Below are 111,845 nucleotides of genomic sequence, written 5' to 3' on the forward strand. Positions count from 1 at the left end.
AAATTCCCACTCCCTCCCCTCCTTTCACTCCCTCTACAGACCCTCCTACCCCACCCCCTCCAATCCTAAGGGAAGGCAATGCACACTGTCCTCTGGAAAGTCCTACTACATCTAGGTTGAGCAAGGTATACATCCAAAGAGAATAGGATCCCAAGAAGCCAGTATATGCAGTAGAGACAAATCTCAGTGTCACTATCAGTGGCCCCTCAGTCTGCCCCAACTGTCAACCACCTTCAGAGGGACTTGTTTGTTCCCATGCTCATTCCCTCCCAGTCCAGGTGGAATTGGTGAGCTACCGTTAGCTCAGGCAAACTGTCTCAGTGGATGAGCCCCTCATGGTCTTCAATTCCTTGCTCATACTCTCTCTCCTTCCACTATTCAACTGGATTTTGGGAGCTCAGTCCAGTATTCCAATGTGAGTCATTGCCTGTTTCCATCTGTTGGACGAAGGTTCTATGGTGATATTTAAGATAATCATCAGTCTGACTACAGGGTAAGGCCAGTTCAGACACCCTCTCCTCTATTGCTTAGGGTCTTAGCTGGGGGTCATCCTTATGGATTCCTGGGCATTTTTCTAGAGCCAGGTCTCTTGCTGTTTTTCATTTATTTTTAATGTATATATTGTTTTGCCTGTATATTTGGGTGCTGCCTTGTCCCCATGGAAGCAAGAGGACATTGGAGGTCCTGGGACTAAAGATGACTGTAGGTGCTGAGCAGCGTGTTTAACTTGTACTCTCTCCACCTTAGGTTTTCAGATAAGGTCTCAAAATGAATAACTGCTTAGATTCTGGAACCCTACACCTGAGTTTTAGGGATCCAAACTCAGGTCTTCATGGTGGCTTAGCAAGTACTTTATGCACTGAGCCAAGCCATGCATCTCCCTAGGTTGTGATATTTTGAAGCATATATTTTGTCACCTTTTAGTAGATTTAGTTGTATGTTGTTGGAGGGGAGGCTGCTTGTTTATTCCCGGCTGCTCAGCGCCGAAACTATATTAATTGAATCACTGCCACTGTTGGGCCCACTAGCTCTAGCTTCTTATTGACATTAAGTTAACCCATTTCTATTAATCTATATATCACCACATGACAGTGGCTTAAGGGCTAAAGTTCCCAGTGCCTGTCTCCAGCAGCTCCATGACTTCTGACTCCACCCTTCTTTCTCCCAGCATACAGCCTAGTTTTCCTCGCCTAGTTCTGTTCTTCCCTGCCATAGGCTCAAAGCAGTTCTTTATTCATTAACCAATAAAAGCAACACATAGAAGAACCTCCCACACCAGTATATGGCTGGTGCCCCATGGAGCCCAGAGATCAGATGCTTCTGAAGTTGAAGCCATAGGCAATTGTGAGCCACCTGATAAGGGTGGTGGGCAGTCCTCCAGAAGAGATAGATATATGCTCTTAACCTAATCTCTGACATCCCTCTTGCTATATGTGGAACTCACTCTGCAGCCTAGGCTGGACTCAAATTCACTGACCTTCCAACCCCACTCTGAATGCTAGGATTACAGGTGTAAGCCATCACATCCAGCACATACTTTTTTTTTTTTAAAAATGAAGTTCTATATATTGCTAGGATTGAGATAAAAGAACATTGGCTGGGTGTGAATCTCAGCATGCAGAGTTGGGTTAGACAGGGCTACATAGTTAAGACCCTGTCTCAAAACAAATATATGTTCTTTTTTCTTTTTTGGTTTTTCGAGACAGGGTTTCTCTGTGGTTTTGGAGCCTGTCCTGGAACTAGCTCTTGTAGACCAGGCTGGCCTTGAACTCACAGAGATCCGCCTGCCTCTGCCTCCCGAGTGCTGGGATTAAAGGCGTGCGCCACCACCGCCCGGCTTGTTCTTTTTTCTTAACCACAAATATAATTAGCAATTCAGTTCTTAAAGTTTGGCAATCTCTTATTGCTTCAGCAGAGCTAAATGAACAGATAATACCAGTGTGAGTTGCTGTTTTTTATTTTTTTATGTTTTGGTGCTCACATTTGACAAACATGGAAATTTATATATATACATTTACATATATACACATTTAAATTTAAAGCCCCAGCTTCATTAAACCCCATGCTTAGGCTGTTAAAAATAGGTAAAATGGCAAGAATATATATATCTATATATAAAAGAAATCAGGGAAAATGTGAAATAACCCCAATTGGTAACTTTTGTTGCTTTTATGAACTAAGACATTTTGAAACAAAATCTATTTCCTTGTTAAACTATTACAGCTTCAGATATTTACAAGAAAAACAATTATGCACTCTGTGGCCTGACAAACTAGTGAAGTTCCTTTTTATTACAGCAGTCAATATTCAGTGATTCACATTCAGCTGTTAAAAGCATCAGGTTCCCAGAAGCATTATGTTTTGAAGCAAAGTCCTTCAGATGTATGTCTTCAACTACACAAACCCATCATAACAATCTTCATGCTGTAACTGAAATTTTCCTCCTTTTGTGCTGCTGGGGATTAAACCTAAGGCCTCATGCATTCTAGGCAAGGACACTATCACCAGCCTATAACCGTTTCTAAGACCAGCGAACATTCACTGATGGCTAAAGTAGTTCGCTAGTGCACTCGAGGTCGTTTGCTGACGTTCTCTGCAGGAGTTCTCCTCTTCTGGGATAGTCCTGGCCCAAATTCTTTATTTTGGAGTAAAGCAGCTTCTGAAAGATGATAATTATCAGCACAAGGAGGTGATTCCTAGGATGGGAAGAAAAAATTTCCACATTTCAAATTTGTAGGCAATGAAGCAACAGATTTTATTCCTCTGCTTTTTTATTACAAAAAAAAAAAAAACAACCAAAACGCCAAAACAAAACAAACAAACAAAAGGCATTCCCAGTTTCAAGGTTTGCCAGTCCCCGGCAGAATAAAGCTCGGGTGATATGTGGTTATCTTAATGGTTTCAAGTTAAAATATGGATTGATGGGGGTGTGTCCTATACCCCCAGATAGGTGTTTCCATCTCCGTTTACAGAAAAACGTGTAAAGGACTTAATGAGAATCACAGTCACATAAATAGCTGGTAATAAGGACAGCATTAAAGCCTTTTTAACTTGACTCCAAACCCCTGCATCTTAAACCAGAAAATTCCAAACCCTCCCACCACAATCTTTTAAAAAACAAAACAGGGGCTGGAGAGATGGCTCAGAGGTTAAGAGCACTGCCTACTCTTCCAAAGGTCCTGAGTTCAATCCCCGGCAACCACATGGTAGCTTACTACCATCTGTTATGAGATCTGGTGCCCTCTTCTGGTCTGCAGGCAGACATGCAGGCAGATTACTGAGAATACTGTATGCATAATAAATAAAAACCAAAAAGTCTCTGTAGGCCAAACTGTCTTGGAATGCATTTTGTGTCCCAGAATGTTTCAGATTTGCAGTGATCCTCCTGTCTGGATGTTGAGATGGAAGGCCTGAACCATCATACTAATCCCATTTTTTTGAGAAGGTCACTTACTGACCTGGAACTGAGTCTGTGTCCACCTTCCCAGTACTAAGATTACAAGCACGAGCCACCATGCTTGCCTTTTTGGATTCTGGGAACTGAACTCAAATTCTTGAGACGGCTACAAATCAAATGACTGTAAAACCAAATGGTGGGGCAGAGTAGCACCAAATCTCTTCTAGAAAAGGCCCAATAATGAATACCATGTAATCCTAGTACTAGGAAGCAGAAGCAGGATGCCCTGCAAATTTATGGCCAGCCTGATCACATAACTTAAATGTATACTTAGTCTATAACCCAGGACTTGCACTACTACCCATTGGAAAAGTACACCCTACAGGGACCCGTACATATTCAGTGGTTTCATCAACAACCAGAAGGAAAGTTAATCCAGGTGCTCTATTCAGACAGAATGTTAATGTAATAAAGAAGGATGAGTTACCAACATACACCATCACTTGGACCATGGACACTATGCCACGTGAAGCCTGCCACCAAAAAGTAAATGTTCTCTAGTTGCAGGTAGATGAAGCTCTCAAACAGGCTAAGATTAATATATTCTGGGGACAAATAAAACAAGCTTAGCTCTGTGGGGGCTGGGATAGTTTATTGAAAAGGGTCTAAGGATGCTCTCTGATATGGTCTTGATACAGACTGCAAGGTCATCTATGGGGAAACTGACTCATAAAATGGAACTATGATCTACAAATTTCACTGTACAATAGCTCTTCTAAGAGAACAGTAAATACTGGATCAAAGTTAATGATATACATGCTAAGTAAGGAAATGCATGCTCTGATTCATGTGAATGCATAAAAAATGGGAAAAAAGGAACTGATAAAGCAGATTATTAAAATGTTTTTTTTTTTTTTAAAGTTTTTTGAGACAGGGTTTCTCTGTAGCTTTGGAGCCTGTCCTGGAACTAGCTCTTGTAGACCAGGCTGGCCTAGAACTCAGAGATCCAACTGCCTCTGCCTCCCGATTGCTGGGATTAAAGGCGTGCACCACCACCGCCTGGCTAGATTATTAAAATGTTAACTGTACAAATAAATGTTAACTTTATTTAACTTTAGACCTAGGAAGCAAGTATACGGCTTAAAATTCACTGATTTGGGGCTGGAGAAATGGCTTAGCAGTTAGGAGCACATAGTATTCTTGCAGACCCCTGAGTTTGGTTCTCAGCACCCACAATGGGCAGCTCACAGCTGCCTATAAACTCCAGCTCTGGGAGATTAAACTCTCTTCTGAACTGTGTGGACATCTGCACAAATAATACATGTGTACACAAATATACACACACGTTAAAAAAAAATCTTAAAAATATTTATTTTTTATCATTAAAAGCAAATTGTACTAGCAGATTCTTTTCATTCACAAAACTAAACAGATGGCATATGAACAGATGATGTCTGAAGAGGGCAGGGTGGGTCTCAGTTACTGCTGGGAACCAAGTTTGAGTCCCACAACAGCCATTTCTCTTACCCCTGAGCTATCTCTCTAGTCCCTCTACTTGCTTTATTTACAGTTGTTTAAAAATGTGAGTGTTTCATTTGCATGGATATCTGTGCTAGACCAGAAGGGAGGGAGCATTAGGTCTCCTGGAACTGGAGTTACAGATGGTTAGGAGCTGCCATGTGGGTGTTGGGAACCAAACCTGGATCTTCTGTAACAGCATCCAGTGCTCTAACCACTGAACCTTCGTTCTAGCTCTGCTTTTCTGCTTTCTTTATAATAAGCCAAATATTTTAAAAAACTTGTAAAACTTTTTAAAGCTACTCAGATTTCTATAAACCTGTCATATTTAAATTTTATGCTAATAATGTTTAGACATGTCAAATACAGAAATTAAACTAAAACTGAAAGGGTCGACAAGAGAACATACTATTAATTAGTAGCAAGATTTGATGTGTGGCTATTTATCTACAGAAATAAGCCTATTTCTGGAAATAAGCAAGTGTGGGGCCAACAAAATGACTTGGCCAAGTACAGGCACTTGCCACCAGCCTGATGACCTGAGTTTAATCCTCTGAACACACATGGTAGGAGAGAAGCAATTCCTGCAAGTTATCTTCATACTGGCACACATGTGCCACCCCCCCCCCCCCACAAATAATAACAATAATGATAAGAAATGGAAGTGAGAAGAGAATGAGACAAACCAGCATGAGATAATCGGCAATGTACTCTGTTTTCAAGCAGGCCATGTTCTGGGCAGTAGCCTCTTCTATGAAAACTCTGCTCTCATCAGGTTTCAGTTTATTCAAGTCACAAAAAAGATGTGTAGCCTCATTAAATAAAGGTACGGGATGACCAGGTAACACCTAATGAAAAACGAAAAGTATCTCAATCCCCTCCTGCTGCACAGTGGTTCAGCTGTGTAGTATGCACTCAAGAACAGCCTCCAACTGCCTTCCCCCCAAAAAGCAGAGTGAATGGAGACATCACAGGAACCTTGCTGGACATGTTCTGTGCAAACCTGCCCCCAGAACAGCAAGAAACTACTCCAGGACAAACCTCTGCTCCTCCTGCCTGAAGAAGACGCTTAAACCCAGCTTCTCGGGGCCGATCAACACATAAAATAACCTTCCAGCCACTAAATGCTCCCTATTTAAAAAAAAAAAGTACATGCAATTTTAATATACTAAACATTGAAAATGTAGAGGTAATTCATACATTTATTTTTACTTGTTTAATGTCCATAAGTAACTTTTTGTCAGGTTTTTTTTTTTTTAAAAAAAAACAAAAAACGTATATGGGTATTTTATCTACACACACCCACACCATATCACTTGCATGCAGAGCCTGCAGAGGCCAGAAGAGGCTGTCGGATCCTCTGGATTTACAGATGATTGTGAGCCACCTTGCAAATGCTGGGAAGCAAACCTGAGTCCTCCGGAAAACAGCAAGTGCTCTTTCTCCAGTCATCTCTCTAGCCCATTAGCTTTTTTTTTTTCCCCATACAGCTCAGGCTAATTTTCAGTCCCAATGTAGTTGAGGCTGGCTCTGAATTGATTCTTCTGTCCCCCCAAGTGCTAGGATTGCAGGAGTATCCTACAATGGACTGAAATGTAATTAAAACAAAAACCACCTCAATTTGTTCGCAATTAGTCAACAAACGAAGCAAACCAAAAATTCTCAAAAGAAATCAAAACGAAAGGCTAGAGAGATGATTTAGTGGTTAAGGGAGCATACTGTTCTTGCAGAGGACCAGGGTTTAATTCCCAGCACCCACACAGGCAGCTCACAACGGCCTGTAACTAAGTCCACGGTGTCTGATATTCTTCTGATCTCCTCATACACATAAATAAAGAAAATATATGTGGACAATAAATACTTGAAAAATTGTTTGAGTTTTAGCCATCAGGAAAATAAAAAGCAAACTAAGGTGAGATTACATTTCACCCTAGCCAAAATAGCTACCATCAGAAAATAACAAGAAATGCAAGCAAAGACGGTGTGTGTGGGGGGAGGAATCCCATATATTGCTTAATGCTGGCATATAATATATAGTATATATAGTGGAGTATTACTTAGCCATAAAAAAGAATGAAATCATGTCACCCACTGGGAAATGGACAGAACTGGAGATCATCGTTTGAGTAAGCCAGACCAAGAAGGACAAATAATATGTTTTCTCTGTATGTGGAACCAAAATTTTAAAAATTGAAGGTTAAGGAAATAATATTCTTACTCAAAGGATACAGATTTTGGGTCTCAGACTCCTTTGGGAGAAATCTGTGGACTCAGTTTAGGACTATTCCAGATGCTACACCCTGAAGAGACAAATTACATTTAGAAGACCCATATCTCACTGTGCAACATAATAAATACTCTTGTTTTTTGAGACAAGATCTCTGTACAGAGCTCAGGAATTCACAGACATCCTCCTGCCTCTGTCTCCCAAGTGCTGGAATTAAAAGCATGTGGCACCTGCACAGCTACAACACAAATTTTAGCTCAACATAGAATGCACAACAAAATATCAATTAAAGAATAAAAGATAATTAGAATTACTTGGTCAGGCATATTCTTCAAAACAAAAGTCCTAACACTGAATCCTATCTGTAGTATCTATACAGTCATCACGTAAGTGTATATGTCCGTACCTCAACAATGCCTAATTCTTGTCTTTGTTGGATTCTTTTCCTCCACCTCATTGCTGCAAGTGCCAGTTTTTGCTGGTGTTCAGTGACATCAGTGAGAGCATCAAGTATGGAGCTACTGCCCCATTCATAGTCTTCTTCCTAGAAAATCAGGCCAGTGAACTTCTGGTTCCTCTAATATAGAACACTGTGCTCTGTACAGGTTTCTGGCTCTAAAAAGCCTTTGGTCTATTAAGATCAAAGCTGGATGTTCAATTGTTACATATAGAGAACGCTAAACATTTTGTGAACAAATACAGATTCATTCAGTTTTATGTTAATAATCAAGTACAGCTGGCTTTTAATTAAAACCAGAAATTCATTTCCCAGAATCAAACCCCTTGGCCAGAGAGCTGTATTTTGGCAACTTGTTAATATTCAGGATATTTGGCTTCATGGGAACACAGAGAAGGCATGAACTAAAACAATTCTCAAGGAACTCAGATTGGAAACTTCAGAATCTACAAGGTAGATACTTCTGTGCTGGCCTGTTTGTGACAATTTAAACTAATTCATATAATGAGCTAACAGTAAAAAAAAGGCTTACAATGAGATATCGTGATATGTCATGTTAATATAAGTTCAATAAAAAACATTGACAAATTAGATAACAAAAAGTTAGCAGGCCACTCATTTTTGAATGCCAAGAAAAATATTTAAGAAAAAGGAACGTGACTAAAGCAACCTGAGCCTGTAAACTCTGTTTTGTTGCTGAGATCCTTATACATGGTGGCTACATGTGGTTGTTTCAATTACCTGCATAACTGTATGATCAGGGATCTTGTACGACATTTCCAAAAGAATGACCCTTCCTAAGCATGTGAATACACACCTGCACAAAGCATCCCGCTGTCCTGCAAGCTTCCAAATAGGTGCGATGAAGTATCCACTTGCCAGATGCCATGGAGGCTAGGTACTTCTCATTGCGCAATGGGTACCCCACAACCATGTGTGTGCACCTGGGGTCTGAGCACTGCTTCTCAATCACCAGCCCACCTTGTTTAGAGAAAACAATTGATGAATACACAGGAAAACCCTCTACTAGGTTTCTTACCATCTTTCTAGAAGATCATTGTCATCTCAACTGTGCTTTAAAATTACTTATATAAAATAAACAACCTAATAAAAAACGCTGACATATAGATATGTAAAAGTAACATTCACTTCATATTATCACCCCCTCATTCCTGCCTTTAGCATACCATGACACAGTGATCTGAAATGCAGATTAAGGTTTTGTAATAATCAAAATTCCAGTGCTGACTCATGCACACTTGAAATTCAGGTCCTTGTAAGCATGCAGCAAGTACTCTACACTGTGTGTTCTACCTGCATGTATATCTCTGTAGCAGAAAAGCACAGTACCTATGGAGGCCAGAAGAGGGCACTGGATCCCCAAGACTGGCATTATGAGATGTTGCAAGCCACCATTGGGGTGCTGGAACTAGAACCCTGGTCTTTTAACAGTGCTCTTAGCCCCTCCCACCCCTATTTTTTCAAACAGGGTCTCACTGTGCAGCCCCATCTGACCTCAATGAGATCCTCTTGCTTTAGCCTCTCAGCTGCTGGGATCACCAATGCTTGGCCCTGTCATTTCTGAATGATTTCTTTTGCTATGTCTAGCTATGAGATCAATGTCTCTTAGAGTGACTATATTGACTCTATAGAGCTATCAAACAACTAAAAAAAAAGCTAGTGTAGATTCAGATGGCTACGTCAAAGGAATAAAAAACAAAACAAAAATCCCGCAAAACATTTCACTGATGTTTTATGCTGACTAAATGCTGAGTGATAGTTTTCATATACTAAATTAAATAAAAAATATTTTTAAAGGTAATTTCACCTATTTCTTTTGACTTCCCAACATGTGGTTACTAGACAGTGCGGTGTGACTCAGGAGGCCCACATCCTGTTCCTACTGCAGTCTAGCTACAATACATCAGGTCTTCCAGCTTGCCTCTCCCAGGTGCCAGGGAGAGTCTGACCCAGCTAAATCTTTATATTCTTAGGTCCCATGACCTAGTAATTTTAGATGTAGATTAGATCTGTACAAAATCAAAACCCTAATGCTGACTCAATGTGTGGGCTTAAATAAGTTACCATGTTCTTTTCTCAATGTCTCCCCATTACACATGATAGAAATGCTGCATTTGTATTCCAGTATATTATAATAATGGCATGTTTTAAAGGAACTACCAGAAGAAAAAGTTTTAAATGAATATAAAATACTGGTACCTAGTTTTTTAATCAGGTGGCAGTACTCAGTCCGCTCTTGGGCATTCAGAGATGACATCTGGAACACATACTGCTTTTTAAGTTTTGTAAGATTCTCCTCCATTTTTTCAATCTAGAACGCAGTAAGTTTATTTTAGAAAAAATTAATATGAAAACTATTTCCAGGTACAGCTATTTTATAGTAACATTTTAGTCATTCTTTTAAGGTACCAAATATATATATATATATATATATATATATATATATATATATATATATATATATATATATATATATATATACACATACACATACATACACACACACATATACATATATATATATATATATACTGTAATTCAATCAAAAAATTCAATTTTTAAGTAATGATGAGTCTAATACAGAGAACAAATTCCCACTCCAGTGTAAGAACCACACTGAAAGTCAACATTACCATAGAAAGGATCAACGAACCTTGTCAATAGGTTGTGGAGTCACGAGTGGCTTGTTTGGGGGGAAAGCAGTGCTGGGGGCTTGAGGCACAGGCATTAGATGCCTATCTGTTGTTGGAGTTTCTGGTTCTTCAGAGATTGGATGTTCTGGAGCTTCGGTCACACATAAGACTAAGGGTAAGGGAAAAAATACAGTGTGATAGTGTACAAATATAATTTAGAGCAAATTCTAGAGAATATTCTCATTTATTTTGGTCAAAATAAAATGACCCATGAATTCTGCAATGCAAAAGTATACAAAGGGTGAGGTGGGGATAGGATGGTGATATCTGCTGTGACAGCGGTAGCTTGGGAGACTGAGACACGAGGTTCTCAGGTTTGGAGACCTGCATGGGCACAACCTTGCCTCAAAAACAAGCAATACATGTAGAAGAGAGAAGTCAACTAATGAACTCTGAAAGGGCACGTGTGTCATCTGGGTTTCAGGAGCCCTTCCTTTCATCCAGCACAGGAAGATAACCAACCACCCAGTATGAAGAACGGGGAAAAGGGAACCCAGGAAAAGCTCACACAAGTCAAAGAACAAACACAGTATAAGCTTGGTGGGATTCAGAGAGTTAAATAAAAATGAGTTATAGGGAAAAAAAGCAACCACCACCTAACAGACAAGAAAAGAGGCTAGAAAGAAAGAATTGCTGTGTGAGTCATGTTTGTAAAATGGCTTACCCTAAGTTTCTACATGTGAGGATCAGAAAACATTTTTCAATTGATTGGTACAGTACTAAAGTCAATTTGCATGTGCAATACAGGGAATCCCAGTGTCTTTATGAGGTCAACATGCATATAGTTCAACCCAACAAGTTTTCCTTATTACCCTGCTCAGCAATTTCTGAACGGCATACAGGCTCTCGAGAAGGAGAATCATCCAGTTTTTTAAGGTCAACCTGAAGCTCAGAATACTGTGTGAGGTAGCTAGGCCACTGCAAGTTGCTGGCGAGCCTTGCTCTCTCCTCCCTTGCTGTTGGGTCATCCCAAATGATCTGCTCATTCTGGGAGGGCTCTGTGTTGATATCAGGCACTATCTGTCTAGACTGCCTAAGAAATAAAAAGAGACAATTTTAAATAAGTCACTACTGAATCAAAGTCATAACATCAGTGCGTAGTAGAGATACATAGTTTTATTGAATAAATCAATCTAAGACATCTTTCTTTTTTGATATAGGGTCTCTTTATGGAGAATATAACTTTAAACTTGAGGTAACCCTCCTGCTTCTACCTCCCAAGTGCTAAGATTTTAAGCAGGCATCCTAGTTTGCTTTCCACTGCTGTGATAAGACAACATGACCAAAAGCAACTTGGTAAGGAAAGGGTTTATTTCAGCTACAGTTGTAACCCATTGAGAAGAGAAGTCAGGATAGGAACTCAAACAAAAACCCGGGGGCAGGAATTGAGACAGAGACTAGAGAGGAGTGCGGCTTACTGGCTTGCTTTTCACATCTTGCTCAGTGTGCTTTCTTACACAACCCAAGAACACCTGCCCAGGGGAGGTACCACCCACAGTGGCTCGACTGTCTCACATCCATCATTACTCAAGATGTTCCACAGATTTACCCACATGCCAATGTGATGGAGGCATTTTCTCAAATGAGGTTCCCTCTTCCTAGATGACCCTAGCTTGTGTGAAGTTGATAAAAACTAAGCCAGCATAATACGCACCAACACAGCCAACTAATTTATTTTTAAATTTCCTACTGGAAATTTTTTAAATGATTTATTATTTTTACTTTTCTTTATTTTTGGTTTTTCGAGACAGGGTTTCTCTGTGTAGCCTTGTTGTCCTGGAACTCGGTCTGTAGACCAGGCTGTCTTCAAATTCAGAGATCCGCCTGCCTCTGGGATTAAAGGCCTGTGCCACCACTGTGTGGCTCTATTTTTATTTTATGTGCATTGGTATTTTGCTTGTATGTATATCTGTATGTCAGATCCCCTGGAGATGGAGTTACAGGCAATCTTGAGCTGCCATGTGGGTGATGGGAACTGAACTCAGGCCCTCTGGAAAAACAGCCAGTGTTAACCAACCATCTTTCCAGCCTATTGGAAATTTAAAGTGACCGTCTATTTATATTTCAAAAAAAAAAAAAATCAATTTTTTTAAATTCTAAAAACTGCTACATTTAAAAATGGGATCTTCCTTAATTCAAGTTAGGGAAACATGATAATGTTTAGAAAACTGTAGTTACTAGATTTAATAAAAGCACTTTAAATTTTCTTTTAAAGTTAGGTATGTATTCCAGGCTGGCCCCCATCTGCTCTGTAGTGAAATCCTAATCCTCCTCCCTCTGGCTTCCACGTGCTGGATTACAGGTATGCTCTACCATGCACACACATCACACACTCACACACATATACACTCACACACTAATACACTTTAAAAACCTGTTCTAAGTACTACGTACACCCTTAGTGTTTAGTGCTAACGCTAAGGAACAGAGTGGACTGACTGCCCACTGAGTATACTTCATATGGAAAAGTGGATCCTAGAAAATTTAAGCCTCAAAGTCAGAACTGTACAACTGTGTTACGGGAGGTCCTCCCACTCCTCCAGCCTATGGCCGCTGAGAGACCACGCCCCAAAGGGCTGGTATCTCAGCGGCTATTGGCTGGAGGAGTGGGAGGACCTCCCGTAACACAACTGCTTAAGCAAGAAGAGAGAGGAGCACCCAGCCAGCAGAGGATGAAACCATGATGACAATGGGATATTAACACACGCTGTTTGAGTTAAAGCCCCAACATTAACCCCTTCATAGGTCTTAAGAGTCTAAATTTCTGCTTTATTTTAAAAATTTACAACAACAAATGGTGTAGCCTAGCCCACCAATCCAAGTGACAGGTGCCTCACTCAGGAGCTTTCGTCCTCTGAACCCATGCCCGACAAGCACAAACCTGAGTGCCTCCAGGACTCGACTTCGTCCACTCCGAGCAGAGCGAGTACTGTCAGGAGTTGAAGAAGCACTATTACAACCGCTTCTTGACAGGCAAGTCCTCTGCGCAGGCGTCTTCACGATGCAGGTTGCTGACATGATCTCTTGTAATTGCTTCTGGAAGTTTTCTCTCATCTCCAAGGTCTGTGTCAGAGCTTGAAACAAATAAAAGAGTCAATATCAATAAAGAGCAATAAAGAGACATCTGTGTCTGTCCCCCTCTCCCGCACCCCTTTGCTAGTTTTTGAAGCGAGGCTCCAGTGTGTAGTCAGGCTGACCTCCTACTTGCGCTCCCCCTGTTGCAATTTCTAGAGTGGCAGGGTTATACGCATCACCAAACTCCGTTAACACTTCTCTTATGAATCATATCTTACACTATTTTGTCTAGATCTGGTTGAATAAACTTTGTTGACATATACTGAATGCTTACATAAGAATGTAAGGCTAGCAATGTCACAGAACAAGAACTGTTTCTAAAATGAGGACTCCTTCATTAGTCCCTTTCAAGAGCTCCTTGCTTGCTTCTGAGCCTTTCTCGTTGTGCAAACTACACTGAGATTCATATAGTCATACCTGATTGTCTTCAATAGCTCTACTTGTTTGCTTGCTTTGGGGAATGGGGTCTTGCCACATAGCTCAAGCTGGCCTTGGACTCCCCTCCTGCCTCAGCCTCAAGTCTTGGGATTACTGCTATAAAGCACTAGCCAAGCTTTCACTAATCTTTGAAAATGCAGACCAAAACATATTTATCTTTTATTTCTATTATAGACTAGACACTGAATTAGATACCTAATTAGATACCACTGGAATGAACAGAATGGAATAGGTAAGTCAGAAAGAAAGTTCTAGTAGGACAGGATGGATATAAGGAGAAGCTAGGAAGTAATATGCTAAAAGAGAATATTCACATCTAAATAATTAGTGTAGCACCATCTGCAATACCAAAAAATTCAAAATAACCTGTCAATGCTGATTAACAAAAGACAGCAAGATAAAGCAGGGTAGTATGTGCCACATACTACATTACCAATTAAAACTAAGATACACTGAAGCAGTTTATGTGTACAGATACATCTTGCTTTATCAGACTTTACAAACACTATTCTATGGCTTGCGTGCACACCCTAACATGTGTGGGTTGAAGCTTGGTGGGTGGTGTGGTGTAGTGGGTAGAATCCTTCAAAGATGAGGCCTAGTGTAAGGTGGCTGGATCATTAGGAACCCTGCCTGAGAATCAAGTAATGGTAGTTTTCAAGGAGCTCAGGCTAGTTCTGCTGTGAGGTGATATGACAAGACTAAACCTTGTCTAACTTGCTCCAGTCTTTCCATACAATGACACTCACCTACTTGCATTCTTTCCATTTCTGATAAATACTCCTGCCATGATGGGATATAGCCTTGTCTTCACCAAAGTCCACATAGATCAAGCTTAGACTTCATTCTCTAAAGCTTTTTCAGCTAAAAATGTCTCCTTTCCTTATATATTACCCAGTTACAGGCATTGTTTTATAACAACAGAAAACAAAACATTAAAACAATGCTTTTTATTAGCAAACTGAAGTTTGTGGCAACCACATATTAATCACTCTCCAACTCTTCCTAATGATTCTATCTGTGGTCACCTGTGACCAGTGACATCTGTACAAACAGCAAACTTAAATACTATGTGTGTGCTCTGTCGGATCACCCCCATCTCTCTCCTTCCTGGGACCTCCTCAATCCCCAGTAAATATTAAAATTAGTTTAATTAATACTCTACAATGACTTAAGTGGTCAAGTGAAAAAAATAGTCACACATCTCTATCTACCTCTAAGCTAAAGCTAGCTATGACTGAGTGAGAAAGGCATGCAGGAAGCCAACTTAGGTAACAGGGCATGACTCTTATACAGTCAAGCTATGAACGCAAAGAGAAAATTCTTGGATGAAATTCTAAGTGCTAATCCAGTGAGCACACAGCTTATCACCGACACGAAGCTGCAGGATGAAGCTGCAGGACGAAGCTGCAGGATGAAGCTGCAGGTGACTGCACCTAGACTGGAAGGAGATGACTACAGAGCTGCTTAGCTAGAAGTCATCACTCCAGCTTTCTTATTAGTGGCAAATATGGCTGGGGCTCTAAGTCAAAACAAATGTTCTCAAAAGTAAAAAAGTGAAGCCAGGTGTGGTGGCACAGGCCTTTAATTCTAGCACTTGGAAAGCAGAGACCTCTGAATTTGAGGTCAGTCTGGTCTATAGATCAAGTTCCAAGGCAGCCAAGGTTACAGAGAAAACCCTGGAGTTGGGTAGGGGTTGATGGGGCAGTGGCAGTAAAAAGGGTAAAAGTGTCTTACCTCCTTTACAGTCATTTCTTCCATTCCCATTCTCTAGTGCTGAGTCTTTGTTAACTGTGACCGTGCTGTCTTCTTCTCTAGACAAATGATCTGGCTATTCAAAGAGAAAAATTATAATTTCACAAAGTCACTGCATAATTTCCCAGAGGTCTACTTCCAGCTTAGGAGGAGCATGCTGTCCACACTACCTACCTCAACATCTTTAGATGCAGAAACTGTTGAGGGCAGCCGGCTATTACAGAGCCCGTCATCTTGCACTGTACTGATGTCCAGGCTCATTTTGGGATTGTAAGTGTGTGGATAAAGAGATTCAGGAAGATGCTTATACTCTTGAGCACACTGAAATACAAGCACAAGTTTTAGAAAGCAGGTTTACAGTGAGCAACTCTATCATGTAAATAACAAATTGGGGCCTGGGAGATGACTTAGCAGTAAATGTCCTTGCTCTATTAATCTGGTGACCTAATTTCAATCCCTGGAACCATATAAAAGTGGAAGGAGTGAAATGAACTCCACATATACTCATGCACACATAGTAATAAATTAAACAAATAAATATGTAACAAATCACCCTCACTTTTATAATGTAATGCCCACTTAAATATAATTCTGCCTCTTTATTTAGCAAAGTATGAATCACTCTGGCGAGAACCAAGAAAAAAAAACAAAACCACAGCTATGAAGTATATCAGCATGCTAAATCAACTCTCCTCAAATATACACTTTTCATCTTTTGTTTTCATATAATTTTAAAATTATATTTCTATTTATATTGTGGGAAAGGCAGGGGTAGTGCACATGAGGAGTGAGTGTGAAAGTTGGGATACCTTGTGGGAACTGGTTCTCTCTTTCCACTGTGTGGGTGCCAGGAACCAAATTTAGGTAGTCAGGCTTGGTGGTTAGAGCCTTTACCTTCTACCATTTATTTTACTTACTCTTCATACAATTTTCAAAAAGAGAAAGGAATCAGAATTAAAATAATCACTTAAAATTTGGTAAATATTTAAGCAATAAAGATCTTAAGTTCTGAGGCTAAAGAAATACAAAACTCAAAAGCATGACCTACATACAGCTCAGATCTTGGGGGTCCCCAAAGGCCTTCATGTTCTAAGTACAGTCCACAGCCCTGTGGGTTGTGTCCTGGAGGGGAGCAGTAGGGTCTGAACTTTTCTGTCATCTCTCTTTCATTTCCAAGCCACCAAGTGGGCAGTTACAGCCATGTCACACAGTTAAAAAAAAAATTAGCAAATGTATTTGCATTCACTGAAACTGGTTTGGGCTGTGAAGTATTTGTACATTTCCAATCAACCAGGAAGGGAGGGAAAAAGTTCTGCTTACCTCTAAAAGCCAATGCTCAGAAACAATATGTACCCCTCTTTCTTTTGCAGATTTATATTCTCGATTACTATCATGTGCCCGACCCTGATAAATGAAATGAGTCACCGACTCATCAAAACTCCACCTGAAACAACCACATATGGCAAAAGGAATAACTAAGGGAAATACCAATCCATTTTAAACAGAATATTCTGATACACAAAATTCAAAGAACTAGAGGATAGGCAAGAACAGTAAATCGGCAGGTTTTGCATCCTGACAAATGTTAATGACTCCATTCTTAGGTATACAATGTAGGAAGATGTTAGAAGAGTACTTTCAAAATATTATTATCTTCTTTATACTTTTAAAAATCCTTCTACTTTATGTGTTATCACTTTTCAGTTATAATAAGTGTTTTCAAATTAATAAAACTTAAGGCACTCAAATTCATTATCAGTCACTGGCCACCACTCCTTGTATTTGCTCTATCACAATCTGCCTCTGTGTCTCTGTGTTGAGAATTAAGTCCAGGTCTCTGTGTATGCTAGGCAAGACCTCTACCACAGCCTGAGAAAACACTGGAGACAGGATCTCATTATGTAGCCCTGGCTGCCCTAGAATCACGATGCACACCCTCACAGAGACTGACCTGTCTTGCCTCTGAAAGTGCTGGGATTAATGGGAGTGTGTACCACCATACCCTGCCAAGATACATTTTTAAAAAATTTACAATAAACTACAACATTTTAAAGGGCCATCTTACGCTAGGAGGGTTTGCTACTGTACTACCTGACTGATAGTACAGTAGTCAGCACTACTCACAGAGAACCACTAAGACATAAATAAATTCAGTCAGCCCTAGATGTACTGACTAAACTCTGAAAGGAAGAACTCCTTTACACTATGCTGACCATTCATGGATCACAAGCTTCCAGAATACTAACACAAATAAGCTTCACAAATATGTGTTACTTCTGTAAAACAAAAGAATGAATTGTTACGTGGGGAGTATTTTCAAAGGCAATGCTAAATTAAATTGGAGCGGTTTTATTAGATAGTGTACACAAGCGGGCAAAACAAACGCTTCCTTGTAAAGCAGCAGAAAGCTTCTGGTTCCCTCTGAGCTGCAGCATAAATGAGCACCAGCATAAACGTCGTACCTACCTGTACTCTGCTCCCAGGGAGGCTGCAACCCCATTTAGTTCACTCTGCTTCTTACTGAGCTTTTTACTCACGCATACCACAACTTTGTCAAGGGGTTTTGGGGCCTCTTCCTGTACATGAAGAATAAAGAACAGATCGGCCATGATTCTTTGACATGGATTAGTGACATCTTCCACTTAATAAGAAAATCAAATCTACCTCTTCCAAATGGGCACCCTTCGGCTCAGGGCTGGCAGGAAGAGTGTTGGTGTTTCGGGAACTATTTGACAAAGCAATTTTCAGGTTTCTGACAATGACTTCAGAGAGTGGTGAGCTCAGTTTCCTTTTCTGGGTGGCAGTTCTTGGGGTTTCCAAGGCTGCAAGGGCATCCTATATTTAAGGATAGGAAAAAGGAAGAAACAACAAAAAAGGAAGAAGGTGACATATGAGGGAAAGAGGGAAACAAGAAAAAGATTATGTATTTGACTTCTTTTCCTTCCAAATAATTAAAGGACTGAACTGTAATTTAAAATTTTATATTATAAAGAAAAAAAATTCCAACCAGGCGGTGGTGGTGAACATTTTTAATACCAGCACTCGGGAGGCAGAGGCAGGTGGATCTCTGAGTTCAAGGCCAGCCTGGTCTACAGAGTGAGTTCCAGGACAGGCTCCAAAGCTACATACACAGAGAAACTCTTGTCTTGAAAAACAAAAACAAAAACAAAAACAAAAAAAAAGGAAAGAAAGAAAAAACTCCATATTCTTCACCAAGCATTGAATAAGAAGCTGAAGAGATGGTTCAGCAGTCAAGAGCATTGACTGCCCTTCCAGAGGACACAGGGAATCAATCCCCAGCATCTATATGGTGTTTAACAACTGTCTACAACACCAGTTCCAGGGAATGGGACACCTGTTTTTTGTGGCTACCAGGTTTCACATGGTGCACAGATACATATGCAAGTAAAACAACCATGCACACAAAAATAAAGATTTTACAAACAGATAAATAAAATCATTAAGCTTACTTACCTTTTAAGTAGTGCATGCCACATTTACTCAAGAGTTAAAATTGCAACTCCAGAAAGGACTCCAAACCACAATGAACACAGAAGGAAACAAAAAAGCAAGAATGGTCAAGAAAGAAACTAATTTCAAGAATAGGTAAAAAGCCAGAATGAAGCCGGGCAGTGGTGGTGCAAATCCTTTAATCCCAGCATTTGGGAGGCAGAGGTAGGCGGATCTCTATGAGTTTGAGGCCAGTCTTGTCTACAGAGGTCCAGGACAGCCAGGGCTACACAATGAAACCCTATCTGGGGGGTAGGAGAGAGAAGGGTCAGAATGAGACAAGAACAAGACATGGGGAGAGCTCTATGCAGGGACTGGTTCCTTCCCCCAAACAGCCAGAAGAGATGGAAGTTAACCAGGACTGCACTGGAGGCTAAAGTATTTACAGACTGGTGTAGGAGCTTGAGCACCACTGAGGAAGGTTCTAACATGACAATGGGTGATGAGAGCTCTAAAACAGATGCCTCTCATCTGGGATTTCTGCAGATTAAATGGAGGAAGACACTCCTTTATCAAGCCTCACGCTACTATCAAGCACTGCCTGACTGAACACAAAAGACACACATGTTCAACAAAGTTCGTGAGAGCAGTCCTTCTACTGTAAAATGTGGTTAACAAAAAGTGACGCCCCTCAAAAAGGAAAGATCACGGGGGCTGGAGAGATGGTTCAGAGGTTAAGAGCACTGGCTGCTTTTCCAGAGGTCCTGAGTTCAATTCCCAGAAACCACATGGTGGCTCACAACCATCTGTAATGAGATCTGGTGCCGTCCTCTGGTGTATGGGCATACATGGAGGCAGAATGTTATGTACATAATAAGTAAATAAATCTTAAAAAAAAGGGGGGGGGAGATCACAAAAGATGTGAATGAAGTGTTCAGGAATGTGAGTTCAAAAGCTTTCTAGCACCCAGACCAAGCAAAAGATGCCTCTGGAGAAGAGTCCAGTCAATGGAGACGACTTACTATACCTGCCACATCAACTCTAGGCTTTGATCTCTGAAACTATCTTCAGAAACTCAGAAGTGCTAGAGAAGGAAATTAGTGGAAAAGCCTCAGGTACAGATGGAACTAAGTAAGCTAAAAGCTACATCTGCTAGTTTCACAATGGCAGCTGTTCAGCAAATGTTTATGCTTTGTGCTGGGATACAGCTCAGGTGGAGAGTGCACCTAGCATGCAGAGCCCTGGACACATTCTCCAGCATCACACTTCAAGCATAGTGACCAACACCTGTGATCACAGCACTCGGGAGACGGAGGCAGAAAGACTAGAAATTCAGTGCATCCTTGACCACATACTGACACTGAGGCTAGTCTGAGATACATGAGACCCTGACTCAAACAAACAAACAAATGAAAAGGAAAGTTACAGTTTACACAATGCTTTATCAACACAGTTATGATGTTCAATGAAGCTCATTGATGCTGGGCTAACGAGGTGTTAATCAGAACCTGAAAATGATGTTAAAGAAAAAGATCAGATTTTAAGGTATTAAAATAGCCTTGTTTTGTGAGCCATGCATGGTGCCTCATGCTCTGTATGATGTCTGTATACACTGCATATTACAATTTATTACTGTCAAAGCTGTATACAGTTGTATCTTATCATACTGAAATTGCTACTCTTATAATTCAAGTAAGCATTTGGGTTAATTAGTGTTTCTTTTTTAATAGAACATAACAAAAACAAACAAACAAACAAATACATAAAATACTTCCTGTTTCCAAGGCCCCCATAGTCTTGAGGGAACGCTACCGCCATTCAGGTGGCTTGCTCATTTTCTTTTGCATATGCATAGTAATTTATACATACAACAAAATTTATTTGAACTATGGCAATAAATAAATCATTTTGGTTAACAATTTTCAGTACAATGATACAACTAACTCTGTATGCCATTTGGAACATAAAAGAATAAAAGGAGCCTTAAGTGTTCAAGATACTAAAGTTAGCAACAGACTATAAAAACACAACACTACATGCTATTGCTGTTGCCCTGGGCTGCCTCTGAGAGGTTGAAGTTAAAGTCCCTATTGCTGAAGACACCACACAATTCACAGCACTCAGAAGATTTGCACTGGATCTGACATCAAAGCCTCCCTTTTGAGGTCTAGCTTTCATAGTACTGGAAGGTGTTATGCAAGTTGTCAAGGGAGGGAAACAATCAATAGTCCTACCCAGCTGTGATGCCTGAGAACCACAATAATCACCAGCACAGCAAGATATCCCTTGTACTTGTTCTTGTATCTTGGCAGCACCCAACTGTCTAGCTGGACTTAAGGCCCACCCAACAGGAGAGAAATGTCTCATACTAGAAATCTAGTCAACTACTTAGGGCTAGTGAGGCCACAGATCTGAGAGAAGAACCTGCTATATCAGCACAATTCCTAACCACCTTCTAAATATTTAACCTTATACCCACAGAAACCCTCATCAAAGAAATTTCTCTTGCAACAGATGGAGACTTGGTAATCCTGGTGTACCAAGTCCCAAGGCTCAGGGACCCTCATGGAAAAGAGGAAAGAAAGATTTTAAGAGTCAGAGGACAAAGAAAGAAGTCTGATGTGAGAGTGAGTCTCCTAGCAACAAGAGTGAAGCTACACCCATGATACTTCAGCAACTTGACTACCTAACGTTACAAGACCTAAAAACTGCAACACAAATAGATAAGCCCATGTTGAAGGGCTCTCATGGGGCCCCACTTAAGACAGCTATAGGCAACTGATGGCTAAGAGAGGGAGATTTAATTTTTCCCAGAGATGAATCTCCTAACTGATAATCCAACACCAAGTGGTCAGTCCTCATATTATTATATACACACAAGCAACACTAAGGGACTCAGCAGGTTCTTTTTAAATGTAAAATATCTCTCTGTGGGGGCCTTGGAAACAGGAAGTATTTTATGTATTTGTTTGTTTGCTGGATCTCCGAATTCAAAGCCAGTGTTGGTTATATTCTGAGCCCTTGTCTCAGAAGGGGGTAGGGGAATCTATACCACATACCAAAATGGAAGGAGGGGAGGACATCAAGCAAACACATAATATAAATATAAATATATATATATATATATGATGCAAGTATAAATTATTAGAAAATAATATATGACAGAACTTAGATAGAGATAAGAGAGCAGAGATTGAAATCCTAGAACCAGAGCAGCTAGGCCTCAAGCCAAAAAGCAGTAAACAGGAAAGGGTAGTTTGTAATATTAAAAGCCACATTCTACATTTTGACCAACTGAACTCATACATACAAATGTGCCAACTAACACAGCAACTACCTACTAAAAACAAAAACCATGTGAGATTTTGAAAGAAAAAGAATTACCAAACAAGAAACTTACAAACATCACTTAATATATAGGATAGGTAAATAAACACCTATTAGAAAAGGGTATAAAAGACTTAGGTCATCAAGAAGTTAGCTCTTTTATATTAGATATGAATCAAATACTACACCTTAGATAAAACACCACCTTATGATAAATGAATTAACAACAGTTATGTAGAACATGAGCAAATCTACACAACAGAGGCTAAACAAATCAAACTAAACAGATGCAAAACAAAAAAAAAAAAAAAAAAACAAAAAAAAAAAAACCCTAAAAGCTCCCAAAAGAAAGGTGGAAAAAATATCTTGGGAAGTTGAAAGGAGACTATTTGAAAATGTTTTATTAGTCTTGGATTTGTAAATAAATTTCCAAGGGTGACTGACCATACTGTTTAGATCAAACAGAAAAACCACTCATCTCCTCTAAGAGAGGGACTGAAGAGTTAAGGTTACACTAGGGACTTCCAGAAAAGGAAGCAACACGGCTGATATTTTAAAGCTTACAAAATCATTTCATCATATTATTTCATTTCAAAGTGATGCTCGGAGATGAAAAGATCTAACTAAAGCTGTGTTCATGCAGCAATCTGGGACTTGAACCCAGAGCCCCAACTTCACATTATATATAGCCACAGCTATTATCTCAGCTCTGAGCACCTTTTTCTCAACATCTTTGGAAGACTTTCTATTACAAACTTTGGTGGTGCTGCACAATGTGGGGCTCTACCTTTATAAACTGTAAAACCATACATAGCACTAACACCATTTCCTTCAAGCCTTACCGTTACATCAAAAGACGGCTTGAAGAGTTTGTCCTTGGACAGAAACTTTGACGGTGTGTCCAGATGTAAGGAGGGCTCCTTCTTAAGTGGATGTCCTACTGCTGAAGAGACCGAGTCCTGCTTACAGTGCTGTGACATGACAGCATGGAATGCTTTACTCTGAAAGTGGTTCATGTCCAAAGGTGTAACAGCCACTTTTCTGTGCATTTCCAGATGTGTGTCAGGATTTGCTGGAGAGTCTGGATTTGGACCCACTCCATTTGGCAGCTTAGTTTCTAATACTTGTTCTGCAGATTGAAAATGAAAAGAAACAAGCCACTAATGTCAGCTTTTTTTTCAAATGAGGCAAAGTGACATTTTAATATTTTGTTAGGTTCCACATCTTGTCTCAGTATACTTTAAACCATAAAGCTATACACTTCTACTTTCCAAGAAGCAAACCTAATGTACTTTTTTTTGAGATAGGTCTCATATACTCTTGCAGATGTACCTAACCTGTTGATACTGCAACAAAACACTGTCATCTTCAAAGAGAACCCCACAATCAGGGTTAAGAAAAAACGAAACCAGCCCCTGATGTGGGAGTCCCCTTTGTGTGCTGTGATTACCCCTTGGCCTGTTGATAGGGTAGAACTTAGGTAGGCGGGGAGGACTGGACTGAATGCTGGGAGAAAGAAAGGCAGAGTCAGGAGATGCCATGGATCCATACCTGAACGTAGGTAGGCCACGACCTTGTGGTACTACACAGATTAATAGAAGTGGGTTAAGTCAAGATGTAAGAGTTAGCCAATAAAAAGCTAGAGCTAATGGGCCAAACAGTGATTTAAATAATATGGTTTCTGTGTGATTATTTCAGTTCTGGGCGGCCGGGACGAACAAGCAGCTCACCCCAACAAGCCCCATGGTAGTGGTGTATGTCTTTTAATCTCAGCACTTGGGATTTTCTGTGAATTCAAGGCCAGCCTGGTCTACAAAGAAAGTTCCAGGATAGGCAAAGCTGTTACATAGAGAAATCTTGTCTCAAAAAAAAAAAAAAATTAAAGCAGACCAACCAACCAAACACACACCCAGTTAGTTTTTGTTTTGGGCTGCACTTGAAGTCATCTTTGTATGAATGCAGAGCACAGGATACAGCTTGGACACACCTGTTAAGTGACCCTCCTGCCTCAGCTTCACAAATACTGGGCTTTAGGTGTGCACTATAAGTCCCTGCTTCCAGATGATACATTAAAATATATGTTGAGGACTGAACAGATGGCTCAGTGAGTAAAGTGCTTACTTTTAAGAACGAAGACCTGAGTTCAGTTCCCCAGCACTCACATGAAAGCTGGATGCAGAGGTGTGTACCTTTAATACTGCTGCTGGAGGCAGGCAGATCCCTGGAGCTCACCTAATCAGTTAAGAGACTCTATCCCTAAAACCAAGGTGGAGCAGGACAGAGGAAAACACACAATGTTGACCTCTGATCACAGATATGCACATGCATACATCACATACACAATACAAATAAACACACACATATATACATGTGTATGCATGAATATATGTATTTGATGTGGGAGGTGATGTATGTTGTGAATATGTTTCACCGCCATTGGTTAAGGAATAAACCTTGGCCTGTGATAGGGTAGAGTAGAGCTAGGTGGGGGAAAACTAAACTGAATATTGGGAGAAAGAAGGTGGAGTCAGGGAGATGCCATGTAGTCCCCGCTTACTGGTAAGCCACAGCCATGTGGCAATACACAGATTAATAGAAATGGATTAAATTAAGATATAAAAAGTTAGCCAATAAGAAGCTAAAGATAATGGGCCAAGCAGTGATTTAATTAATACAATTTCTTGTGGTTATTTTGGGGCTGAGCAGCCTGAACAAACAAGCAGTCTCCTACTACATGTACTGAACTGGAACACACACTAACTGAAACAAATAATTATAAACCCATTCTCTCTCTCTCTCTCTCTCTCTCTCTCTCTCTCTCTCACACACACACACACACACACACACACACACTGTAGCAATCAACAAGTCTAGTCTGTCTAGGTTAGTAGGTGTTCCCCAGATGGTGACTGGCCTCTGCAGTCTGCCCAGCAACACTATCACTCAGAGGCTACTTGTGTTCTCCCACCTCTGCCTTCACTTTTGCTCAACATTAAACAAAACACTTTTGGCTACTTTATGCCCAGCCCATTGCTAGACAATGAAAATGAAGAACTCAGTAGACTTTACAGAGTTTATACTTTGGAGGAGAAAGGAAAGCAAATTAGTTTCTCCAGGCGAAGGGAATCCTGAAAGGGACAAAGAGTGAAAAATGAGACAAGATTGTAACTGCTGAGTCAAAGAAGGTGTCTGTCCCAGAGGAATGGACATTCTAACTGAAGACAAAAGGAAGCTAGCTGTGCTGGCTGGTTTTATGTCAACCAGACACACGCTAGAGTCCCTAGGAAGAGGGAACCTCAATTGAGACTATGCCTACTAGATTGGCTTGTGGGAAGCCTATGGTGTGTTTTCTTGATTGATGACTGATGTGGGAGGGCCCAGTACACTGTGGGTGGTGTCACCCCTGGGCAGGTGGTCCCTGGTTGGTATAAGAAAACAGATTGAGCAAGCCTGTAACAGACTGAGGAGAAAGCCAGTAAGAAGCACTCCATGGTCTCTTCATCAATTCCTGCCTTCAGGTTCCTGCCCCTATTTCCCTGGATAATGGACTACAGGTTGTAAAATGAAATGCAAGCTTTCCTCCCCAAGCTGCTTTTGGCCATGGTGTCTTATTACAGCAATAGACAGTAGTCAAGTACTAAGTCATCTTGTGGGAACATGCAGAAGCACGGATAAGCAGCAAGCACATTAGCTACACACCATGCTAGTGTAAGCCACAGCAGGAACCAACACTAAGTGGGATGGATGCTCACATCTTTCACCTTCAACACTGATACCCTGAGGGTGCACTTTACTAGCTTTCAGGCCATAGTGACTACACACTAAGCATCTGTACTAAAAAGCACACATCCATCTGGCTATCACCAAAAACACCCAACAAAGACTCACAGGATTCACCATAAACAGCAAAAATAAATGAACTTTTGAAAGCAAGTCCTGGAACATTCATATTTCAGAAACCATCAAGTTGTAAAATACATAAAAACAAAGAGAGTTCTGACCTTGTTTAGGTGCACTGTCAACCAGAAAATGGCTTTCATCTGCTCTCTTTCCCATTCTAGCAGTTTCTAAGAGCCATGGAATAGTGACTGCTGGCAAACTCCACTTCTTTGCAGCTTCATATTTAGAACCAGTCGGTTCTTTCACTATAAGATGTGTACTGGCGAGCATGCCTTTCTTTGCATTGGATTTACGAACAAAGAATTCTTGAACACTAAAATTTACATGGAAAGGAAAGCAAATGATCACATACAAATTAGCTTAGAAACTAAGAACAAAACTTCTTTTATCACAGAGTGATTAGTTAACTTCAAGAAAACATACTCCATAAGCTGTGGTGGCACATGCTTTTAATCCCAGGGGAGGCAGAGACAGGTGAATCTCTGAGTTTGATTGAGGCCAGCCTGGGCTACAGGAGAAAACTTGTCCTGAAACTGCCCCACAAAAAACAAACAAACAAACAAAAATTACAAAAAAAAATGGATTAAAAAGTGACAGATTTTTTAAAAAAGATTTTTTATTATGCATATGTGTATATGCACATATGTGTGCATGTGCCTGTGGAGTCCAGAAGAAGACATCAGATCACCTAGAACTAGAGTTACAGGGGTTTGGTAAGCAGCTCAACATGGGTGCTGGAGAGGGAACTTGGGTCCTCTCCAAGAGGACATACTCTTAACCACAAAGCCATCTCTCCAACCCCAGTAAAGTCTACCTTAAATTAAGTTAATCGTTTGTAATTGCTTACTCTAGGATAAAAAAAAAAAATGCTGCCATAATTGAACATAATTGACATATAATAAAATACCCTCTAAATTACTAATTACATCCACTTGTTCTTTTCTACCAAAATGGAACAATTTTAGGAGCACAGTGATGGTATAAATTCATTATCTTTTTACCACTATAACTTCCCAAAGCATTTTCATACATAATCTGAATAATTTTCTCACTTTTTATAAATCTCAGTATTGTGAAGGCAAGGGGAAAAAGGAAACTGAGCGACTTAGTCAAGAGTGAAGGGCACTAAGGGAATACGGGGCGGAAACTGAGCCCAACACTTGAAACTGAAACAGTTAGTCTTTCCTGATTCTAGGTCTGAAGGCCTATTTCCTGTCTTTCAATATCGTTTGACTCTCAGTATTTCTTCCTGGAATGTTCTGAGTATGTTGTCTGAAAGCATATGCTCTTAATTGAAAATATTTCCCATTAAATAAGAAGCTAGTAAATTGATATGTATTGATACACCTGATTTCTACTCTTTTTCAAATGCTACTATGTAATGACCAATTAGGGAGGTTGAGCTACTGAAAGATTTTGCAGGTAACTCTTAAATTCCTTTATTTCCCAAAGTGCTTCTTGAATTCCTTGCAAAGTACTCTATTTGTATTTCTGGTAGAAAACAAGAGAAGCAATGGATACATATTAAAAAGAAAGGAAGAGGAGGAAGGAGGGGGAAGAAGGAAAACGAAAGAAGAGGAGGAGGAGGGGCTGGAGAAATGGCTCAGAGGTTAAGAGCACTGACTGCTCTTCCAGAGGTCTTGAGTTCAATTCCCAGCAACCACATGGTGACTCACAACCATATGTAATGAGATCTGGTGCCCTCTTCTGGCCTGTAGGCATACATGGAGGCTGAACACTGTGTACGTAATAAACAAATCTTAAAAAAAAAAAAGAGGAGGAGGAGGAGGAGGAAGATAAAATATCCTTATAACACACTGAAAGGCACAATGATAAAGCACAATTCAGTAACAGCCCATATACTACCATAAACTACAGCCTTAAAAGTTTGCCAGAATCCATCTAGAGGTAGACATCCCTCTGCTGTCTGAAGCTGTTCAGACACAGCGTCTACCCATCAACCACACATACAAACAAAACCCTGGTCAAATGTAATTACAACACTTTACAGTAAGTTAAAAACAAACAAAACATCACGTTGGGGATGCCATAGTAGAGCCCTTGCTTAACATGAGCAAAGCACCGTGTGTGTGTATATGTGTGTGTGTGCGCGCGCGCATAGAGTTAATATACCGAAAATATTACATACCTTGCTCCAAGGTGATTTGCTAAAAATACCAAGGAATCTCTCTCTGCTCCAACACACTGACTGAAAGAAATCACACAGTCCTTTAAAGGAGTCATTCCTGACATTACCGACACTGGTGTGAAGAGGGGATTTGACTTGGGATCAACTAGTGTCTGGTAATCTATACAAGTAACCTTTGAAAAACAAAAGCAATAAAGCTACTATAAGTAAGAAATAAGTGGTTAAGACAGGCTCAGATTACAATCCTAGTAAATTGTGTTAAAGGAAAAGAAATTTCACATTCACTGACTTGAGCATGTTCATTCTCAGCATATTCCAAATGAGATTCAAAGAATATGCAGACATCAACTCCTTATATTTGCATATTAGATCAGTAAGATGGAAGTTACTCTGCATTTCACCCGTATCACTACTTTAGTTTAACATTCTCTCTTCATGCTGAGCCACTGGAAAGTGAGTGTTGTGCACTAGCTGAGGAAGGATGAGAATGTGAGGTGAGAAGGGCTACCTTGACTTCCTGATAATGAGTACTGCCCACAGAGCTCCATGACAGCAGCTTCTGTGTATCAGTGCTAGAACCAAGAAGTATAAAAGATATTTTATTTTTAATGTGTATATGTATGCGTGGGAGTGTTTGTGCATGTGAGTGCAATGCCCGTGGAGGTCAAAAGCAAGTGTCAGATCACCAGAGTTTGAGTTATAGGATGAGGACGAAGAAGCTGGAAAGTTTTAAATTCTTTTAAAATATGACTTATTGTGTGTGCGTGCACAAATACAGGTGGATGTGAAAGGCCATATATGTGAGAAGGGGGAGAGGAGGAGTATGTGCACAGAAGCCAGAGGGCATCTTTTGCAAGTTTTCTCTTTCCACCTTGGGTTCTGAGGCTCAACTCAGTCTGCCAGGCTTCTACTTTGCCCACTGGGCCATCATGCTAGATAAAATGAATTACTTCAAAAGTAAACATTAAGACCTTGGCAGCCAAAAATTGAAATATTGGATTCTGACTGTCAAATGTTTCTTACCAGCCACGTATTTGTAACAACTTCTCCCACAGTTGCTTCTACTTCACACCCCAGCAGCGGAACCACAGCATAGTCGGCAATAATTCTGCTAGGAAGGGACACGATCTTTCCAGCATGTTCTCTTATGATGTTTATAATATTATATTCATTTTCAACACTAAAACCCAAAATAAGGAAGCTCTTTTGGCTAAATAAGCCTTCCTCAGGAACTGCAGAGCCATCAAGCAAGCAATGGCTGACTGAAGAATGGTCTTCCTCGTGCACAGAAATGTGAGTGGAGTCATCACAGGGCTCAACTTGAGCAGAATCACTGCAAGGCCCAACTTCAGGCTCTGTAGCTTCAGATGGCTTAGCTTCAACTAGAAAAGAGAAAGGCAGGTTCTCTATTTGACAATTAATAGACAAAGAGTTTATATTCACAGGGCCTGGTAAAGCACAGCTTTGATTCTGACACTGGGGAAACAGAAGCAGGTGGATCTCCATGAGTTCAAGGCCAAAGTGATTTACACAGCAGTTTCTAAACCAACCAAAGCTACATAGCGATTTCCCAGCAAAGACACTAATGTAGCATCAATGTGGGATAATACTCTTGTATACTGTACAGATTTGTTACTCGTACTGGATTACTAAATCACTGATTGGCCAATAGCCAGGCAGGAGCAACAAGACTAAAAGAATTCTGTGAAGAAAGACAGAAACGGAATCACCAGTCAGACACAGAGGAATCAACACCTCATTGAGAAAGGGTACCAAGCCATGTGGTTAAACAGACAAGAATTATGGGTTATTTTTTTTCTCTCTTTTTTTTAATTTATTTATTTATTAAGGATTTCTGCCTCCTCCCCGCAACCGCTTCCCATTTCCCTCCCCCTCCCCCAATCAAGTCTCCCTCCCTCATCTGCTCGAAGAGCAATCAGGGTTCCCTGACCTGTGGGAAGCCCAAGGACTGCCCACCTCTATCCAGGTCTCGTAAGGTGAGCATCCAAACTGCCTAGGCTCCCACAAAGCCAGTACGTGCAGTAGGATCAAAAAACCCACTGCGATTGTTCTTGAGATCTCAGGATGTACTCACTCATATTTGGTTTCTAGCCATAAATAAAGGACATTGAGCTTATAATTCATGTTCCTAGAGAAGCTAAATAAGAAGGTGAATCCAAAGACAAACACATAGGTATCCTCATGAAAATTATGGGTTAATTTAAGTTGTAAGAGCTAGTAAATAATAAGTCTTAGCTTAGCTAGGTGGTGGCGGCACATGCTTTTAATCCTAGCACTTGGGGGACAGAGGTACACTGATCTCTGTGCGTTTGAGGTCAGCCTGGTCTACAAGAGCTAGTTCCAGGACAGGCTCCAAAGCTAAAGAGAAACTCTGTCTTGAAAACAACAACAACAACAAAAACCAGAAAGTCTGACTGTTTATAATTAATATAAGCCTCTGTGTGTTTCTTTGGGACTGAATGGCTGCAGAACCAGGTGGTACAGAGACTTCGGTCTACATAACATAGTCTGATAATTTTAATACTTATAAAACTTAGACTTAATTATACTTACTTTTACTTAAGTAAAAAAAGGATCTTTAGTCATCCCATCTTCAGGAGTACCATGAATGTTGCAAGTAACAACATCTTCAAATGAAAACACAACTGTCATGTCTGTTCTAAGTATGAAACTAGAGCAGAGCTGGGCAGTGGTGGCACACGCCTTTAATCCCAGCACTCGGGAGGCAGAGGCAGGTGGATCTCTGTGAGTTCGAGGGCCCATGGTCTACAAAGAGCTAGTTCCAGGACAGACTCCAAAGTTACAGAAAAACCCTGTCTCGAAAAAAAAAAAGACAGGGTTCTCTTTGGAGCCTGTCCTGTTATTCACTGTGTAGACAAAACAAAACAAAAAAGAAACTAGAGTAGAAACCCAATTTTTGCCTGAAAAGTATGTTCTAATAAACATGTCTTTTTGGCTTTGTTTTCTTCCTTCCTTCCTTCCTTCCTTCCTTCCTTCCTTCCTTCCTTCCTTCCTTCCTTCCTTCCTTTCTTTCTTTCTAGTTAGTTGGGTTTGTTTTTGAGACACGGACTCTCTATCTAGTACTAGCTATCCTGGAGCTTGCTATTTAGACCAGACTGGTGTTAAAATCCTCTGGCCTCTGCCTCCTGAATGCCAGAAGTACAGGTGACTGTCACTGAATAAAATTAGGAAAATATAAAAATCTTTGGTACCCACAATTAAACAATTATGATTCTCTAAGAACTGAAAACTTTATGATACAGGAACAACAGAGAACTACAAAGTATGTAGAACAAGGCCTGCCCTACAAGGAAGTCCAAGGCCAGACTAGGCCTTAAAACTAAAAATAAAAAGAGGGCAACAGCTCAATGATTGAGCCTATGTCTGGGTCACACCTCAGCATTGCAAGTAAGATCAAATAAATAAGCTAGATACAAAATTCAAAGGATCATATATATAGACACTCACACATGACACAAACTATAAAGAAACCAGGATGAATTTCACAGGAGGCTCTTGGCACAGTGGTAACGCTCTACTTTCTTTGTTGGTAACCTACCTTACCACAATGACAAAGCCATATGCTGAGGCAGCATGAAAGACTTCCCATACCCCAGTCAGAGGGAATTTGTTAGAAGTTTATGCTATTAGAATTAACACACAGATAACAGAGAAATGGCTCAGTGGTTAAGAGCATGTACAGTTCTTACAAAAGACCTGAGTTGATGGAGGAAGGTCATTGGTTAATTATAATAAAGAAACTGCTTGGCTCTCATAGGTTAAAACATAGGTGGGTGGAGTAAACAGAACAGAATGCTGGGAGGAAGAGGAAGTGAGCTCAGACTCGACAGCTCTGCTCTCTGGAGCAGATGCCATGCTACCCTCTCCCGGGCACACGCGATGAAGCTCCGACCCAGGATGGACACAGGCTAGAATCTTCCTGGTAAGTGCACCTAGCGGTGCTACACAGATGATTAGAAATGGGCTAAATTAATATGGGAGAATTAGCCTAGAAGAGGCTAGATAGAAATGGGCCAAGCAGAGTTTAAAAGAATACAGTTTGTGTGTTGTTATTTCGGGGTATAAGCTAGCCAGGCGGCCGGGGTGCTGGGGACGCAGCCCCGCAGCTCCTATTACTACAGAATGGCCCCCAGACGTGTGGACAACTGTATCCACTGAAAGCCTGAGAAAGCTTGGGAAAGAGTAAAGCATGTTTTCTTGGTAGCAGCGATTTCTCGGGTCTGCTCTGCTTGCTAGAAGCAAGCAAGTGCTTTCATCTAAGAGAGGCTTCCTGACTCAGCTTCAGCTGCAAAACCCTGCAGCTCTTAAGAGGTCCTGCCACGAAATATTTAAATGGTGTTGATAAAAGCCGACTGAATGCTTGTTTGTTTTCAGCAGTAGCAGGAAAAAACCTGTGTTGTTTTAAAATGCCGGCTTTCTGAGCTGTCCTGCCAGGGCAAACTCTGACTGTTTGAGTCAGGAGGGCCAGCTACAGAGAGAGGACTTGAGTGTTGTCTGTTGCAGCTTGTTTGATGGCAAAGACCTTGAAACACTGTAGACTTGTGGCACTGAATACGGCTCTGGCCGGTACCTCAGCCACAAGGTTGGAATGGCAGATAACTAAGGAATGGGCTACATTTAGCCAGCAAAGCCACGGCTTTAGTCCTACTGAGATTGCTTGGTAAATTAAAGACTCATGTGGTCAGAAAAACAGAGAGAGATACAATAAAGAGAGCATCAAAGACAAAGAAAATTTTTAAATGATTTACAGTGTGTTAAAAATATATGCAAGCTAAAAGTTAAAAGTTCTTAAAAGTAAAAAAAAAAAGGAAGAGAGTTGTTGCGTGTGGTAGTACACACCTTTAATCCCAACACTTGGAAGGCAGAGGGAGATTGACCTCTGTGACTTCAAGGTGTGGTAGCACACACCTTTAATCCCAGTGCCTAGAAGGCAGAGACAAACAGATCTCTGTGAGTTCAAGGTGTAGTAGCATATGCCTTTAATCCCAATGCCTGGGAGGCAGAGACAGGAGGATCTCTGAGAGTTCAAGGACAGCCTGGTCTACAGAGTTATTCCAGGTCAAAGATACACAGAACCTGTCTCAAAAAGCAAAAAATAAAAGTAAAAATAAACAAAATAGAGGTTAAAATAAAGTGCACAAAGATGGAAAATACACAGAGAATTTTGATACTATATTCTATTATGCTCTCTTTGAATTGTTTGAATGCTGAGGAAGGAGCAACAGCTGCTAAAAGATATTTGTTTATAAATGCTGCTGAACTAATCCAACATAGATATTTTGAAAATGCCTTGACTTTGAAATTTGGATCTAAGGACATGATGCTTTGGAAAGGAGTTTCTTATTTTGTTTTCACACAGGGTGAGAGTCTGTGGATTGCTTCTATCCTTATATGGTATGATAGACCACGTCCTCCTGAAAGGTTGCTGTGAACACCCTCAGAAAATTGCTTCTCTCAACTGCCAACTGAGATGAAACTAGCACACAGGTTATACCATGAAAGACCTAATTAACGACGCCCCCATTCAGCAGGAAGCAGTTTGGAGAGAAAAAACTGCGCCCATGTTCCCAAATATGGTTTATAAACGTTCTTTTACATTTAAAGGGGGATATGATATAGATATGAATAATTTGCATTAGTATAGATTTTGCTTTATTGATAGAGATTTAAGGTCAATTTTATTATATGTATATGTATTTCTGATATTGATTAAGGTATTGTGATTGTGTAGTTCATTTAAAAATGTAATGTATATAGGTAGTTAATAGATAATCATAATAGTCAAGTTTGTAGTCATGTTAGTTAAGATTTTCTAGATGTGCATAGATATATTTTAGATAGGCATTCTTCATATCTTGCAAAGATTATAGAATATGGCATTTTAAATGTTTTAATAACTTAGGGCTTTTCATGACAATGGGACATGTCTGCTCCTGGCAGCACCAATCTACTTCAAGAAGAAGATGGGCATCGAAGAGGATCCTTATGGAGTTTGATAGCCATTTGGGCAAGAAATTGCTCTTGCCTGGACTATTGCATAAACTGGACACAGAGAACCTGCAGAGAGAGGACTACTGAACTTGCCTAAAGGTGAGATGATCTTTCGGGGTTCCTGATTCATGAAAGAGTCTGCAAGACATTCTTCAGGACAAGCAGACAGTGACTGCCTTTGAAATTTCCTGCTTCATGGAAATGTCTGCTGGAAACTATGGGCCTGTAGGCCGAAGATGGATGCCCCAACGGTACAGAGGAACTTTGGGTGACTGTCCAGGCAGCGAGATGTCTCTGTCATTTCTAGAGTTTGAAAGTTGCTTATTTCTTGTTTGCTTAGGTAATATTGTATCTTTCTGGAGTCTTTGATGGAGTTAAAAAATAGTTAGTTATAGTTTTCCTTAGTTATGATAAAGATTGTAATTTTTTACTTGATAACTGTTTTGTTATATGTAATTTTGCTATGTTAAGTTAAAGCCTTCCTTTTTTTTTTGTTTAAACAGAAAAAGGGGAAATGATGGAGGAAGGTCATTGGTTAATTATAATAAAGAGACTGCTTGGCTCTCATAGGTTAAAACATAGGTAGGTGGAGTAAACAGAATAGAATGCTGGGAGGAAGAGGAAGTGAGCTCAGACTCAACAGCTCTGCTCTCTGGAGCAGATGCCAGGCTCCCCTCTCCCGGGCACATGCGATGAAGCTCCGACCCAGGATGGACGTAGGCTAGAATCTCCCTGGTAAGCCACCTCGTGGGCTACACAGATTATTAGAAATGGGCTAGTCCAGGTGCGAGAGTTAGCCGAGAAGAGGCTAGATATAATGGGCCAAGCAGTGTTTAAAAGAATACAATTTGTGTGTTGTTATTTCAGGGCATAAGCTAGCCAGGCGGCCAGGGTGCCGGGGACACAGCCCCACCGCTCCTATTACAACACTGAGTTCTAGTCGCAGTATTCATGTGAGACACAAATGTCTGTAAGTATAGACAGATCCACAAGGATCTCATCTCAGGCCTACGAAGGCAGTAGCGCGCACACTCAGACGCGCATGCTCGCACACAGAAGCCAAGTGGTGCTGGCACACACCTTTAACCCCAGCACTCAGGAGGCAGAGGGGTGGATCTCTGAGTTCAAGGCCACTTTGGTCTACAAAGTTCTAGGACACCCAAGACCACACAGAGAAACCCTGTCTCAAAAAAAAAAAAAGTTCATAGAAAACTTGGCAGATAACATGCATGTATACATTGCTTCTTAACTATAAACACTAATCAACTATTTCTTACCTATTGTGGAGTCATTATTTACATACTGAGCAAGCAGCTCCTCATCAGCTTCCTGGAGCTTCTCATTAGGAGCAAAATCTTTCTTAGAGAATGTGCTGTTCTTTTCTAAGATAATTGTCTGGTCCTCAGACTGATCTGAGACTGCAATTCCAGCCGGCTTGTAGTTACTGTGAATATAAGGCTCTTCAGGAAGCATATATCCTTTACTAAAACACTCCAGCAACCACTTTGCTCCTACTACGTGAGGCCTACAAAAAGAGGACACAGTTAAGCTCCAGTGTAAGTGAAGATCATTATTATCCCTCCTGCCATGCATTCCCAGAGCTTCAGACATGCAAACTGTCTGAAATCACTCTGGTACAAAGTGGTCTGAATTAAAGACTGACAGGACCTGTGAGATGATTTGCTCCAAAACTGCCTCAAGTCATCATCATAATCTCCCACAATTACATGAGTTACATCTTCATTAAGTTGATTAAACCGAACTCCACCGCCACTGTTAATAAGTCTTCTCAGTTTATCTAGCTTTCTGCCACTAAAACCACAAAGATAAATCTGTAAACAAAGAAAAGATTTGCTTTGGATTAACATGTTCAACAGAAACAATTTTAAAAGAAATCCATATCCACTATGTGTAAATAAGATACTTTACATACATTTTGGGATACATAAGGAATGAAATGCATTCTGAAATTAATGCATGTACACTCATACTGGCAGCTAGCAACCCCCTGGGATCTACTTGTCACCCCACCACACACACACACACATACACACACACACACACACACACACACACACACACAGTGCTGGACATCATCACTCACAGCTTTTACTGGGGTGCTGGGGATTCAAATTCCAGCCCCATCTCCCCACTTTCATAGCAAGCACCTGACCCATTTAGCCATCTCCTCAGCCTGAAACTGGCATTTTTAAATATCTGTTTATAGCCCCACAGCACTGTCACCTTTCAGGAGAAACCTGAAGGAGGGTTGAGGCCTCAAATGTATTAGAAGACCAGACTTCAACATCTTCTAAATTTTGGTGCACATCTTGCTAAAAGATTTTCACTTTGTGTGTATACGCATGTGTATATGCACACACATGTCATACAACATATGTGGAGGTCAGAGGACATTATGACCGATTCAGTTCTCTTCCACCGTATGGGTACCAGGACTGGAACTCAGGTCATCAGGCTTGGTGGGTGGCAGAGGTATTTCTAACACGCAGACAGCTTCTCAAGTTGTAAAGGGATGACTTCTTGTAAACATGAATAATTACAAAGATACACTGTAGTTCACTATAAGCCCAGAACATCCAGGCTTGCATTTATTCATATTTTCAACTAGTGTATCAACCACACAACCTAAGCAAACATAAGGCTCTGAGCCACATGTTCCTACAATTTCTTTTCTGGTTGATTTAAACAAAAAAAGCAAGTCAAAGAGCTAAGCACAATGCTTTGAAGAAACATGCACATAGGGATTTTAATTATGAAAGTATGTTTAAGCCAATTTAACATAGAATTTTTTTACTTCCATCTTTTAAAAACTTCAAAAATGATATTCTATTTCCTTATGTCCCAAACCATCACCATTACTAGAATAAATCCTACCAAAAATTAAGAATCAAATGCTTCCTACATGGAAAAAAAAATTCAGTGTCACTTCTATAATTAGTATGTTCTAAGATCTTAAAAAAACATTACAGAGTACACTTCTGTTCCACTAGAAAGGCAATAAATCTTATTAAGATAATTGGCCTTTAATAACAAAACACAATTTAATTTTGCCTGCTCTGAGAATGAATGCATGGCCTAATCACTCTACTAAGAGCAGCACTGTATGAAGTCTGTGGGTCTAGGAGATAGGATGTTTTTCACAGACCTTCTACGTACACACTAAAAGGAATCTTAAAATCCCTGGAGTAACGGAGCAAAAGAAATACCTTATAAATCTAATCTTCTTTTTATTACTGAGGACAACTCAAGGTCTTGTACACAATTAAGAATTAATTAAGGCAGCAGTAATGCATGTCTAGGACTCTGGGAAATCATTTTATTATATTTTAAATTTACATTCATTTCTTGTGTATATATATGTGTGTGGGCATACCACACATACATGTCAGGACAATTTGTGGGATTGAGTTCACTCCCTTCCACCACATGGGGTACTGAGGACTGAGCTCAGGTTCTCAGCTTAGCAGCAAGCATTTTATCCAGATGGCCCAGAAAAAGGATTTGAATCTCATAAGCGTCACCATCTAGAGAATAACCATTTTAGTTATTTATGGAAATTAAGTGATATTTTAAATAACGTAATGTACATGAAATAATTAGTGGTATTAATGTATCATAAGTAACAAATGGTAGCTAAGAATTAAATATATTTTTTAAAGATGTATTTATTTATTATGAATACAATGTAAAAATTCCTGCACACCAGATTTCATTGTAGATGGTTGTGAACCACCATGTGAATGGTGGGGAATTGAACTCAGGACCTGTGGAAGAGCAGCCACTGCTTTTAACCACTGATCCATCTCTTCTGCCCCACAAATGAAATATTTTAACAAAGCTGTTAAGATTTCAGAGCAGAGTTGAGGAGTAAAATGGAGTATAAGAGATGAAGCAGACACACACTCACAGTCACAGTGTGAGCATGGTGAATGTCAGCTTCCTAATTCAGTGAAGAGCTTGTTTACAGATAAGGACCAAGCTCAACTAAGAGGGGACTTCAAAGACAGGCTGAAAGATGTGCGCAGCCCACGCAGGCCTTAAACTCAAGGCTGACAATCATTAGCATTTACTGAGTTTGTTGCATAATAAAGACATACCCGACAGCCATCTAGCAAATCTTCAGGGGCTTGAAATACACTGATGTCCAGATTTTCTAGGTTTTCAAGAGTACATTCAAGTTTGTTAGAAGCTGAACTGAACATTGTTTCATTTATACAACTGCTGTTTATGTTGGATATATGGCTGACATCTGCAAGAGTACGACCTACATATACAAAAAGAAATTATAAATTCATGAGTTAAACAAGTCATTACATGCTTCCTTACAAATTATCTTTTCCTACAGTCACAGGAGTCTGAACAAATTACAAAGATTCAGTTTTTATTGAAATCTTGGTGACAAAGTATAAAAAGTGAAATTAAGTTTCTTTAATTATTAAAATGAAAATATACTTAATGTTTCTTTAAAAAAAATGCAGTTGCTAGCCTTAAGGTTCAAGAAGCTTACATTTAGAACAAAAAATTATTGACAATTTTGCTAAATAGCACTTCTAAAATAAAAAAAGAGATTAGTACTGACTTAATATGGTACCTTAGCTGACACATCAAAAAGACTATCACAAAGGGGGAAGACCTTTCATTTTTAAGTTTTCAAGAGTTGTATCTATTATTGTGTATATGGAGTGTGAGTGTAGGTGCATGGCTGTCACAGAATTCCTAGGGAGGTCAAAGAACAAGGCTGTGGAGTTGGTTCTCCTTCCACCTGTTCATGGGTTCTAGGGATTGAGTATGTTCAGTTGACACATCAAAACTCGGTGCTCTTAACTGCTTAACTTTACCTGCTATACCATGAAATTTTTATTTTTAATTTTATTTTTGAGACAAGGTCTTTCTATGATTTATACCAATGGTTCTCAACCTGGAACTCATGACAATTCTCCTGCTTAAACCTCCCATGTCCTAGGAATACATGAGTGCTACCATGCTAAACCAAAACAAACACACACTGAATTTTTATGTAATGATAATCTATAACTATCACAGTAAACCAATAAAGAAAATACAGGCTGGTCATGATGGGATTTGCCTTTAATCCCAGAATTTAGGAGGCAGAGCCAAGTAGATCTCTGAATTTAAGGCCAGTCTGGTCTATTGAGTGAATACCAGAACAGTCAGGACTACACAGAGAAAACCTGTCTTGAAAAACATAAAAAGCCGGGCGGTGGTGGCACACGCCTTTAATACCAGCATTTGGGAGGCAGATCTCTGTGAATTCAAGGCCACCCTGGATTACAGGGTGAGTTCCAAGACAAGCTCCAAAGCTACAGCAAAACCGTGTCTCAAAAAACCAACAAAAAAAGAAAGAAAAACGGAAGGAGGGAGGGAGGGAGAAGGAAGGAAGGAAGGGAGAAGAAAGAAAGAAAGAAAGAAAGAAAGAAAGAAAGAAAGAAAGAAAGAAGGAAAGAAAGCAAAGCATATGATAGTATATGAGTAAGCAAAATTATAAAACTAATGTCAGGGGCTGTCAAGATGGCTTAGGGGATGGGGATAAAGTACTTGCTCCATGAAAGCCTGATGACCTGAGGTCAATCCCCAACCCACAAAAAGGTAGAGAATGCCAACCTCACATTTTTTTTGTTTCTTGCCCCCAAGACAGGGTTTCTCTGTGTAACAGCCCTGGCTGTCCTGGAACTTGCTCTGTAGACCACACTGGTCTTAAACTCACAAAGATCAGTCTGCTTCTCTGCCTCCCAAGTGCTGAGATTAAAGGTGAGTACCACCACTGACTGGCCACAGATGTTCTTTAATCTCCACACGTGTGACATACCACATGCATAATAATACATAGAATCTTTTCTAAAAACTATTTCTTGCCAGGTGTGGTGGCACACGCCTTTAATCTCAACACTCTGTAGGCACAGGCTAGAGGCTCTCTGAGGTCGAGGTCAACTTGGTATAAAGAGGGAGTTCCAGCACAGTCAGGGTTACACAGAGAAACACTTTCTTGAAAAATCAAACAAACAAACAAAAGCTTTCTCTTAAAGCTATTCACTAGTGCTCTTGTTTGTTTGTTTGTTTGTTTTTTGAGATAGGGTGTCTCTGTGTAACAGTTCTAGCTGTCCTAGAACTCACTTTGTAGACTAGGCTGGCCTCAAACTCAAGAAATCTAACTGCCTCTGCCTCCTGAGTGCTGGAATTAAAGGTGTACGCTACCACTGCACAGCTTCACTAGTGTTCTTAATTCTCCTCTTATGTGAATTAGGATGTAGAAGAAAGCAATCCCTCATTCTAAAGGGAATACAAAAGAAGTTCTGGACAGCTTTCTATGCAACTTGGCTATTTTGTTACTTAGTTCTACAAGAAGGAAATAGAAAGTCCTACTACATTTCAATGGTCCCATTAGCAAATCAACTCCTTTACTTTTTAAAATGTTGGTGTTTAGGACTGAGATCCCAGGCTGTATTCAGAAGACAAAAGCTTTTCCACTAAGTTACATTCCCAGTCCAAAACATCAATTATTTTGTGGACAAATATTGTGTATTTAATCTTAAGGAGACTTACTTTCAGCTGCTGCATTGCTCTGACCAGTGGGAGTTGAAGTATCAGGCACGGTCTTTACTTCTGCTCTAGGTTCAGCCTTGTACATAGATTCATCCTGACAAAAGCCTTTCTCAATACTGTCATGAAACCACTGCAGGGTCACACAATGCACATTCCATCTCTTGGCACATTCATATTTTTGTCCTGTTATGTCCATTACGAGAAATACATATATGTTAGCTCATAGTCAATTATTTTTGAAAACATACCTGAAATAAAAGTAATGATTAAAGATTACCAGTAATTACTTTTACCTTAAAAAAATATTGATGGGCAGTGGCAGATGCCTTTAATCCCAGCACACGGAGGGAGGCAGGCAGAGTTTGAGGCCTGACGTGGGATGTCCCTCTGTATGCTATGAATATGTTTTATTACCACTGGTTAATAAAGAAGCTGCTTTGGCCTATGGCAGAGCAGAATAGAGCTAGGCGGGAAAACTAAACTGAAAGCAGGGAGAAAGAAGGTGGAATCAGGCAGATGCCCAAGAAGCAAGATATGAGGTAACAAACCACGAGCTTCATGGTAAAATATAAAATAATAGAAATGGGTTAATTCAAGATGCAAGAGAATAGCTAGGACTATGCCGGAGCCATTGGCCAAACAGTGTTGTAATTAATACCATTTTTGTGTGATTATTTGGGTCTGGGTGTCCGGGAAACAGAAGCACAGTTCTATTAACAGAGGCCAGCATGGTCTACAGAGCAAGTTCTGGGACAGTCACGGCTACACAAAGAAATCTTGTCTCGAAAACAGACCAACCATATGCTTGTTTTTTAATCTGTCTGGGTGTTTTGTCTGCATGTATGTCTATGCACTACTTGTATGAGCGATGCCCAAGAAGGTTAGAAGGTGTTAGATGCCCTGGGACTGAAATTACAGCCAACTATGAACCACCATGTGAATGTTGGCAGCCAGAAAACAGTCCTCTGAAAGAGTAGCCAGTGTTCTTAACCACTGAGCCATCTTTCCAGCCAACCCCCTTTGGAGACAGGGCCTTACTATGTACGCTTAGCTGGCCTGAAAAGCACTGAGTAGACCACATTGGCCTCAAACTCAGAGATCCCTCTGAGACTAAAGATGTACACCACCATACTTGACATTATAAGAACATATAATATAAATGCAGACATTATACATGTATACAATATAATAAATACTATTTTTGACAAGACTGTATAAGCACCAAAGTAAAGGACAGGGAGATTTGAATTTTTCCTTTCCAGTAAAGAACTTTAGCAAAATATTTTTAAGTAGTATCACAGAAATATTGAAGTCAATAAAGTAATGCCAAAAGATATTTCAGCAATGTTTTTGTTTTTCCTTTTTTTTGGTTTTTCAAGACAGGGTTTCTCTGTGTAATATCCCTAGCTGTCCTGGAACTAGCACTGCCTGCCACTGCCTCTCGAGTGCTAGGATATTTTTCATTTTTCTTTTTTTGCTTTTTATTTTTTTGTGGCTGTCTTGGAACTAGCTCTTGTAGACCAGGCTAGCCTTGAACTCAGAGATCCGCCTGCCTCTGCCTCCCAAGCGCTGGGATTAAAGGCATGTGCCACCACCACCCAGCATGTTTTTACTTTTTTGTTGTGTTTTTCTGTTTATATTTTTGTTTTGTTTTTATTTTTATTTTTTTATTTTTTGAGACCATGCAGCCCAAGCTAGCCTTAAACTTTTGATTTTTCTACCTATACCGCCTATGAAACCCAGCTCTATTTTGGTATTCCAGAGTCAATGGAGCAACGCCTGGTGGTATAAATCTATATCCCAGCTATTTGGGACTATAAAACAGGAAGATCATAAATCTAAGGCCAGCCTGGTAAACTTGATGAGATCCTGTCTCCAGCAGAAATTAACAGGACTGGGGATGTAGCTCATTGAAAGATTACTTGCTTAGCATAAAAAAGGCCCTAGGCTCAATGTCTCCTACCTCAAGAAACAGTCAACAAATAATTCAGATTAATAAAAGTCACAGCTACCATACAGTCATAATTTTTGTATCAATCTCCTGATGAAATGACAACTATCAAGTAACTAACATTATTCTCAAATATTATTTCTTATCAAGGTAGCTTAGTAAAAATATAAATACAATAGGAGCGAATAAAATCCATTCATTTTTATAGATTTTAGACCTGAGAATAAGGTTTTTGTTTTTTTGTTTTTGGTTGTTGTTGTTTGTTAATACAGGGTTTCTCTGTAACCTTTTAGAGCCTGTCCAGGAACTTGCTCTGAAGACAAGGCTGGCCTCAAACTCACAGAGATCTACCTACCTCTGCCTCCCAAATGCTGGGATTAAAGGTGTGTGCCACTACCACCCAGCAAAATAAAGTTCTTGAAATATCAAAAACAAAAATAATTTAAAGAATTCTCAACAGTAATGCACTTTATCCTTTTACTTACCTCATAATCTGCACATTATATTTTTAAGTTAGGAATTGCAATTCATAGTTGAGCTGGGAAATGCGGCACAGTGGTAAAGCACTTGCCTAACATGCACAAGGCCCTGGGTTCCATCCTTACCACAGCCCCACTCACACCCCGATCCTAAATCACTAAGTCAAACCAACTCATCCCACTAAGTTAAATAGATACTTAGCTAAGCCCCTTAAGAGGAGGTTTAAGTTAGTCATGAGAAAGAAATACCACTTAGCTATATATATATTAGCTTTCTTGTTATTTACGATTTGGTTAATTGTGGAGAGTTGTTTTTCAGTCAAGGTCTAATCGTCAGATGATAAAACATCACTAAAGGCTTTTGATATTTAATATTTATTCCATGGGTAAATACAAGGAGAGCTGCTTAACTTTTCTAGACTGTGACTCAAACTATCTTTTTGCAAGAATTTAGGGGGTTAAAAAACAGATAAACTAGGGCAATGACATGTCTGAAGCACAAGTACAGAGATTTAAAGTGCTAAAACAGGAATTCCACACTCACTGTTTCTAAAGCAGTTTTACCTTTTGGTTCTTGAACAATGAGATGTGTACATTCATTCATCTTCAGCTGCCCCATGTACTGGCCTCCATGCTTAGATGTCAGTTGCTGGACTGTCTTTCTGTGTATCCCATTTAAGCCAGTCACACAGATAATGCAACCAAGAAAAATAGGACACTTAAAGTCTTCCATGTTTATGTCAGTGTATCTGGTTATTTTACTGGAGAAAATAAACGGCAAAAAGGAAAAATTAAAATTAATGAATATTCAAATAGTTTTAAATATCACTGCTTTCCTTTTTTGTTCATTTTTTTATTTTTAGGATTTATAAACACTTTTGAGAAAAGAAAACTGACATTGAGGATTACACTAATTGCTCATCTAGCTTAGTTCCATGTCTCCAGTAAGAATCTGTATTTCAGTAATAGTCTAAAGACCATCTTAAAGAGTGCTAATAAATAGGGAGCATACAGCATGTTTAAATATTTGTATTCAGTATGCAATGAAATAAGAAAAAAACTAATTTATGAAAGTTATTAAGAGTCCATTTACATGCAACTTCTGTGTTTAAAGTAAGAATTTAAGTATTTCAGTTCCAGTATCAGGCTACTGTCACTAAATAATATGCACCAAGGAATTTGTATTACCTCCTTAAACATTACCTCTTTTTCGTAACAGTGGTAATAATACCTATATGTGCAATTAATTGTGAGACCTATATAATAAAAGTAATAAAACACACACACACACACACACACACACACACAAATAAATAAATGGGGAACACTTGGCAGAATTATAAGACTGAATCTCTATTTTAAAAACCTAGTGTTCATTGAATGCCTGCTATAAAATAGACTTAAATTCTTCCATTATTCTTTTTGGAGGGGAGGGAGAGGAATGCTTGAGACTAGGTTTCTCTGTGCATCCATGGCTGTCTTGGAACTTGCTCTGTAGACCAGGCTGGCTTCAGACTCACAGATATCCATCTGCCTCTGCCTCCCAAGTGCTGGGATTAAAGGCGTGCACAACCACTGTCTGACTCTTGGAAGAGCACCAACAAAACTATCACAGCTATTTTGTTGCCAAAGTAGATAGATTTGCTTATTTCAGCAGGCTAGTACTAACTAAGAAACATATTGAATATATACTGAATGGTGTTGAAACAAGTGCAGAAATGCCACATAATACTAATATAATTCAGACACCTGGACTTATGACCATAAGCCAAATTTTAGGGAAAACATAATTATATCGACAAACTCCATGTAGGAAACTCCTGTCCTGTTTTGATCCCCATATATATCTAATGTCCAGGCCAGGGCATAAAATAGGTTCAATTTACACTGAGTGATCACATCTCAGCTAATGGTTTACATATATGTATATTCAATCTTATCTCTACCCCGTCCACCCCATGGGAGGGAACAGGGCTGCCAAAGTGGCTAATTAAGTCTCCATCTTGACACGGGGACACAGTACTGCACAGTGAACACAAAAGCCAAACTGACTTTCTCAATTATTTTAGACACGTTTCTTACAGAAAACAATTTCATTGTCAAAGCATTCGCTCTCCAGCTAGTGCTGAAGCTACAGTTCACCTTTCCTGACAGTGGCATCCTGTGATAGTAAGCACTTACAACCTCTGCTCTTCTACTGTCACTAGAGAAATGAACAATGTCCCCATTTTGGTCTCTCAGTAATAAACCCAGAGATAATATTACAAAGCTTACCCATGAAAACCCAAGAGTGTGCCAAATTAACCAAATGTATCATTTTCTCCAATATACAAAGCATACAAATATGTCTTACTTCTCTTGTGACTTCTCCCAAAGCGTTTTTATCCAAGAAGGAAGCAAAATAGGTTTCTTCAGATTAGCAGCAACTAAGTATTTTTTGCTCCCAACTTCTCCTGCAATAAGGTGAGTGACCGATACATTAAGATCTCGGTATACTCGTCCACCCATCATTTGTACATATTTATGAACTTCTTCCTATAGACCGAAAAGAAAATATATTAATGAGGAAGAAAATAATTTGCCTGCATATGTGTCTATGCACTATATGCATGCCTGGTGCCCTTGGAGGTTAGAAGAGGGAATCAGATCTCCCAGAACTAAAGTTACAGATGGTTGTGGGCCACCATGTGGTTGCTGAGAATTCAACTCAGGACCTCTGGAAAAGCAGCCAGTGCTCTTAACCTCTGAACCATCTCTCCAGCGCCCCCATAAGTATCTTTTACTGTTGCTAGTCTAAATATGCAAATGTTTTTACCACTATAAAAATTTAACTAACCAAATTTCTTTTGGAAAGATGTGTATTAATTTTAAATTTAAAATTTGGAGGCTGGTGATGTAGCTCGGTAGTAAAATGCTTGCCTACCATGCACAAGGCTCTGGGCTCAATCCATAGCCTTCCCCCTAAAAGAAAAACCAAACAAACCCGAAAATAACTGTTTTCTTGAACAGTCACATACTACTTAATAACACTTCAAAAACCAACAATGTGGCCTTGTGGATTATATTGCTAATAACATCATAGCCTTTGTAAGTTCAGATATACTTAATGACAGCGAGAAACATTTTCAGATAGAATTATCATCATTAGTAAGTGACTGTATTTATTCTTTTAAAGTTCATAAATAAAACTATGTTGCTTCCGATTACATTTTTACATGCTATATTCACTTTTATATATTATACAAAAATATGCTTTGTGTAGCTTTTTCTCTCAGTTTTCAATGTAGCCCAGGGTTGAAGAAGGCCTCTTGCCTGAGGCTCAAAGTCCTGGAATTACAGATATGAGTCACTATGCTTAGCAATCCCTTCTTCTTTTCTTTTTGTTTTGTTTTGGAGGCAGGGTCTTACTATATGTAGCTAATCTGCCTTTCTCTGCCTTCCAAATGTTGAGATTAAAGTCATGAACCACTACACCCAGATCAGAATCCTTTTCTTTTTCGAGACAGCATTTCTCTGTAGTTTTGGAGCCTGTCCTGGAACTAGCTCTTGTAGACCAGGCTGGTCTCGAACTCACAGAGATCTGCCTGCCTCTGCCTCCCAAGTGCTGGGATTAAAGGTGTGCACCACCATCTCCCAGCTATCCTTTCTTAAAGATTTTCTGGAAATCTGTGCTAGAAAAATTGATTCTTGTTAACTATAGAAGAAAAAGTAAATTTTCTGTTAAATCTAAACAAAAACTTCACTTAACCAGTTTTTCCATAAAACATATTCCACTTTCTCCAGGCAAGGGCATACCAACTGGTCAAATGGTCAGTTCTAAAACTATACATGTATGTAACATTTAGGGTTGCATATGTATATATCCACGCACATAAGTCATAAAAACCATGTATGTGGTCTTTACGTTACCTCTCACCTGGGGAAAACCAGGTGCAGAGCCAGCACTGCTCCTTTCAGTACTTACCCTTTTGTCTTTATCCAGGCTTGTACAAGATATAGTTACACTGGACAAAAGCATATTGTAAACTGGATGCTCAGCTCTTGGGACACACTGCTGGTGGCGCATACAAAATGTGACTACTTGAGGACCAACAATTCTGCAGCCAAGCTATAATAAGTTAGGGAAAAGATCACCAAAAGCACAAAATTAAATTTGGAACATTTAGTAGTTATGCACAGAAGTTGACACTGCAGAAAGTCACCAATTTTTAGAAGAAAAAAGACTGCCACATAATTTCTCAGGCACACCGAGCATTAAACACATACACTCAACAGCAAAACTACAAAAGCCCTTCATTCAAATGTCGTCAAAATTTCTTCTTTTTCTTATATATGTGTGGGGGTGGGGGGTGGTTTGAGACTGGGTTTCTCTGTGTAACCCTGTCTGCCCTAGAACTTGCTCTGTTGACCAGGCTGTCCTCGAACTCACAGAGATCCACCTGTCTCTACCTCCTGTATGCCGGGATTAAAGGTGTGCACCACCAATGTCTAAAATTTCAGTCTCTAAAACAAACTTCATCTTTTTTTTCCTTAATTATATTTTAGGGATGGAAATGACTTACCAGTTAAGAGCAATAACTGCTCTTCTAGAGGACCTGGGTTCGATTCTCAGAACCAACATTGTGCGTTATAGCCCATCTGTAATTCTAGTTCCATGGGATTCAATGTCCTCTACTGACATCCAAAGGCATCAAGAATGCAAGTGATACACCAACAAGCATGCAGGTAAAAACCCTTACACATAAAATAATATTTTAAAGATTTAATTTTATTATCTTTAATTAATGTATATGTGTTTGTATGTAGGTATCGGATCACCCTGGAACTGGCATTACAAGCATTTGTGAACCACCTGACGAGGGTGCTTGGAATCCAATTCAGGTCCCTTGAAAAGCAATATGTGCTCTTAACCTCCAGCCCCAAGAAATATGATCTTAATACAATAACCTGATGCTGTAACAACTGATGAACATTCAAGCATGCTTTTCATACAAAGCATCAGCCAATAAAAGAGCTCAGAAGTCTAAGAAACGCACATCCAAAGAATCCCAATGCACTTATAGTACTCATGATCAGTAAAGAATTTATGAAGCAATGAAACCAGGTGAATACCAGCACTACACCCCCCCCCCCCACAATACAAATAAAAAAAGAGAGAGTTAGAAGCAAAGCCACCACCAAATAAGTATCTTAGAAACAGCAAACCTGTTTAAGGTGATCAAAAACAGCACCACTGAAACGGTCACAGATATAAAGTGATCTGTCATTCTCCTTTATCTTCAATGCTTCTTCTTCTGTAATAATCTGAAGATAATCTTCTGATTGTAACTCCTTTATTGACTGAAAGAGAAAACAAAGATGTAATAGGAATTAGTTCCCCACATTAAGTCCTACCAACTCTTAAGAACCCATTTCAAATTCGGCCCTTTCCTTATTACAACATTATTACCTAAACCACTGTAGACATCTCTGGATTGGTCTCCTCTCTTAAATCTATTCTTCATACAGGGGCTGGGAAGATGGCTCAGAGTGTAAAACACTTGCTGTGCAAGCATGGGTAGCTGAGTTTGGATCTGGGAGGAGATTCCAGAGACAGGATTCCAGGAGGTCCCTGGCCAGCCAGTCTAGCAAATCAGTGAGCTCCCCAACAGTGAGAAACTCTGTCTTAAAAATACGGAGGCCCACAACTAGCACAGCAGACAGAAACCCCTAATGTCCACATGTGCACACACGGGCAGGCACTTAACACATGCACTCATAGACTGTGCCCCCAACACGAAAAATTCAGACCATACTACTCTGTTTAAAATTCTCTAATGACTTTCCATCACACTCAGAATAAAGTCTACATTTTTTAATAGTTTAGGTCTTTTACTTCTTCTTCTTCTTTTTTTTTTTTTTTTTTTTTTTTTTGATTTTTCGAGACAGGGTTTCTCCGTAGCTTTTGGTTCCTGTCCTGGAACTAGCTCTTGTAGACCAGGCTGGCCTCGAACTCACAGAGGTCCGCCTGCCTCTGCCTCCGAGTGCTGGGATTAAAGGCGTGCACCACCACCGCCTGGCTTCTTTTACTTCTTTTTGCCATGAAGTCACAGGGAACTGCTCTAGCAGTACTGGCTTCTTCCCATTTGTTCTCAGTGTTTTCTCTGAGTGGAACAGGCTGGAACATCCTTTTTTTGGCTTACTGGTTTCCTTCACAGATCCCAGGAAGCTGTCTCAGCTCTTAAGAGTGCTTAATGTGGGCTGGAGAGAAGGCTCAGAGGTTAAGAGCACTGACTGCTCTTTCAGAGATCCTGTGTTCAAGCCCCAGCAACCACATGGTGACTCACAATTATCTATGAGATCCAGTCCCCTCTTCTGGCCTGCAGGTGTACATGCAAACAGAACATTGTATACATAACATCTTCTTTTTTTTTTTTTAAAAAAAAAGAGTGCTTAACGCGCTCTCTTCAAGCATTAATCCTCTTAAGAATCTCACCCTTAACTTGCTTGGTTACAAGGCCAATAGCATGGTGAGCAATGCTGTAGACTGATTCCTCTAAATTTGCTATAGTAACATTGTGAGGCATACACAAAACCCAGATTCAATCCAATCCATGACAAAGAAACAATTCCATGTTTTCATTTTAAAACAAACTTGAGTGTGCATGTCTACTACATGTATGCATGTGCCCTCAGAGGCTAGGCAGGAGCTTCGGATCACTGGAGCGTGTGCTCCCTGACATGAGGGCTGGGACCTCAGCCTTATCTCCCGTCCCCAACTATGTTTCTGGAAAAACCCCAGAGAACATATACCAGGTGCCTCTCCTCTCTCCCTTTGTGTCTGTCATGTTGGCAAACTGTTCTGACCAAAAGTCTCAAGATCAAGACCAAATCTTCATTTCTGTTTTTTTTTGTTTTGTTTTGTTTTTTTTTGTTTTTGTTTTTCGAGACAGGGTTTCTCTGTGGTTTTGGAGCCTGTCCTGGAACTAGCCCTTGTAGACCAGGCTGGCCTCGAACTCAGAGATCCACCTGCCTCTGCCTCAAGTGCTGGGACTAAAGGCGTGCGCCACCACCGCTGCCAAATCTTCATTTCTTAACAGTCTTCAAAACCAAGAAACTCAGCCCTCACGAGTCTCCCCAGACTTATCTTTTTTGTTTAGCCCCCTGGCTAATTCCAGTCAGCCCCATACCCTTGCCTGGAGCAGGTTAAGGCCCTCCTCAGAGGTTGTGTGGGCCCTACTGCAGGGAATACTCTCCTTTTGGGTTTTCACCTGAAGTGATTCTTCACTTCAATCAGGTCTGCTTAAATGCCACCTCCTCAAAGATACCTTTTGTGACCATAGTAGGTTTGTTTTGCAGCACTGGGGACCAAAACCAGGATTCTATACATATCATACAAATGCCACATCACTAAGCAACACACCCAAGTTTTCAATAAATGCTTTCCTGCTTTCCAAAAAGCACTTCCTCTAGCCCCTGAATCTGCCTGTGATGGAAAAGAACATTGGCATTTTATAAATATGCATATTTTTATTTCTTCCCTGTAAGAATGAATGTTTTGAGCCTGTTAGCTGGCTCAGCAGCTACTTGCAGTGCTTGCCATTCAGCCTGAGGACCCGAGTTCAATCCTCGGGACCTCACATTAGAAGGCAAACCAACTCCTTCAAGCTGTAGTCAGGCTACTGGCCTGACCTTGGGATCCTGACTGGAAACCTCCTCTGCTGCAGCCACTAAGAGCACCCACTGTGCACATTCACTGCCTTCTCTTTTAAAAGGGCTCTGCCCCCCTCCCTGCCTGGCTCTCCTCTCTGCCTCTCTTTTCTGCTGTCTAGTCCCCAGAGGCCCCCCCCCCCCCGCACCTTTATGTTCCCTTTCCCCTAATAAAACCCCTCTACGATAACTCTGTCGCACATCTTTCTCCCTCTGCATTTTAAATAAACATTGGGTCCATCACTCGTTCCTCCCCAACCCAGGCAGTTTGAGGCATGCCAGGATCCTGGAAACGGGCCACAAAACACAGCTTCACTTCTCTGGATCTCTGGGTCCCTTCATCCAGAACCGGCACTATTTCCCAAGAGTGGATAACTCGTCTCTCTCTGGTTTCTTGCCTTTTGGCTTAAGTTCTGATTCTAGGCAACCATGGCTCTTAGGGTTCAGAGTCCTTGAGCTCAGAGCCCTCAGCCCCCACCCTTTGCATAACAACTCACTGGGTGGCCTGTGCCTTTCTCAGATCCTTGGTCCTTCAGGCTTTGCCTTACAGCCCCCACTCCTTGATGAGTGGCTTGTGCCTTTCCTGCTCAATCCTCGCTTGATAAAAGCCACTGGTTTTGTTCTGCCTCACTCAAGGGGAATAAGGCTACTAAAAATCTGCTTCCCGGCACTCTATATCCTGCTATTTTACGAGGCCTTTGCAACATTCTGCCAGTGATCCTGACAGATGGAGGAGGTATCATCCCTCACCCATCTGCTTTCCCTCTTCCTCAATAAACCTCCTACACTAACTCTGCTGCATGCGGCATGTTTGCTCAGTGGCAGGGCTCGTGAAAAGGTAGTCACTTCATGCTGGGACCCTACCCACCTGCTCCACCCTCAACAGATCCATTCTCTTCCACCTACAACAAATCTGCTTTCTCGTTCACTGATGGCTTCATCTTCCATTCAATATTAGCAATTGGGTCTCTGGCAGGGCCACCCGCCTCTGACAATTCCCCTGAACGTGAGGCTTCATTTCTCGAGCATAGTTCTCTCTTCACCTTCTGGCTTTTCTTGAAGTCCTGGCACCAGGCGACTGTGTCTCTCGGGTTCAGAGGCCTTGGCCCCTGGTCTGTAAGTCTGATGAAACATAAAGTAGCCTATGCCATCTTGAATTCAGACCCCCTCTGAATTCTTGGGATGCGAGGAATTGCAGCCCCTTGGGTCTTACTTCTCTGCCTCATTCATGGGAACTGTGTTATCATCTATACCTCCTTGCTCCCTCCCATTGGGATGGTTTTTGGAGACCCACTAACCATTCCTAATCAGTTAGTGTGGCAGGACTACCAGCTGTTGGCCATAGAGCTGTAGGCGTAAGACCATTAAACACATCCAGGTGATGCTGTGGTGATAGGAAAGGATCAGGTGCTGTAAGCCCTAGGGAGTCGACCTGAATTCACCTCCAACAGCATTTTGCCAGGTCTAGGAGGTGCTTGATGGTTCCACAGAGCATGGACAGTGAAGTGAAACAGCCAGAAACCCCAGGAAGCCAACACCCCAGCTTTCCCAAGTCCCCCCAAAATAAACAATGCCCCCCCACGTTAGCAGGAAGTAGTATTGAGAATATGGCATCCTCATCCCAGCCTTATATTTTTATAATAAAAAGGAGGAATGTTAACATCAGGCTACTGCCCTGCCCTTGGGGTTCTGACTGGAAACCTCCTCAGCTGCAGCCACTAAGAACACCCCCTGTGCACATTCACTGAGTCCCCTTTAAAAAGGGCTCTGCCTATCCCCAATCTCTTTCTCTGTCCCCTTTTCTCTGCCTGTCTCCCTCCCCCTTCTCTTCTGCTGTCCTGTCCCCAGAGGCAGGCCGCCCCACGCCCCGCCCCTTTTTATGTTCCCTTTCCCCTAATAAAACCCTTCCGCGTGAACTCTGTAGCACGGCGTCTTTCTCCTGCCGCGTTTTTAAGTAAACTACACCTCTGATATCCACACATGTGATACGCATGTACACAGATACACACACACACATACACACACACACACACACACACACACACAGACCAATGAATGTTTAATGATGTATTTTTGTCTACAAGCATGAACTGATAAACCTAATGCAAGGCCATCCTCACTCCCATCTCATACTATGCTGTGAATAATGAACCACATTTTCAGCAATGAACCAGAACTTTTGCACTGTGATGCAAAGTTTCTTAATGCTCAAAGAATCAATGGGGTTAGTAGACAAAACAGCTGTCAAGAACTCCAAGGCAGAAGAGGGTTGGGAGATGGCTCAGTCAGTAAAGAGCTTATTGTGCAAGCACAAGGACCTCTGCTTGGATTCCAAGTATCCACAGTAATCCTCTGCCTTTTAGTGCTCCTGTAATCCCAGTACTGGGGCGAATTAGAAGGATCCCAGTGATCTTTGTTGGGAATGTCTGCTCTGGTCCCCCCCATTCTCAACAATGCCCTGATGTTCAGCTGGGAATCCAGCCTCACTTCTCCCTCTCCAGACCCCGCCTTCAGAAGCCCAGCAGGCGGCAGCTCCTCTCCCTGAGATGCTCAGGACCACGCTTATGGGGTATCTAAGACTTGATCCCTGGACCTGCCAAGTGATTTCTCTCCTACCTCCCCTGAGAGTCACCCACAGTTGCTTTGCTCTGTTTATTAAACCTGGTTTCATTAATTCGGCTGGATTTGGCTTTCTGCATCAGGGGAGGAACCTCCAATCCAGGGATTTTCAAATCAAGCTTCAAAAAAATAAGGTGGAGATTGACATCAGAAGGCATTGACCTCTTGGCCGCCCCCACAAACCCATCCACACCCATACTTGCAGAGAAAGAGGGAGGGAGGGAGGGAGGGAGAGAGCTGCAAGTCAACATTCAATTATCATAAAAGATTTCAATCCCCCCAATACAAAATGGTATACTTACTTTCGTTAAAAATTAAGTAACAATGATAAACCTGTATTAAGCACATGCTGTAGCAAAATTCCATTAAAATATCCACTTCTAAGATAGAAAAATCCAACAAATAAAAAATATTTAAAACATGAAAAATGAGCTCATAGCATCAAAGAAAGACATATCCAATTATTCTTACCTCAAGAGCTTTAAAAAAACATTCTGAATTGTCTGAAGACTTTAAAAACTTCACAAAAAACGGTTCTTGGTCATTTCTGGACATTGCTGAACTGTAAAAATAAGGCAGTCAAAAAGAACAAAAATAAGTTAGGAGGGAATTAAATGTTCAATTCAAATCAACTATGTTATTTATTTATTTGGGACAGGGTTTCTAAAAATAACAAAAATAAATTATGTAGGGAATTAAATGTTCAATTCAAATCAACTTATTTATTTATTTGAGACACGGTTTCTCTGTGTGGCTCTGGCTGTCCCGGAACTCGCTCTGTAGCCAGGACAGCCTCGAATTCAGAGATCGGCCTGCCTCTGCCTGATGGAATTAAAGGCGTGAGTCACCACCACCCAGCCTGTATATCAACTATTTTCTTACGCAGGCAAAAGTGCCTGAGAAATACACATCTGGTTCTGCCCACGGTTCCATTCACGATGTTTGCAAAAGACCCCAGAATGTGGGCAAAGTCGAAGAAGGGAGATGGGGTGGGGGAGGCAACACGAATCCTTGCAAATCTAAAAACAAAATTAACGTCCCTGACTGAATACACTGAGGCCCTTGCTGTGGACCCCTCACTTAACAGACATTGACTTACACCGGGCTACAAGACTGACAGAGAGGCTGCAGGGACCCGCGGGCCGCAAGACTTGCTCCTCAGTCAACTGACTTTAAACGCGAGTAGTCACTGTGGAAAGTCATGCACGATCCCCCGAAAGGCCCACGCGACTGTCCCCAGATCACAGGGAAAGGGCAGACTCGTGGGACGTCCAGGCCGCGGTTTCCCGGGTGTCTGAGGCCCACCCGCCGGTTACCAGGGCCGCGAAGGCCGCAAGAGACGCCGGGCGCCCAGTCGGCCCGGAGGAGCGAGCGCTCGCTCACCTCGGTGGAGCCTGAGGGCCCACAGGCACCAAGTCGGGGGGCGCGCGGCTAGCGGGACGGCTGCTGGAGTAGGGCGCCAGCCCGGCGCGCAGCCCCCGCCCCCGGGGACGCCCCCAGCCCCAAGAAAACGCAGCAGAACCCGGAAGCGCTGAGGCCAGGAACCGACTTTCGCGCCAACCAGGCGAACGCAACACCTCTTCCGGAGGAAGTGGCGTCATCAAGGCCAGCGAGGGGAAGTGGAGCTGTCGGAAGGGGGCGTGCCGCGCGTTTTCTGTCCGGAGAGGCTTGGAGAGCGTGTGCTTTGTTTCCTGCGTGGCCGGCGGGACCCCACGGTGCAGAGCGAGGCGCTGCAGGCCGGCAGACCGATCAGCAGAAGTCCAGACATGTGCAGAAATAAGGCCCCGCATGGAGCAATGGGTCCTGCGGCAAATGGCTGCCCGGTATGCCGGGCTTTGCACGAAAAACACTCCTGAAGCTGATGGCGGCTGCTCCACTTTTGAAGTGTTCAAATTAAGGCCAAGGAAAGTGAAGTGACACACTCGTTACCACGAGGCTTGTAGGTGGGGGAATTAGGTCAAGGTCTTTCTGACCCTCCTGATCTGGTGGGTTTCCCTCCTCCATAAGAATAGTCACTCCTTACCACGGCCAAAAATTGTAACGGAAAGAAGGCAGGGTGATGATAGACACGCTAATTTATTGCTTGGTTTGTTTGATTACTTGTTCAGACTTTTTTTTTTTAATTCCTATATTCTAGATATCCTCTGTCAGGTGTGTAGCTGGCAACGATTTTCTACCATTCTGTGGACTTAGCCCATTAACTGTTTTTGTTTTGTTGTTGTTGTTTGTATAAAGCCTTTTAACTTCATGCGGTCCCATTTCATTTGTCGGTTGTTGGTATTATTTCCTGAGCAACTAGGGCCCTTTTCATAAAGTACTTGCCTATTTTTGTTTCAGAGTTTCAGGTTTGACATTAAGGTCTTTGATCCATTTCGAGTTGATTTTTTCTTTTTTTGGCAGGGTGTGAGAGAAGGATCTAGTTTTTTTTTTAATTCTTCTACATACAAATATCTACTTTCCCTGGCACCATTTATATAAGAAGATGTGTTTTCTATAGCAACTAGTGTGACTACTGGGATTAAAGCTGTGTGTCACTGCTGCCTGGTCTGTAAGACTGACCAGTGGGGCTGTTTTACTTTCTGATCTTCAGGCAAGCTTTATTTATTAAAATACACATGAAATATCACTACAGCAGCTGGCAGCTGAGAACTCACACCTTGTACTATAAACATAAGACAGAACAAACTGCAAGTAGGCAAGTCTTTTTATTCCTAAAATCCAGCCTCCAGTGATGCCCTTTGCCCAAGAATGACTGCACTGACCTGGGCTAGCAGGTCCTTCCTCAGTGATAGGGTCCTAAGTGCGAGGTGGCCATTCGATGAGAAGATAAAGAAGATAGAAAATTTTGGGTTAGGAGGTCTCTCAAGCTGTGTCTCATGCCAAGAAAGCTTATTAAAAGTGCAGCATCTTATATACTATTTCCAGGAGAGAAACGGGACAAAGTCAACAGGAAGCCCAAGGGGAACAGGGTATCTCAAGAACATAACAAACAGGTACACAGTGGCCTTGGACTGATAACCATAGTCCCTCAGATGGGAAGAGTTGGGTTCAGGAACTGAAGCCTCAGATCCCTCATAGCCCTGGCCCCAGGGCATTACTGAGTCTGCCAAGCACGTTCCTTCTCTGTACGTCAAGGCCTCAGGAAAAGCCTTGGTCACTACAGCCCTCAACTGTGCACCTCTTAAACCTCCTGCATCGCCGGGCGGTGGTGGCGCACGCCTTTAATCCCAGCACTTGGGAGGCAGAGGCAGGCGGATCTCTGTGAGTTCGAGACCAGCCTGGTCTACAAGAGCTAGTTCCAGGACAGGCTCCAAAACCACAGAGAAACCCTGTCTCGAAAAACCAAAAAAAAAAAAAAAAAAAAAAAAAAAAAAAAACCTCCTGCATCAGTACCAGTGTTTCAGGGTTCCTATTGCTGTGATAAAACACCATAACCAGAAGTAACTCAATAAGAGTTTTATGTAATCATACAGTTTGTAGCCCATCATTCAGGAAAGTCAGGCCAAGAATTGAAGGCAGGAACCTGGAGGCAGGAATTGATGCAGAGGCCATGGAAAGGTGCTGCTTACTGGCTTACAGCTCTTGGCTTGCTTGGTCTGTTTTCATACAGCACCCAGGACCACCAGCCCACAGTGAGCTAGGCCCTCCACATCAATCAAGAACACAGGCCACAGCAAATCTAGTGATGGCATTTCCTAACTAAAGTTTCTCTTTTCCCAAAGGACTCTGATTTGTCTCAACAAGACATAAAACTAGTCATCACAACGGCCAACTGGGGACTAATTGTTCAAATGCCCAAGACCATGGGAGGCGTTTCTCATTTGGACTCCCACATGCCTCTGACACACCTCTGGGAATTTCCACCAGCCAGCAAGTGTTTCTTTGCATGAAGGTGTTTCCTGGCATGAGGAGTCTGCAGCGCCTGCACAACAAAGCAGATGTCAGGAAGATGTATGACCCATGGAAAATAGCAGGCAGGATGGTGTAGAAAACCTTCATTTGTGTGCCCCTTGAATGGGACTACTTATTCTGGTCCCTAGACTTTCCCCAGTGGAATTAAGCCTCAGTCTTAGCAGTAGTAACTGACTTATTAACACATTGTTGAATGTCTTTCCTCTTCCTGTCTCATTTCCCCATTAAAAAAAAAAAACAAAAACAAAAACCACTATGGTCGGGTTAGAGAGATGGCTCAGAGGTTAAGAGCACTGGCTGCTCTTCCAGAGTATCTGAGTTGAATTCTTAGCAACCACATGGTGGCTCACAACCATCTGTAATGAGATCTGGCACCCTTTTCTGGCACGTGCATAATAAATAAATAGATAAATAAATAAAATTTAAAAACCTATGGTCTTTTACTTATCAAATTAACCATTAGAAAGATCTCATGGTGGTGTACACATTTAATTCCAGCACTTGGGAAGCAGAGGAAGGCAGATCATTTGAGTTGGAGACCAGCCTAGTCTACGGAGTGACTGTACAGGACAACCAGGGCTATGCAGGGAAATCCTGTATCAAAAACCAAAACAAACAAATCTTGTGTAAAAAGTGTGTTTGGAGTCTAGGGGTATACCCAGTTGGTAGCCTAGCATGTGCAAAGCCCAGATTCAATTCAAAGCATTGCATATCCTCTGTGGTGGGATACACCCACAATCCCAGCACTTGGAGGTGGAGGAAGGAGGAGCAGAAATTCAGTATTATCCTGGCCCACATAGGCAGCCTGTGCTTAGTGAGACCATATCTTTAAAAAAAAAGAAGTTACTGTTTTTTTTTCTTTTTTTTTTTTAACATGTAGAGACCTAAACTAAAACTATTTCCTTTTATGTTACTATTCCCAGAGAAATGTGAAAAAAGAAAAGACTGTCCTAGAAAGCGGTAACCAAGGAAATAAATGCAGTTAGCCTGGTAAACTTGGGGTTATTTGCAGGATAACAGACAGTCAACTCATAGGCAGTTGTGCCACTGAAAGACCCACCCCCACCATTGTGATGACTGTCCAACTTGCGAGCAACTACAAAGAGACTCTTCCTTCCTAGCAGATGCTGGCTGCTTATTTTATCATGTGGAGGGTCCTTGTGAGTCTTCTACATTTTCTGAGTCTCCTAAGTTTCATGAACATCCTGTGTCTTACATGATGACTGTTTCAATGCAGAGGAAATCACTGCACAGCAGCCTTCATTACATAACATTGTACTGGGCTGGAAAGAGGTTGTCAGCCAGGGATTCCATTTCTAAGGAGCACAGATGCAGCTGGAAAAGGGGACTGAGGAACTCACTCCTAAGTGAGCTGGTGGAGGCTTTGGATGGTAATAAGCAATGAGTCCACTTTACATCCCAGTCGGTGGTTCTCAACCTTCCTAATGCTGCGACTCTTTAATACAGTTCCTCATGCTGTGATGATCCGCCAACCATAACAGTATTTCCGTTGCTATTTCCTAACTGTAATTTTGTTACTGTTATGAATCATAATGTAAATATCTGATATGCAGATATATCTGCTATGTGATCCCTGTGAAAGGATTGTTTGACCCCCAAAGGGGTCACAACATACAGGTTGAAAACCAATGATCTGAATGAATGCTGTATGACTGAATTATGAATGAATGCTGTATGACTGAATTATGTATGGCCAATAGAACATGTATAGGAATCGTATATATCATTTCCAGTTCTGTGAAAACCTCTTGCACCGTGTCCCACATTTTTTCTTACTCTAGATAACACACTGACACACGTTAAAAATGGAAGAGCTGGGACTAGTGATGTGGCTCAATAGATAAGGGCAAGTTGTCTCCAAGCTTGATAATCTGAGTTCAATCCCCAGACCCATATGTTGGAGGGAGAGAACCAACTCTTACAAATTGGCTACACACACACACACACACACACACACTATTTTTTTAATGTCATACTTCTGAGTGTAGATCTCTGGGTGACTGAAAGGATACCACCCCCATGAATCACCACCATGGCTGCCAGCCGATCTATATGCCAGTAAAAAGTCAATTGCTTCATTAAACCACTGAGGCTAAGGCAAGTCTTATGGCAGCTGGTGCCAACATAACCTATTCTGAATTAGTTACTGTTAGCTCTCAGGGAGTGCATGTGTTCAAAAATGACAATCTTGGTTTAAATCAAACTGAATGCTAGATTTGTGGAGATTGGATAAAAGCCAGTATTCCTCAGGAATTTGAGAAACAAGTTTCCTTTAGGCTTAGAGTTAGGGTTAGGGTGTAAAACTATTCCTGTGACAAATACCCAAGCCCAGGTGCAAATACATGAACTGTGGAAGCAGGTTCCTACTTTGACATACTACTCATTGAACCTTGAACAAATCACTTAACTTCTCTGCTTCCCTTTCCTCCTGGATGCAAAAAAGAAATGTCAAATACTTCTTAGGAACTTATCACAAATTAGCATTAAGAAAACATATAGCATAGTGTCTGGTACACAGAAACAACACATGCCCGAAGATCAAAAATTTTCAAAACTGTTCCTTCTTTTAACCTTTCAGATTTTGGTTTGGTTTGGTTTGGTGTTTTTTAGAGAGTCTCATGTAGCCAATGTTGGCCTCAAACTTACTGTGTAGCTAAGGCTGCCTTTGGACTCCTGATTCTCACCCAGGCGGTGGTGGCGCACGCCTTTAATGCCAGCGCTCGGGAGGCAGAGGCAGGCAGGTCTCTGTGAGTTCATAGGCCAGTCTGGGCTACAAGAGCTAGTTCCAGGACAGACTCCAAAGCTACAGAGAAACCCTGTCTCAAAAAAAAAAGCAAAAAAAAAAAAGCAAAACAAAAAAAAACCCTCCTGATTCTCTTGCCTCCCAAGCACTGCAATTACAGACTCGAGCCATGCTGTCCAGCTTTTCTAACCTTCCATCTGGTGACTGACAGCCTGTGCCCATGACTTTAGCCCTTTGGATGTCCTTTCTTTTCTACATGAGCTTGTCCCTGGACACGAGACATTTTCAGAGCACGTTCCACTCAGGCCAGTAGGTACTTTGACCCTTATGGATTTGGGGTGTATTAGCTTTAGGTGGATCATTAACTCCAGGAAGAATGGTCACCCCTGGACCCAAATGTTTTTTGCTTACAGGCCCACAGAAGAGATTGCTCAATCTATTTTCTGGACATTTCTGTGCATCTATTCACCTGTTTGATAAATGCTTGAGTCCTATATCAGATATCATTACCAGGCACCATAGCCTAACCCAGGATTAGAATGGTGAAGGTTTCTTCTTCAAATGTTCATGGTTAAATTGGGAGAACAGAAAGTTCTAAGCTAGACTGAGTGCATAGCAAGACCCTGTCACCTGACCAAAAAAAGAAAAAAAAACTAGAGAAAGGATAAAATCCAAAGATAGTCAGTAGAGCAAAAATCAATGCAATAACATGAGTGTACAATACGGAAAAATCAACAAAGCCAGAAGTTTGTATGTGGGAGCTGTTATTTACATGTATGTGTGTGCCTGTTTGAGTTGTACACTACGTGAGTGTACGAACTTTGTCTGTCTTGGAACTCTGTAGACCAGGCTGACCTTGAACTCAGAAATGTGCCTCCCTTGCTGGGATTAAAGGTGTGCATCACCACGCCCAGCTAAAGAGAATTTTGTGTTTTTAAATCTCCATTTCTAACTTCCCATGGGGGTGCTGGGAATCAAACTTGAGTCCTCTGGAAGAACAGCCAGTGTTTGTAACCTCTGATCCACCTCTCCAGCCCTTCTGCTTGGGTTTTGAAATCGGATGCCAGAATCTGAACTCAAGTCCTCATATATGCACAGTAAGCGCTCAGCTGACTGACCCATCTTTCAGCCTCTATAGGAATTTCTTAAAAGATGATATTTGGCGGAAGTGACGGCTTAGCAGTAAGGACACTGGTCGTTCTTCCCGAGGACTCAGGCTTGATTCCTAGCTCTCAAAGTGGCTAATATCCATTGGTAACTCCAGGATCCCGTGGTCTCCACAGGTACGCATGTGGTGCATAGACATTCAGACAGCCAAAATGCTCAAACACAATAAATAAAAGATAATTCTTCCCTATACTCATATTTAAAATATTAGAAATATGACTATTTCTATAGCTATAAAAATCAATCTGGGTGTGGTGATGCACATCTCTAATCTTAGCTGCTGGGGATCTTGAGGCAGGAGGATCGTGAATGTGAGGCTAGTTTGGGTTTCATAGTGCGATCATGTCTCAGAGCAGAAGTGAAGGACTGACCAATTATTCTTTGGTGCAGCTCTTGCCTAGCAGGTCTAAAGCCCTGGGTTTAATCCAGGGTACCCCAGAGAGAGGAGGGGAGGGGACAGAGCTTAGTGTGTCATTGAAAACAAGCAGAGCTCTAAACTCAGGGGACGTCATCGCTGATGTTTTATGCACATTTAAGGAAAAGGGAATTGCTATTCTTATGTAACCTTTTCCAGAGAAGAAGAGGTAACATTTTTCAGTTCAGAAGTCCTTGCAATGTTAAAGCACAAGACGCACAGATATGAGAATGAAGAGGAACTGCAAACTGTTTGTTTTCTGGTGTTTTGAGACAGGGTTTTTCTGTGAAACAACTCTGGCTGTCCTGGAACTCGTTCTGTATTCCAGGCTGGCCTCGAGCTCACAGAGATACGCCAGCTTCTGCCTCCAGAGTGCTGGGATTAAAGGCATATGCCACCACTGCCCAGCTAATTCGAAGTTCTTAAAGTTTTACTTAAAATTATCAGATTTTTTCCTAGGCAGAGATCATACCTTGTGGACAGGGATGCTTCTGTGAAGGCAAGAAACACTGCAAGGGTCGGAGTTGTGCCTGACCCAGGCCTCAACCAACTGAGACAACACTATCGGCCTGTGGTGGGACAGTGGGAAGAGGGGAACTACGGACTGCGGACTGTGTCACAGAAAGGACAGCGCCACTGGCGCTTGGTGGCAAAACAGCAGGAGGACCACTGCTTGATCAACCCAGAGTCCTTAGGGAGAAGTGAGAATTCCCGAAAGAAAATTGTGTTAAGGTCGCATACATGGGCACACCAGCTTTCCCTGAGAACCACTATTTTCACCCAGGGACCCAGGCTTAGCGGTCCCCAGCAGCCTGGGTTTCTGCTTGGCCAGATAAGGAAGGGATGGAGGGTGTGGCGGTGGCGATCAGCCCGGACTGGGACTGAAGAACCTTTCCCAGTAGGCAGATTCGTCAGTCAACCTTCTGCCTTCTGGGGAAAGCGCACCTAGGCTGGAGAAAGCGCAACCAAGACACAGCTGAGAATGAGGTTGATTGTCTGTGCCCTCCTATGCGCGGGGACCCTAGGTGAGTGTGCTGAGAGCCAGGCGGGGTGCCGGCTCTCTCCCGGGTTCTATGAGGGAGGGGACCAGGTGTTGCTAACTGGCCAGCCACCTCGGGGACCCTGTACTGTGGCCGGACAGACTATGATCCCAGGGAAGAGCAATCACTCGGGATTGGAATGCACCTGCCACGTACTGCTGTGTAACCCCCGGGGCTGCCCTTTGCCCTCTCTAAGCTGATTTCGTTGTGTAAAACTCCGGTTTACTGCTTCAGCGGCAAAAGGCACCAATACCATGACTTATCACATAAGATCCCCAAAACCCATATAGTTGGAGGGAACCAACTCCTGAAAACTGTCCTCTAACCTCCACACATGGTATCCACATGATACAGATATTTTTTAAATGTTGTGTTTACCCCCCCCCCCCCCCAAATAGTTGCTGGAAGAATGAGGTAATGTGGCTAGAGGCAGGCAGAATTCTAAACACATAAATGCCGGAGGCTCTTTCTTGGGTCAGGAGAGTGAGCTCCTTCCTCCAGGGAAGAGCCCTCCCTGGCTCAACCATGATTGGATCATCCTCCCCTTAGCTTTGCCTGGTCTGAGGCTGTGGTAAATGATATCTAGGGTAGACATCTTACTTGAGGTGGAGGGTAAACAGAGCCAAGCATGCAGAAGAGGCAGCAGCAATGGTAGGGACTGTGTGCCTACCTGCAGCACCAAGGGAGTCAGTCTCTCCCAGAATGCAGCTGTGCGGTCTCTTTCTGAATTCTCCTAAACAGGAGTTGTGTTCATTGTTCTTCCTGCCTCATCTCCTGGCAATGTTGGCACTGACCAAAAGCGCTCATTTTCCCAAAAGGCTTTGTGTTTTCATTTGAGAGGCTAGAGATGTCCCTCTAGATCCCATTCCCTCATGACCTGTCTCCAGGCCACCAGATCAGGGGCTGGAGTCTGTGTTCCTCAAAATGCAGTGTTCCAGTCCAACAAGTGACAAAAGCAACCAAAACAGCTTACCCAGGGGACAGATGACAGAGAAGACACATATCCTAAGCCTTGCTCAAGAACTTTCTCCATTCAGTGAGTGAGCGGAAGGCCACCCACAGCCCTTCCCTTCAGTCTGAAAGAGTCACAGAGTGCTCAGACCTGCCTCTTTTTGCTTTTGTCAGGTGGGCAGTGGAGGAACGCTGTTCACAACACACCTGTCTGTGTCAGCAGACTCCACCCACCCTTCGCTTGTTTGTATACAGTCTCTTAAACACATTTCTTTTCTTTTCTTTTTTTTTTTGGTTTTTCGAGACAGGGTTTCTCTGTGGCTTTGGAGACTGTCCTGGAACTAGCTCTGTAGACCAGGCTGGTCTCGAACTCACAGAGATCCGCCTGCCTCTGCCTCCCGAGTGCTGGGATTAAAGGCGTGCGCCACCATCGCCCGGCCTCTTAAACACATTTCTATTTGTCAACACACCTGTCTGTGTCAGCAGACTCCACCCACCCTTCGCTTGTTTGTGTACAGTCTCTTGAACACATTTCTATTTGTTAAGCCAGAGTAGTGATGGGCCAGTGATGCACAGGCTGCGAATGAGTTTACCAAAGACAGAAGAAAGGAGAAGTAGAGTTTATTAGCTATACCGCGGTACAGCCAGCGTGGGCAAGACGATAGAAACTGTCTGCACAGAGGTAGTCTAAGAAGCTGTGTGTGTGTGTGCACGCGCGCGCGCTTCTATGTAGGCAGTCAGGCAGCATTTCAATGCGACAGTGTCCTGGAATAGTGGCAGTTGAGGATTATCAAGCAACAGCTTGACCTTGAGGTCATGATGATCTTGCTGTGATTTAGACGCGGCTCAGCACAACTCCCAGTCCTAAAGTGACTGTCCACCTAGCTCGTTGTGCCCCACGAGGAAGGAGAGGGACAGCACTTATGGGTGCCAAAGACTTTACTAACTCACCACATAAGCGGTCACTGACGATCAGGGCTGCAGGACGAGGGCTCGGGAGCCTCGTTTCTCCTGGCAGCCCCGAGCAGAGGCAGAAGCAGGGGTTATAAGCACAAAACCCACAACACATTTGCTGCCAAGTTACAGGTTACAATTTTCACCAATCAGGATTTAGAGATTAGGAGCTTCCTTGAGAGCTCCATCACTGTCACCTGACATCCAATGCAAGTCTTTGAGTCCAACCAATCAGATTCTTTTGTTCCTTCTGGGGTCAGGAACAACCATATTGTTTCTAGAGAGCTAAAGATGCATAACGGCTGCTTCTATGGCTTAGGGAGGAGGGTGGTTAGCTATTGGAAGGTTTCCAGCTCCCCCAGGGCTTGGGAACCTGAACTCTATTTCACCCGGAAGGTAAAATGGAGTCTGATGTCAATATGGCAGTGCTTAGGCCAGATGCATGATGAAGTCTTTGTCACGTGACAATAGTCCTGTTCAAAGGCAATAGTGGCCTTGCTCTGAGCCTACCCTGCTTTGAGACCAAACCAGCTTTGTTCCCAGAATTCAGTTCCGTCTTCCCCACGTACCTAAGTTCTGCCCTATCAGCAGGTCACGGCAGTTTCTTTATTCATTAATGGTATTCAAGCATACAGAGAGAAATCCCACATCATGTGTGTGTGTGTGTGTGTGATTTATGTGTGTCATGTGTGTATGTGTGTGAGTGTGTTTGTCATTATGTGCACCAGTTGTGTGCAGTGCCCCTTGGGGCCAGAAGAGAGCATCAGATCCTTTAGAACTGGAGACACAGTCAGATGCCTGGTATGGATGCTAGGAACCCAACACTAGCTCTGAAAGAGGAGCAAGTTCCTTTAACTACTGAGCCATCTTTCCAGTTCTATCAGCTAGCTCTCTAATACAACCCACGTCCATCTGCCTAGGGATGGTGCTACCCACTGTGGACTGAACCCTCCCATGTATGTCATGAATCAAGACAATCAGACTTGCCCCAATCTGATCTCGGCAATTCTTCAACTTGGGATCTCTCTTCCCAAGTTTTATCAAGTTGGCAATGAAAAACTAACCAGCACTATTTTCATCACTTCAAAAGAGAACTTGGCCCCTATCGAGTGAACAGCAATGGTTTCTTTCTCCCCTCAGCACATGGGGATGAGCAATTTACTTTCTTTAGAAAAGAATTATCTTTTTGAGACAGGATCTCATGCAGTCCAGGCTGACCTCAATATGTAGCTGAGCTATCTGCCTCCACCTGAAGAGCACATGCACCACCATGTCTAGTTCATGTGGTGCTGGAGATCAAACCCAAGGTTTCTTGCATGCTGTGCAAGCATTCTACCAACTTAGCTACACCCTGGCTTTGTTTTTAGTTTAGTTTTTTTTAAAAAGATGTATTTACTTTATATGTGTGTCTGTGTCTCTGTGTCTCTGTGTGTGTTTTTTTCATGTACAGCTGTGGACCATGTGTGTACCTGGAGCCTTAGGGAGGTCAGAAGAAGGTATCAGATCACTTGGAGCTAGAGTGTCTTAGGGCTTTTATTGCTGTGAAGTGACACCATGACCATAGCAACTCTTATAAAGGAAAACATTTAATTGTGAAGTCTCACTTGCAGTTCAGAGGTTAGTCCATTATCATCATGGCAGAAAGCAAGGCAGCGTGCAGGCTGACACGGTGCAAGAGAAGGAACTGAGAGTTCTTACATCTTGACCAGCAGGCAACAGGAAGTGGTCTGAGACACTGGATGTGGCTTAAACATATATGGGACCTTAAAATCCACCTCCACAGCGACATGCTTCCTCCATCAAGGCCACACCTACTCCAGCGAAGACACATCTTTTAATAGCAGCACTCCCCATGAGCTTATGGAGTCCAATTACATTCAAAATACCATACCACAAGCAGTTACAAACAGTTGTGAGCCACCATGTGGGTGCTGGAAACCAAACCTGGGTCCTCTGCAAGAGCACCCAGTGCTCTAACCTCTGAGCCCTCTCTCCAGCCTCTTAGTTTTTTGTTTGTTTGATTATTTTGAGATAGAGTGCTTCAGCCTCTAGGGAACTGGAATTACAGGCATGTTTTGTTTAGATATTCTGCGCAGATGTAATCGCATTGCCAGGAGCCCTTTTGCTGGGTTCTTTTACTTGCTGCTTTTGAGACTCATTCAGGCTTTAGAACATGACAGCACCCATCCACTCTTCCTCTGATGCACACTTGAAGGTCTTTCTGTTTAGTTATTGAAAATAATAGTGTTGCCGTGGGTATTTGTGTGCTTATTTTTTTTTAGTCCCCATTGTCAAATTTTGAATATCTGTTTAGGTGTGGACTTTCTGTGTCATATTGCTAATCCTGTGGTTATATTTTTTTGAGATTTGAACTTTTTTCTTTTTAAATATAAAGGAAAGGAGAGAGCAAAAAAAAAATGGGTCCTGAGAATTCTCATGAGGAAAATAGCCAATTTTGTAGTTTGTAGATGGCATTCAATCGGTTCTATTTTTTAAGCATTAAAGTATTTATTTTTGATTGCACACACACACAGAGACACATACACACTCACACACGTTATGTGAGTTGTACATGTGAGTGCAGGGCCCACAACAGAGGCCAGAAGAGGGTGCCAGATCCCCTAGTGTTGGAGCTACAGGAGGTTATAAGCTGTCTGACTCAGGTCTGGGAACTGAACTCAAGCTCTCTGGAAGGACTAAAGTACTGCACCATCTCTCTGAGCTGTGGATCCAGCCCCCTTAGCCAGTCAGCCCCTCATCAGCAGAAGAAGGTGAGAGCCACGGGTCCCTGACATCTCTACTATCTCTCCCCTAGGGCTGTGTCTGGCTGTTCCGGAGAAGACTGTAAGATGGTGTGTTGTGTCAGATCGTGAGGCCACCAAGTGCTCCAGTTTCAGTGACAATATGAAGAAAGTCCTTCCTGCAGATGGCCCATCTGTTAGCTGTGTGATGAAAACCTCGTACCCCGAGTGCATCAAGGACATCTCGGTAAGTCGCTGCTGTCAGCAGAAGAAAGTTTGCGCCTTTTCTTTTTCCATAATTTTTATTGCAGGGGAGACGACAGCTGATCAGCACTCACCCGGAGCAAGAGTCATAAACTTAATCGAGCAGCTAATATGGGCTTCAAGTTTAGCAACATGTCTGCGACACACCAAAACCTAATACACCAAGAGAATCTATAGAAACTCAAAAATAAATAAGAAAATTTCTCTATACAAAGCAGGCTGGCCCAGAACTTATAGACTTTCTGTTCCTGACTTCGGAGTGCTGGAACTAAGATGTGGATCACCATAGCTGGTGGGGTTTGCATTTCTAAGTGCAAAAAGCTGTTTTTTTAAAATTATGAAATTTGTCTCTGTGTATGTGCATGCATGTGTGTGTGTGTGTGTGTGTGTGTGTGTGCACATGTGTATGTGTGAGAGAGACAGAGACAAACAGAAACAGATAATGGGAGAGTAGAGACGGGTTTGTCATAGCCATTTGTCCCTATGCCATTGCAGAGCAGGTTAAACTATCTCAGACTTCTTTTTGCATCTGCTATTGGAATCTGCAGAGGAACTCAGGAAAGGAAAATGAGTGAAAACAGAGAAAAGCCATTGTGAACTGGATTCCTTGGGGATGGTTGGAGTTCATGTCTAGTTCATTCATATTGCTTTCCATTTTCTTCCTATTTTCCTTCCTTCCTTCTTATATATATTTGTCTTTACTTTATGAGTGTTTTGCCTGCATGTATGTTGTATGTCTGCATACCATGTATGTGCCTGGTGCCCTCCAACACCAGAAGGGGGCGTTGGATCCCCCTGAACTGGGGTTATGGGTAGTTGTGAATCATTACTGGGTGCTGAGAACATGGGTCCTTCTTAAGAGCAACAAGTAGTCTTGACCACTGGGATATCCCCAAAGCCCTTGACTTCAATCTTGACATTGATGGCATTGACAGTGGTTCACAAGCTTAGTGATCTTGTTCTTTGACCTTTAATATTAGATGTGTCTTTTTCCAAGTTAATTTGAGTTGACTTTTGATATGTGTCTTCAGTGATGTCCTAAGTTATACACACAAATATGCATATCCATCATCCGTATATATGAAAACATATTATAAAATAATTTTGATATGGAATTTGTAAAGTCAAACAACAACAGATCAAAAACTGGTTTTTAAAATTACATCTGCATTTAACATGAACACACTCTTCATTTCCATTCATTGAATAGCACAGTGTGACAACTTTTTACCCAGCTTCTACCTTGGGTTAGTTTTACCCGTAGTCTCAAGACAGGTTAAAGTATATCAGGATTAGCATGGGGTGTGCACAACTCCGCTCGGTTCCTATCAGGGATTCGAGCCTTGGTTGATATTTTACAGGCATGTCAAAAGAAATCTCCCTCAGACACTGAGGGATGGATGTGCTAAACTACAACCTGAAAAACCCAGATTACTTTAAAAGCTAATTTAGAAACTGAGTCTGGTGGCCCAGGCCTGGAATGCAGTTAATGGGGAGGTTCTCAGGATTTCCCAGCCTACAGAGTCAGTTCAAGTCCAGTGTGAGCAACTTAGTTAACCCTTGTCTCAAGATTTAAGAAGTAAAAGAGAGCTGGAAATATTCCTCATGGGTAGAGCACTTGTCTAGATGTACAAGGTCCTAAGTTCATTCCAGTGCTGAAAAAAGGATGTCAATCACTAAGAGATAGAAGGAATGGTTTGCACTGAGGGTAGGAAATGACTCAACTTCATCTTAGCTTGTGAAGTTGCTGCCTCCTGCAGGGAGGAAGGAACCCTTGGCTGACCGATCCCTGAGACCCAGATGAGTTTTCAAGGATGGATGCATTCTGCGGGTCTCATACTGTGAACACATATGGATACCTGCCCTCCTAGCTGCTCACGTATGTGCTGAGATTAACCAGGGAACAAAACAGACAGGTGTTCCCACATTCGCAGACCTCGCAATCCAAGGATGAGGCTAGTGAACCAAGAGTCAGTTGGCTGAGGGCTGAGGAGGAAAACAAAACAGTTTACATGTGGCGGTAACTTCTTCTTTCAGCCCTCAAGAGCCTCATGGAGTAGGCAGAAATGAGGAGGAAGAGGCCTGAGCTATGGGAGATTCTATGGAGCCAGAGTCTCTGGCAGGACACCGGAAGAGTCTTCCCTGGGGGTGATGAGTTTCACGCATGGCTGGTCTCTTTTCTTTCAGGCCAACAAAGCAGATGCTGTGACCATTGATGGAGCTTTGCTGGCTGAGGCTGACCTGCCCCACCACAATCTGAAACCTATCATGGCAGAATACTATGGATCAAAAGACGGTGTGTTCTCGCTGGGGCCCGGTGTCACTGGTGTGACATGATGGCCACGGGGGTTGGCAGGGACTTTGTCAACTGTGTTGGTTACTTTTTTGTGGCGACAGAATGCCTGACCAAAGAAACTTAAGGAAGAAACAGCTGATTTTGGCTCACAGTTGGAAAAGAGTCCACCGTGGTGGGAGGGGCATGACAGAAGGAGCGTGAGGCCGCTGGCCACATTGCATCTGTAACCAGGAAGCGGAGAGAGGAGGACAGTGAGAGAGACTGGTGTTCAGCCCACTTTCTTCTCAGTTTTACTCACCCCAGGACCCAGGCCACGGAATGATGCCACCCACATTCAAGGGGAGGGTCTTCCCTCCTCAGGTCAGCCTCCCTGGAAACTCCTCCAGAGTTGTGTCTCCTGGGTGATTGCAAAGCTAGCCAAGTTGATGGTAAAAATTAACCGTCACACTAACATTACAGGGGACCAAGTCTCTGGAGCTCTTCAGCTTGGCAGTGTTGTTCACTGGCCCACAAAGGCTGCAGTGTTTCTCCACAGGAAGCAGTGGCTTTTGTGGATCCTGGTGGGAACAGCCTTGGTTCTGTGGTCTGTGGGATGGTCACATCCTGAGAGGGGTGTTATCCAGAACCTGTTACCCATCCCTAGGGCTGTGCCAATGAGAGACCTTTTCTAAGGACACACAAAGCTTTTCCTTACACTGCCTCCCATGGTTCTTATACAATACAGATCTGTGTCTGGTGTGCAGAGAAGCTCTGGCAGAGTGGATGAGGGGAGAGTTACCTCTTTCCACTCTTGTGTGTTACTGTTATCAGTATGTGGGAACACAGCCCAGCTTAGTTCACTTCTAGCTTGCAGGTCCCAACGTATTCTGGGGCCAGTCCTCATCTTCCTCTCACATCTTCACCTTTGTGACTGAGCTGTAAGCAGAGACCCCGAGAATGAAGAAAAGGCCATATAGAAGCAGCAACAGTCCAGCGACTAGGATCTAAAGCCTGTGGTCCCTGGAACACCCACAAGTCCTGTAATGGAGCAGGCAAGCTTCTAGCTCTGCAGGCTTGAGGTGAATGGCAGAAACAAAACAGAGCATAGCAAAATGGCCCTGGAGGTACCCTAACCTACAATGGACTTATGCCCAGATCAAACCCATCATAAACTCAAAATGTTGCAAGTCCAGATGCTTTCAATACAGCGAGCCAGGCAAACATCCAGTTTAGCAAGGTGGCGCCATGGACTAGTGTTTGTTTCCTGCCGTGAACACATGGTTGACCAGACACCATGGCTTACAGTCTCTGCCCAGTTTCTGAAGAAGGGATCTTCTTGCATTTGAAAGACCAAATTGGAAATCCGAAGGATCTACTAGCATTGGCACAAACCATAAAGTAAAGTTAACAAGTCTAGCTTATAAGCCAGGGAACATCTGCAATACTAATTTATTGCCTTGAAAGGGGTCAGTTCTCTCCTCCTGTCAGATAAAGGCATTTTCTATTTTTTTTTTTTTGCCCTTCTTGCTAGAGGCTGGCGTCGGGGCCCAGGACCCTCTGAAGTTCCACATCGCGAATGCCTTGGAAGGTTTAGTTGTAACAATGCATTTTCTTTAGGCTTCTCTTTCTCTCTGCTCACCTGCAGATCTGCAGACCCATTATTATGCTGTGGCCCTGGTGAAGAAGGGTACAGGATTTCAACTGAACCAGCTCCAGGGCAAGAAGTCCTGCCATGCGGGAATGGGCTGGTCTGCTGGGTGGTATATTCCCCTCGGCAAACTGCTTCCTTCTGGCTCTCTGGAAACAGGTGAGGCATCTGGAGCTAGGTGCCCTCACTGGGTGGTCTGACTGGATTATGCTGGGGTTACACAGTCGTTTGTTTTGTTGCTATAAAAGTACCAAGTAAAAGCAACTTCAGGAAGGAAGGCCTTTATGGGCTCGTAGTCTGAGCCTACAGTCCATCATGCTGGGTAAGGCCAGGCAGCAACAGCTTGAGGCATTGCTGGTCCCCAGCTTGCTTTCTTCTTTTATTTATCCTGGCTCCCATCCCATCAATGGTGACACCCATGTTCAGGGTAGATCTTCCCTCTTTAGTTAAGCTTTTCTAGAAACAGCCTCATAGACACACCCAAGGTGTGTGTTTCCATGGTGATTCCAAACCCAGTTGAGTTGATAAGGCAAGTTAGCCATGGCTCAGACACTGAAAAACACACGTGTCTTATGTTCTCTGAGATGGAGTTAGAGTGTGCACCAGTAGCTCACAGGAGCTGGCTGAGATTCTCCCAGTAGCAACGCTTCCGTTTCTCTGAGCCATCAGTTTCCCCTTCCCAGGAGCCACAGCAGTCTGTCTTGGCAAGGCTATCCTTGAAAGACTCCAAGGAAGGTCACCTCACTCCAAACCTCCCCGGAAGGTTCTCTGGGGCTCGCAGAAGCATCACTAGGCCCTCAGGCTCCCATACATTAATGCGAGTGCTTGGGCAAGGATAGGATGACTGGGTTAATGCTAGGACACCCCGGAGTGCTCCAGGCTTCTTGAGCATAGGATGAGCCACAGTGAGCCCAGATCTTTTCCGCCCTTGAAGACGGTGACGGGATCCTGTACTCTGTGAAGGCCTGACTTTTTTGTGCTGTCAACCTTTGCAGTGCTCATGTTGTAACAGGGACAGGGATGGGACAGGCAACTGTGTGGGTCTGACAGTCTGATAAAGGACTACAGCCTTTCTGTCTGTTTTGGTTTTTTTTGTTTGTTTTGTTTTTTGAGACAGGGTTTCTCTGTAGCTTTAGAGCCTGTCCTGGAACTAGCTCTTGTAGACCAGGCTGGCCTCGAACTTACAGAGATCCGCCTGCCTCTGCCTCCTGAGTGCTGGGATAAAGGCGTGCGCCACCACCGCCCGGCGCATCTTGACCTTTCCAGGGTGTTCTCTTGCCTTGGTGACAGATACCACTGGACTTCTGTCTGGGCAATAGGCAGTGGCTGCTAGCTTGCTTCTCTGCTGACTCACCAGCAGGATTTACCAATCCTCCCCTCGAATCAGGGATTCCATGAGCCACCACAGCCTCTGCATACAGAAGGACTGTAAGTGGGGTGAGCTCTTGTCTAATGCAAGGAAGAGCTATTACTGCATGATGACTGGCCTACTAGGGTTCCTGTCTTCTTCAGTGTTCTGCCTGGCCCTGTAGGGGCTGGTAATTTTTTATTATTATTTTATGTACGTTGGTTTACCTGTATGAGGGTGTTGGATCCCTTGGAACTGGAATTACAGATAGCTGTGAGCTGCCTTGTGGGTGCTGGGAATTGAACCCAGGTCCTCTAGAAGAGCAGTCAGTGCTCTTAACCATTGAGCCATCTCTCCAGTCCTGGGGTGTTGTTAAATTAACTGGTCACATCTTGTTTCCATGTGGGTCAGCAGTTCTTCTTTTTCTTTTTTGTTTTAAAGATTTTTATTCATTTATTATATACATAGTATTCTGCCTGCATGTCTGCCTGCAGGCCAGAAGAGGGTACCAGATCTCATTACAGATCGTTGTGAGTCACTGTACAGTTCCTGGGAATTGAACTCAGGACCTCTGGAAGAGCAGCAGCCAGTGCTCTTAAGCTGTGGGGCATCTCTCCAGCCCAAGGGTCAGCAGTTCTTATCCCCTGCAGCAGACAAGATGGGGAGCATTTTCATAGGCTTGATCCCTGAACACGCATAAGCATGCATGGTTCTCAAACACACATGGCCCCTGGGTCATCCATCCATCCATTCGCTCTGGCCTGGGCATTGCCTGCCACCCACGGCAGACTCCCTGCACACATTCACTTCCTAGGAGTAGTCCTGGGGGATGTCCACAGACAGGACACTCTCTCACATGTACAATCCGATGGCTTTAGCCAGCTCACACCCTGTGGCCCGTGTCTCTGTGTTGAGCAGCAGCAGCCACGTTCTTCTCCAGCAGCTGCGTCCCCTGTGCGGATGGAAAGACGTTTCCCAGCCTTTGCCAACTGTGTGCGGGGAAGGGGACAGACAAGTGTGCCTGCTCTTCCAGTGAACCATACTTCGGCTACTCTGGGGCCTTCAAGTGAGTGAGAATCCCTTGCTCTGGAGCTGGGCATCTATGAGTTATTGTTCTTGTAACTGTGACCGAATACCTGACAAGAAACAACCTAAGAAAGAGAGAGTTTATTTTTGGCTCACGGTCTGAGAGGATACAGTCCATCGTGATGGGAAAGGCCTGGCAGCAGGAGCATGAGTCAGCTGGTCGCGTGGAGCAGGGGAGGCTGGTACGCCGCTCACTTCCTGCTTGTTATTCATTGCTAGGCTCCAACCCATAAAACCGTATCATCCACGTTTAGGGTAGGTCTTCCCACCTTAATTAACCTAGAAACTGCCTCACAGATATGACCTTTGTTATATGATCCCTAGCTTGATAATACCAACCATCATAGAAAGACAAAGGCACAGGATCAAACAGGACAAACCCCTGGCACCCAGATATTCTGAGTCCCTCCCATGGCCTACCCCTGTTCCTAAACATCCCGAGGAACAATCTTCTTTGTGGGAGACCTCACTATTTCCCCAAAGCTGGGACCATAACATGCTGTTCTTCATGATAACCTAAGTGCCAGGGGAGGGTGGTCCAGACTCATCTCTGGGGACTGGGATTTGCAGACACGGGCCGGCTGCAGGAGCTTCCCACCTAACCACCTTTGGTATTTTGCCCGTGGCTTTCCATGCTCTGTAAGAGAAGAAGGTGACTGCTCAATCCAGAGTGGACTAGCTGGGTTTTGGGGCTATCTGATGACTTTTAAAAGCCAAAATCAAGCCAGTGGCTTGGCGCTGCTCTTTGAGAGGCAGGCAAGGGTCCTGTCTGCCTTGACATCCTTCTCCAGAACTGCCTGCGATGCTGGTGTCCAGGCCTCCTGCCTGCTTCATGGCTCAGCTTGGCGGTGACGTTTTAAAAGCTTCAGATAAGGCCATTGCCTCTCTGAAGACAGACGGATGCCTGAGAACCTGTGAGCAAGGCCCCACCAGATCCTAAGAGGTGTTGCACAAGAGCCAGGTGAGGTGTGTTCCCAGACAGAGTGCCTGACCTTGTCTGTCATGTTTGCAGATGTCTGCAGGATGGTGCGGGGGATGTGAGCTTCGTGAGGCACCTGACAGTGTTTGGTAAGTGCTGGACAAAGAGGAAAGCGGGCCCCAGCCTGGCCAAAGGCTTGGACTCTGTCTCACTTCTAGAAGAGAGTGATATTGAGATGGTTAATGCACAGAAGGGACTTTAGGAAAGCATTCTCCCCATTCCTGCATTATTTAGGACCCCACTTATTCTTCTTAGCTCAAGTCTGCTCACCACCTCCCTATCAGGGACCTGCACCCACCCCTCCCCTGCTCTCTCAGCTAACCTATAGACACCTCTATAAATCTAGTTAACCTGATTTTTGGATTGCTATTTGTTACTTTCCAATAATGAAAGAAGTTGTTTCTGCAATGTTAGGCTTTAAACCAAATGCCTTGTATGCACTAGACAAATGTTTTACCCCTGAGAAACACCCCCCCCCCCTTATTTTTAATTTAAAAACAACACAGTAAACTTTTCCACCATTTTGGACAATTTAGCTCAAACAAGCAAAGGGCAATTTCAGACAAGTTAATGTTACATATTCTTGGACTTTGTGTGTGTAAATTCTGTGCACTGAGCCCAGAGCCTCATGCATGCCAGGCAAGCACTCCATCACAGAGTTTCATTCCTAAGCCTTCTTTAGCTTTTCATTTAATATTTTTGGTCTCTTGAGACGAGAGCTCACTAAGTTTCCCAGCTGGCCTTCAGATCATTCTTTAGCCCAAGCAGGCCTCAAATTTTCTACCCTCTTGCTCAGCCTCCACAGTAGCTGGGTTTACAGAAAAAAAAGCCACTAGGCCTGGACAGATTCTTGGTTTATATCCAATTAAATATCAGATACAGACACACTCTGCCGCTCAATGTTTAGCTCAATGCTTAGTTCGGCTTTATAACAATAACAAATGCTTCCAGGAAGCTTCCAGGTCCTCACAGTTTACCCTGGGCTTGGTTACAACCTAGTTGCCTTCCCCTGTGATGACGTCAGCATCCTTTGCTCATTTGCTCAGCCATTCACAGTTCACCTTCACATCGCTGCACACTGGACTGGTGTGTTAGCATTTTTGAAATTGGGGCGTGTCCTATTATCAACAATTTTCATGACTATTTTTGGGTCTTATCTTCCAGAACCAAGATGTCTCTAATAATTATCGTTGTGGCTTTTGAATGCCTGTGTTACCATGGTTGTACCAGCAGGTGGCATCTCCTAGCACTTACTACAGAGATTTAAAAGACCCTCCCTCTGGGAAGGAGCAGGCTGTCCCAGACCATTCTGGTTTACCTTTGCAGAAAGTCTTTAATCCCAGCACTCGGGAAGCAGAGGCAGGCGGATCTCTGTGAGTTTGAGACCAGCCTGGTCTACAGAGCTAGTTCCAGGACAGGCTCCAAAGCCACAGAGAAACCCTGTCTCGAAAAACCAAAAAAAAAAAAAAAGAAAAGAAAGTCATTTACCACGGTAGTAAGACCTCCCCTAGCCTTCCAAGGAGAGTTTTCTGAAACACTCCTCCATGTGGGATGTAAGTGACCGGCGATGGTAAGCCGGGGTCCACCACCCTGGCAGTGAGTGAGGCAAAAAGGCATTTTCTTCCTGAGGTTGTTAGAGCACATGGATTTCCTTTTAACTTAAATTTTAATGTTACTAAATTACTGAATATTCATGGTCTGGCAAGGTGGTACATGGGAAGCAGAAGCAGGAGGATGATGTGAATTTGAGGCCAGCCTGGTCCACATATTGAGTTCCAGGCCAGCCAAGGCTATATAGTGAGACCCTGTCTAAAGTTACTTAATTAATTTTTAAAATAAAAATTCTTTCCTTGAATTTTTCTTCTCTCTCTTTCTCTTCCTCGCTTCCTTCCTTCCTTCCTTCCTTCCTTCCTTCCTTCCTTCCTTCCTTCCTTCCTTCCTTATTTTTCTCTTTCTTGACAGGGTTTCTCTGTGTAACAGCTCTGGCTGACCTGGAACTTGCTTCATAGACCGGGCTGGCCTTGATCCACCTGCCTCTACCTTAAAGGCATGTTCCACCACACCTGGCTCTTTGGACTTTTCTAAGTAGTGTGATTACAGGTGAGTGTTTCCATATTCAGTCAATATTTTTTTTAATATAAAGGTTTTATATGTGTTTTTTCTGTGACATATTGAATTTATGATAGTTCATAAAAAAGAATAATGATCTCCAAAATCTGATGGTAACTCCCTACCTTTTTCCTACCCCCCTTTTCCAGTACTGATTGAAATGAGGGCTTTGCACATCCAGCAAGTGCCATACCACTGAGCCATGTACTCCGAGCCCTCTTTTTACTTCCTTCATTTTGAGACATGGCCTCACTAAGTTGGCTGAGTTAGTCTTGAACTCACTTTATTGTCCAGGCTGCCCATGAACTTGCAATCCTCCTACCTCAGCCTCATGAGTAGCTGGGATAGGCCTGCACTACCAGGCCAGCTCCTCCTCTTTCGGTATAAGACTTTTATCAGTCCCAAAGACTGTGTTCATTTTCCAGGCCTGCCAATACAAAGTGCCACACACTAGGTGGTTTAAGCAATAGAAACACGTCATGTCCTTCTCCTGGAGGCTGGATTTTCAAGATCAGGGTGTCAACAGGGCTTGTTCCTTCTGAGGATATGACGAAGACTCTTCCGTGCCACTCTCCTGGCTGGCTGGCCATCACTGGTGTTCCTTGGCTTATACATACACATCTTACATCTTCACTGTCTGACTTCATGTTTACATGACAGACTCCCTGCATGCACACCTCTGTCCCATTTCCTCTTTTCACAGGAAAACCAGTTGTATTGGGTTAGGAGCCCACTCTATTCCAGTATGATCACATCTTACTGGTGGACATTTGTAAGGACCATTTTAAAGTAACGTCACACTTGGAGACACTGGGGATTAGGACTTCAATTTATGAATGCACTGAAAATCAACATGACGTTAGAGGAACCTGTTCTTTGCACATGCAGAGTTCCCCAACTGGGACCCTAGCCTTCTTTTCACCATCGACTCTGTCATTGCTTTTTCCCAGCAGGCTCTGTTTCTGGAGAACTTGGTTGCTTTTGTGAGGGATGTTGGTTGCCCCAGGATGGCAGCACCAACGAGATGCTGATTCTGTTTCTTCACGTCTCTAATGTGATCATTTCATATCTGGCCTTCTTTAGGTATAAAGAGGCCTGAGCAGCCGTGAGCCCTGTGTACAGTCGTGTGGGCGGTCATTGCTCAACGTGTGTTTGCTGTCACCATTTTTATTTGCAGAGTTACAGGGGAATGGGCAGCTGGAGGGTGCCTTGGCCAGGTGTGGTACCCAACCCTGGGTGACCTGCAATGAGAGTATAAACCAGTTGTTTTCCCTGCTGAGTCCTCTGCTCTCTCACCTGTGTAAAGCATGTTTGGAAAGGATTCTGTCCCCTTCAGCCCACTCGCTCTGTGGTGGTGGGCAGAGGTCAGTGCGGCTCCTAGCTCATTCTGCTCACATGAACTTTCCCTCCTCAGAGGTACTGCCACAGAAAGCAGACAGGGACCAGTACGAGCTGCTCTGCCCCGACAACACCCGCAGGCCAGTGGAGGAATACGAGCAGTGCCACCTGGCCCGGGTCCCTTCTCATGTTGTCGTGGCTCGCAGTGTGGACGGCAAAGAGGACTTGATCCAAGAGCTTCTCAGAGTCGCCCAGGTACCCCTGCCCAACATCCTTTCCCCAACGTACAGCTCCCTTATTCAGTGTGTATAGTGTGTGTGTGTGTGTGTGGGGGTACTACTTGCCATCTGACTGCAGACTAGAAGTCCTTGTGTATTCAGGACACAGTGGGTGGTGCTAGCACACGATCCCTTCACTGACAATCTACCTGGGCTGTGTTTATTACAGACAGTAGAGGCCATAAAGGTCACGTGACTGGCATCACCATCCTGGGAGCTAAAGACTCTCAGAAGCACTTCCTATCTTGTTTCACTCTTTCAGTTCTAAAGAGCCCCCTCTGCCTCAACAAAGTGCTTCTCTCATGACCCCACCCTGGCCTGGGACTCCCCTGACTGAGGTCCCAGATCAGGAACCCTGTCTCTGTGTTGGTGGCACTCTCTCTCAGTCAGCATCTGTACCCTGTCCCATCTCTGTCAACACAGTACTCAGACTCAGAGATGAACTAAACAGAGCTGCCCTTGAATCCACGCAGGCACAAGGAGTGCACACATTATCATCACCAGGAGGGATTGCGCAACCTTGAGAATACCAGCCTTGTACTTTGTGCTTTAACGGAGGAATTTATTTGAAGCGCATTCTGGGGAGAATCCTGAGCCCTGGGTATAAGTTGTGTGTGCCCAAAGAAAGGGCGAAGGATTATTAGGGACAGCAGCAGGTGGCATTCCATGCAGAGCACGTGAGACAAAATACAGTCATTTGACTTTTGTTATTGTTATCTTTCTGCTTTGGTTTTTGTTGGGACAGGTCTAGTGTAGCCCAGACTGGCCTTGAACTTGCTGTGTAGCCAGGGGTGGATTAGAACTCCTTATCCTCCCAAGAGCTGGGATTACAGACGTATCCTGCCAAACCTAGCAATTGCAGTCCCTTGAAGGAGCACATGGACAGGTGCTACTATAAGCTATAATCAGGAGTAACTGTGGGCCAGGCCAAGGTAACACAGGCACAGGGCTTTTGAAGTATTTGGAGGCCTGAAAAGACAAGAGACTGTTTGCTTCTCATAACTGGTCCTTAGCAAGAAACCTGGAGTAAAGCGAGGGTACAAGACACCTGCAGCCCTAGTGGCAATGTGCTGGAGTAAGCAACTTGAGGCAGAAGTCTAGCATTGCCACCAGGGAAGGCAGACAAGCAAGCAGCAGCCATCACCCTGCCCATGGGAACACACAGCAAGAGTCCTACCGTAGCTGCATGGCACAAGACCAACTCAAACTGCTTTCTACAGGTCTGTGGGTCAGACCCTAGCAGTTCCCCGAGTCTACATGACTCAGACTAGATGGAATTTGAGTAAAACATTCCATGAAGAGACTTGTTAGAAGCCCTGGGCACTGCTTTTGTGTACAGGATATCTCCCTCTATGTGTAAAGGGTTACCTTAAAATCTTCAGTGGAACTGGGCAGTGGTGGTGCACGCCTTTAATCCTAGCCCTCAGAAGGCAGAGGCAGTCAGATTTCTGTGAGTTCAAGGACAGCCTGGTCTACAGAGCCAGTTCCAAGACTGCCAAAGCTGCAGAGAAACCCTGTCTCAAAAACAAAAAGGAAAACAAAACAAAAAGACCCCCCAAAAAACCGAAAACAAAATAAAAATCTTTAGTGGATTCCTGTAACTGCAGAAAGTCTTAAACCCTAGATAGATAGATAGATAGATAGATAGATAGATAGATAGATACTCCTTGATGCAGTGAACTATGTTCCAGTAAACCTTCATCACTGTGTTAAAAAAAATCAAATTCAAACCACTGTGAGTCAACAACTGTCTTGTATTTTTTCTGTTCACTCAGATATATGATAGCGATTAAGCATAGTAAGGGATTTTCAACAATAATAATATATAGAAAATACAACCGTATACTCACTATAATTAAAGTTATTTAAAATTTATTGCTTTCTGGAACGTTCCATTTAGTATTTCCAACTGCAGGCAGCTGGAACAGCAGGAAGAAACGGTGGCCAAGGATGACCGCGTGGCTCTCCCTTCCCTTCCCTTTACCTAGTTCAAGTTCATTTTGTCTTCACTTTCACCCCATGCCAACAGTGTCCCTCCATTCCTTCTCCTGCCTCTGAACAGGAACATTTTGGACATGGCAAGTCGTCTGCTTTCCAGCTCTTTGGCTCCCCTCATGGGAAAGACCTGCTGTTCACTGATGCTGCTCATGGATTTCTAAGAGTTCCTCCAAAGATGGACATCAATCTGTACCTGGGATACGAGTATTTTTCTGGCATTAAGAAACTAAAGAGAGGTATGTCAGGCCCCATGGAGGGACCTGCTAAGCTTCACCACAGGGTGAGGCAGAAGTCCCGGATTAGAATTAGCTGGTGGCTGCAAATATCGCCTAACCTTATTGATCTGTAAAGCCCTCGAGAGCTACTCAATATCCTTGGCTGATGAGCAGATGTTCTGCCGAGCCAGGGAAAAGATCTAAGTTATTTAACGACAAAAATGTTATATGGTGGAAGTGGTGGTGCTGGGACTTGAACCCAGGTCTTCACAGATGTGAAGCAAGGACTCTGCTACTGAGGTGTGCTTCCCCAGTCCCTACAAAAGGGATTTGAGGACCTTTATATGATAGACAACTTAATGCAACAGTGGCTCTGGATTCTTGTGTTAACTGGCTCCACTCACCCAGTGACAGACAGGTCTGTTCAATAGGGAGGATGGTCCATCCCAAGCTGACATGGGAACGTGGCCATGGCCACAATCAGGAGCAGAACTAGAAAGGTTTTGAGTGCAGCTTCCACCCTCCCCTGGCTTTTCCCATCCCGTTCTTTGCTTCTTCTCTGTCTTCACCCTCCTTTCAATCAAACAATAGTCCCTGAGCATCTACAGAGAGTTAGGTGGAAGCTAACACACTGGGGTGAGCATCAGCAATGAGACCATCAGAGCAGAACACATGACTTCCATGGGATACTGCAAAGGAAAGTTCCAGAAGGCCCAGCTTTGGGACGGAGAGCTGAGAAGCTTCCCTGGGGAGGTGACATCAGGGGGAGGGAAGAGCTCCACTGTCACTATTTTTCACGAACGCCTTGATTTCTGTTTTTCCTAGACAATGACAGGCAGCCAGGGAACTGTGGCATGAAATGAGTCACACCTGCTCATTGCATTCAGTGATGCCCCGTTGGGCAGCATGTCTGCAGTCATCTGGGAATTTGTTTTGGGGGGGGGGTCCTTGCATCATCTCTATGCATCCTAGGTTTGGAAGACTCCCGGAGGGTGCAGTGGTGTGCAGTGGGCCAACAGGAGAGGGCCAAGTGCGACCACTGGAGCGCTGTGAGTGGTGGAGCGCTGGCATGTGTCACCGAGGAGACTCCTGAGGACTGCATTGCTGCCATCACGGTAGGAAGTCCCTCTTCTTCATCGGGGCCCCTGATTTTGGGTAAATCTCTCGGCACTAACCGATGGGATTTAGATTTTGTTGGGTCTGTAGTTTCCAAAGTTTGTCAGTTGTAAAGATTACAACTTGAGTACTCTTGAATGTCGCCTGGCATAGGGTAAGCTGTTAATACGTGTTAGCTACTTTTATTATTTAAAGTCTTGGACACAGCAGGTGCACTTTCTTAGGCAATGAAACCGTAAGTTAAAATATGTTTTTAACAGTTGCATATCCAAGCACGGTGGTGCACAGCTGTAATCCCAGCACTCGGAAGATGAAAGCAAGAAGATCAGTTTAAGGCTATCCTTGGCTACCTAGTAAGATTGAGGCTAGCCTGGGTTACAGGAGACTGTCTCAAACAAGCAAACAAACAAATAAAACCCCCAAATCCTGCATGATTTCCTGCTAAATATTTCAGTGTCAATTTATCTAGCTAATTGATAGTTTTTATTTTTATTTTTTTTAAATATTTTATTTATTTATTATGCATACAATATTCTGTCTGTGTGTATGTCTGCAGGCCAGAAGAGGGCACCAGACCTCATTACAGATGGTTGTGAGCCACCATGTGGTTGCTGGGAATTGAACTCAGGACCTTTGGAAGAGCAGGCAATGCTCTTAACCACTGAGCCATCTCTCCAGCCCCCTAATTGATAGTTTTTATATTTGAGTTATTTAATAAATTATTTGCTATTATACATATGGGATTGGAATTTTTTATCCCTGTAACTGTCAGTATTTTTGAGTTCATTGTTAATCTTAATCTATAGCTAATATTTCTGCAGCTACTTTCTACACAACATGTAAACTTCCATTAGCTCTCTTAAACCTCATCAAAGCCCTCAGGGTACTTTTCGGTCATTTTAGGAACATAAAATTTGCAGGACAATGGTGGCACACACCTTTAATCCCAGCACTCAGAAGGCAGGCAGATCTTTGTGAGTTCGAGGTCCAGCCTGGTCTAAAGATTGAGTTCCAGGACAGCCTGAGCTGTTACACAGAGAAACTCTGTCTTGAGAAAAACTATACATATCTTATAATATTTAAGGATGTGTACTTTGAATAGCCAGGTCCTGGAGGCAATGTGGCACAGTGGTTACTGTAGAAAATAGACCATCCATCAGACAAATCATTTAACATCTTTCTGCATTGGCTTGTTAGTTATCAAATGACACTTTCTGTTTTATTTGACTTTATGAGGCATGGTGAGTGATTCATGGCCCAGTGTTTAAATATGTGCGTTCACAGAGTGTCACTCGTTTAATTATTTTTTATTATTATTGTTGAGAGTTTGTTTGCCATTTGGCTGATACTGGGCATTAAAGTTGGCCCTTGCTCTTCCCATTGATCTACAGCCCAGCCCTGCACAATGCTGGGAAGAGCCTGGTACAGGGCACCTTTTCCCTACCCTGGTTAGTTTTTAGATTTCTAGGGCTGCTGAGGAGTTAAAGCGAAGCACACACATGAATGTGCATTGGTGTTGCTGGTGTTTGGCACAAAGTCTCACTCTATATCCCTGGCTGATCTGGCACTCACTATGTTGCCCAGGTTAGCCTTGAACTCGTGGCAATTCTCCTGCTTCAGCCTCACCAGTGCTGGAATTACAAGTATGAGCTACACTCCAGTTAACTACTTTTATCTCAGTGATCTTAAGTATGACTATAAACATACATTAGTTGCTCCGTTTAGAAAAAAATGATTGAAATAGCAAGTTAATTATGAATGAATTGTTTAATGGTTATTCATCATTTTGTTAATTATTTATTAGTTGTTTGTCAGAAACATTTTTGTGCCATTGAGTGCAATGCTGATAGGATTTGGGGGACAGATTTGATTCCATTGGTTGAAAGAAAACATTTTCCATGAGGCAGGTTAAATAGAGTACCTGAGCCTGGCACATGGGTTGTTGAATTAAGTGACAATGGTCATAAAGAAAGTGTGCTGTGTACATGTCCAGGGATCTCCTAGGAGGACACAGGGATATCCCAAGTCAGATCCTTGTTTCTAGCCAACAGGACAAAGACAGGTCTGGTTTTCTAATTTCCATGTTATCATGGCAGATGATTTGGGGGTACCACAGTCTGGCTAAATAAGAACACATAACAGGAACTCATGAGTCGAAGACTCTGAGGGTCGGTGGGATGGAAGACAGCCATACAGTTCATGACCAATTTCTCTTTTACCTTTAGAAAGGAGAAGCAGACGCCATGAGCTTGGATGGAGGATTTGCCTACATCGCTGGCCACTGCGGTTTAGTTCCCGTCCTGGGCGAGAACTACAGTGAGTGGGTGGGACTCTCTGTTTCTCTCTGGGCGGGGGCACAGAAAGGTGAAGAAATAGTGCCATCTTTTTTTTCTGGTAAGATAATGATACTATATTTGTATTTTAGGGCGTTTGAAGTGGAATATTCTACTTTCCAACAGAGTCAGCTCAGCTATATATGTGGGTGTTAGACCTGTTTGCAAAGGTTTTAGGATCAAGGACTGGGCCCCGGCAGCCATGACAGTTCAACCACTCCCCTCAATACACAAACTTAAGAGTCACAGAATAGTGAAAAGTCAGAGAGAGAGAGAGAGAGAGAGAGAGAGAGAGAGAGACAGAGAGAGAGAGAGAGAGAGAGAGAGAGAGAGAGAGAGAGAGAGGTGGGAGGGAAGGAGAGAGAGAGGCTGTATTCACCATAGCCACGCAAGGAAGAGGAACAATAGGAGGCATCATGACCCCAAGTCCATCTTCAGGATTCTAATATGAAGGTTCAAATTTAAATAGAAGGCAAGAGATACGCACAGATGAGCTGTCCTGGTCATGGTGTGGTCTCACCCATCATTGATCCATCATATATTTTAGCTTCCCCTGCAAGGTGGTTTGACAAGTGTCAGAACTATATGAAGTCTCTCCTTGGGAGACAAATTCTTCCCCAGGCTGGCAGCAGTACTTCAGTCTTTCCCTTTCCCAGAACAATATTCTTGGAGGAATTCCAGTTCCTTGGGGACAACTGTTTCAATAGTCTGATGTCAAAGTAAGGGGGGAACAAGTGTCTGTCTTTTCAGTATCTCTGCCCCTGCCAGGACAGTTACAGACAGACAGAGTTCAAGATCATACCTCTTACTATGGCTGTAACAATACTGAGGGTGTGGAGTGGGCAGAGCTACCACAGTGCTTGCCAAATGCCCATGGGTTGAACTCGCTGTTAGCTCAGGGAAGACATCAGAACCAGACGGCTACTTCAAAAGGATCCCAGCCAATATCTGCTGTGGTCTCTCTTCTCCTCCCCTTCAAGGGGCACCTTGTTTTATTTTTGTATCTGCTTGAGTCTTGGGAAGATTCTGGGATGGAGGAGAGGGGGTTACCCTTTGCCAGTTGATAGCCAGTGATAGATCACTAAATCTACATTTCTCATTTTAGTCAATCTCGGTTGAGGTTGAGAAGTTCACAGCCTGGATAGAGTAACTTATATGAGAGTTTAACATGGACCTTCTGATGCATTTATCTAATTTTTCAATAAAAACTCGGGAGTTAGATATGAGGTAAAAACCTGAAGGGGGTAAGAGAAGCAGCAGAGAAGTGATCGCCATTCTCTTCTGTCCCTTCATTCAAAAGAGCCAAGAAGCTCTTTAAGCCCCACCCTACTACTTCCTGTCTCTCTATCTGTCTTCAGTCCTCCCAGACCTCTATGGTTAATTTTTGTCTGCTAGTAGCTAGCTTGGCCCTCTGATTCAAAGAAAACTTTATTGTCAGAATGCAATCGAAACGTCGCACAACAACCTTCAGTGTTTCTGCTTTTCTTTTTAGTGTCTACACATGGTGGTGAGAGGCTGGGGTCTCAGTGTGTGAATGCACCTTTGGAAGGTGAGTGGCTCAGGAACATCGGGTTTAAAAGCAGAGCCTGATGCTTGGGAAGAGGATAACAGAAGCCTTAAAAGCAAACACAATTGTGGGCTGGAGAGAGGAGTTAGCAGTGAGTATGATGATTGGTCTTACAGAGGACCCAAGTTTGAGGACTCAGGATTGATGCCCAGTGCTCACATCAGGTGGCTTACAAATATCTGTAATTCCAGTTCCCTCTTTGGTGCCCTCTTCTGGCCTCTGCTGGTACCTTCAGGAATCTGTACCCATAGATTCATGCAGGTACACACATATACACATAAATTTAAAAAAAAATTATAAATAAAACCAAACTTATTAGAGTTGAAAAAAGAAGCCCAGGTTATTGCTGATATACAAAACTGTCTCAAGGCAGTCATAATGACTGATGTCTGCAGGTATCCCACAGTTGAAAAGACTTCTGTTAGCACGGCTCCTGTTTATTCTCCTCAGCAATCTGGTAGAACGGACATTATTGTTCCATAGGATCTAGATGAGGAGATGAAGGCCCAAGGACTGGGTGGCTTCCCAGGGGCACACAGCCAGAAGTGGCTGCAGCTGAGCTTGAGAAGTGTTGAAGTAAATGGGACCTCCAAGTCTTCCTGACACAGCCCTGTGTTCCTTTCATATTGTGCCCATCCTTGCATGAAGGTCAGCATTGGGGTAGGAGTCATCTGGGCACTTCTAGGAACTTCCTTGCTAAGGAAGAGGAAGAAAATGGGAACTACCCTGTGGTTAGCTGGAACTTATCGATGAGGGAGTTAACCTGATCTTTAAAATGAACCAGCTTGTCTTAGAGTTTCTATTTCTGGGATGAGACACCATGACCAAACAGCAAACTGGGGAGGAAATGGTTTATTCAGCTTATGCTTCCACATCACAGTTCATCACCAAAGGAAGTCAGGACAGACACTCAAACAAGGCAGGATCCTGGAGTCTGGAGCTGATGAAGAGACCCATGAAGGGGTGCTGCTCACTGGCTTGTTACCTATGGCTTGCTCAACCTGTTTTCTTATAGAACCCAGGACTTCCAGCCCAGGGATGGAACTATCTACAATGGACTGGGTCCTCCCAAATTATGGTGGTTTGAAGGAAAATGATCCCCAAAGAGAGTGACACTATTGGGAGGCGTGGCTTGTTGGAGTAGGTGTGGCTTTGTTGGAGGAAGTGTGCCACTATAGAAGCAAGTTTGAGGTCTTATATATGCTCAAGCCACACCCACTGAGACAGACCACTTCCTGTTGCCTGTGAGTCAAGATGTAAGAACTCTTAGCTCCTTCTCTAGCACCATGTCTGCCTGCATGCTGTCTTGCTTCCCGCCATGATGATAATGAACTAAACCTCGGAACCTTAAGCGAGTCACTGCAATTAAATGTTTTCTTTTATATGAATTGCAGTGTTCATGGTGTCTCCTCACAGCAATAGAAAACCTAACTAAGACACTGGTGAAGAAAATGCTTTAGAGTCGAATCTCATGAAGTTATTTTCTCAATTGAGGTTTCCTCTTTTCAGATGACTCTAGTTTGTACATCAAGTTCACATAAGGCTAACCAGGACACACACCCAGGAGATAAGTTCTCCTGCCTGGCCTCTCTACATAGGCTGAAGGAGCTTCTATCTCCCCTGAAGAGTCCAGTCTTGAAAGTTGCAGGTGGAGCATGGTGGTCCTTGGGTGTGTTTTCTGGACCAGCATCATCAGCATCACCTGGGAATCTGTTGAAAATGAAACTTATTGGGTTCTTTCTACTGAGCCGAATGGTCCCTGGCTAGGGCTAGAAGTTTGTTTTGTTAGATCTAATGATAATGTTGGATTTAATGATAAGGTTTAAAAGTTCACTGGACACAGAGCCCCAGGGTGAACACCGGATTCTTACTTAGGCTCAGCAGAGATCTGGGGAGCTGAGGGCTTGGCCCAGTACAGCACATTCAGCCTCAGGAGGGCTTTGTCCCTGTTGAGCACCAGGTCACAGAAGCCCCTCGGCCATGCTTCACAAAGGTCACCAGAGTGCAAAGTTGAAGTGTCACGTCCCTGCTCAGCTACAGCAGCCCACCCTAATCTGCCTGTAAGACCGGACCCCAAAGCTCTCCCCTTTCTAGACTCATGGCTAAGAAGTCTTCTCTGCACCGTTTGTTTCCTTATCCCCAAAGCCAAGGTCTGGCCACTCATCAGCCGAGTATGCTAGTCTGATCATTTATGGTCAGAAACAACACACCTGTTTCAAGAGCAGTTGGGATTCCCAGGAGCTGCAGTCATATGCAAATATAGGTCACCCAGGATGTTTAGAAGACGGTTCAGACAAATGTTGGCTATGGTAGAAAAAGTTCGATCAGAGCATGCCTGAAGAAGGCTTTGTATTGAACCAAATACATCAGTTATTTTCCTTGTTGCCATGGCAAAAGCATCCAACAGGAAGAAGGGTTTATTTTAGCTTACAGTGCTAAGGGATACAATGTATCATAGTGCTGAAAGCAAGGTGATGGGAGTGAGAGGCTGCCTGATCATATTGTATCAGTAGTCGGAAAGCAGAGAGACATGAATGTCAGGGCTTGGCAACTTTTCCCTTTTTATGGAGGCCAGGGATTGGTACCTGCTTCCCAACCTCAATTAACCCAGTCATCCCTCACTACATACCCAGAGCTTTATCTCCAAGGTGGTTCTAGTTCCTGTCAAGTCAACCATCAAATGATCACACCAACTCTGTGTTTTTCTCTTATCTTTCTGTATCTACATCTCTCTTGTCTTTTTCCCTTACTGTCTCATTTGTCTCTCTGCTTCTGTCTCTCCTGTCTCTCTGTCTCCCTTTCTTGTCATTCTCTGTCTTTCCTATCTCTTTCTATCTGTTTCTATGTGTGTCTGTCTGTTTCTCTCTCTCTCTCTCTCTCTCTCTCTCTCTCTCTCTCTCTCTCTTTCACACACACACACACACACACACACACACATACACACACAGAGAGAGAGAATCAAAGGCAGACAATAGTATTTAATGTTGTAAATATAAAAACCTTAGACTCAAAGACAGTATTAGTGTTTTAGTAATAGTAGATAGTATTTAGCTGCTTGTGTAACAGCCCAGTCAGAGGTTAGCTGCCCACTCGGTAGAATCTGCTTTACCTTGAGAGTCTAGCACTGCCTCTATCACCAGCACCACTGCTGGGAACCTACAGATTCACCCGTTCTCCTCTCACAACAAGAGGCTCAGTACACAGGATGAGTTTTGGCTGTCATGTCACTAAGCAGAAATGTAGGCACCGACATAGGCACCGAGGTCACTTAAGAAATAGCCACGAGACAAGTCTTCCATTTGCAGTGTCAAGCCCCAGCTTCCCACATTTGAACGCTTACAGGTAGGGCAGGGTGTGTGTGTAACAGAGGTGGTGGTGATCACATTGCTTTCTAATTCTAAAGATTATAATTCTATCTAATCTTACCAATTCCTTCTTCAGATCAGACTCACAAATGAACACTATTCGGTGGTATATTCTTTGGATAGGAATAACTGGTGCATTAATGATAGTCCCATGGATCGGGAAGGAGGCAAGAATGCTCGCTCCCACTAGGGAGCTGCAGCATTATCTTTTACGTGAAGGCAGGACAATAAGAAGAGGGGTGCTGAAGGAGAAGCAGAGCCCCCCCCCCCCCGGCCACTTCCACCCCTCCATTCTCACACATCCTAAGGTCACACTTGTAGGCAAAGGCTGGCTATGCACTTTCCACACACCATCCGAGGGATGGAACAGAACAGAAAATGGAGAAACCAAGTTCCTATTCCCCATCACACAGAGAAGCCATTCAGTGTTGTGGGAAAGGGGACGTGTCAGATCCTGCTTTTGTCTGCTCTCCTCCAAACAGTAAGAGCTTGTCTCTTGGTGTCTCTACCGCAAGGTTACTATGTTGTGGCCGTGGTTAAGAAATCAGACGTTGGCATCACCTGGAACTCTCTTCGAGGCAAGAAGTCCTGCCACACAGCAGTTGGCACTTCTGCTGGCTGGACCGTCCCCTTGGGTTTAATATACAACCAAACGGGGTCCTGCAAATTTGGTAAGTGTGTTCTCCAGGGGAAGTGGTGCCTTCCTTGAGCTTGTACCTGAGTTGGGGGGAATTCAGTTCAGTGGAAGGCAAGGAATGTCCTAGGTAGGTATTTGGGCCAAGGGCCTGACAGACAGACGGTGAGCCCTACCTTTCCCTTCTTTACAGCCACCTGCCCTCAGGGCTATTCACTCACATCAAAACAAATGCGTGTGGAGAAAGGGGAGGAGTGAAAACGCCCCAGCACCCCAGCTTGGTTTTTCTCTGGCTCCTGCAAGAGCCCATCCCTCCTAATCTGGTTAAGAAAGAGTTGGGTTGCAAAAGGCAGTTCTTTCCCTGGTCTAAGCCCAATCTCTAAGCATTCACATCCAAGTGCGGCTCAATCGTCATGAGATGAATTACTGGGTTCTTGATATGCACTGGATAAAATGATGGATGCTACTGCAATAGGGTCTAAAGGGTGATAACTCCTAAACACAGATTTCCCCTTGACCTACACACACGCACACACACACACACACACTCACGCACACACATACACACATACGCACACATGCACACATGCACGCACGGTTTCATGAAGTTCTGCTTGGCCTCAAACTCATCACATAGCTGAGGCTGACCTTGAACTCCCCATCCTCCTGCCTCCCAACAGCTGGGATTACAGGCATGTACCACCACATCCAGCTCAAACATTTGTCTAGTGGACTGTCTATTGCCATATCTCTTTAGGAACTCAAAGGCACATTAAACTCACCCTGTCCAAAACTGAGTTCTCTTGTCCTACTCTGGCAATGTCCCAGAACTGCCTAACATAGTGGAGGACTCTGGAGTCCTCCTTGCCCAGCAATGTCAGTTTCTCCTCCTCCCAGCAATGTCAGTTTCCCCTCCTCCCACCCGTCTCTTGTTACTTTACCCTCATCTCTCCTGGCCCACTTCAGCAGCCTGCCACCTGAGCTGCGCATCAGCTCTTGATCCCATCCTTCTCCCGGTCAGTTAGACTTCTGCAGAGTGTGGATCAGACTGTGTGCCAATGCACTGAGCCCAGCATTGTGCAAAAACTTCAGAGCCTCCTCATTTCTCTAGGGAGAAAGAACAGTAGCCACACAGTAAGATCCCCTGGGGTCTTGACCAAAGCAAGCCCCTACCCCACTCCCCTCTCTTGATGGTCTACTTGAATGGCCTCCATTAAGATTTTCGTGCTATGACTGGACTCAGCTTCTCCACAGCCTTTTCAGGGGCCACTCCCTTGTCTGTAGGCTTCTACTCTCACCCCATCTCTTGGGGACAACCTACTCACCCCTCATCTCTTGTCTTGACTCCCAGGTCTATTGAGGGTCCTTCTGTCTCCAGTTTCATGGAGTCATAATCCTTCTTCCTAGAGCAAGAGGGGATATGCAGATCCATGGGTGCGGTTGCTTGAGTCCTGACAGGTACCCGTAGGTATTAGGGTGTAAGAAGGAGGGGCCCATGCTCAGTGTCCTCAGTGTAGTTCCCTGGAATCCAGTGCTAGGCCTGGAAGCCATGATTTTCTATTCCTTTCCTGACTTGAAGTCACAACGACAAACTTTGTAAGGGAAGACCAAGACAGCAGAGATCAGAAAACACGGGTGTAAGTTAAACACCCCCCCCATTTCCACTCTGTTAGGTCTAAATTATCTATCCGTCCCTCACAGTCTGGTCCATCTCCAGCCAGTCCCTTTACGTTGTCTGTCTGCAATCTTTTCTTTTATTCTATAATGTTCTTGTTCCTTTTTAAAAAAATTAGTTTTGCATGTATGATGTATGCATGTATTCATGTAGGTGTGGATATGTACATGTGCAGGCACACATGTGTGCATATGTGCATGGATATTTTGCATGTATGGTGTATGCATGTGTTCGTGTGGGTGTGGATGTGTGCACATATGTATGGCTGTTTTGCATGTATGATATATGTCTGTACACCAGGGTGTGGATATGTGTGCATATGTGTGCACATGTGTATGGATGCTAGAGGAGGATGTTGGATATCTTCTTCCATTGATCTCAATACTACCATTTTTGGTTTGAGTTCCTCTGTGTAGCCCTGGTAGTCCTGGAACTTGCTATGTTGACTATGGAGACAAAGTCAGAGATCCAACTGTCTCTGCCTCTTAACTGCTGGCATTAAAGGCCTCTTGTTGTCAGAGGCTGCTTGTTCATTCCTGGCCACCCAAGCCCGAAATAACCGCACAGAAATTGTATTAATTAAAACACTGCTTGGCCAGTTAGCTTAAGCATATTGCTAGCTAGCTCTTACATTTTAAATTAACCAATTTCTATTATTTTATATTTTACCCTGAGGCTTGTGGTTTACTGGTACCAGCGTGCAGGCATCTTTCTTCTCTGGTTATTACTTGACTTCTCCCTGACTCTGTCCACTCTCTTTATATATCTTTTCCAGCCTGGCTATATTCTGTTAAGCCCTTGGCCAAAAGCAGCTTCTTTATTAACAAATGGCAATAAAATATATTTATAGCACACAGAAAGTAATTTCACATTACCTCCCCTTTTCTGTCTAAATAAAAAGGAAGTTTTTAACTTTAACATAGCAAGATTACATACAACAAAAGTTATCAAACAATAATTATGGTTACAATATTTATATCTACTTTATCTTTTATCATAACTAGGGAAAACTATAATTATAACTATCTATTCTTCAATTCTATCAAAGACTCCAGAAGGATATAATTTTACGTAAGTAAACAGGAAGTCCATTGTAAGCAACTTCCAAAACTCTAGGATTGACAGAGACATCTTGCTGCCTGGAAAGTCACCCAAAAAGTTCTTATGTAACACTGGGGCACCCATCTTCAACCTACAGGCCCATAGTATCTGGCAGACTTTTCCAGCTTGTGTTACGGGCAGTGTTGGGGACAAGCCCTGGGCCTTTCTCGCGATCACTGAAGAGCTGTTCTGGTTGTCCTTCTTCACAGATGAGTTCTTCAGTCGCAGCTGTGCCCCAGGGTCTAAGCCAGACTCCAGTCTCTGTGCTCTGTGTGTTGGTGGTGACAACCCAGCCCACATGTGTGCTGCCAACAGCCATGAGGGATACCATGGCTCCAGCGGAGCTCTCAGGTTGGTATCTGTGCTCTTTTTTTCTCTTGGCCTCGCCCCATCGACCCCCTCATCCCCTTATCCTTTTCATCATTCCAGTCCCTGAGTGTCAGTTTAAAAGGAGCCTGATCTGGAGAACAGAGTTACTGCAATTCCAGTTGTTTTATGGTCTGATATTCAGCCAGGTTCTGTTGTAGGAGGCCGCTTGTTTGTTCCCTGACTGCCCAGCAGCTTAGCAACAAAATAACAACTTTAAAAATTGTATTAATTAAATAACTGCTTGGCCCATTAGCTCTAACTTCTTATTGGCTAACTCTTACATCTTAATTTAACCCATTTCTAGCAATCTGTGTATCACCCTGAGGCTGTGACTTACCTGGTAAAGTTCTGACATCTGTCTCTGGTGGGGCTACATGACTTCTTCCTGACTCCGCCTCCTTCCTCCCAGCATTCAGTTTAGGTTGCCCCTCCCCACCTAGCTCTATCCTGCCCTATCAACAGGTCAAGGCAGTTTCTTTATTCACCGATGGTATTCACAGCATACAGAGGGGAATCCCACATCAAGGTTCTAGAGAGAGTAATCCCTTGGCCCAGCAGCCTGAGGGCACTTCAGGGACCTGGGCAGGGCAGGATTGGGGGTGCAGAGTATACTTTCCCTCCTTTCTTCTGTGTGACTGTAGATGAGCCATGGGCTCTATTAGAGTTCAGCTGTCAATCACAGGAGAGACCCAGACACCTGCTTTCTACATTCAGTTGCTTGAATATCTTTTATAATAGATCTGTCTAGGCTCCTCCAACCATTTAAGAAAAGGTGCTGTTTTAGGTAGAGGCATCTTGTCTACCCCATTCCCCAGTGGAGAACCAGGACAGTAAGCACACAAGCAAGCAGGATTCTTCTCAACGGCACATGCAGTAGAGGGACCAGTGGAGACAATGTTAGGGAGCTTTCCATCCTTGTAACAAAATGCCTGAGACTCTCAGCTTGTAAGGAGAAAAAGTTCATTTTGTCTCATGGTCTTAGAGCTTCTAGTCCGTGACCCAGTAGAATCAGCATGGTCCAACCATTCCTTTCAAAGGCATGCCCCAGTGACCTCAGGATTTCTCACAAGGCCCCAGCTCCTCTTGGTTTCACCTCTAAAACCATCTCCTCAGAACCATGCTATTTGAGTTTAAACTTTATTTTAATTTTGATATGTGTATGCATGTCCATATCTGTGCGTGTGTCTGTGTCTATTTCTGTGTGACTGTGTCTATGTGTCTGTGTGAATCTATGATCATGTATATACAGATGCCTAAAGATGCCAGCAGAGGGCATCAGAGAGCCTGGAGTTGGAGCTATGGGCGATTGCCAGCTGCCCCACATGCGTGTTGGGAATTGAACGCTGGTTCTCTGGAAGAGCAGTAAGTGCTCTTAACCACTGAACCTTCTCCCCAGCTTCTGGATCCAAGCCTTGTCATGTACTTTGGAAGATGGTCAAGATCCTCACACAGTAGGGATTGATGTGGCAGTGACCAGGACAGGGGACAGCTTTAGAAAAGTACATGGAGAAGGCGTTTGAGAGCAGAGGGATCAGGAGAGCAGAGAACCTAATAATGAGAGGAATTCAGCCTGAGAGAATCTGTAGCAAGAGTCATCCAGAAGTAAGCCAACAAGACTTACGAGGGCATGGGTGGTACTAACCACACCACAGTGAGGACAGCAATAGAGGTCTGCAGACTGGAGTGTGGAGAAGGAGGGCTCTGGGTTGTGACCTGCTGGGTCAGCGTCTAGTGGCCATGTCTGTTGAACCCAGTAAACCTCGCTGAGCAGGCAGACTGAGTTCTAAGCATGATGAGCCAAGCTAGATGTGTTCTGATGGCGGGGCGGGGGTGCTGGTCGAGTAAAAGCTGTGTAGGTGGCGTGTGGTGGACTAGAAAATGCTCCCGTCCCCATATACACCAGGAGAGTACCCTGCCCTCCAAACTGTTCCCTCTCTTATCAGTCATGCACTAGTGACAGCAATATCTGCTGAATGTTAAATCCAAGCCAAACTAGCTTGAAACTGTTTATATTGTAAGGTATATTGTATTAGGTTTGACCCAACATCAATACTGTTTCAAAGAAAAATTTGATTATCTGTGTGTGTGTGTGTGTGTGTGTGTGTGTGAGAGAGAGAGAGAGAGAGAGAGAGAGAGAGAGAGAGAGAGAGAGAGAGAGAGACTTGTGCACGATAGTGTACATGTGAAGATGAAGACAACTTGAAGCAGTTGGCTCTCTCTTTCTACTATGTGGGCTCCAGAGATCAAACTCAGATTGCCAAGCTTGGTGGCATGAGTCTTTTTTTCCAAAATAAGACAGAACCTTACTATGCAGCTCAGACTGGCCTGAAAATTATCAGGAGCACACAGAGAACCATCTTAGCTCCGAATATCTCATTCACTATTGCCATCTCACTCCCCCAGCCTCATTCATCCCAGTACACTCCAATTCTGGGAGTACTTCCTGTTCTCACGCCCGCAGCCACATCCTGTTTTCCTATAGTCCACCCACACACATTTAATGACCAGTCATGGTCATTGTCCTTCTGCCCTCAGTGCCTGTCCCTCCTTCTGGCTAAACTATGAGATTGGTGGACTGAGGCCTCCAGCTGTCTGGCTTCCTTTACAAGCAATGAGGACCAAATTCAAAAGATGCATGCTTCTGGGTTCCTACTGCTTCCTAGGAGACGAAGCAATTAGAAGAGGAAGCCCACAAAGCCTCAGTACTGGATCAGCTTCAGGGCAGCGTCTGCCAGCACCGGTACCCTGGGATGCTGTCTCCCAGTCTTCATTCCGAACACTTGTCCTCTCTTGGCAGAGCCCAGTCCTGCACCCGTAGAGACAGCCTCTCCTGCCCATCCTAAGGGTACCACCCCACCAATTCTGTTTCTCCTGCATCAGCACATTCTCTCTTCCTACGTACTGTGCCATAACCAACGAACCATCAGGGTCCCACACTTTCTTGTTTACTAGGTCATTCCCAGCAGCTTGTAAACATGCTGTTACTTTTTCCATCAAACAAAAGATGGATTCAAGCAACCATGTATTCTTCACTCTTTGCAACAACAACAACAAAAATACTTGAAGTTAAGTATCCTTGCTCACTCTGTTTTCTCCTTTCAGTTTCTTCAGAACCCAGTTTAAGAATCTGTTCAGGGAGTGGGGAAGATGGTTCAGCTGGCAAACCACTTACCTTGGGTTTGATTCCCAGCACCCATATGGCAGCTCACAAACTTGTGTAATGCCAGTTCCTGGAGGATCTGACGCCCTCTTCTGGTCTCCATGGGCACTGCATGCATGCTGTGTACAGCGTTTTATGCAGGCAAAACACTCATACAAATAAAATAACAAAAACCAGAGAAGGCATTTAAATGGTAATGAAACAGTTCTGAATCAAAGAAAGATTAAAATTTCATGAGAACAAGTATAACTGTGGCAGATGCTTGTTGAGGTCACAGGTGGGGCTGGAATCAGAGTACCTGGTGAGGACCTGTGCCCCTGGGAGACCCAGCTTCCTCCAGCTAGATAGTAGAAGAGGAAACAGTTGGCAGGTCTTGCAGAGGACCACATGGAAAAAGCCACCACATGATTCCTGTGTTTTCTCCGGGTAGCAGGAGGCACAGTGTATATATTCTGGGAGGAACTGGAAAGGCATAGATTAGTGGGAGGTGAGAAAACCACAAAGTGAGTGAGTGGCGGTCTGACGATGTGGTTCTCAGAGTGACCATGACTCAGACTTGGGGGTGGGGGTGGGGCTTGGGAAAGCAGATTTCATGTCACAATGTCCACACTCTCCCATTCACCCATCAGGCTAGTAGGGCTCAAGTACCTGCACCAAGTTTTCAAGATGCTGGTGCTCAGGTACTTGCACTGAGTTTTCAGGATGCTGATGCTCAGGTACCTGAACTGGTTTCCAGGATGCTGATGCTCAGGTACCTGAACTGGTTTCCAGGATGCTGATGCTCAGGTACCTGAACTGGTTTCCAGGATGCTGATGCTCAGGTACCAGCACTGGGTTTCCAGGATCTGATGCTCAGGTACCTGCACTGGGTTTCCAGGATGCTGGTGCTCAGGTACCTGAACTGGTTTCCAAGATGCTGATGCGCAGGTACCTGCACTGGGTTTCTAGGATGCTGATGCTCAGGTACTTGCACTAGGTTTCCAACATGCTGGTGTGATGCTGATGAGCCTTAGCCTTTGGCTCTGAGGACCACTGATCTGGAGTAGAGATTAGAGACCTGGAGTGTACCTTTGAGATTAAAGAGCAGGCGGTCTTGCTCGGTCTGCCTTGCCTACTGATCTCAGTCAGGTGACCATGCCCATTCAGGAATGGAATTCTGAAGGAAGAGCTCACGAAGAAAAGAAGTAAGGTGGGAGTTTCCATGAGTCTGAATGGGCACAACTGACCCCAGTTAGAGTCACCTGAATTCAAGAGAGAAAGAAGCCTGGGGAGGAACTGGTGATAGTGTCTCACAGTGCTGACAAATTCCTAAGAGAACATCTTCAAGGAATTTTGGCCCATGGTTTCCATCCATGGTCAACTTCTTCCACTGAAAAGGCCTGAAGTGACATGGAGCATCATGATGGAAGAGTGGAGGGAACAAATGGCTCCCTCAGAATGGCCAGGAGGAAGCTAGTGTGGGATAAGATGGGAGAGACAAGATACGCCCTTCAAAGGTGTGACCCCCAACCTCCTAAAGTTCCTACCAATTGACACCAATTAAGGACTCAGGCTTCACCACACAAGCCTGGGGGTAACATTTCATATTCAAATCCTAACAGTGTCCCCGATAATCACTAGACATTACCATCAAGCTGATACCACAGAATTCATTTCCTGACATTTTTTGTACATGGGTTCACATTTCCCCATGGGATTAAGGATCAGTCCTGTCTAGAGATGTATGTCACTGTTATCAGTTGAGTGACACAAGAGTGCAATATGACTCCTCCGCAGCTATGGTTCCACACTGATTGTAGTGTCTTGTGGTGCTGTATCTCCCTACATGCCTCTGTTAATGGGAGAACACAGTGGTGAGAATTTAAACCAAGGACCTGAATGGTGGTTTTTACAAATGCAAGTCGTTGAGCAGTTCTATCTTCCCATTGCTTTTGTCATCTGCCACCCAAGAGCCCTGCAGTGGCTAGAGTTGCTTGTGTGGGAGTTGGGGAACCTGGAGAAGGAGTGCGACTCCCCCTTGGCAGCTCCCTTTCATTTCTGTTGATCCTCTTTGCTGACCTGGCCCTTGTTGTGCAGGTGTCTGGTTGAGAAGGGGGACGTGGCCTTCATGAAGCACCCCACAGTTCTACAGAACACTGATGGTAGGTGCCCGCACTGGGCTTTCCTTCTGTGGAGTCTTCCTGGCAGGGTGGTTCCCCAAGACACAACTGGGGAAGTTTAATAGCTAAACCTAGCAGGCCCCAGTGAATGGGTCCTAGCATTTTAAATTAATCTCGCGTTTTAACTTTCTTCCAATCTGTTCAGGCTTGATGAGGCTAATTATCACCCTGGTCTTGACCACAGATGAAAACACACACAAAGCCATGGGCCGTGGGAGCATGTCTGACTCTCTGATGGACAGACATTCTTTTGATATTCCAGATCAAAGTTCTGGACCAAAGCTGTAAGCTATAGCTGACCCACCTTTTTCTCCCTAGGGAAGAACCCTGAGTCTTGGGCTAAGGGCCTGAAACAGGAAGACTTTGAGCTGCTGTGTCTTGATGGCACCAGGAAGCCTGTGACCGAGGCTCAGAGCTGCCACCTGGCCATAGTGCCAAACCATGCTGTGTTCTCCAGGAAAGATAAGGTCGACTTTGCTCGCAGAATACTCTTCAATCAACAGGTATGGGCACCGGTGCCTACTTCCTATGACGCAGTGCTAGTTCCCAGAGCTGTGCTGACACCATGCACCCATACCCAGCCCAACTCATACTCTTTCTCCATGAGGAGAGAGCCCTGGGCCTCCTTGTCCTGCCTCTGGTTGTATCTGATGCCCATTTATTCTGTAGCTCTCTAAGGAGCTAAGAGAGCAGCCTGGGATTCATTGCCCTTAGTAAACACACAGAATCTCGTAGTCCCCTTCAATTTTCCATGAGATTCAATCCCTTCTCTCTTCGGGTCCCCATTGGCTCACTGACTGAGTTAAGCATAGATAAAGCGAAACAGTGGCTTCTCTAGCTAACTTGTGGGTCAATCTGAATTTGTCTCCATAACCTGGATAAGCTGGGCATCGTCTGAAGTTAAAGAGCCAAACATCTAGACACTTTCTGACCTTACTGGGAGCTGACAGGATCTGATCTTTTGGAGTAGGAGATACCTAACCTAAGCAGTCTAAAGAAAAACCTATAGTCTTCTCTGCCTGTTGAGGAGACACTACATTCTTGGAGGTTCCCCAAAGGAGAAATCCATATTTTATCATATTTCCCCCTTCACATCCTTGTTAAAGGATAGTGGCCCGGTACCCCAGTTTGCTTCTCTTTGCTGGGCTAAGACCACACTAAAAGCAACTTTGGCACAGAAAGGGTTTATTTGACTTACGGGTTATAGTCCATCACTGAGGAAGCCATGTAGGAGCTGGAGGCAGGAACCGAAGTGGAGACCATGGAGGAACAGTACTTACCATCTTGTTTCAGGCTCACATTCAGCTAGCTTTTCTGTATTGTCCAAACCTACCTGCTGAGAAATGGTACCACTTGCAGTTAACTGGGCCTTCCTATATCAACTATGAAAAAAAAAAGCCCCATCGATGTGCCTATGGTCAATCTGACAGAGGCTTTGGTTAACTGAGAAACCCTCTGCCTAGCCGTGTCAGATTGACAACCAAAATTAACCCTCACACCCAGGAAAAACACTAAGGTAAGTATCTTGACTGTGGAATCTGCAGGGGAAAGTCTCCCAGAAGACAAGCTGCCATGTTAGCTACAAGGAACGTAAACTAAGGCAGGCAGGTAGGATGGAAATATGGAACTGGCTGAACTCCAGAGAACAGAAGGGGCAAAGCGGCAAGAGTCCATCTCAGGCAGTGGACGGACCTGGGAGGGCGATCCAGACATCTGGGGAAGCACCTGGCACAGACTAGCTAAGTAGTGACGTATGGCCAGCTTTCTAATTACATGCCTTTACATACATCATTGCACAGGTGATATTACTGTCTCCATTCACAAATGAGCAGACTGAGGTTGACTCAGCTGAGCGAAGAATTCCCCTAAGTTCGCATAGCAAGGCAGAGATGAAGCCAGGATGCCAACCCACGGACCATACTTTCTGTTAGCTACAGTATTTCCTAAACTGTTGTTGTGTCCTGGGGTTCTCCAAGGGCTGGAGCTGAACAGTGCCGAAGTCTTTGGTCTACTAGACAGAGTTGACACCTCTCTGTTTTCTGGCACCCTCGGTCACTGTCTGTCTGTCTCAATTCAGGAGCTCTTTGGAAGAAATGGATTTGAAAAAATGATGTTCCAGATGTTTGACTCCTCAGCTAAGGATCTGCTGTTCAGTGATGACACAGAATGCTTGTCTAACCTTCAGAACAAGACAACGTACGAAACATACCTAGGACCACAGTACCTTACCCTGATGGACAACTTTAGACAGTGCCTGTCCTCTGGTAAGTAGAACGGACCACCAAGCAGAAATAACACAAGGTTCAAAGTCAGTATGTTTATATCAAGAACTCAGACGTGTCAAGTTCTCAGCTGGCACGGACAAGTGCGTGGAGAAGTGGAAACTTTCTCCTGGCCTTGCAGAGGATTCCGTTACCACTGAGTCGATTTAGCTAGACAAGAGGGAAAGGCACAGTCTATGAAATGCTAAATTGTCTGAAGGAGGCGAGAAGTGTTCCAGAACTTGAGAGCATTTGGTAACGAAGGTCTTCTCATGTGTGTTTGCACTATTGCTGTCAACTGGGGGCTTGGGAAAAGACACAAGCTGTATATACCACGGGACTGACGGAAGGACTGATGGTAGACTGATTGCTGAATGTTTTATATTAAATGCACAAAATTATTAAAAACAAATACAGCATGGTTAGCACTAAAGGAATCTTGGTATACATATTTTAGATGGAATAGCTGTCTAAAAAGAAAGAAACTGGGAAAATAAAATTAAAACTCAGAGAATAAAATTATTGGGCATAAGCCTGAATTTTTGTATCATTATATTGTGTGCTAGAGATACTGAAAGTGGGAAGAAAGGGCAGTACAGAGAGTGTCTGTGAGGGTCTTAAATCTTCTCAGTTAACCATGACTTACTTTTATGTAAGTGGGACAGAAGAGTTCCCGACATGGTTTCAAGAACTTTGCTCTTAAGAACACAGGACACTGGAGCAGAGAGGAGTGTGGGAATGATGGGGAATGATGCTCTTTTCTCTTGTGTTTCACTTCACAGAACTGCTCGACGCCTGCACGTTCCACAGACATTAACCCCGTTCAGCTGGGGTCTCACCGGATCAGGGGTCCTGATTCTCCATGTGGATGCGTGCTGACATCTTTATAACTCGATATCATAATTGGAGCGAAAGGAATTCAAACAAATAAAAATATCTTCCCAGAAAACTTCATTGAATGTTCTTAGATTTGGGACAAATAAGACTTTTTAGATTAAACCTGAGCTTCTAAGTTTAGCAGCTACTAAAATTTCTATCTTACGAGCTGGTGAGATGGCGCAGGGGGCAAAGGCAGCGACCTGAGTTTGAGCTCTGGGACCTGCACAGTGGAAGGAAATAGTGGACTCCAACCAGTTGTCCTCTGACCTCCGCACGGACAGAACGGCACGAGTGTGCCACCGTGCACCAACACACACAAATAAAGGAGTGTTAAAAATACACCTTTGGGGCGATGACCAGTGGGTTAGCATTTACTTTGGAAGCACGAGAACTTGAGTTTGGATCCCCAGCATCCACGTGAAAGCTGATTGTGGCTTCGTGTGTCTGTAATCTTGACACTACAAAGAGATAGGTGGAACCCAGGGCTTGTGGTCACCTGGTCTAGCGGAAACAGTGACATTCAGGTTCCTCAAGAGACCCTGTCTCAAAAAATCAAAGGGAAGAGTGGCAGAAAAAGACGCCTGGTGTCAAACTATAACCTCCACGTGTTCATACATGGGACTGTGCTTACGTGTAACATGCACGCACATGCACGCACACACACACACACACACACACGGGGGAATTTTAAAAATCATATACTTTTAAAAGAGCTCAACCTAACTAATTTGACTTATCTCCTCATACTCTGATTCTTTTACACAGGAGACAAATCATTCAGTTATAATTTGAACAACAAATCTGTCTGAATACCATCTAATCAGTGACGATAAGATCACACACACACACACACACACACACACACACACAACCATATCAGTGTGTTCAGCAGAGACAGCTTACATAATAACAAGAAAGGACAAGGAATGATCTTGTGTATTTTTAAAATGCGGTTTGGGGCTTTGGGAGAACCTCAGCTTGGATCCCCAGCACTCATGTAAAGGGCTAGGTAGAGTGTCTGGGAAAACAAAAACAGGATCATCCCTGGGGTTTCCTGGGTGACTAGGCTAGCTGAATGGGTGAGCTTCAGGTTCAGTGAGAGACCCTGTCTCAAAAAGTAAAGTGGAGAGCAATAGAAGCCAACACTAGACTTTGACCTCCGGTCTCCACACATTTGTATATACAGGCACATGCACCCCCCCGTATTCATACATAAAACATTATCTTTTGACATTTTAAATTAATGCCAAAGGCGATCAAAGTCTTAGTTACTGTTTCCTGAAAAATATTAAAATTATGGCAAACATTGTACCTGACTGCTTGTTCAGTCAACTTTCTAAAGTGTGATGCACCAGACACTTGCTTCTTTTCAGTTCTTATCAGAAATGTCACCATTTCTAGTTATTTCTACAACACCAGCTTGTGACACCCTCTTAGCAAGTGTGGAATTGGAGCTAAGATTATATGTCGCTAAAAGTCAGATTTCTCCAAGTGAGTGAAGGAGTGGCCGGAGCAGGACGCACCCGCTTCACAAACAACTGAAGAGCAGGAAAAGAATGCATGAAACAGCTCTTTGTGGTTGAACAATAACAGCAGGGAATTTGGAACCATGGAGGAAGGGAAACAAAGGCTGGGATGATGATGACCCGGCCTTCTGCCAGTCTGAAGTTTCCAGAAACAGAGATAGAAATCTGAGTCAATGTGATTGGCATCAAGTGCCAAACAGGATGGAACTTTGCAGGGGGACTGTTCATGGCCCACACTACAGTGTCCTTGATGAACCTGCACGAGTATAGACTGAAATTAAAACCCAACACAGTACAGGGGACTCACAACACATGTCACTGTAGCCCTGGGCAATCCAGCCTCTCTTCCAGCCTCGGTAGGCATCTGCACATACATGTGCTCACATACTTCACACACACACACACACACACACACACACACACACACACACACACACACACAAATGCATACACACACAGGAACATAGACACACACAGACATACATGCACACAAGACTAAAGGCAAAAGTCTACTGATAACAACTGTTTTGTTCAAAGACAGATTATTATTATTATCATTATTATTTCAGATAAGTTGATAAAGTTCATCAAACTGTTCTGTTATGTTCTTAGTGTTTGTAGACTGTGTAGTGATGCTCTGGCTTCCATTCTTGACACGAGGGATGTATTTCTCTCTTTGATCACTCTAGCTACAGCTGTGTGGATTTTACTCTGCATTGCCAGGAACAGACATTTGGTTTTATTAATTGTCACAATTCTTTCTCCATGTTCTATCTGATTTTTTATTGTGGCCCTTATGTTTTGCTTTCTGTGTACTTTTCATTTAATCTTCATTTTTGATTCTTTAAATTTATGATTTGTGCATATTAGTTACATGGAATAGAAGTTTTATGGTAACATTTTCACACATATATAATAAACTTGGGTTTTATCTATCCGCCCGCCACCCTCATTTACCTTTCTCCTCTTCTTCTCCATCCTTCCGTTTCTCTGATAAGTCCCTTCTGATTTTGTATTATTTTATTTTTGATAGATTCTACGCTTGAGAGAAAACATGTAGTATTTATCATTCTGAGCCTTGTTTATCACATTTTGCATCATGCTTTGCAGTTCCTCCAGCTTTCCCACAAGTATTATGTATTATGATTTCCTTTTTCTATGAAAACTCACTTTGTGTGTGAGAATGCATGTGCCCACATGTGCAGTGTGTGTGTTTATGTTTGCATGTCCATCTTTATTTTCCTTATTCATCTGTTCGCTGGCCATCTGGGCTAGCCCTTGACTTGGTCATTGTGGATCGTGCGTAGATAAACAGATGTACAAGCGTCTCTGTGCACTAACTTAGATTCCCTTGGGTATACAAGCAGGAATGGTACAGCTGGATCGTATGCTGCTTCTGATCTTAGTTTCGCACAATGGCTGGTATAAATGACTCCCCTGTCAATGACGTATAAAGAATTCTACCCACTCCCAACTCAGCTCTCTTCCCCTCTCTTAAATTATCTTCCCCCCTGTCATAGTCTCTTTTCTTGTTTTATAACCTACATAACTCCCATGAGTAAATAAATACACACACACACGTTCAAATACAGACAGTAGCTTTAAGAAATGTGTATGTGTGTTTTGCCAGCATGTATGTCTATGTACCACTTGCATGGGACCTGTGGATACCAAAAGAAGGCACTAGATCCCCTGGGAGTGGAGTTACAGATGGTTGTGAGCCACCATGTGGTTGCTGGGAATCGAACCTGGGTCCCCTGGAAGAGCACCCCGTGTTCTTAACTGCTGGGGAGTCATTTCTCCAGTCAATCTCTAGGAGTGTTTTGTATTCAAATTCATTTCCATCTTCTTGATTCAAAGCTGGCAGTTTTAACTTCATACATTATAGTGAAGATTCTGGGACCAGAAATTCACAAAATGGAGCTACAGTTTTGAGAGGCTACAGTCAAAGCCGTGTCTAGTCTAGAGAGTTGGAAGGAGATGGTGGCTCCAAGACAAAGTCCTCCAAGTGTTTTCCCAGCTGCAGAGCTCCAGTCCGCGGGTCTTTGTCTAGCCAGTTAGCTGCGAGATTTTCTTCTTCAACTCATTCTACTTTCAGAGCTGATGTATCCATGGAATGCTATGGGGTCCTCCCTTCCCCAGCCCGGAATTCAGTCTCCAGAGAGGCAGCAGGAAAGTTTTGGGTTATGCTGGCTAGTTTTATGTCAACTTGACACAAGCTAGTCATTTGGAAAAGGGAACCTAAGTTGGGGAAATCAGCTTGTGCACAAGCCTGTGGTACTTTTTCTTGACTTACGGTTGATGTGGGAGGCCCAGCTCATGGTTAGGGGTGCCACCTTTGAGCAGGTGGTCCTGGGTTCTGTAAGAAAGCAGGGTGAGCTAGCGATGAGGAGCAAGCCAATGAGCACCACTCTTCCATGGGCTTTGCTCCAGTTCCTGCCTTCATGCTGATGCCTTGAGTTCCTAGCCTGACCTCCTTTGATGATGGTCTGTGATGTGGAAGGGAAAGTGACGTAAACCCTTCTCTTCCCAAGTTGCTTTTAGTCATGGTGTCTTATCACAGCCATAGAAACCCTAACTCAGACAGGTTCAGATAGTTTCTGGGGCAGAGGACTTATTCTGGGTCCTGTGCCATCTCCCTGAAGCCTGTCCCAGAGGAAGCCACAGACACACCAATCCTTTATGCCAGGGGTTCTGGAAGATTCTTTTTCAGAGTTTTCCCAGCTACAAAATCTCCAGGTTGTTCGCCAAAGCTTTAGACACCATTGACTCTAATGACCTTCAATTTCTGTTACCATTCACTCCACCAGGAAATGCAGCCTTGCAGTCCTACAAAACGCAGAGCTGGGGCAAGATCTTGAGACTTTGGTCCAATTGGTGCTTTTTCCTGGCACTGGGAACTGCAGTCAAGGGTCTTCACTCCCTCCCAATCTCAGGATCTTGGCAAAAACAACAGAGATTTTTGCACATCGAGGTCCTAATGGGTCCTACTGAGGATTACTAAAATCTAAAGACTCTTGCCTCAGTCACACACACAGACACACACAGACACACAGACACACAGACACACAGACACATACACACACACAAACACACAGACACACACAGACACACACAGACACACACACACACACACACACACACACACACACACATCTTTGTCTACAGCTTCTATACGTTAATAGTCCCAGTTCAGAGAATCTTCTGAGACTTCTCCCTTCTTTCGTCCTGGAAGAGAAGAGTGGAAACGGAGGCTTGTTAATTTATCTTAGGTAGCTGCTAACCTGCGAGACTGGTAAGTTTTACTAAATTATACATACAGAGAAGTTATGTAGTGTACAAAAGGATGTATCCATGAGTCTCATTCCTGACAACCAAAAAGGATCAGGACATCCAATTGTAGGAACCAACGGCTAAGCACCAATGGCTTGTAAGTCTGTGGATTTGTATAGATAGGTCAGAGGCTTAATTCGGACATGCTGAGAAAGAAATTGGACTTCGGTCCTTTCTTTCCGTGGAGAGTAGGGACATTAAACAAGGTGTAGACCTTGGGAACAGCAGAGAGATCAGTGCTGTGTTTGGTTTGGCCCTGGAAACACTGGACTCTGTTCAGGTCAGCTGGCTACCTGTCTGTAGGTCCACCTGAAAGCCCTGAGTCTTAACTTCTCTTGATGAAAAAACAATGAGAATTAAATTCTGAAATAAACCTGGGGGAAACATGAAAGGTACTTTCCAGGAACAAGACAAAGGGGACAGCTCAGGACATCAGCCCAGTGTCTAGGTTCCAGCGTCCTTGCCCTACTGGGCAGCAGACCAGCTATATCCACCACCTGGCCCGGGAGGGTTTTTTTTTTTTAATCTGTGAATTGAGGTTGTTATTCTGGGTGCTCTCTCACGCTGTGTCTTGCTGAGGGGCCCAGGAATAATGGAAGGACTCATGATTGCTACATGTCAGACAGAGCCTGCATCTCAGTAGCAAAGTCAGTAGTTGTCATAACAACGAGGGAGATATTTGCATTTCTATTGCTAATGAGATAATGGAGCTTAAGATTCAAAAGTCTGCCTGTTTTTAGATGCCTTGTTTGTGGCCTAAATTTGAGGTAGAGTCTGTACATGTTCACTGCTCCATGGATGGCCCATGAGAGGATCCAGTCCAGGTCAGGTGTATGGGTGGAACTCATGGGTGGTTTGTATGCAGAAAAGCAAACAAACCCCAACAAAATCTGTTTGATTTCTTCCAGCTTGCACTGTCTAGCAGCTAGTGATCATCTCCTTTGAAGAGATCCCTGAGAAAAACGGTACCTGAGAACTGGGTCCATGGGAGGCTGAGCGAGTGGGTGGTTGTGAGTTTGAGGCCAGCCTGGTCTACAAAGTAAGGTCCAAGCCAGCTGGGGAGACACAGTGAGACCCTGTCCCCACAAAGCAAAACAAACAACAACAAAAACAATAAAAATAACCACTACCAACCAAATGGTACCTGAGGAGTGAGGCTCAGAGGATTGTGCCCACAGGACTTACCAGGGCTGTACATATTGGACAGAGTGTAGACAAAAATAAGACCAGCAATGTCTCAGCGCTGTATTAGGTCAATTACTCATTTATATCCTGGGATCGGACCCTGCAGTCTCTGCAGTTACCTGTGCTCACATGCATACCCTCTGCACCCTGCCACATAAGTGAAAATAAAAATAAAAATAAAATGTGGGGCGGGAGAGATGGCTCGGTGGTTAAGATTCCGGAAGACCTGAGTTCGATTCCTAACACTCACACCAGACAGCTTGCTAATTTAGACCCTATAACTCTATTAAATAGGCCAAAGGGGGAAAAAAAGCAACCACACACATAAAACAGGGTCTCATATATTCCAGGCTAGCCTCAAACTTATTATACAGCTAAGGCTGGCTTTGAACTCCTGATCATCCTATCTCTCCTTCCCAAGTGCTAGGATTACATAGGTGCACACTGAGGTGTCTGTGTTTCTGCATGCACATATGTGTGTCAGAGGTCAATGTTGGTTGTTTCCATAAGTCACTCTCCACCTTATATTTTTAAGAAGGAGTCTCTCACTGGACTTGTAGTTCACCAATTCAGCTAGGCTGGCTGGCCAGTGAGGTCCAGCAATCCTTCTGTCTCTGCTTCCCCAGTGCTGGGAGTACAGGTGTGAGCGGGGATTAAAGGTGTGAGTTGTGATTAAAGGTGTGATCTGGGGTTATTGGTGTGTGTTGGGATTACAGGTGTGAGCTGTTGTACAATTTAGTGACATTACCAGATGAGAAACGGATGTATGAGGAGCTTCAGGGACTTGCTTAGTTCACTAATCTATAGGTCTTCACTTGTAGAAGTGAATGATCAAGAACTCTGGCCTTAGTGGTGTGACTAAGGAGAGGGAGAACCCGATGGGACCGTCTCTTGTCCCTGTCTGGTCTTTCCCTCTGGGACCTCCTCCCATGTTTGAATAGGCCCCTTCTACTGGGGTCGCATTGTGAAGGCTTTCTACAAATTAGGATCTGGGACCAACTTTACTCTGGCAAGCAAACTCCTCTATCTGAGGTTCTCCCTGTGTTAGAAATTTTAGGCTCCTTGCCATCTCATCTTCCGGCCCACTTCACGGTTCTCAGGATCTCCTGCCTTTCTCTCCAGGCTGAAGTTCCCTACTTTGTCCCCCGGGAGAGGGATCCCTGGAATCAGGGACTGAAGCAGTTTCTGTGATAGATGTCACCTGTTTTGCATCTCCTCCCTGAGCCTGCCCACGCAGTGGGACATTAACCCGTGGCCCTGAACTCTAATCTCATCTGTACAGTCCTGGAAAAGGTGTCCAGTAAACAGCCCTCCAGAGCAGGCCAGCATTCCTGCAGACCCGCCTCTGGTCAGGGACTTGTGTTCCTTTACACACGAGACCTCAGGAAGTCCACTCAGTTCCAGGGTCAGTGACCTCTCTGGGTGTTGGTTTGGGGGTTAGGGCTGGGCTGGGTTGAACTGAACGTTGTACTGAATGAGTAAAGGCATTTTCTTAGCAGGTCCACACTTGTAGAGAGGTCTCAGGCTTTCACAAACAGCCCTGACCCCTCCCAGCTCACCACAGCAGGCTGAAGGAGTATGTGAAAAGGGCCTGGAGCTTTGCTCCATTGCAAGGTCCTCAGAGCCTCTGTTGGGATCTTCATTCTGAAACATAGTCTCTGTTCTTCACAGCCCTCTGTGTACCGTGAAGAAAATGATGCGTCTTCCCCTTCCTTTCCCCTTCTTTCTCTAGTTTTTTTTTTTTTTACTGGAAATGAACAAACAACAACAAAAATAACAAAAATAGATTCATTCTCTCCTCTCCTCTCTCTGAGCGGCTGGGGCTGAAGAGCTTGAGAGTCTGCAGAGGCATTTGGAAGCTAAGGATACTGAGGATGAGCAGAAGCAACAAGGAAGGAGGTTGAGATGGGGAGAACGGGAGGACCAGTTCTCACTGATAGAAAGGGGAGGGAGACAACTAGAATGTGGGTGATGGTTCAATCGTGCTGAGCTCTCACTGCACTGAAGGAGAGAAGAAAACTAGAATATATGTAGAATATATGCTAACTATATAATATATGTTAAACTGGGACCAGTCAGTCAGTGTGAACTCAGGGTCATCAGAGAGGAAGACAGAGAAAGCACATACACACAGAGGGGATGCAAAATGGGTACAGACATGTGTGCGTGCAAGCACATGTACACACAAACACATACATACATATCCATGTGCATCCTAGCTCTGTGTGCAGAAGAGTCTTGGTGTTAATGACATGGCAACAGCCGATACACAGAATGCCCTTCCAAACACGGTTCCACACTACAAAGCCACGACCGTGGAGTTTTTATTTCCAGAAACACAAACCCCAGAGATGGCGCAGAGAAAACAGAAGGTAGATTTGAATGATGGGTCTTTTTAGAGTGCACAGCTGCGGTAGGCATTAGAAGAGACAACAAGGGCAGGTGAAAGGCTTGGTGAGTGAAGGAACTTGCCACTAGACCTGACGACCTGAGCTCAGCCCAGGAATTCTCCACACATGTGCCATGGTGCTCACAAAAATACACATGCAGGCCCAAAATTAATAACTAAGTATAAGCAAAACAAATATCGGTTGAAAATTAAATAAAGTGTATAGCAACATTCTGGGTTATAGCCTACTATATAAAATAGGAATCCATGAGTCCTCACTGGTCTAAATGATAGAAGGATAAATATGTGAGGAAGGGGAGGATTTCCCTTACTTTAGGCTGCTAATCAATAAATCTTGAGGGGAGGAGAGGACCAGAGAGTCAACACTTGGTAACCAGTGCAATACCAATTCATGCTGGCAAGAATCACTAATGGGGGCTGGAGAGATGGAGCAGTTAAGAGCACTGGCTGTTCTTCCAGAAGACCCAGGTTCAAATCCCAGCACCCACATGGCAGCTCACAACTGTCTGTAACTCCAATTTCAGGGGATCTGATGCCTTCACACTAATGCACATAAAATAAAGTTAAAATCATAAATTAAAAAAAGAATCACTAATGAATGGTGAGACCCAAGGGCAAAAGTCTTAGAGGGAGAAAAACAAAGCACGAAATACTCTCAAAGTATCTCTTTGCAGACTTGTTACTAATAGAAAATCTGAAAACCAGGGAGCTGCAGTGGTAACACCTACCAGACACCATCACCAGCAAACAGTTAACAGCCCAGCAAGGTGACAATCACCATAGTAGTCTGTGCCATGCGATACAATGTCACCTCTTTGAGGTCACTGCCAACATCAGAAAATCAAAGTCTCCTGATGAGGTAATCCCAGAAAAACCCAAGTCAAGGGACTTTCCCAAAAATAGCTGTCAAATACAAAAGATTACACTAAATCCCATCACCGTGACACAGATCAGCCAAATCCAGAACACTGGAAATTCCACAGGACAAAGATCCAGTTTCTTTGACAAGTAAACAGCATTAAATGTAGGCAATCATCTTAGAGCAAAAGACTCAGGAAATAATAGACCCCATATAGCATGTGGATCTCAGCAGACCCCATGTAACATAACATGTGGATCTCAGCAGACCCCATGTAACATAACATGTGGATCTCAGCAGACCCCATGTAACATAACATGTGGATCTCAGCAGACCCCATGTAACATAACATGTGGATCTCAGCAGACCCCATGTAACATAACATGTGGATCTCAGCAGACCCCATGTAGCATAACATGTGGATCTCAGCAGACCCCATGTAACATAACATGTGGATCTCAGCAGACCCCATGTAACATAACATGTGGATCTCAGCAGACCCCATGTAACATAACATGTGGATCTCAGCAGACCCCATGTAACATAACATGGGGATCTCAGCAGACCCCATGTAACATAACATGTGGATCTCAGCAGACCCCATGTAACATAACATGTGGATCTCAGCAGACCCCATGTAGCATAACATGTGGATCTCAGCAGACCCCATG

General features: G+C 43.3%; 2 protein-coding genes and 1 long non-coding RNA gene across 5 annotated transcripts; 2 read left to right on the top strand and 1 right to left on the bottom strand.

The window, feature by feature from the left end:
- Positions 1–1,972: 1,972 nt before the first annotated feature.
- On the bottom strand, positions 1,973–55,321 carry Topbp1 (DNA topoisomerase II binding protein 1). 3 transcript variants are annotated; one of them, XM_075964828.1, is made up of 28 exons: positions 55,144–55,321; positions 54,232–54,317; positions 48,658–48,792; positions 47,417–47,560; positions 45,806–45,987; positions 44,017–44,213; positions 41,023–41,205; positions 38,559–38,725; positions 36,109–36,272; positions 35,718–35,965; positions 29,431–29,789; positions 28,408–28,580; positions 26,360–26,571; positions 23,201–23,487; positions 18,246–18,416; positions 18,048–18,157; positions 16,902–17,025; positions 15,756–15,902; positions 15,564–15,657; positions 13,195–13,387; positions 11,126–11,346; positions 10,274–10,422; positions 9,820–9,931; positions 8,417–8,580; positions 7,549–7,686; positions 5,957–6,046; positions 5,602–5,763; positions 1,973–2,696 (listed from the first exon to the last, which is right to left on the bottom strand). In XM_075964828.1, the coding sequence occupies exons 2-28, from the start codon at positions 54,313–54,315 to the stop codon at positions 2,562–2,564; spliced, it is 4,545 nt and encodes a 1,514-aa protein (XP_075820943.1). In that variant the 5' UTR covers positions 54,316–54,317; positions 55,144–55,321; the 3' UTR covers positions 1,973–2,561. The 3 variants fall into 3 exon arrangements, with proteins under 3 accessions (XP_075820943.1, XP_075820942.1, XP_075820941.1); XM_075964827.1 differs by having other exon boundaries at positions 54,232–54,322; XM_075964826.1 differs by lacking the exon at positions 55,144–55,321 and adding an exon at positions 54,860–54,931 and having other exon boundaries at positions 54,232–54,322.
- Positions 48,016–48,483, top strand: LOC142846953 (uncharacterized). The gene is made up of 2 exons (XR_012910095.1): positions 48,016–48,177; positions 48,259–48,483. It is a non-coding gene; the product is annotated as an uncharacterized LOC142846953 (long non-coding RNA).
- A 7,318-nt stretch (positions 55,322–62,639) lies between the features above and the next one.
- Positions 62,640–101,931, top strand: LOC142845661 (inhibitor of carbonic anhydrase). The gene is made up of 17 exons (XM_075964834.1): positions 62,640–63,043; positions 67,779–67,951; positions 70,156–70,264; positions 71,889–72,050; positions 74,158–74,305; positions 75,338–75,393; positions 78,828–79,006; positions 81,092–81,263; positions 82,215–82,357; positions 84,584–84,674; positions 86,184–86,240; positions 90,139–90,294; positions 93,243–93,384; positions 98,639–98,703; positions 99,040–99,224; positions 100,799–100,985; positions 101,765–101,931. The coding sequence occupies exons 1-17, from the start codon at positions 63,001–63,003 to the stop codon at positions 101,797–101,799; spliced, it is 2,103 nt and encodes a 700-aa protein (XP_075820949.1). The 5' UTR covers positions 62,640–63,000; the 3' UTR covers positions 101,800–101,931.
- Positions 101,932–111,845: the final 9,914 nt, after the last annotated feature.

The sequence above is a fragment of the Microtus pennsylvanicus genome, chromosome 3 (assembly GCF_037038515.1).
Source record: "Microtus pennsylvanicus isolate mMicPen1 chromosome 3, mMicPen1.hap1, whole genome shotgun sequence".
Lineage (NCBI taxonomy): Eukaryota > Metazoa > Chordata > Mammalia > Rodentia > Cricetidae > Microtus > Microtus pennsylvanicus.

Coding starts and splice junctions, on each gene's coding strand:
- Topbp1 (XM_075964828.1), bottom strand. CDS start 54,315: ATGTCCAGAAATGACCAAGAACCGTTTTTTGTGAAGTTTTTAAAGTCT. Junction 48,793..54,231: donor GTTTTTTTAAAGCTCTTGAG/GTAAGAATAATT, acceptor TTTCTCTTTCAG/TCAATAAAGGAGTTACAATC. Junction 44,214..45,805: donor TGGGAGAAGTCACAAGAGAA/GTAAGACATATT, acceptor TATTTTCTCCAG/TAAAATAACCAGATACACTG.
- LOC142845661 (XM_075964834.1), top strand. CDS start 63,001: ATGAGGTTGATTGTCTGTGCCCTCCTATGCGCGGGGACCCTAG. Junction 72,051..74,157: donor TTCTGGCTCTCTGGAAACAG/GTGAGGCATCTG, acceptor TGTGTTGAGCAG/CAGCAGCCACGTTCTTCTCC. Junction 100,986..101,764: donor TAGACAGTGCCTGTCCTCTG/GTAAGTAGAACG, acceptor TTCACTTCACAG/AACTGCTCGACGCCTGCACG.